General features: G+C 40.0%; 2 protein-coding genes across 8 annotated transcripts; both read right to left on the bottom strand.

Annotated features, from left to right (window-relative positions):
* Positions 1–439: 439 nt before the first annotated feature.
* Positions 440–84,457, bottom strand: LOC124279001 (serine/threonine-protein kinase DCLK2-like). Of its 5 annotated transcripts, XM_046714891.1 has the most exons (18): positions 84,239–84,457; positions 83,184–83,202; positions 81,050–81,756; positions 40,208–40,304; positions 39,433–39,447; positions 24,799–24,909; positions 15,596–15,717; positions 14,245–14,305; positions 11,210–11,306; positions 10,566–10,623; positions 8,698–8,817; positions 7,728–7,874; positions 7,116–7,249; positions 2,930–3,007; positions 2,581–2,677; positions 2,170–2,250; positions 1,873–1,980; positions 440–1,010 (listed from the first exon to the last, which is right to left on the bottom strand). In XM_046714891.1, the coding sequence occupies exons 3-18, from the start codon at positions 81,749–81,751 to the stop codon at positions 903–905; spliced, it is 2,136 nt and encodes a 711-aa protein (XP_046570847.1). In that variant the 5' UTR covers positions 81,752–81,756; positions 83,184–83,202; positions 84,239–84,457; the 3' UTR covers positions 440–902. The 5 variants fall into 5 exon arrangements, with proteins under 5 accessions (XP_046570847.1, XP_046570982.1, XP_046570779.1 ...); XM_046715026.1 differs by lacking the exon at positions 83,184–83,202 and having other exon boundaries at positions 15,596–15,663; XM_046714823.1 differs by lacking the exon at positions 83,184–83,202.
* Positions 84,458–97,305: 12,848 nt separating this feature from the next.
* On the bottom strand, positions 97,306–134,312 carry LOC124279626. 3 transcript variants are annotated; one of them, XM_046715501.1, is made up of 13 exons: positions 134,263–134,312; positions 123,253–123,320; positions 117,744–117,831; positions 115,872–116,742; positions 112,245–115,498; positions 110,578–111,104; positions 109,178–109,282; positions 107,767–107,867; positions 104,429–107,324; positions 101,365–101,414; positions 100,824–100,938; positions 100,203–100,314; positions 97,306–99,255 (listed from the first exon to the last, which is right to left on the bottom strand). In XM_046715501.1, exons 5-13 carry the CDS (start codon positions 115,285–115,287, stop codon positions 98,402–98,404), a joined length of 7,803 nt encoding a protein of 2,600 aa, XP_046571457.1. In that variant the 5' UTR covers positions 115,288–115,498; positions 115,872–116,742; positions 117,744–117,831; positions 123,253–123,320; positions 134,263–134,312; the 3' UTR covers positions 97,306–98,401. The 3 variants fall into 3 exon arrangements, with proteins under 3 accessions (XP_046571457.1, XP_046571529.1, XP_046571602.1); XM_046715573.1 differs by lacking the exon at positions 117,744–117,831; XM_046715646.1 differs by lacking the exons at positions 97,306–99,255; positions 100,203–100,314; positions 100,824–100,938; positions 101,365–101,414 and adding an exon at positions 102,277–102,533.
* Positions 134,313–144,179: the final 9,867 nt, after the last annotated feature.

The raw sequence follows: 144,179 nt of genomic DNA on the forward strand, positions 1-144,179 counted from the left end.
ACATTATTGCCATGCCATCCCTTATTTCTTTCCATCTGTATATGTGTATGCATATATTTATGACATCTGACCCATGTGCATGAATTTACTGTTATATCGAACACAAATGGCTTTGGATAAGGAAAGCAAAAACCCCATTACAATGGTCTTGACAAAAACATATCAAGATATCATGCTTGATTTATTATTTAATTATAATATTTTGATTTTAAGAATTTAACGTTTATCTGTCCGACTACAAATTGTAAAGGTGGCAGTTTTGACATATGTCACATTACTTTGTCACATGGTGTAGCATTAATATGGTGTTTCTACATGATGATTAGCTTTCAGATGCATTTAGCAATCTGTCACATTACCTGGATAGGACTACTGAGAGAAAAACCCATTCATGCAGGTAAGAAAGCCATGAAATATATCATGTAGATATATAGAGTAATATAGAATGATTATGGCAATGACTAAACCAGTGATAATGATGTGAAAGTACCCACACTGAGCCATGAAGCTATTTGGACACATATTGCATTGAGGACAGTGGAAAATAATCCTCAAATGTTTATGGTTTTAAAGCTGGGAGTCTGTGCTAAAACATGCAGATAGATTGAAGACAGTATTTCACAATGTAAAACAGAAATGATTGTTTAAGCCACAGTAATGTTTTAAAAGAATATCCAGAAGCTGATTGGTTTGGGATGGGTGAATTGCACAAAACACTGACCAATCAACACATTGCTCTTATGGGAGGATGCAGTTTGGACAACCAATGAGAATGCTTCTTTTAAATTCTCAAATATGTCCATTCTGTGTTGTTCATCCTGTGTACTAGGAAGGCAGTTGTCTGCCTTGTATCCTGTCATCCATCTCACTGGACTGCTTGTTTACTTGTCCAAAACACCCAATCAGAATACTTCGTCATCATCAGCAGTCTCAGATCCGCGGGGGTGGAGAGTGAGGGGGGCACCTCCTCTCCCCTGAAAAAACCTAGATCCCTTGTCCAGTGCTGTTGTCTGAAGAAAAATACACATTTCATGAAGTACTAACATTGGTAAAATTTGTGGTTATTCATAATGAAAAATAGAACCTGAAACTATGATTCTAACCAAGAACACTAATGACATATGCAAATAGCTTGAACATTTTAAGTCTCTCCCCTTGGAACCAATACATGGAATTGTATTGTAGTGGGTAGAGTGTCTGCCCAGAGACTTTACATGGTACTAAATAATTCATGTCATACTCCATTACTGTATTTTATAATTGTTTAAAGTATGATGATATTTATACAAAATCAGACCAGTTACTGACAAAGGATACTAAATAGTTACATCTTATTTCTAACTGTTTAAAAAATTTAAAAAGCTCCATTCACAGGGAAAAACAGTTTCCCTATCCTATCTAGCCATATATTGCATACACTTGTGTAAATTATGTCCTATGCAAAGCATTAACACAATAACAAAAATATAAATGTACAAAATATGCAAGCTGACAAGGGAGATAAATCTTGTTTTTCATAAAGAAAGGTTACAGTAAGAATCGATTACATGGAAGTTATCTGGTATCCTACTCTGGAATATATGTGAATGTAGTTATATTGTACAACATTTAACAAAGGCAATAGCAGACTGACCTTCACAATCAAACCACTTTTTTTATGATAATGTCAAATCTGGTTGTTCATTATGACAGTGATCACCATGTGAAAAAAATTGTCAAATCTTGTTTCACTTCTTCCATCATCTTATTCCTTTTCCTGAATACTTCTGAGAATGGAATGGCACGATGAATCTCCTTACTCTTGTATTACATTTGGGCCAAATTTAGCATTTTTATCAAAGGGAAAAACAACTTTGAGATGTTGCAACTTACAGTGATGACTCTGACACCTGCTACAGTCTGCTTGGACTTCCTCACAAAGTGGGCACTAAGACCTTTGGCTATGTTGTCATGGAGATCCTCATCCTTGGCAGTGTCGTCCTAGCAACAAATGTAGTTAAATGAACAGTTAACTGTCAAAACAAATTTTAAAAACATTTAAGTCCAACAATTTCATCAATTTTTTTTGCATTTGTTGGACAAATTTCATTTAAATTTTAATACATAAATGGATGTCAGATATACAGAAATATTCTGGTGCATTGATGTATAGTGGCAGCTGAAACTTACAGCGACCCAGGGATGTGCAAGGACTTCTTCTGCAGTATATCTCTGTTCTGGGTCAACGGTCAACATATGGGATATCAGTTCCTGGGGAGCATATACGATTATTATTACCTATACATGCTTCTAATATCACAACTGTCAGGCTATAAACTTTATACATCACATAATGATATATTTGTAAAGAAAACAGTCTTTCTTTAAATTATATCAACAAGTTCAGGAAATATCTTTTAGACATATTTGATACTCAGGAAAAATTTGTTTAGCTACTTCTTACATAGTAAAATTATGTATGTCTATAAATGGTGACTGAAAAATGTTCCCTTCCCCCAATTTTGATTGGTTGGTTCTTATGGACATTGGCGTCACATCTCTGTCCAAGTAACTAAATATGTTAAAACACAAGAGGCTGACCTTGGATGAGGCGGACAGTTCATCCCAAAATGGTGAAGTAAATTCAAACTTTCCCATCATGATTTGATCAAACAGGTCATCCTGGTTGTTGCTTGGGCTGTAATAGATGTACGAAGTGACTGCATTTGACATACAGACTGTGGGCCATTATTTAAGCCCTAAAGTTTGTCATGCATCAGCTTTGAATACAAATGCATTCTTCAAACAAAAACTTCTTCTGATCACAAAGATAAACACTTTAAAGATCTGCAAATATTTCTTCTTTTTCTGCCATCAATACTTTCTAATATCTAGATATCTAGTACAATCAGTATATTTTCCATAAGTATGTGTATAAATAGTGTTATACCTGACAAAGGGAGGGAATCCACATAGCAGAATGTAGGTGATGACTCCAGCTGACCACACATCTATCTTAAGTCCATACCTGTGGAGAGGTAAATATGACACATCTCAGACTATCATGCAACAAGAAAAAAACACACATGTCAAACTAAGTATTGTCATATTTTTACATCATGAGTATGATTAGTACAAGGATTAGACCTACATTCAGCTGACTGATAGTCCCTGAAATCCATGAACCCTCACAAACCAATGAGCATAATCAGATAATTAGGCCAGACCAATTTTATATCTTGTTTTACGGATCTGCCGGTCATATTTTTTTCAAGAATAAGAGAAGAAAAAAAAAATATCCCCGCTGAAAACATAAAATCCTCATGTTTCTATTGACCAAAAATGTAAACTTGCCCCAATTTTTTAATTTTTTTTTGCCCCATATAAACTTCATAAATTGCCAAAAATAATGCAATTTTCTGAATAAAATTGATATTTTATACTTATCCTGACTCATGCTCTTTTGCTTGTCTTCTTCTTCTTGCGAACATAGTGGAACACTTGTATCTCCTATTGAAGCTCCCTTCAATAAAGAATAGACGTAAAATCACTCCTACCAAGAGTTATCTCTCCAGCCGTTTAGGCGGGAAACTGTGGCGCCACCGTGCCCTCATGCCTCACTCTCTCCTGATTATGAGCCTGACACTTGAATTTGCAGGGAAATCCAAAGTGTCTACAGGGGAGGATGGGTGGGCTTATCTCATGAGTCAGGATAAGTATAAAATATCAATTTTATTCAGAAAATTACATATTTTTCCTTATCCTGACTCATGCTCTTTTGCTTGTAGAATCCTACGGAAAAGGTGGTGGGAAAAGCACTTTAGGATTTCTTTAGTGAATTTTACGTCATTATAGACCCCCCTATGGGAACTTCGTAATGGCACTGTATTTACTAGTAAACTCTGCTGCTGTTGCGACCCTAACCTTCCAGCTGCCTTAAAATGGGGGGACCACAAAAGTTAACTTTTGGTCCTTTCATGTGTTAACATTGTATTTGGATTTTGCAACTCTAACTCTTGATGCAAGCACCAAGTGGAGAAGCGACCCATTCCTGTACCAGTATCCTTACAAGTACTGGGTCATATTACTTATGCTAGTTGTTAGACGTGCATATGACTTAAGCAGAACTCCGCTGAGTGTAAACTTAGTAAGTTATGCAACAAAAGGGCGAGACTCCGTCTCAGCGCCTTAGTGGGACTGTCAATTGTTGTGTTACAATAAGTGGGCCGAAATGGTGAATGTAAAAGCCGTCCTCAGTAACGATGTTCTTCAAGTGATGGTTGGAAACCACCATGTCCCATTTCCAGAAGCAGCCCTCCATTATCGTCCTGATAGAGCGATTTTCAAGTATAGAGAGCGTTGTGCTAGAGCTCTCACTTCATGTGGGTTGGAGGATCCAGTCCTGCTGCTTTGTAGGCCCGTAGTATGACAGTTCTGATCCAGCTTGATATTTTAGTGCAGAAGACCTTTGTCTGTGCCGCTGTTGATATCGAGACGAAAGACACTTGAATTTCCGTCTCATGGACCTGGATCATTGTAAGTAGACTTTCCATGCTCGTACTGGGCACAAGGATAAGCCGTGTGCGTATCCTGTGGTCCAAGGGCTGATGATAGTGTTGGGACATGGAACTGTCTGTCTGGATGACCTGGCAGTTGATTCTTTGCTATGAAGTCCCATCTCAGTCCCATATGCATGATGTTTGATTTGCATCAAATCGTGTTCTCTCAATCCAGAGCGTGTATTTCCGACATCCTTGCTGCTGTTACTAAGGTTATCAGGAACAGCGCGCCTTCTGTGTCAAGAACTCTAATGATGTTCTCTATAATGGTTCGTAGATGTCACTAGTGAGATGTCGTAGAACAACGCTGAGGTCCCATACCGGAGCTTTAAATCTCTGATGTTGGTCCTCCAATTAAAGGGCATAGTAAGGCCAGTAACTCTGGTACTTTAGTTAGTTGCACTCATCCTCATGACGATAACTGCTCTCAATGCCGCTAGGTATGTTGAGAGTGTTGACCCTTTTTACCGCTTCCTTTGTCTAGGTGACAAAGGTAGTCCGCCACTTGAGGATGTGTCACTTTCATGGCTGTGAAGCCGATCCTTGAAGCGTATCTTTTGTTTTAAAGCGTCACTACTTGTCGTCAGACAAGTTGCGTGAAGACTTGCGTAAAGCTAGTGTGACCGTTTTCGCTGCTCTGGCGAAATATCCTCTCTTGTTCAAGCATGTCTGATACAGTCCACACGTGTAGCCGGAACACCTCCGGGTTGCCGTGCGCCTGCTTTGTGTGAGGATGTACTAGTAGATTCGTACGCTCTGGTAGTTGCAGTAGAAGCAGTCCTAGATCTTGTATGAGAATAGGAAATCATATTCTCGCTGGTCAAAAGGCGTGCCCCAAATAGTTGTGGGTCTCTCGCCTGACTGATGTCTGCAATACCCTAGGTAATAGAGCTGGTGGATAAACACGTAAGTGTTTAGTCCTAGGCAGGAGATGCTTCGCATGTCCGTTGTCCCTGTCCGTGGATCTGATATTGGTGAGATGAATTTTATCAGTTGACCCTTGTGGAGAAGAGGTTTCTTAAAGGTTCAACCATCTCTTATATGATCTGTTTGAAGATCTCTGAATGTAGCATCCAGTCTGTTGAGAATGGTTGCGTTGGACAGGTTAGTGTATGTGCTAACACATTCTTGGTTCTTGGAATGTGGCCTACTCTGCTGTGGACAGTCAGGATGACTGTTATGCTGATCAACTGACAGCAGAAGTCCAGAAGGTTCGCCAACTTTGTCGATCCTTCTGTGGATGTAGACCGTCACTGTTGAGGTGACTGTGTGTACCGTTAGATGAGCATTTTATAAAAAGCTGATCCGGTGGAGCATCGTCATCTAAGGGGTGTGTAGCCTTCTCTTGTAGAGGATGGCGTCTATACATTGTCTGCGATGATTGTAGAGCTGCCCTCTCTGCGTTGATAGCGATATGGTCCGGAGATCGCTCATCTGTCGCCCTCGGACTGCATGCTGTATCTCTGGGAAGATCAGCAGTGGCTTAACATGAAGCCCTCTCGCTGGCATCAGGATGAGGCTTCATTCTGCGTAGAGGATGGCGTCTTCTACGTCTGCGTTGAGGGGTTGTCCGATGTAGAAGCCAATGTCTTCGAAGTAAGGCGGACAACATCCCACGCCCATCCTCCGAGTACACCTCCGGCAGCTCACTTGATGGTAGTAAGTCGTCAAACCGCAATAGACAGCTCATGAGGGACTCAGCCAGTTTACCCATGACTTGGAAGTCACCTGGATAGTTGATAGTACGTCTAAGTACGGAGAAAAATTATATATTAATTTGAATTTCAATTAAAAGCTGATAAAGATTACAGCTATAACTGGAAGTACATATAGTTGTGCAGCTAGGCACAATCAACTTGGGTCTGCAGCAGCGAACCTAAACCAACAACGAAAATAGGTTATCATGAAATGTAAACAACTGAACAAATACGGACAATACCGTGAATAAACAGTGCTAAATACGATTAAATATCCAACCATATTGTAGTAGGATACTAACTAAACCTCTATAAAAGTAGAATAGAGGAAAATAACTAATTAATTAAAGGATATAGTGCCATATAGGAGACACAGGCGCTCTCACAACCTGCCCACAGGGCGAAGAAGGAGAGAGTGAGGCATGAGGGCACGGTGGCGCCACAGTTTCCCGCTAAACGGCTGGAGAGATAACTCTTGGTAGGAGTGATTTTACGTCTATTCTTTATTGAAGGGAGCTTCAATAGGAGATACAAGTGTTCCACTATGTTCGCAAGAAGAAGAAGACAAGCAAAAGAGCATGAGTCAGGATAAGGAAAAATAAATACTTTTAGTACTTAAAAGGAAAATTATTTTGACTAGTGATTTTTATTTTTTATTTTTTTCCATCCTGCCTTTTGGATTTCTGAGGACTAAAATCCGTAAAACAAGAAATAAAATTGGTCTGGCATTAGGCTGAATTACAATGGGATTCAAACACATGGAGGTTCAAGCATGTCCAAGGGAAACAACTCTGCCCTGTGTATTACGGTGCTTTAGACAACTGGTCCACCATGTCACCTTGCTATGAGTAAAGGTACTGCCAAATCTGCTGATGCCTACCCAGACTCTGCAATAATCTCAGGTGCGACGTAGGTGGGCGTCCCACACACAGCATACAGGACGTCAGTCACGGTGGTAGCCAGGCCAAAGTCCCCCAGCTTCAGGGACTTGCTTCCGTCAGGGTGGTCACACACCTGGATGAGCAGCACAATTACTGTGACCATATAGTAGACTTACTATTTACTTTACATCATAAGTGTCATAGTTCTTGAATAACAGCTTGAATGGATGGAATGTTTTCAAAATTGTGATCTTAAATCTTATCTTCTATTCTATTCTGAACCATGTGGAATTTGAGGCATAATTAAAGCCCTATATTTGTAACCATAACACGCTAACAGTAATTAGGGTGGCCAAAATGGCACCTGGGTCCCATTCCACATAGCTATCATAGCATTAAGACGACCATAAAATCCCATCCTTTGACTTACGACAATCTAAGAGAAACAGGTGCCACTTTGAGCACCTTATTTCAGTTAGTGTTACAGTGATTTGTAGACACATGCCGATTAAATAGTCGGGACAGTACAATCGATTCTTCCTTTAGCAAATATTTATAAGGAATATTTACAGGGTAATGTAATTATTAACCAGCTCCCATTAAGATCTCACCAGGAGGTTTTCTGGCTTGATGTCCCTGTGTACAATTCCTAGGGAGTGCAGGTATTTGAGAGCACTGGCCAGATTGTAGACCATCCCACTCGCATCACGCTCTGTGTACTTGGTGGCCGAGGATATTGCATCAAATAAGTCTCCTCCCTGTAAACAAGACATAAAGTATATAAATGTATACACATATACAACTGATTCTAACTCTCTTTATGATTACTTCATGAACTTTCTATGAGGAGATGTATATATAAGTATTTCAAATGCCTTAAAAGCATCAAGGGAGACAACTCTTCGTGTCTCCTATTATATATCATGTTTTGTTGTTGTTTAATCCAACACTCGGCAATACTCAAGGTATGTGACAGCAGTCTGTAATTAAATCTGAACCAGACAATCCATTGATTGACATTATAAGTGTTGATCTCTGCAATTGGGACACGATGACCAGTCAGTGAGCCTGACCACTCAACCCTCATATGACAAGCATGGGTTGCTGAAGATCAGATCAACTGTTATATCATGTAAAATATAATTTTTATTGAATATATACAAATCTGATTCTGTTATGCCGATGCTGATACTGTATATCACTGGCTTGTCTGATCCAGATTAACTTAATTACAGACTGCCACAACATAGTTTGAATATTGCAGAGTAGGGTGTTAAACAACAAACAAAAACAGTGAGTGAGTGAGTGAGTATGGTTTCACGCCGCTTTTTAGCAATATTCCAGCAATATCACCGCGGGGGACACCAGAAATGGGCTTCACACATTGTACCCATGTGGGGAATCAATCCCGGATCTTCGGCGTGACGAGCGAACGCTTTAACCACTAGGCTACCCCACCGCCCCCAAACAAAAACAAAACAAAAAGACTCCAATATTACACAGCAACACCTGATCATGCGAAATTACTGTATATGAACTCATGCATTGTATAACACCTATTCATGCTCTGTAGAGACTTACAGAGACTAGTTCCATGACCAGGTACAGCTCAGCTGAAGTGTCGAACTCCTCCACCAAGATGATGATGTTCGGGTGCTTCACTTTACGAAGTATTGACACTTCATTCTCTATCATTTGTTCCTAGAAAGGAAGATAAATTACATTATGCAATTAATCACATTAATTAAATCAAGGCGTGTAACCGGTATTCCTAATTCCTTCAAACTGCTTATGCAGTTTTTGAAATCGTGCATCAAAGTCATGAAGGTCCTTGACATAACCATTTGTTTAAGTGTGTGTGTGTGTGTGTGTGTGTGTGTGTGTGTGTTGCGTGCGTGGGGTGTGTGCGTGCGTGTGTGTGGTTCCTTGAGTCAGGTAACACAGGTGCAAACCTCAAAGATGACCCTTAATAAACAACACTGCTTAAACCGTTGTGTAAATTAAACCCTTATTTCTCTGTGAAAAAAACACACTCATGAATCTTATTGGTACAAGATCAAATTAAGGTATCAAAATTTCATTGCACATCTTGAACACCAAGGTACTATATTAATACCTTAGTTTATAAAAAGTATGAACAACAGTCAGTGTTTCTGTTTGGTGGAAATTGCCCATAATTTACTGATAACATGTAAGTGTAAAATTTAATCTTACCAGTACAAAATGTTAACTGTACCTGCATTTTTTCAGTGTTGTTGGGCCAGTGAAATGGTAAGTATATAATGAACGGAAACACTGACTGCAAAGGATGTTTCATTTAATGCTAAACACATCCATCCTCAATCATAAATGTCTGTCACTCATTATGATGTCAACATTTGAGTGCACACAGAATTGCTATTTTGGATAAAAAACAACACACACTCTTGAACACTGATTTTTCTGTTGCTCTGACAACTTTATGCTATGTCAGATTTTTGCAACCTTTCCTCATGAAAATATTATTTTGGGGGTATCCAAGGGACTCTCAGCCAAGTGTCTTTTGATATCAGCTATGTCAACATGAGTCAATTAAAGTTTAAAACTCTGGTCCACTTCCTGAGGACCTTTTGACCATAATCAGCAAGTTATGATGCATATAGATCAGTACAGACAGGGTTAAGTGTCTACTTATCATCCAACACCATTCTTCATTTTGTTGACATTAATAACTTTGGCCTAGATTTTTGAAGCTCTCTTAGCGCTAAGATAGTTGTAAGTTAATGTTAATGTATGGTACTTTCGACTATCTTAGCACTAAGAGAGCTTCGAAAATCTAGGCCCTAAGTCACAAAAGTTCAGATGACCAGCCTAGGTGGCAGAAAGATTAGTGATGTCATTTGATTGTGATATGGTAATCGATGATGTCACAATGGTCTGCAAAGTATTGTGAAGCAATTTCATTGTAGTGAGAAGGAAAGATTGCTTATGATATCACCCAAGTGATATCTCTTGTTTAGGCCATTTATGAATTATAAATAAGTTTACTGACCGTTATCTCACCACAACTGGTTATTAGCTGTTGTATCTAGTGATTACTTTGTTGTGATTGGTTCAACTTGGATGAGACATATTCTTAATAATTTTACTTCCCACCATAACAGAAAGATATTGTGAAAATAAAGACTTAGAGAGGTTATAATGCTCTATCTGCTTTTATCTCTAAAATGCTTTATCTGCTCATGGAAACGAATAAGGGAACACGTGAAAGTACAAGTGTTCCTTTATCCTTTTCCAGGTTTCTTCACAAGGTATGTATTGCACTGTGAGTGAAATTCTGGAAATATTTAAAGGAACACTTGTACTTTCAAGTGTTCCCTTATTTGTTTCTATGAGTATATATGAATGAACCTAATATCAATTGTGTTTGTATTACATTGTACAACATAACACACAACACAATGCCCCACCTTTCCCTTACAACGGGCCTTGTCTATAATCTTCAGGGCAAACCTTCTGTTGTTGAATCTGCAGAGTAATATAGAGTTATTATTTGTCTAAACATTGATATGTAGTTATGATATGAACATATCAAAAGCTGCAAAACTGACGATTAATGGAGTGATAAACAGCTTAATTATACAACTAATACTCACCTCTGTATGAGCTTTCTAGTATCTCTCTATCTGTTATAGAAGCACGAGTGAGTGAGGTAAGTTTAACACTGCTGTCAGTAGGATTCATGTTCTATCACTGCCCATGATTTTTAAGGGAAGAAAACCGAAAGTGTATGCACGTCATGGACATTTACAACTTTGGTGACAAACCTACTTAGGGCAAGTCAGGATTCAAACCCACAACCATAGGTTTCTTGCTGCCTTTGAGAAGCACAGCCAACTGTGGTGACTTTGACAACCACCTGTGCCCTTATGAGTAACACAAATTTCATCTATTACTAAAAACACAACAGTCAATAAAATCCTAAACAAATTTGACTGCCAAAAAAAACTAAAACCAGCAGTACCTAAGTACATAAGTAAGTATTGACCTGAAGTGTTTTTCAATAGATCTGTGTGCCAGAGAAATTTGTAGGAAAAGTTAAATGTTTGTATACCTGTCTAAACACTCCTTGACGACAGCGAAATTCCCCTCTCCAATAACCTTCCCTATATCGTATCTCTCCAGTAGAGAGTTGGGAACATCAGGTGAATCTGGAATGAATAAATACATGCACATGTCACTATTACCATCCCTATTAATATCGGTTTGCTATTATAGTATGACATATACAATTTGTTTCTCTTTGTTTGTTGTTTAAAGCCACACTGCAATATTTCAGCTTATGACAACTGCCCGATGATTGAATCTGGGACAGACAAGCTAATGATTGATATCATGTGTCCCTCTCCTCTGGGTAACAACAAGAGGTGTAACAATACCTTCAGGATGCAATATGATAAATATCCCAATAGTACAAGTGCGATATGATTCGTATCCCAATACAGTACTATTATTACATAAGTTCATAATCTTTCCCAGATTCACAACCCTGAATTGTTTTTAAATCACAGACTACACATATGGGATACTGCAGGTTAGAAACATATATTACTCCACTGTTTACCAACCAGGAATACTTTAGAATCTGCATAAACTGGTTTTTGACTGACTGAGTTTGGTTTTACGCCGATTTTAGCAATTTTCAGCAACATCACGGCGGGGGACACCAGAAATGGGCTTCACACATTGTACCCATGTGGGGATTTGAACCCAGGTCTTCGGCGTGACGAGCCAACGCTTTAACCATTAGGCTACCCCACCGCCCGTGGTTTTTGAACAGTTACATGCTCATTTACATCAATATAACTTTTAATGTGATGTATTATATGTATAGAGGAGATGTACATCAATGTACTGTATTGTGAGCCTCGTACTGTGATACAATACTGTATTGCCATATTATTGCCCAACTAGTAAGAGTGACTGAGTGAGTGAGTTTAGTTTTATGCTGCTTTTAGCAATATTCCAGCAATATCATGGCGAGGACACCAGAAATGAGCTTCACACATTGTACCCATGTGAGGAATCAAAACCCGGGTCTTCGGCGTGACAAGTGAATGCTTTCACCACTAGGCTACCCCACCGCCCCCACTAGTAAGAGCTAGTACCATCTTTCAACGTCTTTTGGTCGGAATTAACCACTGACCATCCACTCTCCAGAAAGAAGCTCTTCTCACTAGACCATGGAGGAAGATCAGATCATGAGTGGTGGTCTTTAATCATACTTAAAAGCCATTGTAGCCAACTAGTCTCCAATATAGTCATCACTCAAAATGTAGACTGTTGACATGAGATAATTTGTGAGTATCTTACAGTGTCATCAGTTCCTTTCACCACTATTTACCTCCTCTAGACAAACAGAGCAGAGCTATACAGCAAACCACTATCCCCACAACGGCACTCACAGTAAATTTGAGAAGGGATTTAATCAGAACAAGGCGGATATAATTCCTTCACAATCAATACGTAATGACACAAAGCCTCTTCCTTCAACATAAAACAGGATCTATACTTCACTGGGAGTCTATTAATATCTTGGAAGTGTTCTGAACAGCTTGGATACAGATCTCATCGCCCTGGACAAAGGGATTACAACTTCAAATGAGATCAATAAGTAATCAATAAGTATTGATGGGTGTACTGTTCTCAACATTTTTGCATGTCAGGAGAGATTAATAACACTAATATGATGGAATTGTCAGTCTTAACTCCATTACAAAGGCGTGAGTGAGTTGGATTTTATGCCGCTTCTAGCATTATTCAAGCAAAATCACAGTGGGGACACACCAAAATGCGCTTCACACACTGTCCCCTTGTGGGGAATTGAATCCGGGCCTTATGCGTGACAAGACAACACTTTGACCATTAGCCTACCGACTGCCCCATCTCATTACAATGGAAAGATATTTAAAGGATAAAGATATTGGTGGGTTCTGAGATGTATGGATGTTGTAATGAATGTCATGTTTAACTAAGACAGTGATTGAGTAGTAAAGGTAGCATGACTTTCATATACATCATTCTACAGTTAAATTGGGATAACAGTCAATTGTGATGGCTAATTTAAGGTTTCAAATAAAAATTACTGCCTTTACTGAAACAGAAGACTTGAGAATCACAGTTGAAACTATTATTCACAGAACAAAAGTCTGTGTGTTCAGTTCCATCTTTATTATGGCCCCTCTAAACATTTAACATTTTTTTCATTATATCCTCTCCCTTTAACCAATGACAAATTCCTAAATATTGTCCATCATTGTGTCATTTTATCAAGCTCTAATTTATAGTTTTAGAACCCCCAATCTTTTCATACATCATTTTCTCATGAAAACCCCCTAATCTCACTGAAAACAAACCCACCCCCTCCCATCCTTTCTAATAAAAGACTATTATAATTTAAAAATATAATTTCCAAATTTCCCTAGCCAGTCTTTTTATGGGTCAAGAAAGATAAGGATGTAACCAGTTTTGAATCAAATCAATCAAATATTCATCCAACCATCTAATTTAAATGGTATGATGCGACTCCCACCTAAAATGTTGTTATTTCATTTTGGATAAACAATCCAAAAGTCAGGGAATGTACAGCTCCCATTTACATCTTCAAGTCTGAACAGTTATAAGATATAGCAACACCTCCCAATATGTTCGAAATTCAATTAGCCTGCAGGATACCTTTAACTATAACGAAATTTGTCAATACCAGCATACTAATACTGATTCCCATTTCTGCTTGTTGTTATTTCCTTCAAATTATTCTCTAATAAAATCTGCAGCATGTTATAAAAAAGGATATGTATGTGGAATAACTTAGGAGTTTCATGAGAAATTGCTGGGCATCTGTGATGTGTGATTCAGTTCCTTGAGTCCAGTAGCCAGGGATGGAACCACCAACCTTTACCCTCTCCCAGCATACACTCTATCTACTAGACTCCACTGGTGGTCCACAATTTAGTGACACCATAACCAACAGAAGGATATAATATATGCTTGGTACTTGTTTATCTTACAAAATGTTGAGTTGGTCCAATCATGTAGCTGCCTTATGTAATGGGTGCTCACAGTCATTCCTCCCTATCATGTGCTTACCTCTGTGATGACCATTGGTGCCATTGCTCATGCTGCTCCCATTGGTCATCCGGTGCTTTGGCTGCAACAGTGTTGAACAATGTGGAACATGTGTCATTATTACCCACTGATGCTGAGACTATTACCCATAACACACTAACCTTCTTCCTGTGACAGGTTGCTATGATTCTTGGTATGATACAGGGACATTTAAGATTAATTTTAGTCATGATTATTATATATTTTAGACAGGAAATGCCTGAAATACATCGTCATTTTTTTCGGCTGGCAGTGATTATGTAAAACAAAACAATATTTGTATTCAGGTAACATGTTTTTAACCAAATTAGGTTGGTTAATAGAAAGAAAAAACATGCTTACATAATCATTTGATCATGCCTAAATGACGAATACTGCTATGCAATGTCTTCCTAAACATCTTTGTTATAACATGTCTTATTGAAAACATCCATTATTACATGCCTACATATGACAAATAGTGCCATATAACATCAACCTCAACACCTAGGTTATAACATGTCCCACTGAAACATCCATTATTGCATGCCTACTTGACAAATACTGCTGGGCAACATCTACCTAAACATCTTTGTTATAACATGTCTTATTGAAACCATCCATTATTGCATGCCTACTTGACAAATACTGCTGGGCAACATCTACCTAAACATCTTTGTTATAACATGTCTTATTGAAACCATCCGTTATTGCATGCCTACTTGACAAATACTGCTGGGCAACATCTACCTAAACATCTTTGTTATAACATGTCTTATTGAAACCATCCATTATTGCATGCCTACTTGACAAATACTGCTGGGCAACATCTACCTAAACATCTTTGTTATAACATGTCTCATTGAAACCATCCGTTATTGCATGCCTACTTGACAAATACTGCTGGGCAACATCTACCTAAACATCTTTGTTATAACATGTCTTATTGAAACCATCCATTATTGCATGCCTACATGACATATACTGCTGTGTAACATCTACCTAAACATGTTTGTTATAACATGTCTCATTGAAAACATCCGTTATTGCATGCCTACATGACATATACTGCTGTGTAACATCTACCTAAACATGTTTGTTATAACATATCTAATTGAAAACATCCATTATTGCATGCCTACATGACATATACTGCTGGGCAACATCTACCTAAACATGTTTGTTATAACATGTCTAATTGAAAACATCTGTTATTGCATGCCTACTTGACAAATACTGCTGTGTAACATCTACCTTATAACATCTTTGTTATAACATGTCTCACTGAAGAATATGTTATGCTAATAGTGTCTTCCTGAAGATCTACATCTGTCCATTTAGAAAGTGTACTCACAGTGGCAGCTGATCTAACTTTACGTGGTGACTTGGGCGATGAAGTTGCCGACCGCGGTGACGTCATACCTGGAAGATACATTGACGTAGATTGCTGCCATTGTAGTCCAAGGTCAGAGTTGACTGAAAGACGCACATGGTGATGGGGGTATGACTACAACAGGGGTTATAGTGGGGGTGCACAGAACAAGGATACAACATTGTAGTACAACAGAGGTGCAGGTGCTTTATCACATGACCAGTCAACCTGGGGAGATTATAGGCAATGCAGTACAAATTCACTTGCAGTTGACTTAACTATTTTCAAAAATGCTTTATGTTCGATTTGTAAATTTGTCGAAATAGCTCATCTTTGTATTAGTTCCCACGCTGACAAGTCTTTGTTAATTCAGATGATGTTATGTAAGAATCAGTGAGTACATGTATGAGACATAAAGTATTGTTTGTATATCTCTGTTACTGACCCTCCTAGATGATAATGGAAAAGGCTCAATGTTGGAATTCCAATTCCTTGATGGTATTGCTTTACCTAGCAAGACTTCATTTTATTAAGGAAGCTATGGTACACCTGTGCGTCTTTTTAATTTGTATTAATTGGTTTCAAAATATTTCACCAAAAATTCAATGCAGGTGGTTCAGATTAATACTACAACAAATGAATGAAAAACAAACTCATAGGTAACACCATCATGGAAGACGGAGTGCTACATGATACCAAAAGAATACTACTTTGAAAAAAAAAAGATTTTTATAGTTATTATCCACCATTTCTAAAGAACAGCATAAACAGAATCTAGTATATTTAAATTATATATAATTATAAAACAATGTCAAGAAAGAACCAAATCAAAACAAACTCTAATTTCAGTTCCTTTGTTCAGTTGGTACATTTTTTTAACTAGGACAAATTTTTAGAAATTAATAAGGTCAAATAATCCATCCTTACTTTGGCATAAAAGAGAATAAAACTGATTTCACAGAGAGTAAGAATGGTTTTTTTGCTGCCTTGGCAATATTCCAGCAATATCACAGTGTTCAACATCAGAAATGGTCTTCATACATTGTACCCAAGAAGGGAATCACATTGAACCATTGTCCCAGATTCACAATGAGAATATTACATTATGAGAAGTAATACTGAAGATACAGATCAGGAGAGAAGAAATATGAGAAAACATGATTACGGGTTCCACATTTGCCATTAGTATGTCTGTGGTAGACAGAGACTGTTATTACATAGAGGATAGGGAATATGTGACTGTAAGGACTTGATTGGTCTGTGGGGAGAGTTGATATATGATGTGACACACATATGAAGGTTATAGGTTTGTATGATATACATACTCTTATCTAATACTAATTCATGCAACATTCTCAGGGCATGTTGTAGTGGCGTCCACAGTATGAGTGGGGATTGAGTTTTGTGGGGGCCCAGAGGGTACAGCCATCACATTTTTTACCAATGTGGTAATTGAACTTTTTGTTCAGTGTCAAACAGAGTTTGAAATTTAAGACTAACATAAAGCTTTTGTCAGAACTCTAAAGCATGAGGATAAAGATGAAAGAGATGACAAGATTAAAAGTTATAGGCACAACTCCACACATCCCAAATTCCCCTTAAGATGATAGTAATATTTTAGTACATTGTTAATCTAAGAATGCATGCAAGGGACATTTCTCAAAATAAAATGTTTACTGCCACTGAATTCAGAAAGCTTATTGCTTGACTGTTAGTGTTATTGTATGTTAGTGTGAAATCTTCACAAGGCTACATAAATTGGATGGGTATCAGTGTGATATAAAATGCATGCATGCATGTCATATTTGTGTTATACATACTTGCAAACATACAACACAGTTAAATATTTATACATGTCTGAAAATATAACAGTTAAAATCATTTTATAATTTCAATGCATCAAACAAAACTCTCCATTCCACTAAATTCACTCACCATATCAATCACTTGATCATTAAAAGGTGAAATTAATGGATGTCAACTTATTTATTATGAGGAACATAATGTTTTACTTTCTTGATTGTTTCATTTAATTATTATGTAATAGAGTCCTTTAAATAAACCTCAAATCATTAATAACATTATCAGATTCTCTGCAAAATTTTAAAGAAAATCTGAAAACAATTGAATTTGTCTGGCTGAAGAGAAAATATACAATCAGTAGTTAGAACAACACTCTTTATAAACAAAGATAATTCAGATAAAGCAATAATTCATCTATCTACTGCTGATCAGATTTTTTTATTATTATTATTATAGGATATATATATAGCGCACATATCCACACAACTAGTGCATGCTCAAGGCGCTGGTATTTACATTATGCTTGTGGAAGTAAGCAGGGAAAATGGATCAATTAAAAAACCCATAAAAAGTAACTCAACATCTACATCTATTTTTTTTTCTGTAATCCTAGGAAAACAAAGGCATTATTCCTTCCCTATAGCTATAAAATATTGGTTCCCATTGAGTTAAATTTTCATTCACAGAATATGTATACAACCAAGACAGGGAGGCAGATGAAGGTTTTGAGAAAGGCTTGATGTGTTTGTGTTTTTGTCACGTAACACCCAGTGTGGGTTAGCAGTTAAGGTGTCTGAAAAATCTCTAATGGTTTCTTCTTCCCCACATCTCTGCTCTGGATCTGCCAGTGCAAATGTATCATTGACAAAAAGAGGTCGAAAAACAAAATCATTCAATTCTTACTGTTGCATTAGGAGACAAAGCATTTTATATAAAAACATAATTTTCAACAGCTTAGTATAAACCCCCAGGCATTGCTCTTTATGGAACAATAACATGGTTATACCATGGCTCCATATTCTCCAAGATCACATGATAATACCACTGGCACTATATGAAAGGCTATAATAAAATTTATGCAGCGCCATAAACTAACAGGCAAGTGGATTCATCGCAATGTTTAAGAGCTAATAGCTAGCTGTAGCAGTTCTAAACAATGGACATAATTCAACTGTAGCCAGTAAGGATGTTTTTATCAATAATCTGTGTTAACATTTTCAGAAGTAGAATACCATATTAGCCGACCATAGCACTGACATTTGGTCCTGTCATTGATAAAGTGGTACTTCAGACTCAAATTAATTTGCTTGGCAATCATTTGTCAACACAATTAGGGTATTCAGAGTATTCTAGAATCAGTGAAATATGAATATAAAACATGGTATAAATCAGTGAGTGAGTAAGATGGGTTTTATACCATTTAAACAGCATTTCAGCTGGATGTGGATCGGAAAGCCAAACCATTGCAAGATGTAGATGTTCACTTTCGTAAAACACACAAGCACTGACACGTTGCTGACAAACCGAGAATCAAAACCAGGGTGAATCTGAGTTAGGTATGACAAAGTTTCAAACAAAAGAACAAGACCACAATTTGGCAGAAAACATAAAGACCATATCATCTCATAGTTCATATTGTTTAAACTATTGCAGTATAACGTTTCACATGCAGAAAGATGACGTAACTGACAACATTATGATGAAGTCCTTAAAGAACCAAACAGTGTCCCTGTTGAATCTAACCCTGCTCCAAAGAGTCCAAATCTTTTAAAAACTTCCAAATGGCAGCCAAAGACGTATCACATCATTAACAATAACAATATTCTTCAATGAACTAAACAATTTATCAACTGAGTTTAAAGAAGAGAGTCCATGCACTAATTTGTTGAAATCAGCTGTCAAAATGGTTGCCATAGACAGCCAAGGAGGCCATTTCCAAGAACAATAGACTCGTAATTGAATCAGACAACCGAACTATTAACATGCGGTTGTTGAGCTCGGTAATCAGCAGAAAGGCCATATTGGCATTGCTAGACATGATTGTTCGTGAGTTAAATGTTTTGATTAATGAAGACTATGATTCCGTGACTGGTTTGCAAACAAATAACAGTTGACAGATGCCAAGGATTTTACATGATTAATTGCATGTTTGACTCAACAAATTTATAAATACTCCCAAAATATTTTCATACTGCCATAGCTGAAGCAGTATTTAATCAAGTAAATGTACTGGAATTGAAATAACTCCACTAAATACAAAAAAATAAAATAACAATGCACTGCATCAGATAACTTACAACTGAGGACAATATCACAAAACATGTTTTCACAGCCCTTGCTTTAATTCAAATTAAAAACACAATTTTTGGACAATTTTTTTTTCCTGACACCCAAATTTAGAAAATGACCCCCAAAACATTTATCGTGAGTCACCATGACTCCCATTTTACAAGGTCTACCTAAAACCCTGTATTCCTTCATTTCCAATAAAATTATTATATTTATCCATTATTAGTTAATGTTATTGTGTATATTATGCTTGATGCTTGTAGAAAGTAATATCTTATACTTGTGAAACATGACTTTTTGTTGGGTGATAGACACTTGAAAAAGTGAAATGATATCACAAATATGAAATGTTATGTTTGCAGTTTGTTGGTGTATTTTGCAAAAAAACATTTGAAGGAAATTAATCTCAAAGTTACCATTCAATTAACACTGAAGATATTTTTTGGAAGTTCATGCAGCTGAACATATAAAACAATCGAACCATATATTGGTTACACTCTCAGTATTACACTTCAAACATAATATTGTCCGACTGCTGGCAATGATTTATACATTTGGCAAATAAATGTGTTTAGATGTTTTCATTGATTTTTTCTTTTGTTCAGATATGTCATCAATTAATTGGGGATATACTGAACCCTTGTTGGAGAGAATAACACATAATTGGAGGAATGATTTCAAAGGTTCAAACATTTGCTAATGCAGCCGTAGAACTGCTCTGTTCTGTGAGATAGTAATCAGCCATCAATTTCTCTGCCAAGGTTCAATTTCAAGAATAATTCCTTTAAATAAGTCATGCACTGTCTGAATTACCAATTAACAGTGTAGAAATTTTGTGCCAGGTGTTTTTAATTGAAATGAAAAAATTCCATCATGTTCTTCATTCACATAATTTTCCAAGAAAAGGCTATGAGTTCAATACGCCGTGTAAACAACGTGATGATCTCACGACCCTTTTATTGAAAATCAGTAATTGTCGGAAATTAGTTCATGCGACACTCAGCCAATTTGTTTTGTGAGTTTTAATGACATGCTGCTCTCTAACTTCCTTTGTTGTGTGCCACCTCAATGAAATGCCAACCGATGTTAAAAAATCGCAAAATCCCTGCAGTAATGTCGGGAACTGATTCATCTTGCGATGAATAATAAATAGGTATTATCAGAGGCTGATGGAGCTCCCAGGGTTCATTTTGATTTCAGTCATGTGCTGACCTTAAAGTTTGAATCTTATTGTAATCCAAAGTAAAACAGCGTGAAACACGACAAACAGATAGCATGGGGAAATAATTCAGAGTTAACAAATTTACAATTACTAATTCATGTTTTAACAGTTAAAAATGCTATCTTCCAAGTCTTTTTATTAACCGAAAACAGATTCTGAACAACTTCTTTAAGTGACATTTGGAGAGAGTGTGTGAGTTTCTATAAAACGAGTATATGGATGGCAACTTCTTGTTTATTGTATATCACAACGTTTCTGGGCTACTTCTTGCCCCTTCTTCAGGTCATTGATCACCTGAAGAAGGGGCAAGAAGTAGCCCAGAAACGTTGTGATATACAATAAACAAGAAGTTGCCATCAATATACTCGTCTTATATATTCACCAACTTCTAAATGCCTCTCAAGAATGTGTGAGTTTAGTTTTAAGTGGCTTTTTAGCAATATTCTAGCAATATCTCCGTGGGGATAGTGACATTTGGAAGCTGGGATGATGACATGGAACAATTTCTTCATTGCAATAGTTGCAACGTTTTGGTGTAGATGCTAACACTGTCACTTGCTCGATGACAGTGTTAGAACTACACCAGAATGCTGTATCCATTGCAAAAAAGAACTTGTCTATCCAGAACAATTGTTCCTCAAGATTCTGAATAAAACCATTATGTTACATGAAGAGGAAAAAGTACAAACACCTAAAACAAATTATTTTCATTTCAGACCAAGCTCAGACACAGGTTGGACTGCATTTTCATGAATTATATACAAAACTACAGATGATCACATTTATGCAATACCACATATGCATGATATTTATGGAATGTGAACGCAAAACGACCAAAAAACCCGAAACAGACAACAGGTCTGTACACAAACCACTATCCATATTTATTATGAAATGAACAAGCGATCAGAAAATTTGAAACAGTTGGAAGTAGCCCTTTTCCCCCAAATCCATGGTATTATATCATATTTCATAGTGCTTTGTTTCCCCTACGTATTTAGTCTGATAAATATAGTTACCCACAAGGTGAAAAATAATACTTACACAATTAAAGTCTTTCAATGACATTTGAAGGAGAAAGAATGTACTCTGAAACGTCATGTTACGAATATATCAGAAGTCAACGTCAATAAATTTATCCTTTATGTGTTTGACTTCTAAATGACCTTCAAAGACTTGTGTTCAGAAATATTTTATCTATTCTAGTTTCCTGGTGAGTGAATTCAGACCCAAAACTCTTGTTGGAATCATCACTGCTCTCCCGATTCTGAAGACTTCATTTAACCCCACTAACCAATGCTAGATGGATGAGGTTACCCTACATTTTCCATTTCATTTAGCATCTAAATGCCATTCAAAGACTGATTCGAAATGTTTCATCTATCTTAGTTTCCTGGTGAGCAAATTCAACAACAAAAATCTTTTTGGACTCATCACTGCTCTCTCGACTTGAGGACTTCATTTAGCCAGACTTACCAATCTTGCTAGATGGATGAGGTTATCCAACATTTCGCAAACCCATACCAAAAACCAGAAACTTGTTTGATTGAAAATATGCTTCATGAAAATATTTTTTAATTGAAGAGATCGTTTTCTGGAAGTTATAGTGTATAACATCATATTACAAATGAATCCTGTAACCTTCCTTCGATGTTTGAAGCTTGCCTCTTGACGAATTGACCACACAATTTAAATTGGCCTGGGATGATTGAAGAGCTACTACCGCTATTACCATCTCGTAAAACTTTGTGCACTTTCAATTTGGAGTGAGACAATCAGTAGCACACTCTATGTATGATGGCTGTTCTGTAACTTTAGAGTGTGCACCTCTTTTTGATGCTTGTCTCATCACCCTAGCAACTATACATTTACTGTGACTCAAAATAACAATGTCAAATTCAAGCTATTTTGAATAAAATGTCCTTTAAGTAGACATGTGGAAAATAGTATGTGTCATGCCCTTAGAAATTTTGTGATCTTGTTCCTTGTTAAAATAATAATGGGGACAAACCTGACACACAACCAAATTAAATATGTCTTTTTTAATTTCCTTACTTTTCATAAAGTTATAATTACTGGCTCTGGTAAAACAAAAAATGAAAATTACTTCCCTAAATAATAGTGCAAGATGTATCCTGAATAATATTTCAATGGTACCATGGACGTCAAATATATTGTGATACTAAGTGTCCATGCTAACACACTATGCAACACTTCACCCTGTTCTACACTCTTCTAGAGAGATGTTTGTTTGTTGTTTACAATGCACTCAGCAATATTCCAGCTATACGGCAGCGGTCTGTAAATAATCAACCCCAGACAATCCAGTGATCAACATTATGATCATCAATCTTCACAGATGGGATACGATTACATGTTTTAACCAAATCAGCGAGCCTGACAACCAATCCCATAAGTCGCCTCTTACCACAAGTATAGGAAATAGATAGGAAATGAACTGTTGCTTACCCAGTGAACATATTCTCCTCACAACAGTTCAACTATTAGTTTAGTGCTTCTTTACATGTAGCATTCTACATTCTCATACTATCTTCTTGTCAACACATCTTAGGCTGTGAAATAAATATGATATTAAACATTTATTTTCCATTTACAAGGTTATTGAACCCAAAAATAAAAATAGTGCCTATAAATGTAAAGGGTTTAAAAAAATAGGAATGGATAACTACATCAAATATTTGTCAAAAACTTTAAACTGGAGTGATCAAAAGATTCCTGCATCATTCCATAACGTAATGGTTTGTGTTGATGCTAGCAGGTAATATTCTCCTAATGTTGTAATTATCACAGCGAGTCCACCAGCCACTTCAAACACTTAAACATCCATTAGAGATCCCTAAAAGCACCACAGTAATATTCTGATTTAAAGATATCAGTTCAACCCATCTTTCATCAATATTGATGAATCTTGATACTAATCAGATTATTTACAGCAAAGGGCGAAGAAAGGAATTTCTCTCAGTGAACCAGAAACTAGGATTATGTCTCAGCTATTCCATACAGATGCAACCTTCTTAAGACCTTATGGAGGCTAAAGCAACCAAAATCAAAGGTTCTGTAATGATCTGATATTTCATAAATCACCTTTTTTATTACTTAGATTACAGATTCCACCTTATAAAACCATTGAGTTTATGGTTGAAATCAAAATCAAACCTAAAACAGCTTGTCTTGTTATGATGGGTCAAATATCATGAAGTAATAAACAACATGTGAAAAATGGGGTTGGGAAGTGTTACACATTTTGTCAGCAACACAGTTGTCTGCAGGTTGATTTTTGTAATGTTGAAAATGCATTTGATAATCATCTTTAAGTTATAACGCAAATATATTGTTTCTTGCTCTGGTATGGTTTATTATAAATATTATAAACCTTAAATCTGGCTTGTGATGACAATTTTTAAATGGAAATTAGTCTGTTTTTGTATAAAAATCACATGGATTATTTGTAGAGTTAAAACAATCTTTACCATCAACGAAACAAAACAAATTGTCCTATTCTGATATTTGTTTGAACAATATTCAATTTTTCAGGCTAGCAGATCTGTAAAATATAAAGTAAGGCCTTACATACTTTTGACCAAAGCTTTATTGGGGTTGAATTATTGTCTTTTGCACAAACAAAAATAAGAAAAATCGTTCCTGCCAAACAATGAGTCATCTATCGTGTCTTTCATTTGTGAAGAGGCACTTCAAGTTTCGCCTTGCCCTGGTGATGATTCTCATTCATTGAAAACCATTAACACCCTAGGGGATCACGTCACTTTGCATTACGCAAGTTTACAACTGCCTCTGATCATGACAGCCATTTTAAAACAAAAAATTTAAAAACATGATTCGGTTGACTCACCATTGTTGAGGCTTCTTGATGAAGACGATCGCTGTGGGAACTTGGGCGAGCGTAACGTGATTCTCTGTGGCTGGAAATTCATGGATTTGTAGGCGCCAACCATTTTAACCTCTGAAATTATACATTTCACATTATTTAAAAAAACGCATCTGGGGTTTGAAAATTTAGGTGTGCAAGTCTAGTTCTTGAGGGGAGATGTTATAGAATGCCCGAAATGTCCAAAAATGGAAAAACTGTGTTGTATCTTTAAAGATTAAACATCCTGGAGAAAAAAAGAAAATAATTCCTTTTAGAAAATCCATTTGAGTCAAGCAACTTCTGAATCTGTGATGCTTGAGCCATTGTTAAAAGATTGGGAGAGAATTACATGATTTTTCTTGACGTTGGATTCAGAATCTGGAATTAGACGGGCTCAGGAGGCTTAACACCAACTTCTGTTTTCCAGGAATCATCTTTCAATGTCCAGTTAAAGTATAAGCTGAAAATCAAATATTTGTCAAGAAAAACTCTCAGGGTGCCCCACTACTCACTGAAAGGAAAAAGTTTTACAGAAAAAACAGTTGTCTTAAGAAAACACAATACAAAGGAGTCCAGAGACTCTCTTCATTTTCAGAAGCTACATTATGTTGACATGCCAACAATTATAGTCCTTCATTGACATATTTCTTTAAAGGTCTGTGTGAGGGTCTTTTCCTCTGAACTGATAGGATTCTTATCCTCTAATTGTTTGTACAATACCTGTTCATGGTAATACAAAGGTATGAATGCCATTTAGAAAGTGGTCAAATGTAAGACGTTATATTTTGGATTACACTTTCTCAGTAAAGTACAAATTCTAGTACTTTTGTTGGTTTGAGTCCCATCTGGGATTCAAACCCATACTCTCAGAGTCAGGCACCTAATTGCCAGCACATAAAGTTAGTCGAGGTGGCAGAGTGGGTGAGTTGGCTGACTTGGTGTGCTGTTGGGGATCCACTGATTGACATGGCTCAGAAGGGCAGATGCTGTAAGATGCTGCATGTTTTTTTTTTGCAGAGTTGCCTCCCTTAATGCTGTAGGGATCCACTGACTGACATTGTTCAGATGGCCAGGTGGTGTAAAATGCTGCATGTTTTTCTGTTCAGAGTTGCCTCCCTTAATGCTGTAGGGATCCACTGATTGACATGGCACAGATGGCAAGGTGGTGTAAGATGCTTGTTTCTGTTCAGAGTTGCCTCCCTTAATGCTGTAGGGATCCACTGACTGACATTGCTCAGATGGCCAGGTGGTGTAAAATGCTTCATGTTTTTCTGTTCAGAGTTGCATCCCTTAATGCTGTAGGGATCCACTGATTGATATGGTACAGATGGCCAGGTGGTGTAAGATGTTGCATGTTTCTGTTCAGAGTTGCCTCCCTTAATGCTGTAGGGATCCACTGATTGACACGGGTACAGATGGCTAGGTGGTGTAAGATGCTGCATGTGTCTGTTCAGAGTTGCCTCCCTTAATGCTGTAGGGATCCACTGATTGACACGGTACAGATGGCCAGGTGGTGTAAGATGCTGCATGTGTCTGTTCAGAGTTGCATCCCTTAATGCTGTAGGGATCCACTGATTGACAGAGGCACAGATGGCCAGGTGGTGTAAGATGCTGCATGTTTCTGTTCAGAGTTGCCTCCCTTAATGCTGTAGGGATCCACTGATTGACACGGTACAGATGGCCAGGTGGTGTAAGATGCTGCATGTTTCTGTTCAGAGTTGCCTCCCTTAATGCTGTAGGGATCCACTGATTGTAAGATGCTGCACACGCACAGATGGCCAGGTGGTGTAAGATGCCAGGTGGTGCATGTGTCTGTTCAGAGTTGCATCCCTTAATGCTGTAGGGATCCACTGATTGACACGGCACAGATGGCCAGGTGGTGTAAGATGTTGCATGTTTCTGTTCAGAGTTGCCTCCCTTAATGCTGTCCACTGAGGGATCCAGGTGGTGTAAAGATGATTGATCCACGATTGTACAGATGGCTAGGTGGTGTAAGATGCTGCATGTTTCTTTCTGTTCAGATCCAATTGATGCCTCCCTTAATGCTGTAGGGATCCACTGATTGATGGCACAGATGGCCAGGTGGTGTAAGATGTTGCATGTGTCTGTTCAGAGTTGCCTCCCCTTAATGCTGTAGGGATCCACTGATTGACACGGCACAGATGGCAAGGTGGTGTAAGATGCTGCATGTTTTTCTGTTCAGAGTTGCCTCCCAGGTGGTTAATGCTGTAGGGATCCACTGATTGACACGGCACAGATGGCCAGGTGGTGTAAGATGTTGCATGTGTCTGTTCAGAGTTGCATCCCTTAATGCTGTAGGGATCCACTGATGACACCACAGATGCTAGGTGGTGTAAGATGACATTGTTCAGATGGCCAGGGATCCACTGGTGTACAGATGCTGCATGTTTTTCTGTTCAGAGTTGCCTCCCTTAATGCTGTAGGGATCCACTGATTGATACGGTACAGATGGCCAGGTGGTGTAAGATGTTGCATGTTTCTGTTCAGAGTTGCCTCCTTAATGCTGTAGGGATCCACTGATTGATACGGCACAGATGGCCAGGTGGTGTAAGATGTTGCATGTGTCTGTTCAGAGTTGCATCCCTTAATGCTGTAGGGATCCACTGATTGACACGGTACAGATGGCCAGGTGGTGTAAGATGCTGCATGTGTCTGTTCAGAGTTGCCTCCCTTAATGCTGTAGGGATCCACTGATTGACACGGTACAGATGGCCAGGTGGTGTAAGATGCTGCATGTTTCTGTTCAGAGTTGCATCCCTTAATGCTGTAGGGATCCACTGACTGACATTGCTCAGATGGCCAGGTGGTGTAAGATGCTGCATGTTTCTGTTCAGAGTTGCCTCCCTTAATGCTGTAGGGATCCACTGATTGACACGGTACAGATGGCCAGGTGGTGTAAGATGTTGCATGTTTCTGTTCAGAGTTGCCTCCCTTAATGCTGTAGGGATCCACTGATTGACACGGCACAGATGGCCAGGTGGTGTAAGATGCTGCATGTGTCTGTTCAGAGTTGCATCCCTTAATGCTGTAGGGATCCACTGATTGACACGGTACAGATGGCCAGGTGGTGTAAGATGCTGCATGTTTCTGTTCAGACTTGCCTCCCATAGTCACATCAGGATCTGTCGTCTGTGGGTTGGAGTTTAGTTTTACGCCACTTTTAGCAATATTCTAGCAATATTATGGCAGGGGACACCAGAAATGGACTTCACACATTGTACCCATGTGGGTAATCGAACGCGGGTCTTCGACGTGATGAGCGAACACTTTAACCACTAGGTTACCCCACCGCCCCCTGTGGGTTGGAATGTTTGGCCACTAGCATATACCTATTTTTATTTTTTTCACAGTTGTAAACTTTTACCAGTGTAATTTTTAGGGATGTCATGATACATAAGTTTCATGAATTGATACATATCACAATACCCATGTCCACGATTCGATACGTATCACGCTACCTATTTTCGTAAATTTAGTTACATTTTGAACATTAATATTTCATATTTTATAATTGTCCATGAAAAGATCCACATTTTTTATTCTCAGAGATTTAAAAGTTCTAATTTCCCATCTTTGTACATGAAAAATAATCATTTATAACTCTCATAACATCAAAAAAACATGATACAATTGCAAAATGTAAACAATACATAAACATATTTAAACCGATACTTTCAAAACTAAATATCAATACAGTTTTGAATGTATCGATAATTGTATCGTCTTAGAAAAAGTATCGCTGCATCGATGTATCGATGTATCGTGGCATCCCTAGTCATTGTATGCTTTTCTCCCATACTGAACAGACATGTATTAAGCACTGTTCAAAGTAGTAATTAACCCAGCTCTTTTATCACGCATATGATTGAAATTCTGACTTTGACACTTCCAAACTGCTGCTTTTCTATTTTGTAAAAAATATTATTAACTATCTGAAAAATCATCTCAAGCACTGAGATTAACAAAATCAATATCTCAAGGAAATGAAAATCTTTTTTTTGCAGTGAAAAAATCATATTTTCCATATGGCAAATTTCAGATATGAGATCTCTACAGACCCCGAAACTTTCTTCATCAAGGAAGCCAAACTTGATAAAGATCTCAAGTGTGCTTGTGAAGATGCACTAGAATCATCCAAGATAGGGGTTGGGATTATAATTCTGTTCTCTGCCCCGAGCTTAATCTGAAATCAAAAGGACTAGATTTCTAAATCAATACGATAGAGAGAAATCATGACAACTGTGAACATTGTTCAAACATTTGTGACGATAAATGTAAACCCAAAATTGTAACTTTCACAAGTGTTTTGTTTGCTTAACTCACAGCTAAACTTCAGAGGGTCTTGAAAGTGAAATGTAAAAAAAATGTAACCAAGATTTAAACAGTTACAGAGGCTGCAGCCTTAAAACAGCTGTGGGGTTAATTCAAACATCGGAGTAAAGTTCCACAAAGGTTTAATTCAATTCCAAATAATAGTGTTCTGATAAACTCATAAAGACATTCAAGGGGACCAACTGCCCCTTAATTTCAGTAATCTAAACCACCATTTCACACAGTAATGGTTGTTGTTATCTCCCAGCCTCCTAGCTGGGCTATCATCATCTCTACATTGGATTCATATTCTTACAGATGAATCTCATCAAATATCCAGCATAATTATTTCAAAATTATGGTTAAATGACACATGATCATCATGATAAGTAATCAAAAAAAGCCAGATGACAGAGTAGAGTACTTATTCTGATCTTATGAGTTTTCAAAACTCTGCCTTAGATGACCTGGTTCACCTCTATCAGCTTAACGTTCTTAAAAGGAACTCACTGCAGTTGGAATAACTTTTTTCAAAATGGGTGAGTGAGTTCAGTTTTACATCGTTTTTAGCAATATTCCAGCAATATTACGTCAGAGAACACCACAATTGGTCACCACACATTGTATCCATATTTGGAATCGAACCCAGGTCTTGGCATGATGAGCAAACGCTTTAACCACTAGGCTACCATGCCGTCCTTTTTTTTTTTTAAGAGAAACTGAAATGACATAAAATTTGTATCAGGTTCAAATCCAAGCCTAATTATGTTTCTAGGTTTGACAGCACCAGGTGAGGGTGAGCTTCATCGAAGTGATACATGCATCATCACACTTCAAGAGGACATGCAGTGATGTAGCTTAACTAGTTTTGAAAGGGTATTAAACCCAACTAACGCACCCACCCACTTTGACATTGATAGCTATTATAGTGAGTGAGTGAGTTGGGTTTTACGCCTCTTTTAGCAATATTCCAGCAATATCACGGTGGGGGACACCAGAAATGGGCTTCACATATGGTGCCCATGTTGGGAATCGAACCCAGGTCTTCAGCATGACGAGTGAATGCCTTAACTACTAGGCTACCCCACCGCCCCGATAGCTATTATAGAAGCATTGCAGAAAACAATGTCCCAAGGTACAGTCATCCCTCGCCATAATGCAGGTCTTGGGGTCCATGGATGACCCCCGCGTTATTAGCGTACATTTCCTTTTATACCAATTAAACCCTGATTGGATTCCATTTTAGGTCAGATTACCAATCTAAGGCCAGCCTTTTTAAAAACATTAAAATTGAAAAGAAAAAGAAAAGCAGTGTTTGTTTTATTACACCTGCTGGAAACAATTGCAATGTGCAAAAGCCAACCTCATTTGCTGCCACTGTGAAACATATGAATTATTTAAGAAAATATAATAAAAACCTGTTGAAAACACATTGAACTATGATAAATTATGACAGATCCATTGTCTATAATAAAAGGGAGACAACTTTATACTTGCTTCTCTCCCTATTTCTCACACTCCTACTTTCCTTTCTTCCCTACCTTTCAAAAACCTTTTTCAATCTTTGGACCTAATTTAGTGGCCAAAATCCTAAAGCACCTAAGAAAAATGTTTGACTAAATATTCTGTCTCAGGATAGGCACCCGACAACTTATGCTCGACAGAATAGTTGACTAAATAGATCAGGCACTCAAGACTTGGGCACTTGGTTGACTGCAGCAATGAGTGAGTGAGTGAGTGAGTATAGTTTTATTCCCCTTTAGCAATATTTCTGCAATATCACAGTGGGGGAAACCACAAATGGGCTTCACACATTGTACCAATTTGGGGAATCGAACCTGGATGTTTCGTGTGGTAGGCGAACACTTTAACCACTACGCTACCCCAATGCCTCTACTGCAGCAATGCATTCCCACAACATGGGATGCTGCTTGTAATATACTCATGGAAACCAATAAGGGAACACATGAAAGTACAAGTGTTCCTTTATTTATTTCCAGAATTTCACCCACAGTGCAATAAATACCTTGTGAAGAAACCTGGAAAAAGAATAGAGGAACACTTGTACTTTCAGGTGTTGCCTTATTTGTTTCCATGAGTATGTCAATCACTGGTTTGTCTAGTCCAGGCTTGATTACTTAAAGGCCATTTTCACCATACTAGAGTGGTGATGTTTGTGGAGTTAAATAACAAATAAATTTGTTATATCATAATAATTAGTTATTGTCCCTGGTATAACAATATCAATATGATACTGTGAAACAGGCATGTACGATTTTCATGAGTGTGCTACAAAAATATGTTTAGGCTCAAATTAGAATGCATTATCTAAAGGAGGAATTATGATCCATATCATATTAAGATTTCAACTGGAAGAATTATTTCGATCCATCATAGATAATAAGCAGTTGTATTTTTTAAATTTGCCTCTTCTGTTTAATTTAGGTTCTTACTACTCTTAGTCACTTCTGAATACCCACGGTTATTCTGTGATTAATCATACTGTGAAGTAAGTGTAGTCACATGTACATCATTTTCCAAGTTTGTTTGCTGTTAATGCCACGCTCAGCAATATTGCAGCTATATGGCAACAGTTTGTAAATAATCAGACCAGACAATCCAGTGATCAACAGTATGAGCATCGATCGCCATTGGGCTATAATGACATGTGCCAACCGTGTCAGCTACCTTTGACCACATAACTTAGTCACCTCTTATGACAAGCATGGTTGCTGGAGACCTATCCATGTGTTTCTCAGGTTTATTTATGGTTTCACACAAATAAGCATAATAAAAAGAACATTGCCTAAATCAATACTTTCTCATCGTGATCTTCAGGCACCAGTTACTAATTTCAGCTTTGCCATTATGATTTTAACCATGCCATTTGCACATTAATACAAGGAACTTCCGAACCTTTTAACACGAACAAGTGGCAAGATCTTCACACAATAGTTACTCTAACTAAACAGAACCGGGTGAAATGTTACCCTTATTATTCTCATACTGCGTGAGAGCATGCTGCAATCCCCAGAAAGGTTAGAATAAACCATCATATGCCCTGATTGAGCTTTCATGAATAGAATCTCGAATACATATTGACATGTGTGGAGCTTGATGAAATACTATTTTCCTGCACATTTTTTATTCGAATAGTGTTTTCCTGAAGAGACCTGCTCTGTAATGGCATATTCTGACTGGGTACTTGGATCTGCTGCCTATTGAATCCCAGAATGTTGGCAAATTGGCAGTTGAAGAAGGAACAGATCAGTTATTGATTTTCAGATAGGGCAATGGCTGAAAATGCTTATTTCTCTGTGTTGTGAGATCAGCATGTATTTTCAAACCATTACCACTGCTGTTTCAACACAGAATGCTGTTGACAGAAAGCCTTGAGGAGGAATTAAGAAATGTAATGGCATAATTGTCCGTCATCCTCTTGGTATTCTGACAATTTTGCAATTTGCAGGATTTATATCTAAAATTCCTCAAAGTAATGGGACACTCATTTTCTCTCAAGAGAGATGCAAAGTCCATTTCAGATTTCAATTTTTAATTTTTCTAAAATTCCATCAGTGAAATGGGAAATATAATGAGAGCACATCTCGAAAATAAACAAAATGACATTTCTGGAGTAGAATCTGAAGAATTTCACATATCTGGCCAAGAAATCCAATTTTGTTAGTGAAAGTAAAAATTGTAAAATTCATGTCAATAAGAAAGAATGTATGCATGATCAGGGATCCAGTCTTCAAACTTGAATTTTTACTCAGTCATTGGAAGGGAATTTTTAAATCCACTAGACATATTAGAATGTATATTCCATTAAAATAAATCAACTGCACAAAACATACACCAATCTTTTGAAATGAAGTAATAATTGCAAGCCAAATATATAACAGTTTCATCAAAATGATGGAGAGTAGTATACCCCCATGATTACAGTGTTTGCTTATACACTGCTGATATAGGTTTTATATCCCATGTGGTACACCAAGTGAAGACCATCTTTCTCCTCCAAGGTGATATTGCAGACAGGTTATTAAAGTAAAACATCACCAACACTGGTTATGGAGCTCTGGGGTAGTTTGGGGCTAAAGTAATATGTTATGCTGCTTTTGACAATATTCCATCAATTCCATGGACACCAGAAAATGGCTTCACCTACAGTACCCATGTTTGGAATCGAAACTCAGGCTTTCAATGTGATGAGCAGACACTTGAACCACCAAGCCATCCCACTGTCCACTGGTAACTAAGATTGGGATTAAGTTGGTTGGTTGGTTGGTTGTTTAACACCGTGCTCAGCAATATTCCACTAATATGGGGACAGTCTGTAAAGAATCAAGTCTTGAACAGACAGTCCAGTGATCAACATCATGAGCATTGATCTACGCAATTGGGATATGATGACCTTGTTATTTAGTGAGCCTGAAGATCAATTCTAACCCGGATATTCACCAGTATGGATTTAGGAGTCAACCAGAGTGGAAGTTGCATCACAAAAGACCAACTCTTCTGTTCTTGCCTCAATTTCAACTGAGTGAGTGAGTGTGTTAGGTAACTGGTATTTCCCAGTTAAATCATGAAGTGTCAGGTAAATTGGTAGGAAAGCCTGAAGTCTTCAAAGTTAGTGAAACCTATGAGCAAAAGTATGGGGTTGACTAGTCATGACTACCTGATAACCAAGGCAAATCTTATTCAAGTTCACCAATCATCAGATCCTGGCACATCTAAGGGAGGAAACTCTGCACAACCAGTTCTGCCACTTTTACATCCTCAACAACCCATGTTCCTGAATATGAAAGGAACACGTGTCTCCACAGTAGTCGCCCAACATACAGCCCACTCTCCTTGTTTCACTAAAACAATGAATATGATTGACTCTGGGGTCAAAAATCAGAAATACTATGATTAATGTTAACATTTCATTGCAGCCATCAGATAACATTTGTTTTATTACCCATCATGATTGTGCCTTTCTTTGTTATTTTCTGTGTCATTTTCAGCCTCTGAATACTAATCTGATGCCACTGGTACACAGATCTTCATGGTAATGTGTGGACACTTGGGCAAGCCACATTGTTCAAATGTGCATCTGGTCCCTCGCCAGGAATGGACACCCTGGGCAAGCCACATTGTTCAAATGTGCATCTGGCCAGGAAGGAATGGACACCCTGGGCAAGCCACATTGTTCAAATGTGCATCTTGTCCCTCGCTAGGAATGGACACCCTGGGCAAGCCACATTGTTCAAATGTGCATCTTGTCCCTCGCCACCCTGGGCAAGCCACATTGTTCAAATGTGCATCTGGTCCCTCGCCTAGGAATGGACACCCTGGGCAAGCCACATTGTTCAAATGTGCATCTGGTCCCTCGCTAGGAATGGACACCCTGGGCAAGCCACATTGTTCAAATGTGCATCTGGTCCCTCGCTAGGAATGGACACCCTGGGCAAGCCACATTGTTCAAATGTGCATCTTGTCCCTCGCTAGGAATGGACACCCTGGGCAAGCCACATTGTTCAAATGTGCATCTGGTCCCTCGCTAGGAATGGACACCCTGGGCAAGCCACATTGTTCAAATGTGCATCTGGTCCCTCACCAGGAATGGACACCCTGGGCAAGCCACATTGTTCAAATGTGCATCTGGTCCCTCGCCAGGAATGGACACCCTGGGCAAGCCACATTGTTCAAATGTGCATCTGGTCCCTCGCCAGGAATGGACACACCTAAGCCAGGAAATGGACACCCTGGGCAAGCCACATTGTTCAAATGTGCATCTGGTCCCTCGCCAGGAAATGGACACCCTGGGCAAGCCACATTGTTCAAATGTGCATCTGGTCCCTCACCAGGAATGGACACCCTGGGCAAGCCACATTGTTCAAATGTGCATCTGGTCCCTTGCCAGGAAATGGGTACTCAGTTTGTGAGCTGGATGTAAAAACAATCTGGTGTTTGTAGACTAGATGGGCTGTATACTCCCCATGGAGTTGAGAACAACAATTGAAATGCATATGTAACCACTGACTGGGAACAAATCGTATTTGAGATACCTGGTGTAGAGTGTAAATGTAACAGATTAACTACAGAAATAATCAGGTGATACTCTACTCAAACAAGATGAATAATCAGGTGTTCCACATAACAGATTAATATGAAAGAATAGGGTATATATCACTGTAGCTTTTTCTCACTTTTAATGTCAAACTGTAAAGCAATGTAAAAATTGTTCAAAGCAGTGTCAACCAAGCTCAGTGACACTTGGCGATTATTTTTTGTTCAAATGTATTTTGTTTTGACACACTTCATTAATGTTTTATATATTTCTGTTTTACCTTACACACAATTCAATGTTTTAAAATGTTTTTGTTGTAATGTCATTGCTATTGATAACACTTGATTAATGCTTAATGATCACATCACACAACATCTCACATCTGTAAAGTATTAGAAAGTTAAATGCACTCGCTAATGTCTTAACGTGAGAATACACTTCCATCAACTCAGCATGGTTAATGCCATCCAATTAGGCAAGATATTGATGAATACAGAGATTATTCACAACGAGGGAGACGAGCTGTGACCCTGACTTTATTACCTGCACAAAAACAAAGGGGTTTTGGAGACTGCATACAAATATGCTCATTACAGTCTGGCTTGATGGTGGCGATACTCTGGCGAGTCATGGGTAGGATTACTGGGCAGGTCTGAGGAGGCCCTGCTGATAATATTTGGAGACACGAAACTTGGTTTAAAGTTGCCTCCAAATTATTGAACATATATGGTGAGGTGCATGCACATGTGTGTGTGAACTGCTGCTTGTACATGTCAGGAATTATGCCAGCTTTATAGCACTAGCCCATGAGATACCATGTTGCAATTTAACATAGACACGCCACCAGACAGAGTATACAGTCTTCAAGCAACCAGTCCTTATTTTATCCCCTAATGCAATGATCTTCAGGAACCCATGCTTGTCGTAAGAAGCGACTAACAGGAATGGGTGGTCAGGCTCACTGACTTGGTTGACACATGTCATTGTATCCCAGTTGTGTAGATCGATTCTCATGCTGTTGATCCCTGGATTGGTTGGTCCAAGCTCGAATATTTACAGACTGCCACCATATAGCTGGAATATTGCTAAGTGTGGCATAAAACTAAACTCACTCAATCACTCACCTGATGCCAAGCACCAGTCAACAAATACCATCTTTTAATGTCTTTGGTATGACACTGCCAGGGGATCAAACCACTGTCCTCCAATTCTAAAGGCAAATGCTCTATCCACTACACCATTGTTGTGGTGTTTAAGATGACAGAGGGGTAGTGGGGTAGCCTAGTGGTTAAAGCGTTCACTTGTCATGCCGAAAACCCAGGTTCGATTCCCCACATGGGTACAATGTGTGAAGCCTATTTCTGGTGTCCCCTGCCGTGATATTGCCGGAATATTGCTAAAAGTGGCATATAACTATACTCACTCACTCACTCACTCACTATGATGAGAAAACACATGTGGAACAGATAGGATGCCAGTAGAACTGGAGTTACGATTTTAAAGGCTGATCCACAGTCAGTTTTGCTCTTAAATTTTGAACATTACTATAAGAGTTTTAATTCTGATTCATCTTAGGTTTCTTTGTTCACATGAGATGAGAGTAATTGTGACATGGTCTGAGAGTGAGTGAGTTTGGTTTTATGTAGCTTTTAGCAATATTCAATCTGAGTGCTAGTCTGTCTATCATAGTCTCTGAACCACATTATTTTCCCTAATGTCTGGCCCTCCCCTGCAATGCTAAAGCAATAAATGAAGCAAGTCTAGATTTCCTCAGGTTCAGGAATCTCCCATCTCACTGGGGCTCCTCTTCAAATTAAATGGGTTTATATCAAAATTATATATATTCAGAGACTAAGCAGCAGTCTAGCTGAGTCACAGTGAGGATAGTAAGAATGGGATTCACACATTACAATATACATGTCTCCAGTGTGATGAGCCAGGACTTTAACCACTAGGAAACAAATTGGCCTTCAAAAAAGAAATTCTCATTGGAGGCCAAAGTGGCTGCCATAACTAACCAGCTTGTTTGATTGGGCCTGTAAAACAAGGCAGCTACAGTAAACAGCACCAAAGAATTGCTGAAATTCTGCAGCAGTTTTCTTCCATGATGATTACAGAAGAAACTCAAGAACTGAAAGCCAACAGGATGACCTCCTACCCAATTAGCAAACTGCCTTGTTTTACAGACCCTTCAGAGGACTATCTAACAAGCAGGTTAGTTATGGCAGCCAATTTAACCTCCAAAAAAGAATAATTACTTTTCTTGCAAGCCAAATTGTTCCCTATCTAAAAGAAAATTTAATCAATAAAGTCTGTCTTTGAAGTTTTGAAGTTCCTTTGAATATTTTTGATACACAAGACCAGGCTACAACTAGTGAAAGTTTGTGCTGTCTTAAGATATGGTAACACTGATAACACAAAGCTAGTTTCTCCAACATGATGAAACAACAGATGATGATGATGCACCTTGTGAGTTTATCATTATGCAGACAAAAGCATCACCACAACAATTCTTTTTCTGTTCCTTTAGATCCCCAACAATTGCAGTCATTTCCTATGTGATAATAATATTTATGAATCCAATAGGCTCTTATAACAGCTCTATCATTGTATATACATTGTCATATTCACCAAGCAGGGAATACGCTCTGTATCTCAGATCTTATGGCTGCTCTGAGAGTGCATGGAACCACTGATCCTGGTATTGACATTACAGTATGGAGACTATCATGATTAAATATTAGTGGTATTATTGACATATTCTGCAACTGTCGATCATATGTCAGGCGCAATACGCGACTGACTGTCTGGAAATGGAACCACAATGCAGACAGAGGAACTCCAAGTTTGCAGGAATGAAATTGTGCAAAGCTCTGGTGGCTCAGAGTTGTCTGGGAAATATTCCCAATTGCCCAGATCACTTTCAGTGATCCATCCCAAGGCTAATCAGGATGATAGAGACCCTATGTTGTTAGGCACAGGACTGGAGTAATGGTGTGCTTCTGGTGGACACCTTGGTTACAATGGACAATACAGGCTCACCATCAAAGGGAACAGGTGACAAAATTGCTGACAGAGGTTGCCTAAAAACTATTTCCATATTGACAATTTCCAAAAGACATTTTTTAATTCACGAAGGGCTTTTGAGGTTTAAAGGGGTTTAGTATGTCTAAATGAAGTCAAGGAAGCCATGATGAGAGAACACAGCAGTCTGTATGAAGCTGAAAAGGGGACACTTCTGGTACCGTGTGTGTGTGTGTGTGTGTGTGTGTGTGTGTGTGTGTGTGTGTGTGTGTGTGTGTGTGTGTTGTGTGTGTGTGTGTGTGTGTTCAAAAGAGGTTACAGAGCATCCGATTCTTTTATACTACTGTAGTTAATGTTTTTCAGTAAAATGAGGTAAGTTGGTATTTAATTTTAGTGCTATGGCTCTTGAAGATTGGCAGTCCTTTAAGAAAGTATAACCAAGGTCATTTCAATTGTTTGTCTGCCAACTCATATTAATTTATGCTATTATTCTAACAGTTCATTAAGGAGACCTTTCAATTTAAGACAAGTCTACGAGGCTGAAAATGGGCACCAGAGAGTGGAATACTGTCTCTCAAAATAATCATGTTCCACAAAATATTGTACAATTCCAGTATGATTCCTTAAATCAAAAAAGGCAAAACAAAAACATTTTCATATGCATTGTTACCAGAAATAAGGATGAAGCATTCTTGGAGATGTGTTCATGCAATTCATATATTGGTTAACACAGACACGATTCAGCAGGTTAGCGGGTAAGGGAAGGGGGCAAACATTTTGGGTGCAGTAAAATCAAGTTCAAACCAGGACTGTTACGATTCACTTAAAATGACATTAATAATTTGGTGCCATACAAATCTTGATAACAAATACATTTTATAAAAATAATGACATGTTATCAACCAATATATTTTCTGAAAGTATATACAAAATTTCTTCTGTTAATGTTTAAATGCCACAAAATTAGTAAACATATTTTTGTTTGGATTTTTATGATGGCATACATCACTTTAACATGTTAACAATTTCTTGCAATATATATGATAAAATTTAACTTGCACATTGGCAATATTTTAGTCACATGATACAACATCATGATCTTATGTTTTTTATACCTTAACAAAGTGAATCGTGACAGTGCTAGTTCAAGTGTTTGGCAAACCGTTAACTCACAACTGAATACAACTCAAAGCAAACCTACTGACCTATCTTTTTCCTGACTGGAACAAAAATATATAAATACAAAATTCACAACTAAAATAAGACAACAAATACAACAATACAAACAAAAGGGCAAAACAAACAAACAGGAAACACATTAAGTGACTAAAAAACATAAATGCAGGTGTACACACACTAACTAACCAACCTTTATACATTCAATAACAAGATCTGTCCAGAAATAGTAATTCTTAGTAGATAAGTCTGTTATAACACAATTACTGTATGTGACCAATGAAAAGCTTGTACTTTCTGCAGATCACCTATTGAATACTGTGATTAGTTTAACTGTCAATTCCAGATGTAATAATCACCATGTAACCATGCAATAACATCCTTAAGTCATATCTGAAGTGTGTTATAACAAGAACAAGACTACTAATCTGGGCATATTAGATTAAAGTTCTCCCATAAATCTTTCTGGTATCCAACGTCTAAGATCTGTGTAGATTCTATTTAGAATCGGTCCCATGCAGCCTGTGGTGGTTGTAAGATGCGACCAGATAGATTGCATGATCAGGCTTAGTAACTTGCTTCAATGTCGTTGTACCTTGTCAGCATGGATTGTTGCATATAATATTGATCACTGAATTGTTTCGACTCTAAGCATTACATGCATTTATCATATAGCTGGAATATCATATTGCTGAGTGTTGCATAAAAACAACAAATACAGAGAGACAAGACCTGTTCTTAATCCAAAGTTTGTATATTTAGATAACTTCCATCTTTGTTGTAGATCACAGTAACCATACTCACCATTGTCATCCAAATCAAAGTCGTCCACCGACAGCTTCTCATGACCGTATGCCACAAATATTGTTTCATCACTGAAGAAGTCTGCCAGACAACACACCTGCAACGTTAAAGGTGAAGGTTACAGGGGAAGGTCAATGTTTCAGACAGGGTAATTTTCTAAGACTTTCAAACAGGTTTTCCATACATATGCTGTTTCTTGGTACCGTATTTGCTAAGGTCATGCTAATGTTGTTTTCAAGTCTTGATTTTGGGGGGCAAACTATTTTGAGATGATTTTGAGTGAGTTACATTTTAATGAGTGAGTGAGTGAGTTTTAAGCAATATTCCAGCAATATCATGGCTGGGGACACCAGAAATGGGCTTCACACAATGTGCGCATGTGGGGAATCAGACCCGGGTCTTCCGTGTGAGGAGCGAACGCCTTAACCATTAGGTTACCCCACCGCCCCAGTTACATTTTAGGGCTACTTTGGACAGCATTACAGCTATGGCATCATGGAGGATCTGCCTGGAGAATGGGAGGACATTGGTTTCATAACCTGGCAGCGTAATACCAAAAGACATAAAAAGATGGTATTTGTTGTTTCCCTTCCTGTCCCTTGGTATTAGGGGAAAAATCAAAGACTAGTTGGTTTGAAGAGGGCATACTGTATCTGGGTGGAGTATCCATGTTGAGCATTAGGCTAAAAAGTGAATTGGGTTAATAGAGTGAGTGAGTGAGTGAGTGGGTGGAGTGAGGAGTGGTGAGTGAGTGAGTGATGGGTGAGTGAGTGAGTGGGTTGGTGAGTGAGCAGATTGACCAGAATTGCAATTATATCACAGCATGTCAATTATAATGTAAGTTAATGTAAGAAGAAAGCTCAAAGAGGTGCAGGCCTCAGACATTTACCACTAAGGTGAAATCAACAAACATGACAAATCTAAAACCTAATCAGGGTGAATCAAGGACAAAGTAGTAAAGAATGAACAGTAGGGTATAACTTAAAAGCCTTGTTTATAATTCCCTAAGCCACTAAACCACTTAGCTCATTGTCAAACAACATGTATAATCAATTTCAGATCACTTCTTTATTTCCTATTGAATTACGATCATCACAGATGAGTGGTAGAGCAAGAGAATTGCAGTACCCCACAGACAGAATAAATGCATTTTGTAAACAATAAAAAAGCACAGCATGATAACAAAATGACTAGCTGAGTGTTAAAAGTAATTTAATATGTCTCTTGACGAAAGCTTTCTGGCAGGTTGTTTGTTGACAATGGCATGTTACTGCACAACAGTATTATCTGAATTGCTATGTAGGACAAACCAGGGCTGTTTACAAGTATTTATGACACCAGAAGTTTATTGGATCTACTTGACAGTAATAGGTGTAGGTATCTCCAGTCACTATCTTGTTTACAATGTAACGACCTCATATCTTTTACCATCATGTGTTTCTTACACTTATACTACCCTCTAGGAAAGATATCTTCTATTTCTATGGAAATTCTATTTATTTCTTACTCTAAATTGTACCTTTAAGTTCAAGAAAACATCTCAGCTGTGGTGTGACATCATACTTTCTATATTACATACCATCAAACTTTTATGTCCTTTGTTCCTTTTGTTTATGATGTCATATCTCTTTTGTCTATTATATAATATGCACTGTTGTTTATGTCACATCCCCATCTGTTTATGAAGTCATATTACACATTGTTGACAACTGTTTATATCATCCTTTGTTTATGATGTCATATCTTCCCTTTGTTTATGATGTCATATCTTCCCTTTGTTTATCTTCCCTTTGTTTATGATGTCATATCTTCCCTTTGTTTATGATGTCATGTCACACATTGTTTACATCTTATCCTGTTGATGATGTTATATCTAACTTTGCTTATGATGCCATTTCTTCCTAAAGCATCCCTTTTTAGCATGTCATTTAAGAATTATTTCATTATTCCATGCATGAGCAGTGTAGCCTCATTAATGCTCTAATCCCATTAACATAACAATGTAACATTTAATAAGGTCTCAGACCTCCCTATAGGGCCAGGCCTGATATCACTGCCTCAGACTGAATATCCTTACAAAGTGATGTCTGCATTGAAACGAAAAGGTTCACCCAGAAATCGAATGTTACAGAAATGTATTGTGACATCAGTAAATCCCCCAACAAATACAATGAATAATCAATGAATTATATTTAAAAAGAGTGAGTGTGAGTGAGTTTGTGCCGCTTTTAGCAACATTCCAGCAATATCACAGCTGGGGACACCAGAAATGGGCTTCACACATTGTACCCATTTGGGAATCAAACCTGAGTCTTCAGCGTGATGATGGAACGCTTTAACCACTAGGCTACCCCACTGTCCCATTAAAGTTTACAATACAAAGGGAAATACAATGGGTGAATTAACAGGCAGCAGCAGCGTGTGTAACCTGCCCTAGAATAAATGTAAGTGCACTCACAAATGTTCATAATTTTGTCACTGTCTCCACATTTGAGTGCAGCATAGGGTTGGAAGCTGCGAGGAATTTGGTGTCCACAAATTAGAATTAAAACCACACATGGCATGTTGACAAGATTTTAGGTGAATAATACTGATAATCCTCCTCTTGGTGCTCTTACAAAACTGACACTGAGCAGTAGAAACTGTCCCATCCACAAATTTTTCAAAAGGTCAAGCCTTCTATGGGCATCAACAAAAGGGCCAGATAACTCCAATCTCTGTTCCCAAATAACAATCAAACTTAAATATATGTACATACAGTAAACAAAACTGAATCTTCATCTTAACTAAGTCGATTTGTCAGCAACATTGTAGCCATTGTGTCCCTGATACATCACAATTCCATAATCATTAACTTGGTAGCATTTTACTTAAATGGATAGGTGGTGGGTTAGCCTAGTGGTTAAAGCATTCGCTCATCACGCCAAAGACCCAGGTTCAATTCCCCACATGGGTACAATGAGTGAAACCCATTTCTGGTGTCCCCCGCCGTGATATTACTGGATCATTGCTAAAAGCGGCGTAAAACCGTACTCACTCACTCACTTAAATGGAAGTGTTTGTCGCTGTAATTTACTGAAGACTAGAGTATTTCACAAACATTTATGTTTATGTTTAATATAAATTCATAGATAAATAAATACCTGTACATTGTATAAGTAGCAATGATCTTGACCCAACATCGCCACCGTAATTCTCCCACCCTGAAGGTACATAGTTTTGACTGCCATGTAACTTTACTAACTGAAAACATCTATCTATGGAGCAAGATCATTATCAATTTGAAAGGTTCGGTTACCAAAAATGATGAAACATGGAATATTAGTTCAGGAGACTTGTTAAAGGAACCTTACTAATGTCTATCCAATGTATGATCACTCAAATCCTAGCCAGTCTGTAGGGCATATAACAATAGCAATTATTTGAAGATCAGTCATTACTGAGACTGATGTGTTCTATTAACACCCTTTTGTCTGCCCCTATCCAAACCATGTCGCAGGCAACCGAATGCTAATCTCAAGCCCCAATAAAACACTATCAATGCAAATGCTAATGAAACACAACTGGTCAATCGATAACCAATGAGAACTACTAAACACTGACAAGCACCTGTCAGACTGATAGTGATTTATTAGCCACCTCAAAAGATCAAATCTTCCAATGATTTTTTTGCTATCTGCTTGTTCAATGGGTCAAATTGCCAAGTAACTAAACTCTACCACTTGGACTAGACAAGGCAGCTGTGTATAGTGGACTGTGACTCACGGAAATCAATGGCTGGGTTTGAATCCTGATTGATTGTCCCAAGATTACAAAGATCGATGAAGACATAACCCTTTAGGATTACAAATGATTACATTGCTGACATGTCAATGAACTGAAGAGCTCATACAGTTAGAAGAACCAGCGACTATAGGACTACAATAGACCATGAGATTGAACAATCTCTGTTTTGTGACTTCAGCCCTGAAAAAAGTGAACTGGGTTAAAAGGGTGATTGAGTGAGTGAGTCAATGAGTGAGTGAGTGAGTGCACTAACTCTAGCAATGTTTCAGCAATATTAGAATGGAGGGAACCAGAAATGGGCTTCACACATTCTGCCCATATTGGAAATTCAATGTAGGCCTTAGACCTTCAATGTACTGAGCAAATGCTATAATCACTAGGCCAGTTCAATGCCAGTGTTTGGTTGGGAGACAGTAGTTCAGTGGTGATAAGGTGTGTTGCTTTTTGTCCTTATTGGTCAATACACATAATATTCATATATTACATAAGGGGCCATTTCATTTACAGAACTCAGTGGTGTTGTGGTTAGAGCGTCCGCCCGGAGAGTGGAAGGTCGCGGGTTCGATCCCCCGACCGCGTCCTACCAAAAGACCTTAAAATATGGTACTTGTTCGTCCCTGCCTGGCGCTCGGCATTAATGGGTACAACAAGGACTGGTCGGCTCGGAGTCAGTATAATGTGTCTGAGTGGGGTATTCATGCTTCACTGCGGCATGGTATCTCAGTGGGCTAGCACTATATAACCAGCTTCAGTCTGGGCTAGTACAAGCAGACGCACATACACATACACACGCATGTCATATGAGCGAAATATTCTCAAGCACGAGGTTAAACCCAATTTCACCTCACCTCATTTACAGAACTCAGTGTGTTGGCTGGGATGATACAATTGCTGTTGTCATTTTACTTCATTATCTGGAATACCTATCGTGCTTATAATTAGAATTGTTCATGCTAGATTTTGTTATGAAAATTTCCTGTACATTTGTCAATATTCAAACAGAAAATGATAGTATTTATAAGTGAATGAATAATTGGACCCTTCTTCAATTACTCTGGAAATGTGAAATTCCACAGAAAATAGGGATTTCTGAGATTCATTCTGGATTGATGTTTCTTAATGGGTGAGTGAGTGAGTGAGTAAGCTGCCAGTTATGCTGTAAACAGTCACAAACCTATTTAAACGTAAGCTTCACATTACTCCAGCAGGTTTACTGTGATCACTGACACATGTTGGCAAATAAATCAGACTAGGTTGTGGCTAATGTGTTTCTGTAATTCCCTCAAACATAATACCGTTAGTTTGAAAGGGTCATTGAAGTTACCAAACAAGCCCTGTAACAAAAATGGTATATTTGGTTGATGAAGTTGCTACTGTTATTGCATCATATAACTAATTATGAACTCAGTCAAGTCACAGCATGCAGACATTTATGGAGGATTTTAAACAAAGTGCCTTTATGAAACAATCATTTCTTTTGCTCAAGCTTTTCTAGAGTTCTCTTTTTCTTAAATTCATAGATATTTTACAAATGTATTTTCAGCATTCAGTGTATTACTCTACAACTAAGTATTAAAGCTTAATCCTCGTATTCATGTTTTTGGCCAATTCTTTGGGAATTATATGATTGGACTCCTGAAAATCAGTGGTGACACCAAGAGTTTGTAAAAGAAAACTCAGTTGATACTGAACAGACTGACTGACTGACTGAGTTTGGTTTTACTCCGCTTTTAGCAATATTCCAGCAACATCACAGCGGGGGACACCAGAAATGGGCTTCACACATTGTGCCCATGTGGGGATTCGAACCCGGGTCTTCAGCGTGAGGAGCCAACGCTTTAGCCATTAGGCTACCCAACCGAAAAGTTACCGCCCCGATACTGAACAGAAGACAACATGCAATATCATAGTGATTTGAAATATTTATGAGCCAGAGTGCATTGTGGAAGGGGTTTAGACGTAAAAAATATTACTGTTATTTTTTATCTAAAATAATTAGACAGATGTTGTTCTATAATAATAATTACTTAATAATTATCAAAAGACAAAAGCATCCACAAATTCAACAGAACATTGATAACTACCTTGTAATTTGGTTACATCTTATGCCCTGAAAGCACAAATCTCATTAACTCCCCACTATTTGAAATTAGTCTCTTTAATACCCAATTTCACATCGTCAGGATTGTCAGGATAACATATTGCATTCAATGTAATTCTCTAAAGACATAAAACCCTTCCACACTTCGGTTTTCTGTAACATATAAAAAAAGGTTAATATAGAGGAGTCATATACATTTTCAGTCTTAGTGAATAAGAAAATATTTGAAAGTTGGGGTAGCTTACCAGAGCCAGTTTCTTAATATGGCAAATACAGTATGCAATAAATATGTCACATGTAACTTCTTAAATGTTGACCTGAATGTTTTCATGTTATAAGTCCATATAATCAGCTATTAGTCCCAACGTGATTATTGTACAATGAAGCATGGGTGAACTTGACAAATCCTACATGGCCATGACAAATCCTGGGATTATTATTGACAGAAACAATATTTTTTTACAACGAGATCAAGTTGACATTGTCAAATGATATTACTGTAACAGTTCATGTCGTTCTGTTCAGGACGCAGAAATAACAGATTCAAATGATTTCTCCAACTTAAACCAGATTATGGCTGTTACAGAATTCTGTTATAATTTTGCAGTATGACCAACACTTGCACCAGTTTTACTTGTCAAAATGACTGTTCAGAAGGCCAGTGCATTTCTAACTCAGAGTGTGTGAGTGAGTGAGTGAGTGAGGTCAGTCTTATGCTGCTTTAAGCAATATTCCAGGGCCTAGATTTTCGAAGCTCTCTTAGCGCTAAGATAGTCGTAAGTTAATGTTAATGTATGGCACTTACGACTATCTTAGCACTAAGAAAGCTTCGCAAATCTAGGCCCAGCAATATCACGGAGGGGGATACCAGAAATGGGCTTCATACAATGTACACATGTGGGGAATTGAACACAGGTCTTTGGCGTGATGAGCAAATGCTTTAACCATTAGGCTACCGAGTCAACTGCAAGAACAACAGTGTGACACGATCATAATGGTTTGTTGATCAGTGCTCACTTTTGCTCATGGCTACATGAAATAATGCTGAATCGTAAACAGACAAGCATTATTTCTTAAAGATGAAACAACAGACATCCCGACTTCTTTCTGAACACCTGATCCCAGCCTAAGAAATTCAGTTAATTTATGTGCACCCTCCTTTTTGCAGACACCTTACAAGTTAACTGTGCCTTTAGTCCTTTGTGAGTTTGATCTTATATGCCTTTTTTAACATCCTGGAGGATGTTCGGTAGGTGAGTAGTTAAAGTGTTTGCTCATCATGCTGAAGGTGTCTGTTTGATTCCGCACATGGGCACAAGGTTATGATGTTTCTGGTTGTATCATCGGGATATTGTTACAATCCTGAGCCTTGTTCCACAAAATGGTGATCGTAAACCATGAGTGAGTGAGTGAGTAAGCAATATTCAGGGCCTAGATTTTCGAAGCTCTCTTAAGCTAAGATAGTCGTAAGTTAATGTTAATGTATGGCACTTACGACTATCTTAGCACTAAGAAAGCTTCTAAAATCTAGGCCCAGCAATATCACGGAGGGGGATACCAGAAATGGGCTTCATACAATGTACACATGTGGGGAATTGAACACAGGTCTTTGGCGTGATGAGCAAATGCTTTAACCATTAGGCTACCGAGTCAACTGCAAGAACAACAGTGTGACACGATCATAATGGTTTGTTGATCAGTGCTCACTTTTGCTCATGGCTACATGAAATAATGCTGAATCGTAAACAGACAAGCATTATTTCTTAAAGATGAAACAACAGACATCCCGACTTCTTTCTGAACACCTGATCTCAGCCTAAGAAATTCAGTTAATTTATGTGCACCCTCCTTTTTGCAGACACCTTACAAGTTAACTGTGCCTTTAGTCCTTTGTGAGTTTGATCTTATATGCCTTTTTTAACATCCTGGAGGATGTTCGGTAGGTGAGTAGTTAAAGTGTTTGCTCATCATGCTGAAGGTGTCTGTTTGATTCCGCACATGGGCACAAGGTTATGATGTTTCTGGTTGTATCATCGGGATATTGTTACAATCCTGAGCCTTGTTCCACAAAATGGTGATCGTAAACCATGAGTGAGTGAGTGGGTGCATGTGTGAGTGAGTGAGTGGTTTTACTCAACTTTTAGCAATATTCCATCAATATTACCTTACCGCCCTCTACAGCTCAGCAAAGAAACTGATTGGTTGGTTTGTTGTTTAACGCTGCAGTCAGCAATATTCCAGCTATAATGGTGGTAGCTTGTAAATAATCAAGTTTGGACCAGACAATCAAGTGATCAACAGCATGAGCATCGACCTACACAATGGGAACATGATGACAGTGTTAACCACATCAGTGAGCCTGGCCACCCACGCTTTTTATGACAAGCATGGGTTGCTGAAGACCAATTCTAATCTGGATTTTCATGGGTAAAGAAACTCTATGAATGCGTGTGTGAATGACGGTCCTAGTCTCTGTCAGTGTCTTTTTTCAAAGCAAAAAGTCTGAATTGATATATACATGCATTTCTCTGCTGATTTCGCCGGGAACTACTCTGGGTGCCGGGTCAGTTTATGTGACAGGGACACAGAAATAACAAATATCAATTATAAAAATTAATACAACCGGATACAATGACATGCATCAACCAAATCTGGAAGACTGACCAACTAAGTTTCTTCTTACAACAAGCATGGATTGCTGCAGGGAACTTCTAACCTGATCTTTATAGTGTGACTCTTATACAAGCATGTCATCGTCTCCCAACTGCATAGATCGATGTTCATGCTGTAGATCACTGGACTGTCTGGTCCAGACTTGATTATTTACAGACTGCTGCCATATAGCTGGAATATTGCTGAGTGTGGTGTAAATTCAGTCACTTATATAAGCTATTAGGTAATGAAAGTATCGGGACGAGCCATAGATGCATCCAGGGTATAGTGGAGATTTATCGGAACGTATACCCTGGAGATTATCGAAGATGACGTATATTAGCTATTAGACTATTGCAAAAGGAATAGCAATGAAGCATCATTCCAGAATGTTCTAGAATTTTCTGTACCATTATATTTATGAAAATCATCGGTGACTGAGATAATTTTTATTAGTCAGAATGCATTATTTTCATTCTCATTTAAAAAGGACTCTCTAAAAATTATGCATGCTCTTATTTTAATTGTAATTATTGCCAAAATTTAGCTCAATAAAATTCCATTAGCAGTTAATGTCTTTTGAAGAAATATAATTATCACATGCCAATTATCTGAATGGATTCTTACTTTATTTGTAAAAAGCCTAGTTCAAGTTAATAATGACAAATTTCATCAAACTACAGAGATGCACAAGAAGTCAAGACAATCTTGCAAGAAAATGTGAAACTGTCCTCTTCATCACCATAATATACAGCAATGATATAGGCTGTAAGATATATTATGTATACATTAGTTTCAAGACACATCATTTCAGGGTAATTGTGATATAACAGCACAAGAAAAGCTATTATTTATTTAAATTATACATCAGTGTAAAAGAATACCTAGTCCCAACCATCATCAGAAACCGATTCCATTTGGTTTAAAAGTGCAAAAGAGCAAAATTTTATGAATGGACTATTGAAAGTCAGTGATGACACCATGTGTTTATGAACAGAAACTCAGTTGATATTAAACAGAAGAATAAATTCAATAGCATGGTGATTCAAATTATTTATGAAATGATATGTTCCCAAACAGAATGATATAATTTAAATATCCCTGAATCATTTGGCATCAGAGTGTACTGTGAAAGGGGATTTTGACTTTAAAATTTTATTAGCATTTTTTATTTAAAATAATTAACAGATGCTCTTCTATTATAATTATCACTTAAAATTTGTCCCAAAAAACCCAACCCAAAATCCAATAGAACATTGATAAAAGGTTTGTAATTTGGTTACACCTTATGCCCTGCGAGTACAAATCTTATTAACTCCCCACTAATTAGTCTCTTTATTACACAATTTCACATTGTCAGGATTGTTGAGAGTTTAGGAGTCAGGAAAGGGTCACACATTGCATAATCTGCTTCTATGTTATTGCTCAGCAGCTTCTTCTGAAATTGGAATTTTATATTGATCGTCATGGTAACTTTATGTTATTATGATTTTGACAAAGCAACACAAGAATGCTTTCATCCTGTAACAAATGAAACAATCAGTATGGTTATTTGCTCATTTCTTGGGGAATAACAGCTTGTATCAAAATCCCTTTTTCAGTGTTTATAATGGTCCAAGGGCGAAAGATATGAAAGTTATTGCTATCTTGAGTGTGTGAACAGATTTGTTAAGATCAGTACATTTTTCAAACTGTGCATGAGAACAAACAATAAATATTACACTTATTTTATAGATTTAATGATTTGCTGGAAATGGATACTTAATATTTAATCACACCAATCACTCACAAACAATGTTAATATCACCACAATTTGTGAAGTCCTGCGCTGTTGTATTTAAAAACTTGGCATAAAACCATACTCCCCAAATCACTCCCTTGTCTACTTTAAATATCGGAAACTAATATGATTATGAAATATGTGTATAACCACCCGCAGCTACCTTCATAGCATCCTCAATTATCCAGTTTATCATATCGCCATTCCATTATGACATACCACCACGGACAGAAGTTAATCTAAAAAGGATGTCAACATCTCCATCTCCCATACCACTAAAGCAGCATACCCTGGGTTAGAATTCGTCTTCAGCAACCCATGCTTGTCATAATAGGCGACTAAGAGGATCGGGTGTCAGGCTCGCTGACTTGGTTGATGCATGTCATCGTATCCCAATTGTGTATATCAATGTTCATGATGTGAGCCACTGGATTGAGCCTCTGGATGTCTGGTTCTTGCTCAAATATTTACAGACAGCTTTCATATAGCTGGAATATTGCTGAGTGAGCCGTTAAACAATAAACAAACAAAAACTAAAGCAGCACAGAATTTCTTTGGTTCATACACTTGAAATTAGCAACCAATCAAAATGTCTTTCAAATCAAGTTTAATTTTGTGGCCAGATCATAGCCATTGATATATACTCATGGCAATAATGGTTGTCACCCCCCTCCCCACCCCCTCTCTCCAATAACAAAAATTGAAGGGGGCGACAACCATTATTGCCATGAGTATATAATAAATTTTCACCATGAGTAAGAAGGAATATCCTCCATTCCTACTTGTATTTGACATGACAGCAAGGTGCAACCACTACTCAAAATATGGTTAAAATTATGCTTAGAAATTATGGGAAGAGAAGAGGGGTCATTGATTTTGTACATGACATATGACATGCAGAGAGAGGGGGGGGGGCACTTATTTTGTACATAAATTTTAGGGGGGTCATTCACATTGTACATGCTTCTCCATAAAAATCATCATCACCCCCCTAGCCATAAATTATGAACGGTCCCTTACTTGACTGGACAACCATTGCTAACACTGCATTGTTCCAAGCAGAATTAACATGAAGCTATGATGCAAATGGGTAGGATGTATTTATCATTATAACATAGATAGATTACACCCAGTGATCAAGGAGGCGTTCAAAGGAATTACATGTAAAATATACAATAACTTTGCCCACCGGATTAAGCAAATGCATTTCGGAGTTTGAGGGCCGCTTTTATTACTGAAAGCAGTTAGGAAACAACTAGAATATGGTTTATACACAAACACTTTCCCTGGGCACTTCAAAGTTGGTCTGTCGATTTCATGGGACTGAGCAAAATTTGGTTTTGTTGCAATTATTACATTTTGAGCAAGTGAGCAATTCATCGGTCTAAAATGAGATCAAACGGACTATAAAAAAGGTTTGAATATAAATGTAGAGTCTTGTTTCCATCAAATAATGACACAACACGAAAAAATGGGAAATTCGTATTGTGTCATTATTTTGTGGATTTCTTTATAGATGTACTTCTGTACAATACTGAACTTCACCCCTTTATAAATTTATATATTGAGACTAAGTGTTAGTCTGCTGTAACTCCCTCATGCCCACTGTAAGAAAAAACACTAAATGCCTCTTCATTTAAACCAGTCTAGTTCCTGCTATACAAGTAATTGTGTCACTTCACAGACACCTAAATGTCATCTGACAGGCATCCTCACACGAGTCCTCCCATGAGTCCTGAGCAATCAGTGTAAGTTTCCATCGACAGACACAGCTCACATGGGACATGGAGTCAATATCTACCACTGCGTAATGGCAGCTTCAGGATGCAATATAAGCAATTTGCCAATTTCCTAAAGGTCTGTTGAACACATTCTCATTTTGTAGTGGGGGTATCCTGTTAGGCTTGTCAATGGAATAATTGAAGCCCAGGGTATTTCTGAAGGCAGTATTACAGTACACCATGTCTGTGGTTATATCATATATTCGGTTGTCAGCTATATTACCATCATATCTTAATTGTCTGTTCTCAGCAATATTAGTTATATCACAATGGTGTCTTGTAAGAAATATTACAGTTATATCACAATGGTGTCTTGTATTAAATATTACAGTTATATCACAATGGTGTCTTGTATGAAATATTACAGTTATATCACAATGGTGTCTTGTATGAAATATTACAGTTATATCACAATGGTGTCTTGTATGAAATATTACAGTTATATCACAATGGCGTCCTGAATGAAATATTACAGTTATATCACAATGGTGTCTTTTATGAAATATTACAGATATATCACATTGGTGTCTTGAATGAAATATTACAGATATATCACATTGGGGTCTTGTATGAAATATTACAGTTATAATATTTCTTTTATTTCAAGAACCAAAATTCATACAAACCACTTGTTGATAGTATAAGTCATGATCCATCAAGAAAACGAGGACACCTGTCAACATGGTTACCACTTTATAACAATCTGATTTCTACATGTTGACTTTGCCACAAGCATAAGATACTGGAATTAGCTGTCAATGGGAATCCCTACAGAGGGATCCCTACAATGAAAGCAAGGCCATCTCCTTTACATGCAGGAATACTGATCCAGGGACCATGCTGTGCAGACAGTGGTTGGAACTGGAGCTGCACTGTTATAGGGTGTCCATGCTCTTCAAGCATTTCATTATTTCCTGCAGTTATATGGCTAATTACTTCCGAAACCTGACAACAGCAGATGTACGACACTATTGTAAAACTAACAGACTAGTACTGGCCTCTTTCAGATTGGCAACATGTGACAAGAAACAGTTGAATGTGATACACACCAATATTAGAGTGGTCATCATCTCCTGAGCTACTTCTTGAGTGCTGTGTAGTTATAACCTGGAGTGGTTCCTGAGAAACAATCATGTCCATTCTACAAATTGGAGGTGAGGTGAAACAGAGTTGAAAGCTGTTTTTAAAGTGATTGTATTTATAAAGTGAAGTACATGCAGTATTTGTGTCTACTTGTACTGATCTGGACTTGGGCCTGTTTTATAGAGCTATCCCACTGAGATGCAATACCACAGTTTATACCACACTCAGATGGTATATACAGACTCAGAGCTTACCAGGCCCTGATTTCTCGAAACAAACTTAAGTCTGAGTTTTGACTTAAGTAAGAGTTTTCACTCAAATTTGAGAAAAAGCAGGAAAATGCATTTCCTAGAATGAACTGAAATCGATATTACACTCAAACATAGTTGATAATTCGAGTTGTGTAGATAGGCTACTTAAGTTGTTTGGGCTTTGGGCTTAAAAAGAATGCAGTTGAGTTAAAAAATCAGCAGTTTCAAATTGTCAAACTCAGGTCTTGTTTATTAACCTCAGTATTAAATATGGCAGGGTAAGCACAAGTACCACCTTTGAAGATGTTTTGGTCCCGAAAAAAATACACTCTTCTTAAGATAAGTTCAAAATTCCATGCTCCACTAATGCCTATTAATGTGTATAAATTGTATGTTTTTAGCCCACATGCGCACACACATGGGTTATCTCCCATTCTTCAGACAGTCATTCTTCAGACAGCTTAAAACAATATTTACGGTGTAATGCAAAGCAGTCGAGAAAGCTGTTACCTTTGATAGAGAAATGGAAGAACCCAGTTAAGTATTTCAGTTGAGAAAGAGAACACAACCACATTGACAGTTAACTGCTTTAGAAAATGTTTCATTTAAGCCGCATTTTAAAATATTTGATGTTAAAATAAGCCCAATACTACTATATGGATCTGAAGTCTGGGGCTTGCAACGTTTTGATGTAACAGAAACAGTTCATTTATATGTCTGTAAAAGATTTCTAGGCCTTAAGACAAGTACATCTAGTATTTATGGTTTATGGTGAATGTGGTAGATTCCTGATGCACATATTTTCTCCAGTTAAGGCTATATATAAAATACTGGTTAAGATTGTTGAACATGTATGCACATAGATTTCCCAAAATGTGTTAAAATATGATGATAGTTTTTGACAATAATAGAAAATAATAATTGGGTAAGGAATATAAAAACATTGCTGTTTAAAACTGGTTTTGGTAACGCATGGTATGACCAAAACGTTAGCTGCTACCCTAATTTTATCATGTCACTGACTCAAAGACTTAAGATATTTATGTGCAGACATGGTTTGAATCGCTGACTCTATCAAACAAATGTTTCTATTACAAAGTTTTTAAAGCGCAAATAAGTTTGGAGTGGTATCTCTCTAAGATAACAGTAAAGAAGTTTCGAGTTGCATTATCACGTTTTCGATGTTCATCTCATGATTTATTTAAAGAAACTGGACGCCATGCTAATATTAATCGACAAGAGAGACTATGCCAACTATGCGATTTAAAAAATGTAAAAGTTACTACTCGGGCGAACATAAATGAATGTATGTTTTATGTACTAAAGGCCTGTGACCTCTTCAGTACGGAATAAAAGGTTGAATCTCCGTTTAAAAATCTCTCTACTCACCTGAGCAGTGAGTAGGCTAATTAAGCTGTTCCATTATTGCTGTGGGGTGAGGGTAATTAATCCAGCTACTCAAGTGTCTGAAGAATGACTGTCTGAAGAATGCTTACCTACTCTCACACACACACACACACACACACACACACACACACACACACACACACACACACACACACACACACACACACACACACACACACACACACACACACACACACACACACAGAGAAAAAATGTGAAATATATTCTGTACAATTAGGTAATACGATGTATTCAACAGCCATAATTTCCCTTGAGAAATTAAATTTCTTCCTGAAACCCAACATACATAATTTCTGTAGGCCCTCACTATTTTCCCAAAGATACAAAGAATAAATAACCTTTACCGAAGTAGCTTTCATTCTGTTCTGAAATAGAGCAGGTCTCTGCATCTGTAAACTGATGATCGTGAAGTTACGCCAATATTGATTACTGGTGAGCTGGGCCAAAGTATGTATTCATATTGCACAGAAAAAAATGTTACTGTTACCGCCAGTGAAGGATGTTAATTCCAGTATCCATCATTCTTGATTACGAGCACCCTGGGACAATGTATCTATTCACATGACAGAAAAAATATCTCAGCAACAAATGGGGGATGATCATGCTGGAAGCCTTCTGTTACGCATCATCCAAACGAGTGGTGGCAATGGTGATTCTTTAACATTCTGAAGTTGAAGGTTTCCAGGCAGATGGAGGGCACAATTACAGTGAAATGCAAGAGAAAAATGGGGGCATTTAGAAGGAAGGTTGCATAGTGGAACTGACAAGACAGAACTGAAAAGTCACCAAGAATTTTCAATTGGGTAATAATTGGGTAACAACAATTGGATTTATTCCCCCATGGTGCCAATAGGAAGCATGGTAATCTAACAGGCAGCTGGAGAGCTTCATACAGCAATGGGGCCAGTGTCATCGACCCCGGAAAGAAATGCATGACGATCTGTTCCTGAACAACAGTATCTAAATTGCCTTCTGTGTTTTTCTAATATCCTTCCCATCATCAAATACAAATTAATCCAAAACTCCAAATGGTAACCCAAACTCCAGAACTCCCAAGTGCATGTATATATCTAAATGATCGCTTTTAATAAAGTTTCTAGTAAAGATGTACAACATAAACACAATTTATTTCTTGAAAATACTCAGGAAACAATTTTTATTTGTGAGGCAAACACTAGTCAACAAATTTGTATTCATACTGAACAGACCCGTGAAGGTCCGGGTTAGAATAGACCTTCAGCAACCCATGCTTGTCGGAAAAGGAGACTAACGGGATCGGGTGGTCAGTTTCGCTGACTTGGTTGACACACGTCATCGGTTCCCAATTGCGCAGATCGATGCTCATGCTGTTAATCACTGGATTGTCTGGTCCAGACACGATTATTTACAGACCACCGCCATATAGCTGGAATATTGCTGAGTGCGGCATAAAACTAAACTCACTCACTCATACTGAAGACATGGTGACATGATCTACGATTATTATTATTTTTTTTATAGATGTCCACATGGTCAGTATACTTCAAGAATACAATGGCTTAAAGTATACAACAGCTTTCGATAAATATGATGATTTTGATTGAATTGTTAAAATCTGTGTCAGTTTTCAATATTTATAACTCTGATGGTTCAGGTCAGAACTGATCTTCAATCTATTCTTGTCGTAAAATGCAACCAACAAAATGTGTTGGTTGTATCCCACTTGTGTTGCTTAATGCTCATGATGTGAATCACGGGGTTGTCTGGCCCAAACTTGATTTGTTTTACGCCACTTTTGGCAATATTCTAGCAATATCACACAGCGGGGACACCAGAAATGGGCTTCACTCATTGTACCCATGTGGGGAATTGAACCCGGGTCTTCAGCGTGATGAGAGAATGCTTTAACCACTAGGCTACCCCACCGCCCCCTGGACGGAGTGACATGAGCTAACTATAGGCTTTCAGTATTGCATGCATGCTCACACAGGGGCACATACACATTTAATCAATCAATCTGCAAACTCTATTTCACTTTTAAGAAAAAATATAGTACTTTTGAAGGATGTTCCGCCCAGTTGGTAATAAATTGAAATTGCTGAACCAGAAGAAATAGGCTCTGCTATTGATTTAATGCAGGCAATGAAACACATGCAGACATGCCAGGCTAAAAGATTACCCACAGTATAAATGCTATGGTAAAGTATTGATCCTTTGAGAGCTTAGACATTTGAAGAGCTGGTTAAGAAGAAAAACCAAAATGTAGTGTAAAAATAACAGGTCGAGTCCCCTTGGGCAGTCACGCTTGTCAACTGTAATAATCCCTTTATTTCAGAATAAAGTTCCTGCACTCAGCAGAATGCAGACTCTGTCACCATGAAAGATTACAGTAGAAGGGCAGAGCTGGCAGGTGCCCCTGTGGTCTGTCGGAATCAGTTGTGTAGAGTTGTGTCCCTTAGTTGTTTAAGCATCAGCTTCAGTTCAGACAGACGAAGATTAGGGGGTACCTTGGATTGCACCAAAGTCTACTAGGTGAGTGAGTGAGTGTTACACCGACCGCTTTTAGCAATATTCCTGCAATATCACAGCAGCGGACACCAGAAATAGGCTTCACACATTGTACCCATGTGGGGAATTGAGCCATGTCTTCATTGTGACCAGTGAACTCTTTAACCACGGGGCTACGTAATTTTCTGGGTCACTCCATGACAGAGCAGTAAAAAGAAACGTAAAATTAAGTTTTTCATCAATGAAGTCCAGATGTAATGCTCTGCATCTATTTAGGAACAAGTATTGGTTTGATTAAAGATATTCAGCCATATCACAAATAAATGTTTGACATTGTCCCAAGTTTGTGGTTGGAGCAGCCTTAACATCTGCAAGTATACATTTGGTGTAAATCTGTAACAACAGAAGACTATGAAAAACATGACAATGTATTAAAATAAACCAGTAACAGACTGTACATGTTGTGATACTATTTATGCACTTCTTATCAGCAAACCAGTAGCATGAAGAGGATCCAGTCCTCAATACAATCAGACAGCCACCTATTCTATGGCAATAGTTTCCTAAAGTTCTTCAAGAATGTCAATCAGTCCAAGGTCATTCATCTCTGTTGGTGAATGTTTTCCCCCAATGCCTAAAGGACAGTGACTTGGTATCGATTCTACTCCTAAGGCTGGCTGGCAAGGTCTCAAATAGATATAGTGCTTTAATTTCTTGAAAACATGCAGCAAATTGAATTCTAGGGGCTGTGAAAGCTAGCCTGGATGATGAACAGCCCTGAATTAAAAAAACAAAAATTGAACGAGGTTCTGTCCCTGTCAGCTTGGTTTTATGAGACCGTCACAGATGTCATGGTTCAAGTTCTGTTAATGATAAGGGATTACAGAAAATTGCGTCTTCATTGTAAATCAACACCATATTTTGATCTTTTACACTTCGTTTACAAACGTAAAACGTTTGGTTCCATGACTGGAGACCAGATTGTGGCTTGATTACAGTGTCTTTGTGCATTTATAACTTCAAATGTCGAAGAATTATCATTATTAAAAGGGGCGTGTCTCCAATAGGCTGACACTCATGGCACCTTTCAATCAAATGTTTGACAGCGAGTTTTCACGGCTAATTATTTTTTCAGCCTAACAGCTAATGGGCATTTACAGAAAATGGGCAAATATCTGTGGAGTATAATTCATGTTTGAAGATAGGAAAATATTTGCGTTACATACATCCGTTTTTGTTGCCCAGCCATGTAGACTGGAAGTAATATTTTTGTGTAACTTAACCTCCCAGTGATCAACCTCATGAGCACCAATCTACGCAACTGGGATACGAGGACATTTGTCAATCAAGACAGCGAGCCTGACCACCCAATCCCGTTGGTCGCCTCTTACGACAAGCATGGGTTACTGAAGACCAACGATAATCTGTAACTTCACGGGTGTATGCATACTGAATCACCATAATGTTAATGTCTTTCATGGGCGGATCCAGGAATTTTGAAAAAGGGGTTCAACCCCTGAACTCCCGATTGGCACCGCCAAGCAAAAATCTTCAATGTCATTTTCGAGAGGGGGAGGAGAAGAGACGTCTGGATCCGCCAATGTCTTTTACGTTTTCGACGACGCAATATAAGCGGTGAGTAACGCACGTATGTATGCATCTAACTCATTATAACTTAGACATGTATCACTTGTATTAGTTCATGCAGCCATGTGACACACGAACCTATAATAATTAAGTGTTACCAGAAACAGTGCAGAATTATTTTCTACTGATCAATTCACAAAAACAATACTTGGACTATGAGAGTGAAACTATATTGAATACCCAAAGAAAGCCATTAATGTACCATTTGAATGATAGCAAGTGAGCGAATATAGGCTAAAACAAATCTGAATCGCTGCCTCGGTTAACAGAAAACATCACACGTGAGTGTCCTACACAGAGATCTCATGTTGTACGGGACGCTAGGGTAGCTTTTGGTTAAAAAGTCCGCTCGTCATGCCGAAGACCCGAATTGGCGTCTCTATCTGCGAACGTGTGAAGCCCATTTATGTTCTCCCCCGACGTGATAAAGCTGGAAAAGGTGGAGCGAAATCATCCTACCTCTCAGTCACTGATGTTTAAGCCTGGATGCCTAACCCAAACATAACGAAAAGCACATTTCCCTCACTGAGAACCGTTAGTAGACAAATGAATAAATTTGTCTAGGAATAAATGACATACACCTAAACCCCATAACTAAAAGTAGTTTATTTAGGAAGAATTGTCCTACTTTCCTCATCAGCCCCAATGGCCACGAAAACCCAGCTTGGTGTGATCCAATCATAGACATATAGTTCCAGACATGCGTATCGATTCTTATTGGAGTCTTTGTCCAGATCCACCAAAACACAGCGACCTTGAGCACCGTCGGGAACAAACCCACTCCAAGGCCACATCCTCCACTTCACGCGTATGTCCTGCAAAACACACGCACGCACGCACGCACGAACGCACGCAGACACGTACATTCAGACACAGACAGACACACACACAAACAGAGAAAGCAACACTGGGGACGTTGTCATAGTTACGTATCAACAGGGAATGAAATGACTGGTGGTGATATAATCAATATTTTACATAATCATTGAAAGACATATACTATATATACTGTATATATTTATTTCCAAGACATGGGCTGTAAAGGTTGAATTTACAGGAAATCAACATCGTATTCACACTAAAAACCTATGAGACGATGGTTGTACTCACGACATAATCAAAGGTGCTTAGCTTTGTCTGACAGCAGTACTCCCTAATACATATTTTCTGTTCCTAACATTTGGCAATTGCGACTCACATGCAAGTATTAATCTCTGTATCATGTAATGTCAAACATAGAAATAATCAACATCTAATTCGAGATGAGAGATAACTTATATAAAAGCGTAGAAATACGGTGAACACAACACTGGGGGAAATCAACCATGGGAACACATCGTGTGCGAATTCGGTTCTATCAGAAGCGCTAGTATAATCTTCACAGTGATGCCAGCGTGATATCTGTCGGGTGGTTTCCTCTCCCTGTTTGCAAAAAAATAAGAAGCACAGCAACACGTGTTTAATAGTGAGTGAGCATGGTTTTACGCCGCTTTTAACACTTTTCCAGCAATATCACGGCGGGGGTCACCAGAAATGGGCTTCACACATTGTACCCATGTGAAGAATCGAACCCTGGTCTTCGGCGTGACGAGCGAACGCTTAAACCACTAGGCTACCCCACCGTCTCCACTCAGGCTTAGTGACTTAGTTGCTTGCTTGCATGTCGTCGTTTCCCAATCACGTGGACAGCTGCTCACTATATCAATCACTGGATTGTCTGGTCCATACTAGATTATTTACAGGCAGCCGTCAGATAGCTGGAATGTTTCTATGTGCGTTAAACTACAAACGACATACCACACAAATAGAGCCGCATTATCCCAATACAGTTTCATACAAATCATGAAATATATCACAAGTATTTCTAGAGACCATAAAACACCAGGATTTTCCTGATTAAGAAAATGATAACGTCCATCTGTAACAAAAAAAGGAATTTCTAACCACACTGGATGCTAAAAAATGTCGGTAACGACATGTGCTCCATCAAACCCTTCCACTGCCCCGTTCCACATTTCCTCCATGCTGGCGCTTCCGGCGAGACCAGACGCCATTACGACGTACGTTGGATTAAAAAATGTTTTCGCAGCATTCGTGTCACTGTGAGGGTTTAAAGTTCTATCAAAAGCCATCACCGAGGCATTTGCCTGAAATTGTGTCCGAGATGGCTTGTGAGACATGTCGTTTACTTGATTTAGCTCACTGAAACAGGAGATTTCCCATTCGTAACGGAATTATTGTTATTACGTGATGTAACAATATATCATCTCAATCCTTTCTGAAGAGATCAATATGAATCAGGAACTCAAAAACTTGGAGAAATTGATGTTGGTGGTATTTTTTGTATAAATGCCAATGCGATGTCTCCGGGGGTTTCAGCGGCACGATATATCGATCCTAATCACGACTTTGTCATGTTTTAAATAATTACATTATGTATGAACGGCTCGGTAAATAGACCGATGCTTTACACTTATCGACACGATGACACGCTAGAGTGAGTGAGTGAGTTTTGTTTTACGCCGCATTTAGCAATATTACAGCAAGATCACGGCGGGGGATACCAGAAATGGGCTTCACACATTTTACTTACGTAGGGAATGGAACCCGGGTCTTCAGCGAGACGAGCGAACGCTTTAACCACTAGGCTATCCCACCGCCCCTGACACGCTAGAACTGTTGCTACTGTGGTATGTACGGATGGTCCATTGGTCAATGTCATGACAAAAATATGGGTCGAATCTCGGTTTACCCTCATCATGTCTCGAGGCTGTCGGCTCAATACTTACACACTCGAGGGTTTCGCCCAAAAAGTAAACGTCTATGAACGATATCACATCAGCTTTCCCTACCCTTCACCACAAAGCTTACAGGTCCTGATGTTATTGGGGCGGTGGCGTAGCCTAGTGGTTAAAGTGTCCGCTCGTCATGCTGAAGACCCGGGTTCGATTCCACACATGGGTACAATGTGTGGAGTCCATTTCTGGTGTCCCCCGCTGTGAAATTGCTGGAATATTGCTAAAAGCGGCGTAAAACCATACTCACTCACTCATGATGTTATTGAAGCGGCTTGAGTACGAACTCAGTCACGAAGTATCTTATCTCCCTCTGTAATGCAAAGTGAAGCATAGTTCCGTTCCTTCGCTAAACGGGCGGTGGGGTAGCCGAGTGGTTAAAGCGTTGGGTCGTCACGCCGAAGACCCGGGTTCGATTCCCCACATGGGTACAATGTGTGAAGCCCATTTCTGGTGTCCCCCGCCGTGATGTTGCTGGAATATTGCTAAAAGCGGCGTAAAACCAAACTCAGTCAGTCAGTCAGTCCTTCGCTAAACAAGGGTTACTGTGCACCATTCGTTCCTATCTCGTTACAGCAAGAATAAATTGTGCCTCTCCTTTCCTACGTCACCCTTTATTCAAAGAGTAATTGTGGCCCAGCTTTACCGCGTTGAACTCAAAGAGAAAGTTTCTGCCACTTCTAATGTTAAAAGGCTTGGATTAGCTTCTGTTCCCATACACATACGCGTGCTTGACCTAAACGGTAGCGCTGCTCGTCAATGTGCCGTTGTACAAAGCGAATCAAACGCTAAAATGGTCGTAACTCCCGTGCCATAACATACAGTTACGGCAGGTGTGGCGCTATGGTTGGTTCCTACAACGTCACCACCTTTTGGTTCTCCTTGGGAAGGTACCCCGATAACGTTAATGTACATTATATCAGCCTCGGTAGACATGCATATTTACAGGCCGACATGATATTGATCATAGCTGGGGAGTGAGTGAGTGAGTGAGTTGACACTGGATTGTCTGGTCCACACTCAATTATTTACAGACCGCCGCCATATAGCTTGAATATTGCTGAGAGCGGCGTAAAACTAAGCTCACTCACTCACTACAATCAAAAATTAATTTGACATGATCCTCGCTCTTGATTCTTCCCAGCAATCGAAGAATTGTCCTCACCGCCCTACACCCAGAGTATATTGTACAAGGGCTCCTTTCACGAAGCAATCTTTACTAAGGTTAACCTTAACTCCCATTCTTTAACATTGCACTAAGGTTACCTTAGTGACTTACGATCACCTTAGTGCTTTGTGAAAGGAGGCCAGATCGTTTCGTGCCTTGGGTTCAGAAGTGTAATTGTTTACATCATTTCCTGCCTCTTGCCGAAAAGAGTCAGTTAAAACCCGTTAATTCTCGCCCTGTCCTATAGACTTATTTTGTCTGGTGTCCCCCCGCCGTGATATTGCTGGAATATTGCTAAAAGCGGCGTAAAACTAAACTCACTCACTCACTATTTTGTCCTTAACCAAACCTGGCAGGTCACACAAGTACTGCTGCCGAAGATCCAAAGTGACAATAAATCCGCTTCTCTGGCTGCACATTAGGAGAGGAGTTCTTCGGGAACAAAACGACAGCAAGGGAGGGGACTTAAGCCCTGTCGCGAATTGAATACTAATAGGAACTGTTAATGTCGAAGCGATTAGTGTCAAAACCTGGAACTTTGGCACTGTCATTCAGTCCTGCCGCCACACTGAAGCTCTTATTTTCTTGGTTTTGGCTGTGTTGATGGGAAATGAGACCACTTCTCTTTACAAGGGCGTTCACCTTTACCGAGGACGCTGCCAAAGATAAAAACTGCTGATGCGACGTACAATCAATATCTAATCACTCACTCACTCGTGAGCAGCCGGGTCGTTTTGCCGTCAAATGTAATCAGCTGTGTATGTTATCTGCCTTTAGGGAGAGGTAAGGCGTCACATGTTTCCACAACAGCGTGGATGTTGCCTGAACGCACTGATGCTGCTCTCCGGACAACCAATAATGGAACCATACAATACCTTACTTAAAGGGACACGTCCGTGTTTCCATTTGAGTCTTAAGATACTTTAGCAAGGCACTCTTTAATTGTTAAAGGAAGGACGGCTGGATAAAAAATAAATTCAACAGAAGAAGCCATGTCTCTGGAGATGCCAACATCAAAACGTCGGTTTGTGTGTGCGAGTGAGTGAGTGAGATTTTGCGCCGCTTTGAACAGCATTCGAGTTATATAAGGCGATGCCAGTCTTAAACGTTTTCCACTTTGGTGAAAACGGATACGGGCTGAAGAACCTAGAAGCCAATGGACATGACTGAGACACCTGACACCTGTCAGGATGTCAATTCAGCAGGGAAAATGTTCGGGAAGACCTCATGGTTTGTTGTGTTTAAAGATATTTTAAAAACAGGTTTAACTTATGGTATTTTAAATAATTTATTTATATTGACAGTGACAGTAAAGGTAGGTTTAAAACTATTTTACTTATTTCAAGTCGGCTAATTAAAACTGAAAACTCTGTTTTTATTTGTTATTTTCGTTCACATTTAAATTTTGGAAGTCGATGGTTTCGTCTTAAAAACGTTCTGGCATTACTAGCCGAGAAAGTCGTTAGCCAAATGGAATGACACCTTTGTGACTCCTAAGAAGGACTGGAGACGCCGTGCTCTCAACGTGACGCAAGGTGAAACTATTTCTTCTTCAGGGGAGTCGACGTTTACGTTCAGGCAGTTAGGTTCACGTTGCTGTAATTACTGCACGTCGTAATGATGTGTTCATTGCACTCACTCTCACGTGAGAGGGAACTGGGGAGACAGTTACAGGAAGGACGACCGAAAGGTCACCCCAGTGTTGAGTACCGGTGCGTGATCACCACAAAGGGATGACAAATGGTTCTTTCGTAACCTGCAGATATTCATGACCATGCTGTAAATTCACACCAAGTTCCTCTGTTCCATTTCCATGACAACGCGATAAGAAAGGTGAAACCTGACAGTTAGCCATTCATATGGCTCTCTGAGATAACGGTATCTCGGTCGGGCAAAACAGAAGAAAGTATTCAGTCTGAAAGATACTGTAAAGGCTAAGGTCTTATAGAATGATTTTCAAGTGTAACTCAGGGATAGACTAACGCTTACTCTTAATATAAATAAAATTTTGATGGAAGCAAATAATTCAATTTAATTTTAAATGGAGCTCCGGTGAGATGGAAGATTCAGAACCAGAATCGACCCGAGGAACATGGCTGGATTGGCGGGAGAAATAACGTGCAGCAGTGACTGTGAGGCAAACACTTTCAGCAAAACACTTTTTGAGGGCCATATTAAAAATGGTTGCGTGAGTTGAGATATATTGCTCTCAGAGCAATACTCAAGCAATGTCACGCTGAGGTACTATATACTTTGGTATCTAACGCAGCAATATCCCAGCTGTGTCTATAAATATGCGGCCTGTCAATAATCGAGCCTGGACCAGACAATCCAGTGATATACATCATACGAAGACTAGGTCAGCGAGCCTGACCACCCGATCCCTTTAGCTGCCTCTTACGACAAGCGTGGGTTGCTGAAGACCCACGCTTCATGTGTAATCTACCACAGGGGCTTGTAACGCTAAAAACTGCCATCAAGGTATATACTACTGTCACTGACGGGGTCTTAGTACTATATAAAATGAATATTTGTCACTGACGGGGTCTTAGTACTATATAAAAGGATTTGACGGGGTCTTAGTACTATATAAAAGGAATCCTTTCATATGGTACTAAGACCCCGTCAGTGACAGAATATACCTTGATGGCAGTTTTTAGCGTTACAAGCCCCTGTGTAATCTACGGGTCTGGAACTATAGAAATGGCCTTCACACATTGCACATTTGGTACATCGAACACTTTAACCAACCATTAAGCTACCCCAAAAACTACAAAGTTACTTACTAAAAGTCTAATCTGTCATCTCACTGTTGCAAATACCAATAGCGCATACGGACTATGATGGATCATTGGATAGATTTTTTTACGTACATACAGTTAACATGACTTTATATAATCGAGTCTGGACCAGACAATTCAGTGATCAGTATCATGATTATCGATCTTAGAAACTGGTGTGTCAACCATGTCAGCATGCCTGACCAACTGATCTTGCTACGACAAGCATGGGTTACTGAAGACTAATTATAACCTGGATCTTCACTGGTCCAGAAAGGTTACAGATGTAGTGACTAATATTTAATATGTCCGCCAGTGTTCTTGTAAACTCTTGTGCCAACAGTTGAGGCCCAGAAGGATCTCAGCGGGGCTGCATGTTAATGAGGTTGTTTGACCGAACCAGGAAGTTAATCACTATAATGCCCTAGCAACTAGGCGCTATTGGTTATAAGATAAGAATCCGGCATGACATACTCAGCAACAGCAGGAAGGCGACAGAAACATTTTGTTCCTGGTATTCTGATTAGTTCATATTCCTGGACATTGACGTTTTGTTCTGGAGGCCATTTTCTTGCGGTGATGCCAATATCCTCCAAATATGATTAAATCATGAAATGTTCGGGAATGTCCCAATGCCATTTGTCTCGAGGAAAATCTTTATATTCACCATTAACAATATGGTCAATATTTAGTGCAGGGTGTAAATGCGTCGTTTATGTTTAATGTTTGACTTTAAATGCAGTGATATATACACAAGGGGCCAAGATAATTCGATAATAAGGATCTTCAAGTTTGTCTGCAATGAAAGCCATATGCTGTCAATCGGTTTTCTGACTTCAATGCGCAGTGATGGATGCCCACAGACATGACTATGAGACAGAGGTGACATTACAGATTGACACCCAGTCAAATGTGATCATAATTGGACCACCACAATGGAGTCATGAATGAAATCACGGATACAAGTTGCCATTACGACCACGATCGCAGACTCTTTTATACATACTGGTTAAATTGCTCTCTTTATAAGACTAGGACTTATGCAAACACCGGATTTTTAATACGACTGTAGTTATTATGTCACGGCGGATGACTCAAGAAATGGTTTTCACACACTGTAATCATGTGGGGAATTGAACCCTGAATTTTGCGTGACTAGCGAAACACTTTAACCACTGGGCTTTCCCACCGCCCCACTTCTTTTAAGGACATTCACCAGAGTCAGCAGAATCCATCTCCAATAAACCGAGATATGTTCTCCCAGACCCTTAACAATAATAAAGGCATAACTCAGGTTAGAATGACTGGACAAGACTAGATTGAAATTATATAATGTACCGAATTCTTTTTGATTTATTTGTTTTGTATGTTTACAGCAAAATACCGTCATAACGAGACCGCCTCCATGGTGTAGTGGTTAGAGCGTCCGCCCGGAGAGCGGAAGGTCGCGGGTTCGATCCCCGACCGCGTCATACCAAAAGACGTTCAAATATGATACTTGTTGGTCCCTGCCTGGCGCTCGGCATTAATGGGTACAAGGACTGGTCGGCTCGGAGCCAGTATAATGTGTCTGAGTGGGGTATTCATGCTTCACTGCGGCATGGTATCTCAGTGGGCTAGCACTATAAAACCAGCTTAAGTCTGGGCTAGTACAAGCAGCCGCACATACACGTACACACGCATGCACGTCGTCATATGAGCGAAATATTCTCAAGCACGACGTAAAACCCAATTTCACCTCACCTCACCCCCGTCATAACGAACTCTAAGAGATCTCTACTTCCAGTACGTAATAATCGTAGTTCGTTATGCGCATTTCGGTTAAAATAAACAACCAGTGACCGTGACTAATAGGAGACACGGTCACCTGATGAAAGAGCAAGAATTTGCTCTGAAACGTCGTATAAAGAATAAATTGAAAGTTCTTATCCATTAAACGTGTCATGTATTCATGTTCTTCCAACTTCTAAATGGCTTTCAAGAACTTTAATAAGGGGCAGTTCGTTATGTTCGTCAGTTCGTTCGTAAGCGTGCAAAATTAGTTTACTGTTTAACTTGGACCAAATGTCTAAATGTCTAACTAAGTGGTTACATATGTCAATATTAGACATCAAGTTAAAGGATTACTTCACATATAATTGACCCATCAGACACTTTAACCAGGTGAAATGTGTCGTCTAACTCTGAGCTCTACTGAACCGTTATCGTTGCTCCTAAGCGGAGCTGATGACGTTCATTGTCTGTATAGACACATCCGTATCGCCATCATGGAACTCGTCCTAGTCGAGATGTGATCGGAGCCAGATATGTCCCATTACTCAAACGTGACATTTATTTTCACTGAGAGCGTGACATTTTCCAACGTGAGAAATGTGTCTTTTGAAGGGCTCTGTGTGTTAACTGTTTTACATTGCTTCGTGGGGTGGTGGTTGATGCGTTCGCTTGTCGCCACGTAGGCCTGGGTTAAGTTCTCCTCATGCACTCAATAAAACTGCTATCACTGAATAAACCCTGAGTATTTTGGTGTGTTTGGTCGATGAAGTAACGTAGGAAAATCACTTCCAACAAATACCATGTATTTATTTCGGAAACCAAAACTCTACCTTAACATGAAACGACTTTAGAAGGCATGTGCACACTGTCTGCTGGACTACCACACCTTGTACTCTGGCACACCTGCAGCAAATGTAAAACATGTGTATGGTTTTGCGCGGCTTTTAACAATATTCCATCAATGCCAAGACGCGTTAGCTTCATGCGTGAGGGACGCCCGAAAGGAAGCAGGTCCTTATTACGATAAACGGGGCGGTGTGGTAGCCTACTGGTTTAAACGCACGCTTGTCACGCAGAATACCCGGGTTCGATTCCCCAGTCTGGTATCCCCACGACATTGCCGGAATATTTCTAAAAGCGGAGTAAAACCCTATTTACTCAGTATTAAGATAACAGAATCTGGACTTTTTGGTTTTCAATTCACAATTCAGGCGTTTAAGACGTATTTCAGGTATCACACAACTTGCCAGTATAAAGGAAGCACAGTTTGTTGTTTAACGCAACGCTCAGCACTATTCCATCTACATAGGACAGATGTGAGTAAATAATAGAAGCTGGACCAGAGAATCCAGTGATTAACATCATGGTCAACAATCTACATAACTGGGGCATGAGGACGTCCATCGCCATTTACGATAAGCTCGAGTTGCAGGAGACAAATGCTTCAGGGATCTCCTAAGAGGTGGAGGAAATCACAGAGCAGGATCTAGATTTTCGAAGCTCTCTTAGCGCTAAGATAGTCGTAAGGGCCATACATTAACATTAACTTGCGACTATCTTAGCGCTAAGAGAGCCTCGAAAATCTAGGCCCTCCATACCATTCCTACCATGACTGCCAACTTAACTGGAGCTAACGCCCCCTTTCAAAGCGAGGATGCATCTGAATCTGCGTTTATGTACAGAACCTACAATCTCCGACAAAAACATCTGCCGCCTACCACGCTTCCCGCGCGACCGGAATAAAATATTCCACATATCGATCAGACCAATTCCATTCCCTGTACTCCGGCAATATATACATCAGAGAAATAAAACATCCTATGACTAATAGTGTATCAGTGTTGTGACTCATACCATAGAGCCATCTGCGCTGCGACAGAGCGATGTCGGTAACCGTTAATTCATCATAGCGGCGATGCGTTACACAAATATATAGCGATACGAGTATAGATTTGAATAGACCACATTTAAAGCAAAGGGTTACTTCCCCGGCAGATCCTCTGGAATATTGAAGACGTAATGGTCATCTTAAGGATGAGACATCCATTGTGATAGAAACGACATTAATCTTCTCACTTTTACGGCTAATGAGTGGCCGAGACCATGCCTTAACAAGGTAGACAGACACGGTACTTGTCGGTCAGAGTTACGTCCCTTGGATACAGCTAAAATTTGAACTGATGGGTGACGTCAAAGGTCGATTTTCGCTGAATAGCTGAAAGTCCTGAACAATATATTGCATATATGTTGCATTAAACAGTGATCGACAATATATCAGCAATCCAAATTCCCAAGCTCCACCAGAGTAAAACATGTTGGGTCCTTAAACACACAATGCTGACACAAATCAGAATAGGTATATTTGATACTATCCTCTAATCCCTGTTTGTCACAGGGGAGCTCTATAATAAACTTTCCACAAAACAACAATGCAATTCGTAATACCAAACTCGCTCCTGTTTTAATCAAATCGCCCCAAAGCGTCACTAATCCAGAAGCGCTTATGGGTTTGCGGGCACCTGTTATTAGTCCACGTTTCAGACTTGCCATTACTACACGCCGACCGATGTGAAACACTTCCGATCAAAGTAAGCATCACACATTTTCATTACCTCGAAATGGGAGACATAACTCCAACGATCCGAGAGTTAGAATCAATGGTTATTTAAATTTTCGTTGCTGGATACCAGCGGAAAATACAACATGTGTATTAACCTGATTTAAACATCATCATAGGGTCTCCGGGTCACTCCACGTGATTTCTCAAGCTGCAAAATTTCAAACTGACAAGAAAACAGTTTTACTCTGAAAATCAATTCAAGGGGGTGGTCTTGGCTGTATTGATCTCAATTTCATGCCGATGAAACAACCATGCATAGAGTTGAAAATAAGTGTTCTGCTGCTCGCTGGGTTTTGTTGATTGAATTAAACTTTGAGTAATAGGCTCCTTTAAAACAACATTTCGTTTAAAGGGTTCGCTGCTGGAGCTGCAAGAGAAACACCTGGGACGTAGTAATACTCTCCTTAAGGGAGGAAGAATGCTGTAACACAACTCGGATGAAGACGGGCACCTGCTTCTATTGCAATAGTCTTAAGTGGATGGCAAGGAAATGATGAAGTCTTAAGTATACTGCTCCTCTTTTGATAGGATCATTATTTATCTGTCTCATGTCAGTGTATCTGATATAACCGATTGTCCTTTTCAGTAGTTGAGTATTCTTTATCTGGATTGGCAAGCACTGCACCAATTCATTCATGGTACCAGTGGAACAACAACAAAAGTAGTGAGTGAGCGAGTATGCAACATCACGGCTGGCGACACTAGAAATAGGCTTCACACATTTTACCTATAAGGGGAATTGAACCCGGGCCTTCAGTATGACGAGCGAACGCTTTAACCACTAACCTACCCCCCGCCCCAACAACAAAATTAATAGAAATAAATATAATGAAGATAAGTAATAATCCATGTCCATTGATGATGCCTCAGATTCGAATATCCAAGTGAACAGCCAGGGCCTAGATTTTCGAAGCTCTCTTAGCACTAAGATAGTCGTAAGTGCCATGCATTAACATTAACATACGACTATCTTGGCGCTAAGAGAGCTTCGAAAATCTAGGCCCTGGGCTCTAGATTACTATTAACCCGGTCAGTGGATCAGTGTTTACCCGGAAATCATTCCCAGGTCCTTGTGAAGGAGACAATCCATGCTGCCTACCGGGTACCCATTCACTACTGGGTGAGGATAAGCATCGTTCAATCATACCTAGTTAGCCAAGAGAAAGGCCGAAGCCCAAGTAACTCTCAGGAGCCAAACTTGCTGATCAGGGTAACCAATCGACTAGTTGGTTATATTAGGTGACCTGTACGATGTACAGGACCGTCGGTGTCATGTATGAGCGGGTGTTTCAGAGGCATAAAGGCTGCTACGGTATCTTAATTTCCCCCATGTTCTTAGCATGAGGATGTACATGGATGGTGTTACACACCACAAGTGAGTTTGTGTGTATGGTTTTACGCCACTTTTAGCAATATTCCAGCAACATCGCGGCGGTGGACACAATAAATGGGCTTCCCATATTGTACCCATGAGGGATCGAAACCGGGTCTTCGGCGTGATGAACGAACGTCTTAACCACTAGGCTAACCCCACCCCACCCCCTACCGCACATGGGGTGGTGGTGGGGTGGGTGTTTTAGAAATATATTGTGTTTCCACTTAATGCTGTCACATATACAATATGTACAGAAAAGAAGTTCAGTCCTATTTTTAACACGACTCCAAAATGACACTGAGAGATGGCTCAATTTAGAATAGTTCCCATGCTGAGAATACCATTAGGATATTTCACGCCAAATCTTAAGGATATTGAAAATATCTAGGCTAAATAAACATATTTATCAGTGATTTTGCTGTGGGCAAATGGCTTTAGGACAAAGCCATGATTGTATCAACATTTCATAGGAATCCATTGTATTTGAGAAGAAAATCAATAACACATTTCAGTTGACAATCAGTCAATGTCCTAAAAAAATTTACCGATCAGAAATCCTGATATAGAACCACTCAATACAACAATATCTAAGAGAGATTTTGAGCCCTGTTCCACAAACAAGCGACAAGTGTCGCAAGCCGATGTTAAAGAATGGAAGTCATGATCATCTAAGCGACACAGTGTGTTGAATAGAAGGGTTCTTTTTATCTGAAACGGAACAAATTAAGATTTTGCAGAGCTAAAAGAAGTGTACTGCACTGTGAAGGGGAGAGGAAACAATTCTCATAGTCAGTGCCAGTAACTTTGACATGTCTTCTTCATCTTTGAATCAAAATCCTTTATAAACTCCTGCTGATTTTGTCATGATAGGTACTAAACCATTAAGTTGACTAATGGAGATTGAGCCGTTCAAATGTGTAATATAAAAGCACTGGATGTTGTTCATGGTATCATCTACGTGTTTCACTGCCCAGATCTGATTAGATACAGACCCGTGAAGATCCGGGTAAGAAGAGGTCTTCAGCAACCCATGCTTGTCGTAAGAGGCTAAGAGGCGACTAACGGGATCGGGTGGTCAGGCTCGCTGGCTTGGTTGGCACATGTCATCGCCGCTTTGAGCAATATTCCAGCAATATCACGGCGGGGGACACCAAAAATGGGTTTCACATATTGTACCCATGTAGGGAATCGAACCCGAGTCTTCGGCGTGAAGAACCAACGCTTTAACAATTAGTCTACCCCACCGCCCCCACTGATTAGATACAGGTGACATACAGGTGTGGTATGCACTGACAGTGTCGTAAAACATCACCCACACTTCTCAAACGGCAACCAACTTGATAAACACAGGACATAGAGTCTATCTATAAAGTACACAAGCCACACACGTTTTGACAGGTTGAGCGTGTCAATAGCCGCGTTTGACTTCGCACCTACAAGGCACTTAGATCGCCATTCAGGGTCTTCTACTCTTCTCAGTGGTAGGTAAACAAACCAGGGGTGACCATTGCTTGTGAAATTCAACGAACTTTATGAAGACATGGAAACCCCTATTGGTCGAGACCATCAATTCACATTCACGGTGCGTGACAGTCACCTTTTAAGAGTTGTAAAAACTTTATACACCAATTGATCAGTGTAACCCTTTCACAATATACCCCGGTATGTTATAAATGGTCGATGGGTTGTACATAGTCTTGACAACCTTGTTTACACTATGATTTATGTTACAAGACTACATGTGCATTCGTAAGGGATCCAGCCTTACAAATATGTGTGTTTCCGAACCAATCAGTGCTTTCCGGTTTGGGTATTCTGCTTCTTTTGTAATATAAATATACCATAGAAAAGGAAAGAAGGTTTTCATCCTTGAAATAACAAAAAAAGCATATTTCTGTTTATTGAAGGGTTTGAAAACTCAAATATGTATCAAATCTTTCCGGTCTAATAAAATTAGCAGAGGTAGCGTTCTCCAGTCGCCTATTGGTGTCAGATTTAACCGGTTAGGACCCTCAGGAGTCCTAGAAACCTAAGATCGTGGGTTCGAAGCTAAGATTAGCCCCGATTATGATATTCCATTTTTGTTTGCACCTTCATCGATTGGTTCATAAGCCACAAACGTGCTAGAATATATATAGTGTCCTAAGCCACAAACGTTAACCCAAATATTCCTCTCTTTTCGTTACTATATATACACTAGTTTAAGAGTGCGATAATGCTTTTAGCAGCAGTAACCTTTAATAAATGACGACATGTTTGATGTGAATTCTGACGTTTTGCCACATCACGCACAACAGAACTTAGCCATATTAACCGATTTTTCGATTTTGTTATATATTCCATACTATTAAGACACGTCTCATCCGTTCTGTCACCTTCCAAAACGTACGTTTCTGTAACATCCGCAACCGCAGAGAACTGCCTGGCGAAACATTGCCTTACTTTTCAATACACTACCAGTGTTGCAGTGAACTTGAGGATATAGTTAACTGCCTTTACTCTCAAACCAGATAGGTTGTAAACATCAATCTATTTTCAAAGCTAGGCGCTCCACATTGAACGACCAGGGAAAAGATCGAACGGCTGGCAGCATGTTAAAGAGAAGATTCAATAAATACTTCCCTGTTCAATGAGGATATTGGTTACCCTATATTGTCCGTGTGTATAAAGGTAACAGATACCTAAATCTGACCATTACAACTGCTTAATCCCTACTGATCATATAAACGTCTCACAATGCTGTATATTAAGAGTTAAAACATATCTATGACGGTAGGCCGGGAGATATACGCTATATCGCACAATGAGCCCTGGAGATCTATATGGATGATAAGCATTTGCAGATATGTGCTCTGAGGGAAAGGGTTATTTGCCCCCTGTAGTGACCGTAGTTGGCTTTATCACTACTTATCAAGGAATATATTGCACGAGATAGTACACTGGCGTCCCACATCAGTAATTTTACATACACCTACACCTACACCAAAGCGCTTTGAGTTACTATATAAGCAAGCTCACAAATAAACATTCGTTTACTGCATATAGATCCATGAGATATGATATGGAAGAATTAACGAAGCTACCAGGGAGGGGGTGTTAGCGCCGTATTAGCAATGTTGTAACTTCCCTCGTCAAATACAAAGCGAATCCACTTATAAAACTGCCAAAAGACCCCGGGCTACTCTTCTGTATCACCTTAAACACAATGACCGTAATTTGTTTTAACTCGGTACTAACGGATTAACTCCTAGCCGTTAAAGGTCTACAGTACTTATTCCAGGTAAATCCTATTCCAATCAGTTAACCACGTACAGCTTGCAGAAATACTGCGGAGTATATGAAAAAAACTTAATATTCAAACCCTAAGGAACATCGTTAATATCCAACTCAACTTCTATATAATAATATGGTTAAAGCGTTGGCCGTCACGCCGAAGAAGTTCGAATCGTTAACATGAAGCCCATTTCTCGTGAACATTCTAAAAGCGTCGTAAAACCAAACTCAGTCAGTCTATAGAATAGGAATGATGACATATGTCATACTGAGCTAGAGCACTACATTACATTGTTAACTTATGGTTAATTTACTTATAATGAAGCTGCACTTGTTCAAGTTCCTTCACAATATATACTATCGGCTTGCAAAGAATTCTCAGCTGTCAGTAACGTCCAATTCCGGCCTGGACACTACGACCATCCTTTTCAATATCTGAGTGGTATGAATGCGAAATTACAATTGAGATTAAAGAAACCAACAACTATAGGTGAACCTATACTAGTATGACATTGCGAATAATGCAAAATTACAATTGAGATTCAAGAGACCAACAACTATAGGTGAACCTATACTAGTATGACATTGCGAATAATGCAAAATTACAATTGAGATTCAAGAGACCAACAGCTATAGGTGAACCTATACTAGTATGACATTGCGAATAATGCGAAATTACAATTGAGATTCAAGAGACCAACAACTATAGGTGAACCTATACTAGTATGACATTGCGAATAATGCGAAATTACAATTTAGATTCAAGAGACCAACAACTATAGGTGAACCTATACTAGTATGACATTGCGAATAATGCAAAATTACAATTTATATTCAAGAGACCAACAACTATAGGTGAACCTATATTAGTATGACATTGCGAATAATGCGAAATTACAATTTATATTCAAGAGACCAACAGCTATAGGTGAACCTATACTAGTATGACATTGCTAATAATGCAAAATTACAATTTAGATTCAAGAGACCAACAACTATAGGTGAACCTATACTAGTATGACATTGCGAATAATGCAAAATTACAATTGAGATTCAAGAGACCAACAGCTATAGGTGAACCTATACTAGTATGACATTGCGAATAATGCAAAATTACAATTTAGATTCAAGAGACCAACAGCTATAGGTGAACCTATACTAGTATGACATTGCGAATAATGCAAAATTACGATTTAGATTCAAGAGACCAACAGCTATAGGTAAACCTTATAGTCGGTATTATGACAACGGAGTTTAGCCGAGGGCGTTACTGTAGATTATCACAACGAGAGAGTAAATCCGTACGGCTATAGCAACAAGTCAACACCGCCACAGAAAACACATTGGTGTAGTTCACACCTGACTTGACGAATAAGTTTTATCCTTCTTTGATGAGATTCCATGGTATTAAGACTTATGCCTCATCAACTGGGAACAGTGAAATGTGGGTGTGGGAGGCTTGGACACACTCTAGCAATCAAACCTCAGGTAATAAGAAACACATACAGTACATACAGGGAAACTCCATATGGATTCAGTATAAAGGCGCTGCTGTCGAAATACATCTACATTACACTACACTTATAACGAACACGTATATAACGAAAAGACAGAAATAACGAACTGTTTATTGTACCCCACTGTAGTGAGTAAGTGAGTTTAGTTTTATACCGCACTCAGCAATATTCCAGCTATATGGCGGCGGTATGTAAATAATCGAGTCTGGACCAGACAATCCAGTGATAAACAGCATGAGCATCGATCTACGCAATAGGGAACCGATGATATGTGTCAACCAAGTAAGCGAGCCTGACCACCCGATCCCGTTAGTCGCCTCTTACGACAAGCATGGGTTGCTGAAGATCAATTCATGGGACTATACCCCACTGTAGGATTTTAGTCGAAATGCATATAATGGACTACGGATATAACGAACTAAAATTAGCGGTCAATTTGATTTCGTTCTAATGGTAGTTTACCTTAATTGATGTAAAATATACATGTTTCATATGCTTGTTTCATACATTGTCAGTTTCATATGTTTCTCCTAAAGAATACGACGTCCTAAAAGTTGACATTTAGTTGACACCCCAATTTCAGTAGGCAGAGGCATACATGCTCTGAGTATATGTGATAGAAATGGCAGCTCCATAACTGTAATTGCACGAAGTTAATTTGTGAGACATGGTCATGATAATACCTAAAACTAATCCCTGTTTAGACGCAACTAAAGTGTGTTTAGTCTCTGTTTGACGTAACTAAGTATATGCCAATGGTTTGTTTAACGTAAGTAACAAATAATGCAAGCTTTTTCCTTAGTAAAGCCTGTTCTACTTGAGTTATTACGACTGAAGCCTATTCTACGTAAGTTATTAAGACCGAAGTGTTTTCCACCTAAGTTATTACGACTGAAGCCTGTTCCACGTAAGTTATGACTAATCAATGCCTGATCCACGTAAGTTATTAAGATTAAAGCCTGTTCCACGTAAGTAATTACGGATGAAGTCTGTTCCACGTAAGTTATGACTAATTAACGCCTGATCCACGTAAGTTATGACTAATTAATGCCTGATCCACGTAAGTTATTAAGATTAAAGCCTGTTCCACGTAAGTAATTACGGCTGAAGTCTGTTCCACGTAAGTTATTACGACTGAAGCCTGTTCCACGTAAGTTATGACTAATTAACGCCTGATCCACGTAAGTTATGACTAATTAATGACTGATCCACATAAGTTATTAAGATTAAAGCCTGTTCCACGTAAGTAATTACGGATGAAGTCTGTTCCACGTAAGTTATGACTAATTAACGCCTGTTCCACGTACGTTATTAAAATTAAAGCCTGTTCCACGTAAGTAATTACGGCTGAAGTCTGTTCCACGTAACTTATTACGACTGAAGCCTGTTCCACGTAACTTATTACGACTGAAGCCTGTTCCACGTAAGTTAATACGACTGAAACATGTTCCACGTAAGTTATTACTAATTAATGCCTGCTCCACGTAAGTTATTAAGTTCCACGATTTCTGAAGTCTGTTCCACGTAAGTTATTACGGAGTCTGTTCAACGTAAGTTATTACGACTGAAGCCTGTTCCACGTAAGTTATTACGACTGAAGCCTGTTCCACGTAGGTTATTACGACTGAAGCATGTTCCACGTAAGTTATTAAGACTGAAGCATGTTCCACGTAAGTTATTAAGACTGAAGCATGTATATATTGCCATTTCCAAATGACGTATCCAGATTTCTTGGTGGTTTCTCGATAAAACAGATTACTTTTGACAGCATGGTTTTCTGAAATATTAAACAGCCTCTAGGCCTAATTTTTTCTTAGGATACCACTTTCAAGTGGGATGACCGTAGATCTGTTGTTATTGCTCAAGCACACATGTAAATTGTTATACATCGTCTCTGAAACAATGTCATAAAAACTTCAAACTATCGGTGCGTAGTCTTTACAGATCAAAAGTTAATGACAGTGATTGATTTTTCAGTTATCTAGCAGCTAACACTGACGATATAAACGCACAGCATGCCCAGGATATTCTGGGGTGGTATTTATATCACGCCACAGCAGACTAATGATTAAGAAACGGACATAACGTGACCTTGCTGACTATGTGTCATCGTGACCTTGCTGATTGTATGTCATCGTGACCCTGCTGATTGAATGTCACCGTGACCGTGTACTGCGGGATGCTCATACCATCAACCACTGGATCTAGGCTCGATGTCTTACAGCTTGATAACTCTGTGACTTAAAACTACATTCCATGACTCACAAACTTTAACTGGCTCGTGGGCATTACGGACTCACAAACACATCAGTTCAGAGACAATCCAAGACTCACAAACACATCAGTTCAGAGACATTCCATGACTCATATACATAAACAGGATAGGGGACATTACGGACTCACAAACGCATCAGTTCAGAGACATTCCAAGACTCACAAACACATATCGGTTCAGAGACATAGCGCGACTCGCAGACACACCATCGATTCAGGGACATTCCGTGACTAACACAGAGATTTATGGACATTTTGTGACTCACAAACACATCGGTTCAGGGATAGTGGTATGAATTCACCTGCTAACACCTTCATCGAACTCTGCCAATAAATCAAAACTAAAACAACTTGTTCTTTTATCACCCGACTTTCGACCACACAATGCCACTTAAACCAGTTTCCGATGAAATCTGCATGATGCAAGGTACTTGCACTACTGGGAGGTGCTGATTTGCTTCGAGAATCGAACATCTGCTAACAGTAATTGTCAGCCTGTTTTGAATATTATCCGCTGGGTATCATTTACAAAGAAATCAATAAATCAATTCAGTAAACATGTCCTTGTGCTTGTGTTTACAGGGTCAGGCGCGACAGCTCTTCCGTCTGTCCGAGACAATTACAAGGACTAGTTGTCTTATCCTTAAATCTACTTATTTTACATAACCCACTATCCAGAAATATACCGCGGAGTAACTGGATATGACCAATGGGATCTTTCCCTGGTTTATCACAGCCCATAGCAGGTGCGTAATTACTAGCAGGATATAATCATTATTCTTGTACTTTATTCTTGTCATAAGCGGTGTATCAATAACCATTCCGCTCTTTTATAGACCATATCATATCCTATAGATTTCTGGTTAAACGAAATCTGTTTCAAATTACGGTAACATCCCAATTATTTGATTCCTAATCAAAGCTTTATTAGACTCAAGTACACATTGTACCCCTCTTGGGTTACAAGACATACGTTTGATTTACTTTGAAGGATAGCACAATCTGTGGCAAAGCGGCCAGTCGGTAAAGCATTTGTTTTGCTGGTTAAGATTCAAGGAAAGTTGAATTCCCAAATGACCATTGATATATCTTTAATGAAGGTTATTGCTGTTTGGATAATACGATATGTTTTCATCAATAAACCAGAACTGCAAACACGCACAATTGCCCTTGTTCTCCTGTGAGAAACGCACTATCTTCTCGCGTCACAGCGTGCCGCATGCAAAGAGCTGAAGAATAGTGCTTGGAATATGGATGTACAGTTTGAGAACCACTTATTCTGTAAGTAGTGTACGATCTGCGGGTTAATATCCTTTAGATGTGCGTGCCATTCAATGGTTCTAGCTTTCCCAAGCTTCATTATCTTGATGCCAATCTCAACAATTGTATAGACTGTCATTTACAGAGCAAAAGTATCCATTAACTCTTTTAAGATCTACGAAAAAATCACAGTTTCTTGTCTTTCCAATCGAATCCAAGCAATCGGAACCAATATGGCTATGTATATATGTCAGGATTAGAGTTTCAATTACAGTTTTCCTGAAAAGACAACACATTTGCTTCGGAGCAACGAACTTCACAATCATAACCTCAAATTCTGAACAAGATGTGTAGGAATGTATTGCCACTAATTCTTACAGGCGTGGAACTGTTCAAATTTGGTCAGCTGATGTTTGGCACTGTGGTAAGTTCAAAGAGCAACGGTATGGTGCAGTCAAAATCAACACACACGTGATGAGCCTGGGATTGGATCAGAAGAACCTAGACCTCTTGCCACCGTTGCCTCGCCTGAAGATCTGGGGCCCGTTTCACAGTGCGATCGTAGCGCTACGACTGTCGTAAGTCTATGTTAAAGTATGGGAGTTACGATTATCTTAGCGCTGCGATTACTTTGTGAAACCTCGTACCTCCTATAGTGTAACAAAGACTTACGACACTCGTAGCGCTACGATTGCTTTGTGAACCCTCGTACTGCAACATACACTTATGGCAGTCGTAGCGTTACGATTGCTTTGTGAAACCTCGTCCTGTAACATAGACTTACGACACTCGCAGCGCTACCATTGCTTAAGATGAGTCCTCGTACTGTGACATACATTAACATCGTAACTTACGACTATCATAGACTTACGACACTCGTAGCGCTACGATTGCTTTGTGAAACGGGCCCCAGTACTGTAACATAGACTTACGACAGTCGTAGCGCTACGATAGCTCTCCGAAACAGGGCCATGAAAGCATAATGGTTAATTGTCTGAAATATTCACATACCTGTCGACCGTCCAGCGTGAATATCTTCCTGACGGCTCCGCTGTCGAGTTTGATTGCCTCTGTTATGTCTGTGAGAACCTGGTCGAAGGAATGTGCTGTCTTTTTATTCAGCAATATCCTCACAGCCTTACGTGGCTTACTTCCGTTCCGTATAATTGTAACCAACTTTGGCTTCAGAATGAACCCTTTGTTTTCATTCTCGTACGTTTCCTTGGCAACAGAAGCGCCACCATCTTGTGAGTCAGCACCGCGAGATTTGATGTTATAATTCCAGTTTGGGGACGAACTTGTTGTGTATTCCAGATTCTTGAAGACATCGGTAGAAGCACAGACGTAACTCTCACCTTCCTGGAGTTCAAATAAGCTCGTTATTTTCTTCGAACCATCCATAGTAAACATATGTCGGACACCATTAGGAAGCACCACCTTATCACACAGCGGGCTAAGGGTTAACTCTGCCATGAGGGACTCAAAAGTCCTGAATCGTTCAGGTGATACGGCATATATCATGCCTTTAAAGAACCTGTCCCCATTCCTGTAAAATCTCACTTTCTTGGCGCGTTTTTCCTCCGACATTCGAAGGATACTGTGTCTGATGAGTGATCCATGGTCACTGTGGCTTGTCGGACTGCGTGCGCGTCCAGAGCGCGTGCTTTGACGGCTAGCTCTGTAAGCGAAGTGTTCATCGTAGTCTCCCATCATATATACTGGAGAAGAGAAACAATATACATTAATATGAATTCCAGGAATGTATTCTGCGGTGGAATTCACGATGTGGCATTATGTTTGTTTAGAATGGAAGAGTGAGTGAGTGAGTGAGTTTGGTTTTACGCCACTTTTAGCAACATTACAGCAATATCACACCGGACACCAGAAATATGTCTCACACATTGTACTCATGTGGGGAATCGAACCCTGGTCTTCGGTCTGAAGAGCGAACGCTTTAACCACTAGGCTACCCCAGGGCACCATAATGGAAGAAAACTAATAACTACGTCGTGGTCTGTGCCTCATTATAGCCCTAAACATTTCCCACAATTTGCAACATATTAATCCTGTTATTCAGTTGTAAATGCATCTTTAATCCCTCCCCTAAACTTGTCCTAAATCTTTGGCTATTACAACAGCTTCAACAATACTGTTAAACACGTTTTTACATTCGAGACCAAGTCTGAAGAGGTGTTTATCCTGACATGGATTATTTCGGGACTTCGACAGAACACTTTCAAATGCCACATGGTCTAGGACTTATTGAACAATATCGCCCGTAGGGGCTGGTGAGATATTGAGACTTAGCCCCCATATCGCTTGAGGTAGATTTATAGGCTCTCGAAATTTCAGGTGCAATGCTTCACTGATATGACAAATGAATTTAAATGGGCAATTATATTGACTTAGGATTTTAGACTTAGTTCCCGGTATTGAGAGGATGTTGAACAAAATCTTAAATATCGCTTCCTTTTTTACAGCGAGGTCATTTCATACAAAACTCTTACATGGTGCTTTAATCTGCAGGTAATATGGGTGCGTGAGTGAGTATGGTGTTACGCCGTTTTTAGCAATAGTCCACCAATAAAACGGCGAGGGACACCAGAAATGGTCTTCACACATTGTACCCATATAGGGAATCAAACCCGGGTCTTCGGCGTCACGAGTGAACGCTTTAACCACTAGGCTACCCCAACGCCACCAAAGTAATGTGGAATACATAACTGAGGATAAGAATCTGTGTGACATGCATATTGGAAAATACAGAGGTGGATAAAAAAACCTAAATAAAAAATGGATGAATGGTGTCCATTATTAATGACATGACGATGTGAACAAAAACTCACAGTGGCCCGACGTAAGTTAACACAAAAGGTGTGTGTCATCCTGCCCAAGGTCTTTCAAATAATTATCAACGAAAACAGTGTTTTATACGTACCATTACTTAATTACTGCCGTGCACTGAACACTATAGAGCTGACAGTAAACAAATGTCAAGGTATCTCGCCACTTCATTCAGACCGACAGCGCCCAGTTGGTAACGGTACCAAGAAGAGACAAGCCTCTTTTATACCATAGCCCGTGGCATTTCTCATTGATTTTGTAGTTCAAGCGAAACAAGGGGAACGATAATATATTTACTTACAGTTTAATGCTACCCCTTGCTGTTAGATAGCCAAAAAGAAATGTAAATGAAGACGCATTGAATCCAGTCACGGTTGGGTCCGAGTATGGAGTGCGTTAAATACTATTTCACTGTACTAGGTTGATAACAATACTTATACCATGGGTGACCAGTTCTGCTCTCATAGCCCACTCCTTCAGCTGGGGGTTGTCTATGAAGTAATTCCGTGACTCAGATCTTATTCATAGCTGTTAATCTATGATCAAGATGTACTTGTTATGAGCGATCTATCGTTTCTATCAAGAGCGGTTCATATCACCGACACTTCGGCTCAGTTACTCAAGCTAAATAGTAGGATTTCAATTTCTAAACGGCATTTAGACAGAAACAGAACCGGTCGTCTATAGATCTATATCACCAACATATCAGATGAACCGATATGTTTACTTTGGGCTGTGCGTGGCCATTCAAATTATTTTTTTCAAAACTTGAGTGTTGTAGACAATATCCACACAAAAAATGTTCATTAAATCCTGGGTAAATATAGTTGACATGAATAAAGTTGGGTACATGGTACGTTGAAGATGTTAAATATTCTTAGTTAAGACGGCAAGAACTGGCACATGGAATGTTGAAGACGTAACTCCTTGTGTGTGTTAAGGCTGTTTTAATCTGCCCATCGAACATATGTTATCTGCGAAGCGTTCTTCAAAGCATGTGGCTTTGCTGACTGAAACCGATATTATGGGTACTTGCGTTTCGTACGACAACACAGACAAGTTATTATCGGCCGTATATAAACATAATCACACCCCGTCAGTAGGAAATCATTCGACAAGGAAAACAACGATAATCCACCTGATACAAATTAGACCAATTCACAACAAAGAAAATTCTATGGAAATAATGGGTGGCACGTACAGACAATGTCGTTACAAGCATACACGTTACCATCTGAATAAATTTAAATGGTTATGTGTGGCGTATCGTTCTGATCCATGGGAATACCCAATGGCGACTAACGTTATGGGTAATGTGTACAGTCAAATATGAGAAACATATTCAGTCTCGCTTACCTGAAAACCCACACGCTGTCTCTATTCTCGCCGGCCGTCTGCGAGTTGCACAGACAAATCCGCCCCTCACACGATCAATACAAGCAACGGTTCTTCATAATTTATGATTCCCGTAGCAGACGACATGCCGTAATACCTGCATAGCAGACGACCGGTTGGTATGAGCGATAACAACACACGACCTCGTTCTGAGGCTCACGAACAGTCTGCAAGTGTCACGCGCGGGACATGCAGTGGGCGATACCATTACGGTGTGGGATGAAAGCTGGTAGAAAATTCTTAGTGCACATTACCTAATAACACCCTAACGCCACTTAGCTTTGGGCGTGAGATACCAGATCGTATCGGCCGGTTTGGGACAGATTTAGTTGCCGTCAACTCCAAAGCCCTGTAAATAGGATTAGTAAACAGAACGGGCCTGGTTGAGTTACTCCACTGAAGCGTGAATGGTATTGTCCGGGTGGGTTTCAAGGATGGGATTTCCCAGAACCATGTGGTGTTACGGGTATATGGCAATCAATCACATTGTTTGAAAACAGATACCAACTTCTTGGTTCGTCTCTATCACTGCTCAAGTAAGAAAGGTTGCGAGGAGGTATGTTGTTTACCTTCGCGTTTAGAATTATTAAACTGCTGGTACTAGGTCTTTGAATGGCATTTAGAAGTGATACACATACGAAGAGAGTTATTATGGATGTCAACTTCTATATTATGAGGAACACAATTAACGTTTCGGAGAATACCCTTACTCCTCATAATAAAGACTGACTGACTGAGTTTGGTTTTACGCCGCTTTTAGCAATATTCCAGCAACATCACGGCGGGGGACACCAGAAATGGGCTTCACACATTGTGCCCATGTGAGGATTCGAATCCGGGTCTTCGGCGTGACGAGCCAACGCTTTAACCATTAGGCTAACCCACCGCCCCTCATAATAAAGAAGTTGACGTCCATAATAACTCTGCCGGTGCTAGCCCGGAAAAGAGCCGGTTTCATCTCCCACTGATATACCATGATTCGGTTTTATATAGATACCCCAGATCTGGCAAATAGTGAGTGTGAATTGGTTTTACGCCGCTTTTAGCAATACTCCAGCAATATCACTACAGGGGACACCAGAAATGGGCTTCACACATTGTACCAATTTGGGGAATCGAACACGGGTTTGCGGCGTGACGAGCGAACGCTTTAATCAGTAGGCTACCCCAAATCTGACAAATATGCTGACTCCAATCTAGTTGTATCCCATTTAAACCGGGAGCGCAGGGAAACAACAAACACCATGCTCTTTAAAACGTCTTTTGGTATGACTCCACCAGGCATCGAACAAACGAGGGGCGGTGGGGTAGCCTAATGGTTAAAGCGTTCGCTCCCCACATGGGTACAATGTGTGAAGCCTATTTCTGGTGTCCCCCCGCCGTGTTATTGCGGGAATATTGCTAAAAACGGCGTAAAACCAACCTCACTAGAACAAACAACCTTCTGTTGTCCATGCAGACAGTGGGGTAGCCTAAGCAAGTGGTTAAATCGTTCACCCGTTACGCCGAAGACCCAGGTTCGATTCCCCACATGGTTACAATGTGTGAAGCCCGTCTCTGGTGTCCCCCGCCCTGAAATTGCTGGAATACTGCTAAAAGCGGCGTAAAACCCTGACACACTCACTCATCCATACACCATATTGAAAAATGGCGGCCATCTTGAATATTCAATGCCTCCCTATCTGTATCTTATTTTTATAGCATAATCAACATATCTGCCAAATTTCATGCTTGTAACATGAAAATGCATAATTATACCATTATCCGCTGGACTATAATGAGAGGGTGATGTAAATGTCCAGTGTGTTGTGTGACGTTCAACGGTCACCAGTGAGTGTATAAAACGTAGTGTTGTGTCTTGTGTATAGTGTAACGTATTGATATGTGTAGTATTCATGATAACTCAGGGATGTATTTAGTGTGTATTGTAACATTTTGTATTGTAACGTAGTGTTCCCTCCACTGTGTTCATTACATTACAATATTCACTGAACCCGTTAGATCCAGGTTAGAATTGATCTTCAGTAAACGCCATGCTCGTCGCAAGAAGCCAATAACTGGAAACTGTGTTCAGACGCTCGGATTTTACTGAAGCATGTCATCGTGTCCCCATGGCGTAGATCGCTGCGAATGATGTCAGTCATTGGCCTGGCTGGTCCAGACTCGATTAGTCACAGGCTGCTGTCATTTTGCTGAAATAATGATGAGTGTTGAAAAGAGCCACAAAGGTTTGTTTTGACCTGAACACTGAAAGTAGCACCTATCTGACCATTTGTATTTGAATACAAAGAAAACCATTTCTTCCGCTGACTGTACCATGTCGGGAAAACACACCAATGATGTCATTAATTACATTAAACTTTGTGACGCTTCATGTTGTTCGTAGAAACGGACTAATTATTTTACGAGTGCTTCACACAACGTGCATTGTATTCAAAACGGATGAGAATATTGAGATCCGAGCAATTCCCAGTTCAAATGAGTGAGTGAGTTTAGTTTTACGCCACACTTAGCAATATAACAGCTATATGACGGAGGTCTGTAAATAATCGAGTCTGGACCAGACAATCCAGTAAGCAACAGCATGAGCATCGATCTGCGCAATTGGGAACCCGATGACATGTGTCAACCAAGTCAGCAAACCTGGACACCCGATCCCGTTAGTAGCCTCTTACGACAAGCATGGGTTACTGAAGATCAATATTCTAACCCGGACCTTCACGGGTGCAGTTCAAATGAAGATCAGTATTCACATTGCGTAGCTTAGTGGTCTTACCTTCAACCGCTTGGGACTACAAGTCACGATGCATTCTGACACTAAACAGACTGTCGTTAAAGGTCACAAGTTCAGTAACTCATTCATAATGAACGGGATTCTGATTCTGTTGGAAACTATGACTTAGGTTCCTTGACGGAAAAAATGTTGGGTGAGAAAGATACGTAGAATCCATAGGTGAGAGTAAGGTAATATATAATGTATAAGGTAATATTTCCTGAAGTGAAAGGGTGGTGGGGTAGCCTGGTGGTTAAAGCGTGCGCTCGTTATGCCGGAGGCCCGGGTTCGATTCCCCACATGGGTACAATGTGTGAAGCCCATTTCTGGTTTCCCCCGCCGTGATATTGCGGGAATATTGCTAAAAGCGGCTTAAAACTCAACTCACTCAAAAAGATGAGGTGAAATGGGTTTAAAGTCTGGTTCAAGTTAACTGTAGAGCGATTTTTGTATGCGTGAGCATAATTATGCCACTTACAAGTCACCTGAAGCAACCTTATTTAAAGAAACATTTCTACTAATTTGATTCTAAATGTGACTAAATCTGAATGACTGAAAGCTGATTTAACTAGATCAAACTGTATAATGCTGTAAGTCCTGGCCAACAAGTACCACGTTTACATGACTTTTGGTGTGACGCGACCGGGGATCGAACCACCGACCTCTCTCTAACGGACAGACGCTCTATCCACTAGACCACACCGAGACGGTTATTTCCTCCAAGAGAAACTCTGATGCGATGATTTGTCGGACATGACAATAGAAATGCAGAGCTTGGATTGATTGGACAGCCTGTCTATTCTTCCAATTTCACTCAGACCTGGTGTTTCAGGAATTCCAGCGCTTATGGGGGAAACATGATGTGCTTCACATTAACACCAGTTACAAGCACGTTACTGAAGTAGTGCCGAAGCGCGCTTGTAAGTCACTAGACAGTATTCCAGTCACGACACGGAAGATATCCGAGCTATATTTCCTGACAACCCAATCCCAGCGTCACATCGTGGCATTTCATCACACGATTGTGTCTTTCCGCTAAAGACATCGCCCAACGTCTGTACCAGATAACGTATGCATTTAAACCTGAGTGTTTGGGATCTCGTTTATCCTCAAAAGTACATGGTTTCCACCTCTTAAGTACTCTTTCGTCCGACTTGTATCCTATATAATCTGTCGTAAGCTTTAGTCACACGAATATATCGGGTATGACAGATTAACCACAGTCAGATGAAAAATACGGGTCTTATTTAATTTCCTTTGAATAGTATTTTACACACAGTTGCGAACTATTAGGTGTTAAAAGAATTAGGACCGAGCTACCATAATACTAAAATGTGATGACCCAGAAAAAAGTCCGACTCCAATCATTATAAAGATGACGCAACGTAAATACAACCGGGAACCTGCCCAGCTATTGCGATAAGTTCGTTATCATTATGTGGAGAGTCCTTTACTTTAATCTGTGTTTTATCACAGCAGATGTTTAAGTTTAATGTGTAGTGATAAGTAGTGGCAGCAAATTACTGAAACGCACCTAAAATGTCGAATGCTAGGAGTGTGAACTTGTGTTACCTCTACTTGTTGTTGACAAATACTAACACATATTGAAGTTATGTGACAGTGAATGTTGGCAGTAGCTATATAAAGGCACGAATGGAAATTCGAGGCCTTTTATTACCTAACTTGCATCGTATCTACTTGCCAAATGGGAAAACAAACTAACAAAACAACGGGTATACTGACTTTTTAAAATGAAATGTGAAAAGGTCTATTCCTGTTCAAATATTTTTATGAGTTATATAAAAAATATTCAGTTTTCATACGATCTGCAGGTCCTGTAGGTTTACACTTTTAGGGAAATCCAAGTGTACGATACGTTGCGGAAAACTAGGATCATAATCAGGGCAAATAGGGGAGACAACTGTGTTCAAATAATAGCGAAAATCTGCACTTCCGATGTTAGAATAAGAAACAGCATATACACAAGAGGAAAGACGCCCCGTTGCATCAATGACTCACGGGGGAAAATAAATAAACACAAACAATGAGCGATTTTTAACAAAAAAGGAACGATGTCCATGAAACATGAATTCTTAATGTCATTGTCAACACATGTAAACCATGTTAATCCCATCTCCTGCTGAGAGTGGCGTTAGGGCAACCGTCATGAATAATATGCATATGGCGGAGGACATCATTGGAATATATTGGAATGGTCATTTGGATTAGATCCTTTGTACTCTGATGTTTGTTGAACACATACAACGAAACATATTTAGGTAGAGTTATGCCTTTATGAATCCGATCAACCCACTGCACGAGGCGTGAATTGTAAGAATACTACCAAAGGAACCACGCGGTGGTGATTTAACCTTTCAGAAGGTGTTGATTTGTCCCCAAGTCTGATTTCGTTGTGGGAGTGAGTGAGTACATTTTACGTCGCGTTTAGTTATATCCTAGTAATGTCATGGCGGGGGAACACCAGAAAAGCTTTTCACACATAGTACCCATGTGGGGAATCGAACTCGGTTCTTCGGCGTGATGAGCGAACGCTCTAACCACTATGCTACCCCACCGCCCTCGTTGAAGGAGACTGCTGCTCCATTGTTTCTGTCCGAATTCTAGTCTTTGGCGAGACGTTGCAGAAACATTTGTGGAAACTGAGACACTGTATCCATGTTGAAATAATGCCAAAAGGCTCTGTAGCTCACCCGAAGACCATGAAGACCATGTTTAAAGTCTGATTAGGAAATCGGTGTGCAGTTGCCGGGATCAATATATGCTAAATATGTAATACGAGTACGCATGTACTTATATATCAAATGTCAGGACCATTGGTTATGAATATGATGACATTCTAAATAAGGTCGCCATATTTATCTTTGAATCGGAACCCTGTTAGATCTTTCATGAGACACCACGCCTGGAATCATTCAGTTTCAGGGCAAAAAAACAACAAGAGACAACCGGACGACGCGGCACACTCGGCTTTGATTGCAATGTGGTATTTCAATAATTAAGAACTTGCTTAGTCTTGCTTTTCTGTGCTAAACGGTGCATGTCTACCCTATCCAGTCACGGGGCAATCGACAGCGAATTTAGTGTGAAGGCAGTGTAGTCAAACACGTTAGTGGCTAAATGTTTATGCACATTTTGGAGTAGAAATGACATATTTGAGTGAGTGGCATTATAGAAGTTGGGAAGTGCAATATTGACAAGCTTTATGGATAACTTCTTTTATTTCGCAAGCGGTACCAGAATCTTTATCGAAACGTCGCAATTTTGTCAATATTGGAGTAGATATGAACTAAAAGTGTTATCAAATACCATTTGTGCCCATAGCACGAGTCAGTCTCGTCTTGGAATGAAGCAGCGCTTGGAATTATTGCTCGAGGAAAAAATGGGTGAACCTTATCGAAAACACCTGTATTTGTTTCTCAAGTTCACTTTTGAAGAAAGAAGACGTATTGGAAGGATGTAATTGGTTAAAGATTTGGCAGACATTTATCAAGCAGCGATCTGGCATTCGGGGTTTATGGAAACGCGTCCGTCGTTTGATGGACGGACGGACATATTTGACAGGATTACTGAAGCTTTAAAGTTATCTATACTACACACACATAGCCCTTGCTTATATGTCGTCGGTAACAGTAATGAGAGATCAGTGTTTGTGATTTTTAAAAAAAAACCCACGGTGGCCAGTCTTTGAGCACTGCATTATTCAATTCGCTGCTTTGGATTCATACCGGAAGTAACGACAATAACCTTTCCCACATAACTTCTCTCGCTCGTGGAGTAATTCGATTGGACAGATTGTGTTAGATTTGTATCTTTCGAACTAACTTTACACAAACCTGTGATAGAAAAAGTGTTCAGGATATTATAATGGAGTTCTAACCCTAACCCAAATCTGTAGAATGGAGTATAATGAGGAAATGATGTATGTCTTTTAAGAGTGAGTGAGTGAGTTCAGTTTTACACCGCTTTTAACAATATTAACACTTTCCAGCTATATCACGGCGGGGACACCAGAAATGGGCTTCACACATTGTGCCCATGTGGGGAATCGAACCCGGGTCTTCGACGTGACGAGCGAACGCTTTAACCACTAGGCTACCCCACCGCTCCCCTTTTAAGAACTAAACCTCTATCAGACGCGTAGAAATCTGCATGTTGAGACAAGATTGAATTCCGTCGTCAAGGTAACATCGCTGTGCAACACTGCTGGAAACTGGAGATTATATCGTTTTATATCGTTTTTATATATATATATATATATAAATATATAGTGAGAGCTCCCTGGTCCTTCTTGTGCCGATTCTTCGTGGGTCTTCAGCAACTCCTCGTGAGTAGCGATTAATGGGAACTCGTGCTCATGCTGTCAATCACTTGATTTCTAGACTTTATTATATACAGATCGCCATCAAATAGCCAGAACATTGCTGATTCGGCGTTTCTTGTGCCGAGTCTGTGGGTTTGTCAACAGTCGACGCCGGACCAGAGGCATGCGCAGACAACATGAACATCATCATCGAAGTCAGACATACAATCAGTGAAATCACATCTCGCATACTGAACCGGTTCGTGAAGATCTGGGCTAGGGTTGGTCTTCAGCAACCCATGCTTGTCGTAGGATGCGACTAACGTGATCAGGTGGTCAGACTAGCTCTCTTGGTTGTTGCATGTCATCATATCCCAATTGATCATGATGTCAATCACTAGATTGCCTGGTGACTCTGGTCCAGACTCGAATATCAGCAGACCGCCGTTATATAGCTGTTATATTGCCGGGTACGACGTTAAGCAACAACCAAACTCACTAAATCGTCAGTGTTGTAATTCCTCAATCCACTTATCATCCTCCATTAATTTGGAACCGCCTCCGTGGTGTAGTGGTTAGAGCGTCCGCCCGGAGAGCGGAAGGTCGCGAGTTCGATCCCCGACCGCGTCATACAAAAGACGTTAAAATAGGGTACTTGTTGGTCCCTGCCTGGTGCTCGGCATTTATGGGTACAACAAGGACTGGTCGGCTCGAGTCAGTATAATGTGTCGGAGTTGGATATTCATGCTTCAATGCGGCATGGTATCTCAGTGGGCTAGCACTATATAACACCAGCTTAAGTCTGGGCTAGTACAAGCAGCCGCACATACACATACACACGCATGCACGTCGTCAAATGAGCGAAATATTCTCAAGCACGACGTTAAACCCAGTGTCAACTCACCTCACCATTAATTTGTGTTGCTCATAACAATTCAACCGCCGTACCCAAATAATCGCTGTCCTGTCTTCCTTTGTTACCTCCTTGGAACCAGTGCCCAAAGCAATCTCAAGGCGATAGCGGCTGCAATCTCCATGATCTATCTTTAACACAGACTTACAATCAACGTACCGTGCACTCTTTGAAAAAGACCTGAGTGAGCGAGTTGAGTTTTACGCCGCTTTTAGCAATATTCCAGCAATATCACGGCTGGGGACACTCGAAATGGGCTTCACACATTGTACCCATGTGGGGAATCGAATCTGGGTCTTCGGCGTGACGAGCGAACGCATTAACCACTCGGCTACCCCACCGCCCCCAACGGGCCTCGAAGAAACATGATCATAGGGCTGTGATTGTCGCAAGCGGATTATAAACTAACGTGAAGGGCGTTACGATAGTCGTGGCGTTACGTCCAGACGTGTAGCAAGCCAATTTTTTCGTGTAAGCCCGATAGGTTGCAAAGCTTCATATTTAGATAGTATTCAGGACTTTTCCAACCTTATTAGCAACAATCATGTGTAAGCCCGGGCTTTTTTGTAATGGTAGCTACGCCCCTGACGTCAGCTTCGTGGAACGGACCCCTGGGGTCAAATTACACGGAATATGGGCCATGGAGTGGACCTTCTTTTTATTTGCTGCAAGGTTCATACTTCTTCTCACTGGTTATCAGCCCATATCAGAAGGAAGTGAGGAAACGGTATGTCCCGTTTGTTTGTTTTTGTTATCAGATGACGAGGATCCCGTTTTCCTTTTCTTTCATCAAGTAAATTAAGCATGATGGCAAGTACGCTGATATTCTCTGAAACCAATTTTCACAACAAAAACATCAGGCTTCCTTCTCGAAAATAATGAAAAAGCATTATAAGGCCATCATATATTTTTGATATCAACATTCTTTAATATTTCTTCGCTATTTACATATGTTCATATTTACAAAGTAAACAACAGCCAGTAACTATCATACACAGATTTAACAAAACGTATTACATGATATATGAGAAAAAATAATGACGAAAGCAAGACTGATATAGCATTAGCACATGGTCAAGGCGCTGGCACCTCCACGAATCACCTTAGTTCCAGTGGCACAAGTGAAATTATTTTGGAATGTGAAATTGGACGGATAATCTATTACCACCAAATGTGTTTTACCACTATCGTAAAGAAGTAAAATTGAAGCAGCACTTGAAAGGAAGTATCGTTTTGGAAATTGTTTTTACTTGTTTACAGTGTTCACAGGTAAACATGTTTTGAAGACATGGTACTACAGGAGTCTGCCAATCACTGACAGGCAGTGACACCCAAATAATCGGAACAGTGCTCTTCCAGCAAAATAGTCTGGATAAATAAAATTATGCAAAATTTTAAATAATGTCCTTTAATATTATCCTTAGGTAAATTCTAAACAGAGAGCAAATTAAAGGTGGGTTTTCAGGATTAACATGTACATCTATCTTTATGTTTATCCAGGCTATATTGCTGACATAATGCTGATGCAATGTTAAATCTAACTCACTCAATGTTTAATAGTAACAAGACTCCTCCATCATGGTGGCACCGATTCCTGCAGTTGAGGCATGGAAATGAGCCGTCGTTGTCTTAAAGGGGGTGTCTCTCATCAGGTAGCAGGCATGCCTTGAACTAAAGGGATCTGTTGATTCAGAAGTTAAGTTTAACTAACCCATCAAACCAAGCCTCTCTTTACATCATGACCTTTAATGCTGATGATTCTGATGAAATCTACTTCTATATTCTGAGAAAGTCTGAATGTCTTAGGTAACCGGACAAAATAGAATAACTTTCACAAATAAAAATATGTAAACTTTGAACATAGACAACAGAAAAAGAAAAAGAAACTAAACCTAAACCTTAAATGTACAAATCATTAGTAAATATGCTGATTCATCAAAATTTCTGCTTAGGGAGAACTTAAAGTCACACATTAAAACTCTACAATGCAAAATAACTTGAAAAAAAGAGACAAAAATCACTACATTATTACAATTTACTTACAGTTGCATTAAGTTGCTAATTCACTTAATCTATATGCAATGTTTCTTTTTCAAATGGCACACATTAACCATTACTTAGCCTGCATTTGATTCAGAGAGCCTGCAATCTACACCAAATCAAGAAATATATCCTCTAGTACTCACTGGGATATTTGTCTTGACAATTGTTCCTTATGTAAGTAAATATTTTAATACATTAGGCAGAGCTACAGATAACTTTTTGGGTCATTGAGTTATGTACTCGCTTGTGTTCATCTCAATTGGGTATCCTAATTTTCCTTTGAGTAACCAAATAAATTGTACCACCTCACTCAAACTTAATTGGGTATTTTGCCATTTTCCATAAATTGTAAAAATATGATAAAGTTTTAATGTTGGTTTATGTGTTTGTTATCTATATTTGAACTGTAATATGAGAAACAGCAAGAAAGACTGCAAGTTGCCAAGGTAATGTGTTGAAATAGAATCTCTCAAGATACCCAAGTTATTTTATCTATCCACCAGTATGCAAGCTAATATTTGACACTTTTATGTGTACGCATGAAAGATCAATTTTTTTAGCATTTACAAAAATTCAAGCGTACTTGTACGCAATAGACTTGTCACATAATACTTAAGACTTGAATGGGTTTTCACATAAATATTTGCATAATTTATGCAGATACGCAGCTTATCTGTACCTCTGACATTAGGCATGTTTAACAGTTACTGCAGAAATCATTAAAATTAGTTTGGAGCCAGGATGAGGTTTGCTGCTGTACTCATTGATAATATTGACCCCCAATAGTTATTGTTTGTTTCTTGTTTAACACAATACCCAGCAATATTCCACCTATTGGACCATGGCCTATATTTAATTATATCGAATGATTGACATTGTGAGAATCAAATTATGCAATTGGAACACAATGTTTAACTCATGAAGTATGCAAACCTGACCTATATTCTTACAAGGAAACCTCACAAGTAAATAATTACTAAAACATTAGAGTTTTGACATGGACCTATTGACATTCATGTTTAATTTACAACACTGCCTAAGAATATAATACTTACAATAACATAGCTGCAGGATACAGAGACTATAACACAAATTTATGATCCAGCATATTCAGACACAGAACTGTCCCATGGAAATAGCAGTATAAATTATTTGCATCCATTCTCAATTAACATGTATATATACCATTAAAAAAAAGTAGGGGATATTCATTTTGCGAGCATACCACTAGCCAATGCATATGAGAAAAGTATATATATATCCTTACAGATGAAACATTTCCAAAGGAATGGAATAAATTGTCACATTTTCCTTAATTTCTCTTCATCATCTGTTTCCTCCTTGGCTTCATCATTTGCATTTTATCAATCTTGTAAATTCAACATTCCCTACTTTTTTTGAATGGTATATGATGCAATATGGCGCATAAAGCTGAATGTTGAAGTGTGACATTCAATAAATTAAAGATGAGATAATGGAGGATGATCCTGTTCCACAGATCCTCTGAACACAATGGAGGACGTGAGAATTTACAGAATTAAATAAAGACAGAATTCTTATTAACAATATTCTCATCAAGAGACTTGCAGCTAATGTCTTGGGCTGTTCGCAAAGCAATATTTGTGCTATGTAAGTCACATACAAATTTTATCCAATAATCAATGTTGCTCAAGCCCAGTAAGGACTGGTAGGCACCTGATCAAGAGCCACAACAACATTGGTCACACAACATCACACATCAAACTTCCATTCCACCAACAAATTCAACACTACACCTAACATGCCTAATTAACACAGAAACGAATCAATCTGTTGTACAATTAATCCTATATATTCCTTCAAATGGCTTCCAAGTGCAATCAGTGATTCCGATTTCAAGTTAAGCTTACTTACAGTTAGGGGGGACTTAGCTTTAGACTACTGGAAGGTCCCCATTCTTCTACGCAATTTTAGTGCCAAGATGACCACTAACCATGCCCTAAAACTAACACTTGACTGAGGGAACTCTTGTGTAGTTCTGTGGAAAGGGTGATGTTCCTGAAAGCAATCTAAGGGTTATCATGATCGTAACTGCTTTAGGCTTACGATAGTTGTAGTGCGCAATATGCTTTGTGGAACGGGACCATGTGCTAGTCATTTACCTGCTGCCTGGTCAGACATTATCACAATCCGACCTTCTCATTACTAAAGCAAAGGGTAGATCTGGCAAACTGTGGCTGCTGGCATGAGCAATGAGTCAGGTTGAGAGTACATCAGCGTGAATGTAGAGAGGACGACAGTCAGATCTACACCTGTTCTCAGTGGGGACATTATACCCCAGAGACCATGCCACCTGTTCCCAGGTTTGACATTGTACCCCAGACACTGGGCCACCTGTTCCCAGGTTTGACATTGTACCCCAGACAATAGGCCAGCTGTTCCCAGGTTTGACATGGTACTCGAGACAATGGGTCAGCTGTTCCCAGGTTTGACATTGTACCCCAGACAATAGGCCAGCTGTTTCCAGGTTTGACATGGTACTCGAGACAATGGGTCAGCTGTTACCAGGTTTGACATTGTACCCCAGACAATGGGACACTTGTTACCAGGTTTGACATGGTACCCCAGACACTGGGCCAGCTGTTCCCAGGTTTGACATTGTACCCCAGACAATGGGCCAGCTGTTCCCAGGTTTGACATGGTACTCGAGACACAGGGTCACCTGTTCCCAGGTTTGACATTGAATCCCAGACACTGGGCCACCTGTTCCCAGGTTTGACATGGTACCCCAGACACTGGGCCACCTGTTCCCAGGTTTGACATGGTACTCGAGACACTGGACCACCTGTTTCCAGGTTTGACATCATACCCCAGATAATGGGCCACCTGTACCCAGGTTTGACATGGTACCCAAGACAATGAGCCACCTGTTCCCAAGTTAGACATCTTACACCAGACACTGGGACACCCGTTCCCAGGTTTGACATTGTACCCCAATTAATGGGCCACTTGTTCCCAGGTTTGACATAGTACTCCAGACACTGGGCCACCTGTTCCCAGGTTTGACATCATACTCCAGACACTGGGACACCTGTTCCCAGGTTTGACATAGTACTCCAGACACTGGGACACCTGTTCCCAGGTTTGACATCGTACCCAAGATAATGGGCCACCTGTTCCCAGGTTTGACATCATACACCAGATACTGGGTCACCTGTTCCCAGGTTTGACATCGTACCCCAGATACTGGGTCACCTGTTCCCAGGTTTGACATCATACACCAGACACTGGACCACCTGTTCCCAGTGGGGACATTGTGCATCAGACATTGTACACCACCTGTTATATGGGTGGACATCTCAAACCAGAGAAAGGGGCACCTGCTCCTACAGGGTAGAAATTATACCAGAAAAAGTGCCACACGTTCCCAGTGTGAACATGTTATATCAGACTAAGGGGCACCTGCTCCCAGGGTTGCCATTCAAACCAGCCAACCGGAAGCCTGTTCCAAGAGCGAAATCCTGCTCATGACCACCTGTTCCCAAGTGGTCACCCTAGACAAAGCACTATCATACAACAGCACTACCATACAGTTCAGGGATCAGTTATGACCTCAACATCATAATATCCTGATTTACTATGTTTGACGACATCAACAGATGAATGACGATGATGATTGAGATATTCTTAAACATTCTACTTATGATGCAAAATAATCTCATTTTGTGCAGAAGAATTCATTCTTGGCTAAACCACGAACATCACAAATAAGGAAATTCTCCTTCTTTCCCGATTTTCCGTTTTCGCGAACAGAAGAGGTATCCATCTTGTCACTTCCCTGAGTAGAATCACTCTGACTTATCTCCCTTACGGCACCAATGTTGTTCAAATCGCCTGTGGCTTCACTTGAGGAGACTGAGTTTGGTGCCTTTGATTCCATGGGAACGGACTCAACACTTGCGTCATCAAAATTCAACTCACTCGGCAGAAGCAAACCAAACATGGCGTCTTTGTCAGGGGATTTCTCCCGTTCGGGGGTTTCAACACACACTTCATCTGCCAAACATTTCACAGGCTGATTTTCTTCTGTATTCACTATTTAGAGACAGGCGGATTCACTACTTCGGGAAATTTGTTAATCTGTTTAGACTTATCAATGATGGGCAACCTTGGTTCCTCCTTGGGGCCACCGTTGTCATCACACATTTCATCTGTGACTACACCGTCATCACGGTCAAAGCTAAGTCTTACTGCGTTTTCAATAAATGATTCCACTTGCAGGATGGCTTCCTCAGAATTTGATCGCTGCAGCGTCCCGCGTCCTGACGTCCCAGAACCCTTTTCCCTGAGTTTAATATCACCCTTTCCCTTTCGAACTGGAGAATTTTGCATAGATGGAGTTTTCCCTGAATTTTCAACACACTCTTCATCCACAGTTACTTTCTGTTCAATCTCAATTGTCTTCCCAACCTTTTCAAATTTCGACTTCACATCCGTTATATCGTTAACATTCTCAGGTAAATTGTCTTCAGTTGTTTCCCTTTCCTCAAAATTCTCTTTCACTGATTCTTCATCTTCGTCTTTTTCAATCTCGATAACAAACTTTTCAGTTTCGGAACAGTGACTTGGGTTGTTAGGATCAACCTTTATCCCAGGAGATGCTCTTAATTTTTGTCCAATGGAATTGTTCTCTCTCACTTCACAAGTCCTGGCCTCAGTACTCTGACTAATTGATGGCGATGCGATCGAGACAGAAGTAGCAGACGTTGACGTTGCTGACGTATCTTTCCCCGACTCCACTTCTTCCTCATCCATTGACTTCTGCTTGCCATACTGGATTATCTTCCTCAACAGATGCCTCTTGGAATGCCGCTTCAGTTCTTGTTGCTTAACCCCATCAAGATGAGATCCAATGACTTTAGCTGGTACCCCATTCTTCAACAGTCCATCTGAATGAAGAACACATCCTTTATTACTACAGCTAAAATGGATAGAATTATTATAGAAATGCCTGTATGATTTTCATGAAGGAATAAACACAATATCATTGTTCTGCAAGGTTCACTTCAAGGGTCCAGGGCCCTGTTTCACAAAGCTCTCGTAACAGTATAGGAGGTACGAATGCTAAGAGAAAAGTTACGAGATGAAGCAAGTGTTGAGTCTGTTCCCATGGAATCAAAGGCACTCAGTGTCCTCAAGTGAAGCCACAGGCGATTTCCTTGTAGCATACGTACCTCCTATGTTACAGTATAGGAGGTATGAATGCTACAAGAAAAGTTACGAGATCTTAGGCTTACGAGAGCTTTGTGAAACAGTGCCCAGGGGTCCAAGTTTACAAGGGTGGTGGGGCAGAATATTGGACAAAGTATTTGCTCATCACAACAAAGACCTGGCTTCAATTCCTCGCATGGGTACAATGTATGAAACATATATCTGCTGTCCCCTGCCATGATATTGCTGAAAGATTGCTAAAAGCGGAGTAAAACCATACTCACTCACTTGAGGACTATGGATGTTTTAACAAGGATTATGGCAACAAAGGTCAACCATATTTCAAGTAGAAGTATATCGATGCTGTCTATAATTGATATTTTTACTTTCAGCACAGTGATGCTGTCAATATATTGATTTGAAGCACGGTGACGCTGTCAATATTTTAACAGGAAGCATGGTGACGCTCTCAATATTTTAACTGGAAACATGGTGATGTTGTCAACTGTTGACATTTTAAGAAGAATCATTGCTCTTTAATGGGGAATGAATGCACCCACTGATACACATGCATACTTTAAAGCAGTTCAGGGCACTTATCAACATCTTCCAGTAGACATCAACTGGATAGCTGTACTGCTATGAAACAGGGATCCTAAATGTACAAGTTTTCATAACTACTCACCAACAGCGACACGGAGTCGCCTCTTCTGTGCCCGGCGGTAGAACTTCTCCATCTTCAGGTCTTCAATAAGCTGGGCGGAGCGCTGTTTCTCACTTTCGATGGTCATCAGTGCCTAGAAGAGTAGTCATTGGTCAGATTTCAACATCGACATTATCACATGTTTAGAAAAGTTACTTTGTTTCACTTGGCAATGATCCAGAGATATATGAGTGTGTGAATGTTAACTAACAGAAATGCAGAACAGAGAGAGAGAGAGACACCCACAATAGGTGGATCCAGAATCAACCACCTTGGAGAGAGCCACAAACATTAACTTCAATGTGGTCTTTAGCCATTTTCAAAAGGGGGTTCGAACCCCCTGAACCTCCCCTCTGGATCCCCCACTGCACACACATGAAGCCAATGAGTTAACATGAGTTAATTACAGCTATGGAGGGGCAAGGAAAAGCCCCAAAACATTGCATATACAATAAAGAAAAAGTTGACATCGATAATATTTTGTCCGATACTTGAATACCAACTTCTATATGCCTCTCAAGAACCTCAACACCAATTATTCTTTGCATCTCTTTCCTAATCCTGACATAATACACCATAGTTCTGGTTGCCATGGCTACTTACAGCATCCAGCACCTTCTGTCTGGAGAGGGTCACAGTGGGGTTTTCCTCCCCATCGGAGATGCTGTTGTACAGATACATAAACATACACAGGATGTCCTGTCTCCGTGCTCGTTCCCTGCAACAGCAAACAGTGTCACAGCCTCCTTGTGGGAATTTAACAGTTTATAATAATTTAAAATATAACATATGTAATTGGTCATTAATAACGGGAAATAGAATCTTTTGACCACCTGACCAACTCCCGTACTTCAATTGAATGGATGTTTTACTTCAGTACTTCAAATGAATGGCATCTCACTGTGTCAACACACAAAATGGTGCCATGTAATGTTATTCTACGTGGCCAAGCATCGTATAAAAATACAATGTAAGAAAAGCATGTTTTTACTGCAATAGGGTACTGTGTATGCGATGTTAATGTGGATCACTTTGTAGATGGGATATATAAAGTAGCACCAATTTTAAAGGAAAGCTCAGGGTCATCGCTTTACAGACATTGATATACGGTACACAGGAGGAATTTATTCACCACTTTACTTACTTGTAGGTCTTCCTCTCTCGGACTTCTCCTCTGGTATCTTCCTCATCTTCCTACAACACCACCAAAGTAGAAACTTATTTCAATGTTGCTGATGCAGGACTTAACTGGTTGAAAGTGAGAATGAGTTGTTTACGATAATGAATGACTGAATGAGGCTTGCCAGATGATTATGGTACAAGATAAAGTTGAGGATCAAGTGGTATTTATTGGGTAAATTTATTGTTATGTGATTAGTATAAGGTAAGGTTAGTGCTAAGCATCATTATATGGGTAAAGTTAGTGTTCGGTTGTATATACTAGGTAAATTAGGTTTAGGAGGTAAATATGGTTAAGGTCTAAAGATAGGTAGGGTAAAAATAGGGTTAATCGGTATATATTGGTTAGCATTATGTGGAACACACTGGGTAAATAGTGTTAGGCAGTAAATACTAGGTAAATATGGTGTTATGTGGTAAATAATGCATATAGTTATGATTAGTTGGTAAATATTGGTAAAATTAGGGTTAGTTGGTAAATAACCAGGAAAGTTAGGGTTAGGTGGTAAATATTTGGATAACTTGGGTGATACATTTGGTGACTGGGTGAAATCACACAAAGTTTGGAAGTACAAATTACCTGTCTTAGGGTGAGGGTTAGGTTTAGGGTAAGGTTCAGGGTTACTGGTGAAACGGTATACTGCAGTATTAGTAGAACCATGGTATTTTGCATTCAAATTGGTATACTGTAATGCAATCCAAAAATTCGGTATTTTCGGCCTTCGTACCGACATTTGACAAACTTTTTCTAAAATGTCTAGAAATCGAATCATTTTGTCAAAATCTATGCATTTCTTTGCTAGACGGACGGTGTTTCCCTGGAAGTAAGAGCGTACCGTTTCATCCCTAGTTAGGGTGAGAATTAATTTTAGAATGGAAGATTTAGTGTGAACAAATGAATGGAGCCCTCTTCTCCTGGGGATGTCATGTTACATGTATTAGTTGTTTGACAATACATTCAGCAATATTTCAGCTATTTGACCGTGACCTGTATATAATCATGTCAGCCAATAGTTCATCCTAAAGATTCCATATGGAGGTTCACTGTCAATGTACCTTGAGTCGTCTATACAGGGTCTCTCTTGCATCCTCCCGGGGACGGGGGTCTGGTCCCCCCAACACGTCTATCTCCTCCTGGCAATACAGTAGCAGTCACTAATGGGGGCATTTTATTTCATACAACCTTTGCTGAACCACTTTTGTCTTCTATCCCAAACTTGTCTGTCAGAGATTTTCTTTGTTTTGTGAGTGAGTGAGTTGGGTTTTATGCCGCTTTAAGCAATATTCCAGCAACATCACCACTGGGGACACCAGAAATGGGCTTCACACATTGTACCCATGTGGTGAATCGAACCCAGGTCTTCGGTGTGACGAACAAACGCTTTAACCACTGGGCAACCCACCGCCCTTTTTTTCTGTTGTGAGTGAATGAGAGTTGTTGAGGGAGTGGTTGAGCGAATGAGTGAGTGAGTGACTGAATTGGGGTCAACACCACTTTGAACTGTATTGCAGTTATGTCACTGTAGAGAAAATTATGCATGGTTCAGAAGTTCACCACTTTGGTGTGTGTGTGCATGTGTGCATGTTTGTGCTAGTACCAGGTTTATGAGTTGCCACGGAGGTGCTGTAATGGACAATTTCAATGTATTGAGTAGAAATATCAATTACATCTCCATGTTCCATTACCACATCATTACTTGATCAAGACAGAAATTCCGTAGTAGCATGATGCTTCAGCTTGTGGCAGGAAGGGTCTTAGAATTCAAAAGTCTCCTGGAATATGAATGTGGAGTGACAGGCCTTGGAGTATAATCTGGGAAAATCACGAAATCGGCTGATCCTGGCCTAGCAAAGGGATGCAACTCAGTGCTGTTGATCATTACCAGATCACCTGTACAGAGTACATGAAGGGAGGTAACTGTTGACTGCCCCCTGCCATGTGTAACCAGCTGATTTTATGAGTACTTCCTTGTGTTATCTGGTCACGCTCGGATATTAAAACTGGGTTTTAAAAAAGGATGTGTAACTGTACTCTACTGTAAAACAGTATAAACCTATTCCATGCTGAGATGAAGAGTTGCATTGAAATGATTGATATGACTGACATGATTGGTTGGTTTAGATGGCACAAAGTTTATCACAGGTTTTTACCTTATGTTATGCAAATTACATTATACAAAATACTACAATCAGCGCACTTTACTTTCCCTTTCACACATATCAGCAGGAAGCAAATGTCAAGGGGAGATGAATGGAGTTTTCAATGCGTTCAAGTTAACGACACTCACACAGTATCATACATGTTTATCCCTACAATGAGTATGATGAGCGCAAGGTAATATCTTTCCATAAGCTGACCCGTGAAGGTCCGGGTTAGAATGAGCCTTCAGTAACCCCTGCTTGTCTTAAGAGGCGACTAACGGGATCTGGTGGTCATGCTCGCTGGCATGGTTGACACATGTCATCAGTTCCCAATTGCGCAGATCGATGCTCATGCTGTTGATCACTGGATTGTCTGGTCCAGACTCGATTATTTAAAGACCTCCACCATATAGCTGGAATATTGCTGAGTGTGGCTTAAAACTAAACTCACTCACTTTCCATAAGCCATAGATGGAGTGAGTGAATGAGTGAGTATTGCTTTTAGCAATATTCCAGCAATATCACAGCGGGGAACATAAGAAATGGGCTTCACACATTGTACCCATGTGGGAAATCAAACCCGGGGTCTTTGGTATGATGAGAGAACGCTTTAACCACTAGGCTACCCCATTGCCCATTACATGGATGGAGCTAACTACCTCCGGCTCACCAGGCAGATGCCCTATCCCCTAGCCCAGCAAAACCTTGTAAATGACGGATCTATTCTAATTGGGTTAGTCACAACCATATCTACAGTAGTTTAGGGCATGGTCAAGGCGAAATGATAAAGTGATAATGGTAACAGAAAGACCTTAGAATTTCAAAACATTTCATTAAACATAACTGTGGCAGTCTTCACGACTAGACCAGCTCACAATATAACCTACCTCTGATATGTTGATGGTGCCCTGGCCTTGGAGAGAGTGTCCAGAACTGCTACAGCCATCGAAGGACATCTGACTGTCATCATCCGAGATATCGATGACAGGAAGGTTCATCCTTTCTTTGAACTTCTGAATAGGTGTGAGTTTCATTGAACTCTCAATGTTTGCCAAGATCTGACCTGGGCTGCCTAGAGCATCTGATGAAGGTCGTCCATCAACAAGCTTAATTCTCTTACTTGCATCTGCAAATGCTGCAGAATCAGAGTCACTTCGTTGCCGTTTTATTGGCAAAAATCCTTGTTGCATTTTTTTCATTTTGTAAGCACCAGGGTTCGGGGTGGAAGTCTTAATGGTATCAGGTGAATCTAAGGACAATGACCTGGCTTGCCTCTGTGCCCCTTCAACAGCTCCACCTGAAGTTGATTGGCCAGGTTTTCTGGCTACCTTCTTCTGACTAGAATCTTTATCACCATCACCATGTTTCTTGTATGTTCCAGAAGCTGCTTCACAGTATTCCCCTTTGTTCTCCTTATCAGCTGTGTCCCGGAGAACATGGACCTGGTTCACAGGTTGTTGAGCAGTTCCAGGATCATCTTCATCAAGAGATGCGACTAGATGTGTTTCACTGCTGGGTTTCTTCTCTGTGTCTTTTCCAACTGGACATTTTCTCGAGGCCATAAGTTGACTTTTTGACCCTCCTTTACGAACCTTCCATCCTGAGGAACCATCTACCTCATCAAAGGATTCAATAGAATTGGACTGATCTGATTTCTGACCTTTTTTCTTCACCTCTCTACCTACGGATTCATCAGCATTTAGTCCATTTGCAGATGCTTGGTCAACATTCTTTTTCCTCCTCTTCTTCTTTGAAGGTTTGGGATCCTCCTCAATTATGGCCTTGGTCTTTTCTTGCGATTTGTTTTCAACCACTTCTTCAAGTCTTAATATTGTTCCATGGGGCCCTGGGATGTACTTTGTACCCAGAAGAGATTTTTGAATTTTGTTTCCTTGGGAAGCAACTGACTTAGCTGGCTGTACAATGGGAAATGAATTGGCAGGAAGGAACCTGAGTAACGGCTGGGTTGTTCCATCAGGGTTCTTCACCTGGAGCATCTTGACATCATTTATATCAGTAAATGGTCCATAAAGTTTACCACCAGGTGTGCTGATGATTGTTTTAGTGGGTCTAGGCTGTCCTAATGAAGATACATTAGTAGCAACTGGTGCACCAGCAAGAATTATTTGGGATCCAGCAGTCTGCATTGTTGGACCTGGAACTGGAACTAGAATCTGCCCAATTGGTGGAGCTGCAGGTCCCCTGATTTGGAATGTCTGGTTTTGAATTGGTGGAACTAATTTTGGAGTACTTGAGCGTGGATGTTTCATATCCACAGAAGATGGAAACATTTTAACACTGCTACTTTCATTTCGTCCATTTTCAGGTGGTTTCACAGACTTTGGATCTCCAGCGCGTTGTTCTGGTTCATCATGTGTTTCATTCTGATTTGTCTCTACATTGTCATCTGTGAGGTCTATTGTCATCTCACCATTCCCGACACAGCCTGCACCTCCAGATGACTCCTCAACACAACCAAAAATAGATGCATATTTTTCATCCACTGGGCCAGAAAGAGGAATCTTACCAAGTTTGTCAAGAGAAGAAGTTGTTGCACCCTTAAGGATTTTTGGCTTGGATTCATGAACTACATCACCTGCAGCACTCTGGAGTTTGGATTTGTTTTTCTTTTTCATGTGTTCATTTCCTGACAGTTTAGCTTCCTTTTCTGATTTCTTCTTCTTTTTACTTTCCGGAGGGCCTACTACCATTGATATTGAATCACCGGTCTCTGTATTCTGTACTGTAATGTGTTCGATATCAGGAGCATCTGATTCAGCATCTCTGTTACCAGATATGTCATTCAACTTCACCATTTCAGACTTATTCCCATCAATTGTCACATTACTGTTGCCACTGGATTCCATGAATGTTGAACTTGGACGAGAGATGTGGAGGCGATTAAACCCTGAAATACCCATTGGACTTTGTGAAACAGAAGTTGCTGCTGATGAAGTTGGTGCTGAAGGAGGGGCAGATGATGAAGATGGTGGGGCATGGGGTTTCTGGTAAGGCTGAGATAATGCCCCGCTCTTGTCCAGAGCACCATAGGAGGTGTTGTTAAAGACTCTCTTTGAGGCTGAGTCACATGACTGAGCAGAAACAGAATCTCGGGGTTTGTTCAAAGATGCTCGATGTTTCAGATGTGCTGAAGCTGCTAGGAACTTCTTGATATCAGATTCAGATGCTTTTCTCATGACTTTCACCCTTATCGAATACATATGCTCAGGCAGTTTGCCTTTTAGTTCTGGAGGAATGACAGCACACTTGTCAGCTTTTGGCATGATTTCAACGATGAAATCACCAATGACCATCCTACGAGGATCTGGGTACACTCCTCTGCTCAGACACTGAGCTACCCTGCTAAGAATCTGTGGTTTCGCATTATCCCAGTTACAATTGGCCATGAATTCCAACAACTTGATCTCTTCCGGTTCCAACTCTGAAGTATCAGCATCTTTTGGTTTAGGATTTGCTTTCAGGCAAACCATCTGTGTATGCCACTGTACATGGTGGAGATCTGCTGGCAACACTTTTGATGGTTTTCTTTTGGGCACATCTGCTGCTTGAGGCTTAGGCTTGTCTGTGTTCGGGGTAGCAACATCTTTGCTCTGACAGTCAATGGCCACTTTGGCAAGTCTGCGGCCCAGGTCTTGAGGGTTGGGTCCAGGAGTACCTGGCCGGCTACCGCCAGGGGTTATACTGATGCTAGAAGCACCTGACTCACTCTCAGTTTTCTCAATTCGGACAACAGTAGGATCATTCGAGAGGTCCCTGTCTGATCTGTAACAAATGAAAACATTGGTTATTATTTAGGAAACTTCATCTTATCACCTTGCATAGTTAATGAATACACAATGCCATTTATAATGTGGTCAAAAGCAACATATTTTATATTTGGGATTACACTTTCTCAGTAAAGTACATATTTTAGCACTTTTTTAAAAAAAACCCTGAGAAACTGTAATCCCATACATTTTGCACATTTTAGTGAGTATAGTAAAAGCTGCTTTATGCGATGTTGCAATATTTCATTTGGGATAAATACGGTCTCTACATACTAAACCCACATGGGATTCAAACCCAGATTCAATGACTTCAATGCTGAATAATAATAATCTTACGTCATTCAATAGAAAATTCTACATACATTAAAACCTTCCATCTCAAGAATGTGATTTTGACTGAAACACTTAATACATATTTAACATCCATGAATACTAACATTTTCGTTGGAGTGAATGCAGCTGATCGTGCACATGACATCATGTCAGTGTTGTCTTCATCGTCATCGCTGATCTGAACAACCTCCTGGGATATGGAGGGCTGAAATAGACGACACAGTGGGTAAGTGAACGACTGGTCTTCACACTCATTTGAACTGTTGTTTTTTTTAAAATATACTACTCACATTCTGAGTAAGTGAGTGAGTATGGTTTTACGCCGCTTTTAGCAACATCATGACAGGTAACACAAGAAATGGGCTTCACACATTGTAGGTGAGGTGAGGTGAGGTGAGGTGAAATTGGGTTTTACGCTGTGCTTGAGAATATTTCGCTCATATGACGACGTGCATGCGTGTGTATGTGTATGTGCGGCTGCTTGTATTACCCCAGACTTAAGCTGGTTTTATAGTGCTAGCCCACTGAGATACCATACCGCAGTGAGGATAAATACCCCACTCAGACACATTATACTGACTCCGAGCCGACCAGTCCTTGTTGTACCCATTAATGCCGAGCGCCGCTCGGCAGGGACCAACAAGTACCATATTTTAACGTCTTTTGGTATGACGCGGTGGGGATCGAACCCGCGACCTTCCGCTCTCCGGGCGGACACTCTAACCACTACACCACGGAGGTGTTTCAGACATTGTACCCATGTGGGGAATGGAACCTGGGTCTTCGGCGTGACGAGCGCACACTTTAACCACTAGGCTACCCCACCGCCCCTACATTTTGATAGGGATATTCAGATTTTTCACTATTTAAATATCCACTAATTCCGTTACTCGAAAATGTTCTCAAATCTGTCACGATACCTGTGTTCATTGGTTTTATCAAATTGGCAACTGTCCAAGACCTCCATCCACCTTGGGCTCTTCTCCCACATTAAGCTCACATTCCGTGACATAAATGAAATACTGTCCGAAGCGACAGTTAACATTTGTTACATTTCCAAAACCATTAAGGTGATGAACAACACTCAAACAAGGTGAGGTGAGGTGAAATTGGGTTTAACGTCGTGCTTGAGAATATTTCGCTCATATGACGACGTGCATGTGTGTGTATGTGTGGCTGCTTGTACTAGCCCAGACTTAAGCTGGTTTTATAGTGCTAGCCCACTGAGATACCATACTGCAGTGAAGCATGAATACCCCACTCAGACACATTATACTGACTCCGAGCCGACCAGTCCTTGTTGTACCCATTAATGCCGAGGGCCGCTCGGCAGGGACCAACAAGTACCATATTTTAACGTCTTTTGGTATGACGCGGTCGGGGATCGAACCCACGACCTTCCGCTCTCCGGGCAGACGCTCTAACCACTACACCACAGAGGCGGTCCTCAAACAAGGAGAGAAAACAGTTTAAAGTAAATTTCATTCATATTATTCTGCGTTAAAGCATGCATACCTTCCTTTTCATAACCTTAGGTAGTACTGGTCCCTTGGCCTTACTGGTAGGAGAGGTCAATTTGGACACAGCAGCTCGAGATCCAGGGGAAATTTCTTCAGTGTGCTGAAAAATAATTAAGAAAATGAGAAATTGCTTAACAGGAAATTTTAAAAAACAAACAATGGTTTGAGAATTGAATTGATTACAATGTTACATATTGTCGGTTGTTAGCACCATTTCAATAATATCACAGTCCAAGACACCATGATTAGGCTTTATATACTGTACAAATCTTTGGGAATCAAACTAAGAAATTCATTTGAGTGACCACTTTAACTACTGTCCTACCTTTATGCCCCTTAGATCACCTGCCATACAAGAATTTATTCCAGCTTTATTGTATGCTTTATAGACCAAGTGCAAAAAGTTGACTGTGGTAATTCTGTCTGTACAAGGTTGGTTGCTTTGTTGTTTAACGTCACAATCAGTAATATTCTAGCTGTATGGCGGCCTTCTGTAAATAATCGAGTCTGGACTAGACAATCCAGTTATCAACAGCATGAACAACGATCTATGAAATTGGGATACAATGACATGTGTCAACAAAGTCAGTGAGTCTGACCACCCGATCCCGTTAGTTGCCTGTTAAGACAAGCATGGGTTGCTGAAGACCAATTCTAACCCTGGATCTTCTGGGGTAACTGTATAAGGACAACATGAATCTGAATCGATCTTCAGCAACTTATGCTTGTTTCAAGAGGTAACTAAATGGGATTGGGTGGTCAGGCCTGCTGATTTGGTTAATACCTGTCATCGTATCCAAATTTCATGATGTCAATCACTTGACTGCTTGGTCCAAACCCGATTATTTACAGACCGCCGTCATCACTGGATAATTGTCGAGAGTGACGACAACAAAATGCCCCAAACAAACACATTCATCATGGACAGCTGCATGTCAGTTCCTTTAATGTGATAATTTAAATCGCGCAATAAAAACACTGTCATATACCATGATATATGGAACAGAGTTGGTGCTAGATAAGATAGATCCCGAACTTGATACATGTACGTTGCTCTACAATACAACACAAACACATACTACATCTACATGATGGCTGGACTAACATCATTAATTGATGATAATGTTACCATGGTTACAATTTAGAGAGCAGGTATTAAGATTCTCAGTAGCTATGGCATTACCAATTCTTCAAAAAGCTGCAGAACCATTGGCAATGAGAATATCTGCTTTGACCTGCACGAACTTCAGGACTGACCAGGAAGTGATGACACCATCCACCTTCAGCCACCAACTACACCGACGGTCCCCACCACGATCAAAGCCTCAGGTGATTGCCGGCACTACACTTCATCCAGCCACCATAGAACTATCTACGAGAACGAGCTGAACATACCTTCTTTCTGGATCTACCACTCTGTTCACAATACACTTCACTTGTCTCATACACCATCAATGCCTTGCGGGTTATTGCATCAAGGTTCTTTGACATCCGATGTCGCGATTCCCTCTTCGGCAGATTGGAATATTTATCACCTTTTGGGTGCCGCGACCATGTCTTGGACACAGCAGGTTTGTCCTCCTTGGCTTTCTGGTTGTCAAACTTAGCACCTTCAGCAGAAACATCAGAGTCTTGGATAAGTGGAGGAATCTCATCAGAGCTGTTAGCGCCATCATCAGGAACACCTGAAGAGGCAGCGCCATTGGGTGACCTTCTCTCCGTTCTGGAGCACACACATTCTATCATGCATTCTGGCTTGCCACAGTGGAAGGGGATGTTTGCTTCTTGGTTGGAAACAAGGCTGTCACATATACATCCGAGGCGGCAGTACTCCTTGTTACAGGTGTGGGACTCCTGGGACCTCGGTTCCAGGTCCTCCTGATTGTCATTGCACAGGTGACAGATACAACCATACCTGCAGCCTGCGATATACAACACGAATTAAAATAATGGTACTGAGGATGTGAAGGTACCAAGTCATCAATTATCATCATATCATGAAATATTCATAAAAAATATTCATGGGTGCATTTTTCATTTTCACACATTATATTTCCGCCTGTCCACAAAAACGATCTACCCCAAAGCTGCCACCTGCCCATCGATGTACAAAGAAATACGAAAAAACCCTTCCTGAAATTTACCAAGTTCATGTTAATCAAGAACTCTGAACAGGAGATGTTCTCATAGTATGATTGGAAATCTTTCGAGTTTATGGCAGCATTGGTAATGTAAATCAAGAACATAAAATTTTATTTTATCAACATGTTAAGATATTATCAAAGATCTTTTCATGTGCCTGAACAGGCAAGACACCATTATTGGAGAATTGGTACACATATTTAAAAGATTTAGAATAATTAAATGTGATTTCTTGGTGATCTATTTAAGGACACAGTAGAGTGCAAGAAAAATACAAGACATGCATTTTACTTTATAGAGAAATAGTTTGTATACTGCTGGTGCCTTTCATTATTATGTGTACATATATGCAAATGAAAACTGCTTCAGTTTCTAATCGAAGGGTTTAGGTCTTTTCCTCCATTGGTGAAAGATGCCATCAGCCTCTGAAATTGTTTACATGTATATTTCCTTAAAGATATTTGGGAGAATGAGGACAGCCAATCTACAGAGGTTTGTGGGATAAAAAACAAACAACAACAAAACAGTTTGACCACAAAGTACAGTTACATGGTCCAAAACGAACCCGTTTCACATACATACACTACTGACCTTGAGCGTGACCTTGACCTTGGAATGATATTAATGAATAATAAGAAGAAAAAATTACTGCAAGATTGCAAGTTTTTAACTCAGTTATTTGAAAGTAACCAAGATTTTTTCATTTCACTGAAATTAAGTCACAAACATTCCCATGGAATTTAACTGAAAGAAAGCATTGTATCCAACTTAATCCATTTCTGTATCTTATTATCATACATTCATACCAGTCAAAGTGACCTACTTTTGGTCAAATCATGTTATAACTAGTTTATAACAGAACTACTCATAATGAATAACACTACTTATGACTGAAGTCTACTGGATATGTGTATACTAACCAGGCTTATCACAGGGTATTTTCGGGTCTCTGCTTCCATCAATGACAATACCATCCTCATCCCTACTGTCAAGATTGTCCAAAGAAACATCTGCAGTTCCATCTCCTTCAGAATTCACCCTCCTCACATACTCTGTAGGAACACCTGACTTCAACATTGGTCGCTTTTTGTCTCTTTGAGCTCTGAACAAGGTGCTGCCTTTGTTGTGCAACTTCATCCCAGTATGGGGATTTGGTTGCACAGTTTGAAGCACCATATGTTTGGTATTGATATTGTCTGCACATCTTGTTCCTGTTTGTGTTGGTTTGTATACTCCAAAGTCTAATGCACAAGTAGCATCAATGGCCATTTGTTCGGTAATGACGGCCACAGGAATGTATTCTGACCTTTTGACTTTCATCTTCAGTCTGAATTTCTTTCCCATCTCTGGAGACTCTGAGTCTCGCAGGAGAGAGGTCATATCTCTGGGGTCATTCTTTTTCCTCCTGTTTCTCACCCGTCCACCAAGATTCTTCATAATCTTCATTTCCTCCTCACCCCAGCTAAACAATTCTGCAAACTCATTCCTGACCTGAGTCCTCTTGGCATACCCAAAAGGTCTGTCTCTAACACTTGAGTCCATCTCAATGACACTAACACTTTCCTCACTATGTCCATAACTCCAGTTAATTCTCCTCATCTCCTCATCAGTATGATCAGAACCTTCTCCATAGTCCCCATACAATGGTTCCTCATACTCTTCCATCATCATGTCCCAATTGTCACCAATCTCTTCTGGACTGCCAGATTGTCCATAGATGCTAGTTCGGCCTGATGGATACCCAATGTCCTTCGAGGTTCCTTTCCTATGAGTGAACACAATGTTCTTCCTCCGTTTCTTCTTAATGCCCAATGCCTTGATATCATCTGGCTCCAGATTTCTCAAGAGTCTTTCCTCGGTTCTCCAGTGAAGTTTACCAGCATCACCTTCCATGTCAACAAATTTATTTCTCCATCCTTTGATCTTTGTGATGTCTGATGTTTTCTCTGGATGCCGGAAACCAGAGTAAGGATCTCCTCTTTCTCTTGTCAACTGCAGATTATCAAACTCTTCTTTCAACATCCTCTTATATTTCTTCCATTTCATGTGTTGTCCTCTAAGGTTCAGTGAACTGGGAGTCTTAGCTTTACCTTGTTCTGGACTGTCTCCTTCCTGTTTTTCTTTCTCAAAAGACAACAAACGTGAAACACCAAGCAAATGGTTAGCATCCTTGTCCCAATGATTCTTCTTCTCCACAGCAATATGAGCATCCATAATATCCTTAGATGCAAATGACACAAACAATACACCCTCAACTTCATCAAAATCTGGTTCAATATCCCTAACCTCAAAACTATAATCTACACTTTCTGGAGATGCATTATGCTCTTCTCTATCAAAAGACTGGTCACATTTGAAGTTCAATTTCTTAACATCTTCTAAATAGTTTTCTAGTTCATCACTAACAAATGCAGATTTCTTATTTAAATTGCAGTCTTTCTCAGCTTTTGCTAAAATTTCCAGTGGTAAAGGTTCCTTAGTTCGATACAGTTTTCTCCACAGTGGAATCCTTTTACCTTCAACAGTTTCTTCAGATTTTGAACCTTTGTCTGAAGAGTCAGGAGGAGCAGGATCACATTGCACAGACTGTTGCTCACCTTCTGGTTCATGTTTGACACACACCTCCTCGATCACCGATTTCACAGGTGACAAAAGATGTTTTTTGAGAAGACAACCTTCACTTTTATCTAAAACCAGGATATTATCCTTAACTACATCTTTTACACTCTCAGATGGAGGTTTCACTGGACTAGACTGAGTTTGCCTTTGAGACGTACTCAGTAATATTGGATCTGCCACTTTACCTGTAAGTCTGCGATACAATTCGCCACATTTTACATCCGGAGGAACCGTGTCATTTTCTACATCACTCTTCCTGTCCGACTGTATTTTAGAATCAACTCCTTGTGGTACAGAGCTGGAGGTCTCTGCTTCCATCTGATCCACAAGATGCGACAGAGTGTCAGAATTGTGGCTTGTGTTTAAAGAAGACACATCTGAACATTCCTCCTCTTCCATACACTGAGTTGATTCTAGAGGCACAAACAAGGCCGTCTTTATTCGATTATCAACTTTAGTAATGAGATCCAGCAATCCTTTGCTCCTTACACCTACATCCTCAGTAACAGAATTACCACTGGGCTCATTTAATGTACTGGTACTGGGTTTGGGAGAACTTGATGTTATGGGAAGAGCATTTACTGCAGTTGGAGATGACCCTGATATAACTGGACTATCGTCTTCTGTTTCAGCTATGTTTTTCACTATTTGCTCTTTACACAGTTCTACAAAGTCCAACTGTCTAATCACCCCAGATTTGCTCTCACTATCTTTACCTTTATTTGTCTCTTCACAAAGCTGACCTTTAAGGGTTAGCATAAACTCATTTGGTGATGTTTTGGAAGAAACCTTGCCCTTCTTTACGAGGGGCATATATACAACATTATCGTCCTGAAGTTTAACACTAGGGGATCGGATCCTTCTCTCCCCTCTAGGAGATGCTGATCCACTTCTCCTCTTGTCAGGAACATCATTAGCCTTCTTAATAGTCCTTGGACTCCTGGCAGGGCTGTTAGACTTCCTTCTTGGTTCTGCATCTGGCTTATCAGGACTATCACCTTTTAATGAGTTTCTCCTTGGAGACTTTTTTCTTGGTGATAGTCCTGACTTTTCAGATTTCCTTTTCTGTCCATCAACCTTTTCAGAAACAGACCTTAGCACTTTCATTGCAGAGGAAATTGCAGTGCTTGCAACCTCCTGACCTGGACCCTTCTTGTTTGGGGACAATTTCTTTGACCTGGACCCTTTTTCCTTGATCTCATTCTGAAATTGTTCAAAAATGTTCTTTGCTTTGCGATCACCTTTTGGACTTTTCCTCCTAGGACTTTTTGGCCTCTCACTAGATCGTTTTGTTGACTGATGACTATTTGACCTTCTGATACAGTGAGGTGGAGTTTCTTTCATTGTTAGTCCTTCGTTACCTTCTGCAGGATCAGGACCTTTGTATATATCCTTAATGCATACAAGAGCTACTGGCAAGGTCTCTGACTTTGGAAGCGTGATAACTGCTTCATGAATGCTTGGAAACACAGACACAGATTCCACATCAGGAGTTGATGAGGAAGATGGCTGATCGTTGTCTCGGTATAGCTCAACTTCTTCGGAGCTAGAGTACCTGCGATGGACAAACGGCCACATTTTAAAATTCAGTTTACAATATGCCCAACTCTGTTACATATGGAAGGTGATTCAGTGGTTTGGATGTTTGGGGATACAGTATTTCAATCTAAGGAATTCCAAGTCTATACTCTCTGACATAAAAGGTATGACCTTGACACGTAATTTTGAACAGTGAAAAAACATTGCTCCTTACAAATGTGACTTATTTTCTGAAATGTCTTAAATCTATCATATATATACATTAGTCTTTACTTAAGTGTTCATTGTAGATGTAACTTCAGATAATTATGTACACTAGATCACTAAATATAGCATAATGTTTCATCGTGTCAAACATGCTCTCAAATGTTCATTATGGTGATACTTACAAGGGGGGAATGATTTTCTTGCAGTCAAGAACGACTTTTTTGCACTTCCTTTTGAAGGAGATCTTATACTCTTTCTGGCTTTCAGTTTAGGATACACTGGGGGATACAGGCCAGATTTCCTTTCATACAACTTATGGAGGGGTAGGGCTTTCTGGTTTGGATTCAAATGAACAGGCCTTCCAACAGCTTCAGGAGACACCTGGATCAGATGAGCATTGGGTATGTCAAGGGTAGGATTAGGCCGTGCTCCTGTCTCTTTCCTGGTCAGAGACTGTAGAAGTTCTTGTGCCTCTGCTTTCTTCAAAGCATTGGTAGACTTTCTGGCAGTGAACTTGGTCTTCTTCATGTTCACTGGGCCTGAAATGGGTGTTGGCATATAACCGTCCTCCTTTTCAGCATCCAGATTCACCATCACAGGTGGATCCAGATACTCTTCTTTCTTATTTTTCTTGTCCAAAGCAGTTGATCTGTCTGTTGTTTCCTCCTTTGCCTGTACATCTTCAGACAATTTGTTCTTCTTCTGAGGTGCCAAAATGATCTTCTTGTACAAGCTTCCATCAGTGTTACCCTTCACATCTTCAGCTTCCTTCCCGCCCAACTGCTCCACCAAAGGTTTCAGTTTTCTTGGACTGGGTGTCTTTATTGGCCTCCCAGGAGGCCTAACCTGAGGGTCAACATGCTTTGTCACCCCTGTACCAGAAGAGGAGGCAGTTGACGTCTCTGGTTTCACAGGCCTTCCCTTCCGGGCAGGGTTCTGTCCTGCTTGTTCCGCCTGTCTTGCTGCTCTCTGCTCTGCTTCTAGAAGAAGCTGCTGTTTTCTGGCTGTTGCTTGTAGAACTTGTTTTTTGGTTCTAGCCATATCATGGAAAATCTGAGTTAAGAAAAAGACATACATCAAACAAAACGTCCCCAGCCATTGACAAGATTAACATTGACATTGACATTATTTGTGAAGTTTGGGGCATATGACCACTATTCCTGGAATCACACTTGGGGACACGAAGACTTTGTCACACACATTGTTTCTAACTGAACCTAGGTCTTAAGGGCAGGGTGAATGCTTTAACCATGAAGCTACCTCACAGCCCTATTTAGTGACTGTGAAATAACCTGGATCTGGCTAGTGAGTCCATGAAGCAAGCAAACCAGTTGCTTACTGTAATCCAAACTTTCATTTTGTATTGTATGTTAAGGCTGGATCAAAAAAGGTGCTTAGGTCGTAGGTGCTGGCCTTTATATATGAGTGAGTGAGTGAGTGTGATGAGTGAGTTTAGTTTTACGCCGCTTTCAGCAATATTCCAGCTATATGGCGGCGGTCTGTAAATAATTGAGTCTGGACCAGACAATCCAGTGATCAACAGCATGAGCATTGATCTGCGCAATTGGGAACCGATGGCATGTGTCAACCAAGCCAGTGAGCCTGGCCACCCGATCCCGTTAGTCGCCTCTTACGACCAGCATGTGTTGCTGAAGGTTCATTCTAACCCTGACCTTCATGGGTAATGAATACATCACTTGCAGCAACATTGCAGCAAGATCATGGGGTTTTGAAACCATATTGACAGTATAAACTTGAACTTTAATGAAAGCAGAACCAATATATATTATTCTCCAATTTATTCCTTTCAACAAATACCCTTAAACACTCAAAGGAAAGCCATTCTTGCTGCTCTGCAACATGACACCAAACAGCAAAATGTTTCTAATTAATTCTACATTTCTGAACACGAACAGGAGGAGAATCAATACATTTCAATGTTAACAACATGAAACAGGATCTTGTACAGTTCAATCCCTGACATTAATTGGCAGGGTAGTTATTCAATACTGGATGAACATGAACACTGCACCTGAGACGTACATAATACTTACATCAGTTACAGTGATTTAACTTGGTAGGAAAAGAAGGAGGTTTGCAGTCATTCTTTGTACATATCCACACACTGCCATTGTCAAGAATCTGTAACAGAAGTGGGAATAATACTGTCCAAGATATTGATTTGACCATTTCACTTTTGTGCTTCATTGCATGTGATCTGCACCCCTAAATGAGTCTAGTTTAATTTTTTTTCTTTTAGCAACCGGTTGTTGGAAAAAAATATAAGTGACAGTACATTTAATTAACATATATTAAACTGTGGAGTGGTGAATATTTTTTTTTCATGTTTGTTATATACTAGGGGGTGGTGGGGTAGCGTCATGGTAAAAATGTTCGCTTGTCACGCCTAAGGCCTGGGTTCGAATCCCCACATGGGTACAGAAATGTGGCCCATTTCTGGTGTCCCCTGCCTTGATATTGCTGGAATATTGCTAAAACCACTCACGGTTATATACTAGCTATGGAAGTTGTGGAATAAGTTGTAAGGAAAGCAGAATCTTGAATTACACAAACATTTACTAAGGTGTCCGGATTTCCTGTCAGTGATCAACAGCATGAGCATCGATCTATTGGGATATGATGACATGTGTCAACCAAGTCAGCGAGCCTGACCACCCGATCCCGTTAGTTGCCTTTTATGACAAGCATGGGTTGCTGAAGACCGATTAAAACCCAGATCTTCAAGGGTGGTATCAGATTGTTGGATTTGGTGACTCAGTTGATTCATGTCAACGTATCCCCCCAATTATCTTTATTGGTGTTACTATCATGTGGACAGGGGGTGAGCTATTGAACTTCTGTTCTTTGTGCAGACAGCGGCAGCCCTAAATACAAGTGAGTGAATATGGTTTTAAGCTGCTTTTAGCAATATTTGAGCAATATCATGGCAGGGGAGGAATTGAACCATACCCATCTGGGGAATCGAACCCGGGTCTTCGGTGTGACGAGCGAACACTTTAACCACTAGGCTACCCCACTGTAGTGCCCCATTACCTGCTTTACTTTTAATTAAAGGTAGATTTTTTATTACTAATAACTGGTTTGTTCCAACCAGCCAATCACTGACTTTACTGAAGGTAATCAGATCTGAAATGCTCTGTGTGTTTCAGCATTTGTGTAAAAAGTGTTATTAACACAGTCTGAACATTTTTGAAATCCCTATTATACCACTCAATTAGTCAATTGGTTGCAGTTGGAAGATGAATGTGTTTAGGTGTTATTATCTGCAGGTCGAAGGAATGGTTGCCATTTTGAAATATTTGGCTAAAACTATTTTAGTGCGACTATACAATGAGTGAATGAGTGAGTGAGTGAGTGAGTAATAATATTCAGCCTTCCAAACCTATGCTACTCCACTAGCTCTAAACCAGTGCTGAGGACAAGGAAAGTTCCAATAATACGTCCTCACATACAAGAGTGAGTGAGTGAGTTTAGTTTTACACCGCTTTTAGCAATATTCTAGCAATATCACGGCAGGGGACACCAGAAATGGGCATCACATATTATATCTACGTGGGGAATCGTACATCGTAAACAAACACATTTACAAATTTTGTACACTAACTTTGCTTTGTAATAAGTGACATTGAACTTTGAATAAGCACAACTTGTTTAGAGTAACCTGAGTGTGACGGACCCGTATCCCAGTGCAATTACAGCACTACGATTATTGCATGTGTGCACTGAAGCATGGGAGTTACGTTAATTGGAGTGTTATGATCACTTTGTGGAACGGGGGCTGAGGATCACAATATGTTTCCTTTCAAACAGACAATGATATATAATTTAAGTTGCAATGACCTCAATGGTGACCTTGACAGATCTTGACCAGAACATATCAAAAGTAGGTTCAGAAAACATATTTACCTAAATCCAGTGATTAGGAATAAACCCATAGTAACTACAAACTATGTTTCAACAAAAAATGTTTTACTAACAAAACCAGAAGCAGCCCTGTCAATGGACATGAGGGTTTGCTGTTAAACACTACACGTAGCAATATTACAGCTGTATGACGTTGGCTAGACTAAGGCTTAGTCTCTGAATATATATAATTTTGATAGTAACAAACAAGCCCATTTATATTGAAATGGAGCCCTAGGGAGACCAGAGATTCAGAACCTGAGGAAATCTAGACTTGCTTTATTTAGGGCTTTAGCACTGCAGAGAGGGCTTGGCAGTAGGGAAATTAATGTGGTTCAGGGACTGTGAGACAGACTAGACGTTGGCCTGTAACGTTAGATGTGGTAGGATATGCAAATCTATTCTATGCCTCAGTAACTGCCAACGATATAGCCATTGAACAAAATAATGACCTTGACCTTTGACTTCTTTTGACCTTTATCCATTTAAAGGTTATATACAAAGTTTAATGTTACCTTCATGATACTTTGAGTGTAACCATGTGAGTGAGTGAGTGAGTGAGTGAGTGAGTGAGTGAGTGAGAGTGATATTCATGGTAATATTTACAGACTTTGGCAAAGTTTTGGTTATACTTGCAAGAATGTCCTTGGTTATCTCTTATATAACACAAATGAGACATAGACTTTATAGTGAGTGAGTGAGTATGGTTTTACTGTAAAAATGATTTGGTTCCCCCATAGTAGAAGTTCCATTGGAACTTTTCATTCCAGTATTTGTTCCTGTAATAGTGCATGCGGAACAATTATTTCGTTCCGCACAAACAGAATTTATTCCGGGTAAATAGGAACTTTCACACACATCCTAAAGTGTCTAAAAGAGGGTTTTGTTTGTTGGGGTGGTCTTAAAAAATTGGTTGTTTTTTTGTTGTTGTTGTTGTTGGTTTGTTTTTGGTTTGTTTGTTGTTGTTGTTTTGTTGTTTGTTTGTTGTTGTTGTTTTTTGGGGTGGGGAAAGGAAGAAAGGATTCAATCCTTCGGTATTTGTTCCATGTGGAACAAATCTTGTGGCTATCAAGCAGCATTTATCATGTGTGAAAGTTCCTTATAAAAGGACTCAATATAGTATTGTCGTCAGTGGCACCATTTGTCTTTTTTTGTGGGAATTGGTTTCATCTTTTGTTATGGCTATACAAAATAGCACTAAATTGCCTAAACTGCCATTAGATATGGTTCACCTTTCTTTAAAAATCTGTGCATCTATTTCAAATTATTATTTCAAGGATGTATGTATAATATCTACATATGTCGGGTGATAAGGGTCCTGATCGAAATCCGGACAATACTGAAGAATTGTTCAAATATCGTTGTATTTTAATTTGATCTACAGTTTTGGTAAACGTACAGTGATCAATATGGAAAATTCTGATGGTTGCTAATTTTCTGGTCACTAGTTATCACAAGCTTCAAAGGAGCAGACTTATCCTTGATCTCGTCCGATACATAGTACAAAGAGCAGTGTTTTCCTCTGCCTCCATAATCGGTCTGATCGATCTCTGATGTATTTATAAGTATGACATATATATATAACATATCTTATATGTTATATATATAGGTCATACTTATAAATACATCAGAGTCAGGCGCCTATGTATTGCACCGCCTTGCTGTGTGTGGCAAATGGCCGCTCGTTGATTTGATTTTCACCTAGATCTAACATGATTCACGTGTATTTCGGGCTTGAGAAATCCCGGATGTTTTGCATTCAATAATGACTGGAATAGGTTAGGCCTACGGTATTTGTTCCTGTTCGATGGAATATTTGCCGTATGTGCGGAATTTATATTCGTGTCATCCATTCTCTATTTCACGGCATTTATTCCGAACCGGAACATTTACTACTCGGAACTAAATCATGTTTACATTACACCACTTTTAGCAATATTCCAGCAATATCACAACAGGGGACACCTGAAATGGGCTTCACACATTGTACCCATGTGGGGAATCGAACCCGGGCCTCCAGCGTGACAAGCAAATGCTTTAACCATTAGGCTACCCCACCGCCCCCTCATCGATTTTATAATATACTAGAGGAGCAATGTAGTGGTGGTTGAGTTGGTATACGACTAGTGTTGGGAATCAGAAACCAAATCTACTATCGATTATCGGAGGACTTGTGGTGAACGATTATCGATTTTAATTGAAATATATACATTTTTAATGAAATCACCAGTTTGAAGGGTTTTTCCCCAGGTTTTTCTTATGACTAATACTGTCATGCAATGAAATGCATGCATGCAAAAAAGACACTGGAATTGTAATTAAACTATAAAAGTAGTTAAAATTTTACAATGCGCACAGCTTTACGCTGTTGAGCGCATGTTTGTTCGTGAATATTCGTCAAATTTAATCGCTAGTTTACTTCATTCAAGTGTGTTTAACTAAAACAACAAAAATCCAATTAATCGAAAATATGAATCAGAAACCTGAATAAAAACTTATGACATGAACTTCCAAACTCTTGGATGTCTTATTAGTTCTAAATATTGAATTGTTCATAAATTTCACAGATCTAAGATAGAATATTGTCAGGCAGACACACACAGGCTAAAGGGGACTATGAATGTTATGCTATTTATAGCCAACTGAAATCTCCATGGGGGTTGTTGAACAGTTTCGATTGACATTTAAAATCTGTTAACATTCACGTATTTACATCAACACCTAATGTATCCAATGTATCATAGTGCAGGGTATGAAAAACTCCCAAAAATTTCTGCCAGACCACAGGGCTGGTCAGATGTAAAATATGCCAGTCCTGACCAAAGTTACCTGCTCGCAAATAATTTAGGTTTGACAAGCGACGTAGTTCATCATCCAATTGGAATTTATCATTTATTTTTACGAGTGAATTAATAATGATTTATTATCCTGAAATATTAGGAATATCTTCATATACATGTCTAAATTTAAACCCGACTGTCGGGCAGGTGAATTTGAGAATCCGGCAGTCCGTGTTGAAAATAACCGTCCTGGGCAGTCGGGCATGCAGGTATTTAGAATGCTGGATAGTGGGGTTGTAAGGTAATGAATTGTATTACAGGGCTTGTATAGGCGTACAATGTTGCACTGCAGTATCATTGCAGCACTATCACATACAGTGAGTGAGTGAGTGAGTTTAGTTTTACGCCGCACTTAGCATATATTCCAGCTATATGGCGGCGGTCTGTAAATAATCTAGTCTGGACCAGACAATCCAGTGATCAACTATCACATACAGGCTAAGGCCAGTTGTATATGAAATATCATACAGATCATGATAGATGAAGGACACCATGAATAAAGTGGAACTGCTGTTTTACTGTAAACAAGTGAGTGAGTGAGTGAGTTCAGTATTATGCAGCACTATTCAAGCTATATGGTGGCGGTCTGTAAATAATCGAGTCTTGACCAGACAATCCAGTGATCAACAGCATGAGCATCGACCTATGCAATTGGGAATTTGATGACATGTGTCAACCAAGTCAGCAAGCCTGACCACCTGATTCCATTAGTAGCCTCTTATGACAAGCATGGTTTACTGAAGATCATTTCTAACCCGGGTCTTCATGGGTTTAACTGTAAATTAATTGACATACTTACATCACTTTTCAAGGACTGACTTGCGGTTACTAATCATGTTACAAGGACACACACCTTGCTCTTGGAACCTGAAAATAAAATAGGACCAATGACATATACCAGGTTTTTACCTTGACCAACAAATTAAGGGGTCAACGGGACCCCTACTTACAAATTTCAGGGGTCCGTGCATGAAATACGAGGGTCCTGTAAAGCTGAGGTGAGGTGAAATTGGGTTTAACGTCATCCTTGAGAATATTTCGCTCACGTGCATGCGTGTGTATGTGTATGTGCGGCTGTATGTGCGGCTGCTTGTACTAGCCCAGACACATTACACTGACTCCGAGCCGACCAGTCCTTGTTGTACCCATTAATGCAGAGTGCCAGGCAGGGACCAACAAGTGCCATATTTTAACGTCTTTTGGTATGACGAAGTTGGGGATCGAACCCGCGACCTTCCGCTCCGTGGGCGGACGCTCTAGCCACTACACCACGGTGGCGGTCTCCGGTAAAGTGATGAAATGATGTCGCAGACTGTACTGTAAGGTTTAATGATTACTTTAGTTAATGGACTGACTGACTGAGTTTGGTTTTACGCCGCTTTTAGCAATATTCCAGCAACATCACGGTGAAAAACGCGGGGGACACCAGAAATGGGCTTCACACATTGTACCCATGTGGGGATTCGAACCCGGGTCTTCGGTGTGACACCAAATCCTTTAACTATAGGCTAGCCAACCATTACATTGTATCTCCATCACTGCATACTGTAAGTCATGAAATACGAGTAAGATCAATCAGTTGTTGTCTGAATACGCAAAGATATGACACACACTAAGCTGTGACCACCAAACGAAATTAGTTGGCTGTTGTGTTCTCCAGTTGTGTGCTGGGACCTACATCGAGTGTGGTAAACAAAGAGCGAGTGAGTGAGTGAGCAAATCACTTCTGGCAATATTGCAGCAAAATCATGGCAAGAGACATCATGTGGCTTGAAACATGAGGACCTTATATGTAACATATAGGCCTGATACATTTAGCACAGTCTGTTAGGGGTGATCAGCCAAGACTGTGAGTGAGTGAGTGAGTTTAGTTTTACGCCGCTTTTAGCTATATTCCAGCAATATCACGGCGGGGGACACCAGAAATGGGCTTCACACATTGTACCCATGTGGGGAATCGAACCCAGGTCTTCGGCGTGATGAGCGAACGCTTTAACCACAAGGCTACCCCACCATGAATGCCAAGACTATGAAACCAGTGTGCTGTAAATAAGTGAGTGAGTGAGTGAGTGAGTGAGTTCGGGTTTGATGTCACTCTCAAGAGTATTTATATGATATCATGACATGTCTGCTTATTTCAGGACAAAAGACGGAAGTGATGCGAGTGTTAGATGTTGAACACTTGTGTGACAGTGACTAGCATGTTACCGTGCTGACAAGTCAAGAAACACTATCCATGAGAGCAGCAACTGGATTGGTTGGTTGGTTGGTTGCGTAATGACACATTCAGCAATATTCCAGCTAAACGACAGCAATCTGTAAATAATAGAGTCTGGACCAGACAATCCAGTGATCAACATGAGCATAGATCTACGCAATACGATGACATGTGTCAACCAACTCAGCGAGCCTGACCACCGAATCCTGTAAGTCGCCTCTTACGACAAGCATGGGTTACTGAAGGCCAATTCTAACCCGGATCTTCACGGGTTAGATGAATAGGAGATCCACGCCCCTATAAAGTCAGTTAGTGAATGAGCGAGCGTGTTTTTCTTCCAGAATCTTAATCCAGGAAGGTTAATAATACCATATCTAGTACACACACAGAGAGTTACTTATTTCCTTGTTTCCATCAACAGCAAAGTTACAGCTTAGAATTATGTTACATAAAACCAACATGACAAATATTTTGTCACCATTGATTATTCCTTCTCGCATGATAAATAACCACTTACAATTCTAATTACCAGACAAAAATCATCCTTATATTCTCATTTCATTTCAACTGGATTTCCTTTAAGAAAGTCATTTAAAAACAGTGAAAATATCAGAACTCATTTCACAATATTTAAACTGCAAAGTATACTCAACTGAATAACAAACACTCCTTGTGCCTAGTTTTTTATTTATAGCATTACTCTAAAATTAGAATTTGTGTTCATGTTTTTAAGTAATGACTTAACTAAAACTCATTTTCAACAAATATTTTGGTGCACTGAACAGTAATTCTAGCTCGACAATGTGTGATACTCGATTCTGATTGGCTGAGACCTCATCGAAATCGTACTTAAATGACAGTTTAAGGACCGCTAATTAAAGTGACCGATTCACCGCATATGAATACATCGAACCCGTTGACCCTATTGTTTGTAAACAAACATGTCTGACATCGGAGACTTCTTTGATGTTTTTGAACTGAAAAGCGAATGGTTCGACAAAGAATTTCAGGAGCCTAATGCAAATGAAGAAACTTTGAAGCTGGAAAATTCTACAGGTAGAGATATTCGTTTCACATTTCTTAAATTGAAAAGTCAGCAGGCGTCAATTCGAACGCTAGGTGTATGTCTATTCGTATAAAAAGGAAAGAAAGAAAATGGACTGAAAATATTCCTCAATTTATCTCTTGTATTGTACGAAATGTTTCCTAGCATAAATAATCAATTATTACGAAATTCAACGGCAGTTTAATTTATTCATAAGTAAATATTTCACTCAAATTTACCATTTTACTGTTTTAGATATCAAAAATGAACCTGCTACCAAGCGTTCAAAACAGTGACCGACAATGATCTGGAACATATTGTTTTGGATTCGAGGAGCGAAACCACCCTTCAAACAACTGCGTGGGGAGTAAAAATCTTGAAACGTAAGAGCAAAGACAATCTTTTAAATCAACAAAATTATCAAGATTTGGCCTAACATATCCTATGATAAACGAGGGTGATGTAAATCATCTTGAACATGTTAAATAAAGTTGTTACTTACCTTTTAACAAAATATTAAAACATTGAAGCTCACATAAAATAATATTTTTATATTAAAATATATTTCCAGAGTGGCTACAATTTCACGAACTCTCTCCCGAGTTTGAGACACTTCCAGTTGATGAAATGAACGCTCTGCTGAAGCGATTCTATGCTGAAGTCCGAACTTCCGACGGGAATTATTATGCCAAGTCATCGTATGTGGGGATCCGAGCACTGACACCTTAGACAGCCACCATTTAACATGAACATTAACATTCTTCAAGACAAAGAATTTCACTCGGCCAACGCCGTTTTTGCAGCAATGTTAAAAAAACCAAGCATTGTCACTAAGGTGACATAATCCCCGCCGCAAATTATCAAATGAAACTCATAAAGTAATGAAAGTTTAAGTTAAATGTCAACAAAAACATGACCAGTCAACCTCTCTTGATATCTTGCTCTTTAGGTGTTCAAACACACACATATTTTCAAAACTGACTTTGACCTTGACATGAATGTCATAGTGTATGAAATATGCAAAAATAGTACTAAAGAAATTGCTTATTGAAAAACATTTAAGGGAAGTCTTGAAACATAGAGATTTTTTCTGGGTTACATCTTCTTTTTATTCTAAAATGCCAATCAAGCATCTAAGTCTTGAAAGTCTGAAGAAAATCCAGTGAACCGTTCTTGAAATATCTTGCTGACAATTCAGGTTAACATGCTGAAATCTTCAAAGTGTCGCTGTGACCTTGAAAATTAAGTGAAGGTCACCAAAATTGACTGGGCCCTGCACCTTCCCTAGATAAAGCTTGGTTTCAAATATGAAGACAATCCAGTGAACGGTTCTTGAGATAGCTTAACATGCAGATTTACATGCTGAAATCTTCAGTGTCACCATGACCTTGAAAATTATGTGAAGGTCAACAAAATCGACTGGGCCCTGCGCCTTCCCTAGATAAAGCTTGGTATTGAATATGAGGAAATTCCCGTGAACGATTCTTGAGACAGCTTAACATGCAGGTAAAACGTGAAATGAAGGTCAAGGTCAACAAACCTGACTTGGACCTTTCTTATACTGTGATGAACCTAGGTACCAAATATGAAAGAATCTAGAGAACAGTTCTTAAGATATTCCAATTCGTATGGTAATGTACGTACGTGTACGTACGTACGTACGGAGCCTAATACTATATCCTAATATATAATAAAGCAGTTAGGTCTTGATAATCCAGCACATCACAATGCCATTTCAGATGGTGATTTAGCTAAAATTAGAAACCAACAAAATTTGGAAAACCCTGTAGACCTTCAAAACAAAGTGTGGTTTGATTTGACCCTAGGGTTTGGACGAAGGGGCTGTGAGAATCAGAGGGAGTTGTCTGTTCATTCCTTTGTTGTCGAAACAGACGATGTTGGCTGTGAATTCATATCCATGACACATAGCGAATCCACGAAAAATCATCCTGGGGGCGTCGGCGATTCTGAGTACACAAAGCCACGCATATATGCGACAGGAACTCCCCTCTGTCCTGTTGCATCCTTTCGAAAGTACATGTCCAAGTTAAATCCAGAAAATGAAGCCCTCTTTCAGCAGCCTCGTAAGAATGTGTGTGAGAATGATGAAGTTTGGCACACAAGTAAGCCCCTCGGTCACAACACACTGAAAACGATCATGAAACGGATCTCGGCCAGTTGCGAGTTGAGCTAACGCGTTCGTTTTTTAAATTACATTTAGCGGTCTTAAATCAACGATAAAGGACCGCAAAATTGAAAACAGAGTAGCTTTATCTTCTAAATGTTTGGAAACATTTCCAAGTTATTCATCAATACTTGGAGGCCACTTGTTAAGGCTGGTGTAAAATCAGCAATGGATGTTAAGCTGTCCTCAGTTTTTGCTGTGTTACCAATCTCATGCCAAGACTGATTTTTCATTCTGACATGAAATAATAAAATGTTTTCTTATCTCAATTTTCCATGCCGCTGAGAAAAATGCCCTGATGTGAGACTAATCATTCTCTTACTCTTCTCGCATGCTGACAACAAACCAGGTCAGCTTGACCTTTCATAATCTATATTCATAAAAACTTAAACATTAAATATTAATTCAAACACTATTACCAAGTTATCCAAATTTAAATATTTAATAAAATAGATGACACAATTATTGAGAATGATTCTGTAGTTAAATATAAGAACCAGTTTTGTCTGACGGTGTGGCTATAAACATCGAGTAGCTAATGGTGGTTACAGGAACACAGTATTTTTTTAGCTCGCCATGGACCATTTGTTTGTTTGTGGTAACCTTGGCTGTGTTAAAAGTATGAGGTAGGATAAAACAATCGCATGTCCCACAGGTAAATCAAATTTCCCCAAACTTCTGCTCACTTAGTGAGTGAGTGAAATGTAACAACAAAAGATGTTTTACAAGCAAAACCAGAAGCAGCCCTGTCAATGGATGTGTGAGTTTACTGTTAAACACTACACACAGCAATATTACAGCTGTATGATGTTGGCCTGTAACGTTAGATGTGGTAGGATATGCAAATCTATTTTATGCCTCAGTTACTGACAAGGACATAGCCATTGTACAAAATAATGACCTTGACTTTTGACTTCTTTTGACCTTGATCTATTTAAAGGGTAAATACCAAGTTTAATGATACCTGCATAATGCGCTAAGTGTAAGCATGCGAGCTAGCGAGTGAGTGAGTGAGTGAGAGTAACCTTGGTGTATCACTTCCTTGAACAGGATTTCACTTTTATCACATGCCAGGTGAGGTTATTATAAAGCTAGAAGTGATATAGCACCTTCACCAAGTAGGTGAAATCCAACAACATGGATATGGTGTCTACATGGTGGCAAATTTCGGAGTCAAACTCACAATCAGACTTGAGTGAGTGAGTGAGTGAGTGAGATAGTGAGATTTTACGGTACTTTTAGCAATATTCCAGAAATATAACGGCAACCTACACCAGAAATGGGCTCCAAACATTGTACCCAGTGTACCTGATTGTTAGGAATCAAACACAGGTCTTTGGTGTGATGAGTGAACACTGCAACCACTAAACTACCTGACCAACCCCTGGTATAACTAGCAGACTATAAACTCCACAATTAATTGCCTCCACCTCCACCAGTGCATTCAAGACATCACAAAAGACAGGTTAAAATGATATTACACTGGTGAGTGAGTGAGTGAGTTTTGTTTTACACTGCACTCAGTAATATTCCAGCTATATGGTGGCGATCTAAATAATCAAGTCTGGACCAGACAATCTAGTGATCAATAGCATAAGCATTGATCTACGCAATTGGGATACGATGACAAGTGTCAACCAAGTCAGCAAGCCTGACCACCCGATCCCATTAGTCGCCTCTTACGACAAGCATGGGTTACTGAAGATCAATTCTAACCCGGATCTTCACGGATCCCCTGCCAAGTACATAAGCCAAGATGATTGAAAGGTGGTAGGGTTTGTATCGCCATCTTATCCCACCTGGTACCCATTTGCTGCTAGAGCTTGTGCTTTGGATGTTGCAGTGATGGGAATGGTATGGGAATTGATCACAATATAGTAACCTTGTTGTAACCAACAGATTATTGATGATCACTGAGTCAGCGAGCCTGACCACCTGATCCCGTTAATCGCCTCTTACGATAAGCATAGTCGCCTTCTGCGGCAAGCATGGGTTGCTGAAGACCTATTCTACCCCGGATCTTCACGGGTCCCATTAGCAGGAACCAGAAAGGTCATGTGCTTACTTGGTACAGTGAGGAGTAGATTTTGTCTACATCTCTATCTATGCTTATGCAGAATGAAATGACCAGACATGTGACCATGGCTGCACAGAAAGCATAAATTGAAAAGCAGAATCTGATAAAATGGGTGAGTGGAATATATAGAATACCTGAGGTACAACAGCTCATGATATAATACATGATGGTGGGTGAGTGAGTGTGGGTTTACGCTGCTTTTAGCAATATTCAAGCAATATCATGGTTGGGGTCCACCAAAATGGGCTTCCCACATTGTACCCATGTGGTGATTCGAACCCGGGTCTTCGGCGCGACAAGCGAACACTTTAACCACTAGGCTACCCCACTGCATTAATAATACATGATAAACAGCTCCACATGACAGCAGATATTGTACAGAAGGTATATTACATTTCTTATCTTATGAACCCTATGGGATCAAACCAAGGTCTTTATCAATTGCAATCTGAAGTACTTGTTTGAGCTTTTCTTTCTTGTGATCATGAACACTCCCCGACATCTCAAAAATAAAAACAAACAAGAAAGTAGGAGACATCTAAACACCCATTAGCAGCCATTTAGATAATTTCAAAATTATGACCTTAAATATTTGGGAACAAATGTGTCCTAAATATCCTCCAATATGAAAGTTGTATGACCATCGTTGAAGAGATTGGCATGAAGGTTGTCATCTACCCGTTAGTTGGGCTGTGTTGGCAGCAATTTTGAAAAGACCTTAATTTTTTTGTTTGCATTCAAATATATGGAAAAAACAGTCTGGTGCAGACACTTCAGAGAATAATATCATGAGCATAGATCTATGCAGGTGGGATACGATGATGTTCATTAGTATATAGGGCTGTAAGTGTAACTATGTATCAAACTATTTTTGCGCAGCGCAAAATACAGGAAGTACCAGATTCGTTCACCTTGATTTAGAGTTATCCACCCTTTACCTGTGAACTGTTTACTTGAACTGGGTTTCAAGTTTCTTGTCAGTTATTTAAAGACGCTGAAATTACTTCAGCTTGTTTTTATTTCATATAAACTATCCATTCATTTGGGAAAAGACTTCAAATGAGACAATTCAAGGAGAAACAATCTATCGCAATAGTATTAAAATATTTAGTCGCAATAGTATGTTGCAACAGACTATTGCTATGGCAATAGTTGTTTCGCCCTCAATAGTTACCCCTATTAATATAGTCTGCAAGCCTGACCACCTAAATCTGTTAGTTGCATATTGTGACAAGCAACACATACAGAAGATGAACTCTAACTGGAACTTCAAGGGTTGAGGCGTGTTGTTACAGGACAAAGAGGACATGCTATCAGTAATATGTTATTAATAAATTCAGTTATCTTAGTGGAGTTTTTATATTCAGTGCTGAGAGGTTGCATAAAGTTATGGGGAATATTTGCAAAATTACACCTTTGAGGTTTCAATACAATGTAACCACAAGTCAATTTTCATAATCATGATACTGATGTATGCAAAAAAAAAGGTAAGCCGCAAACATGTGAAATTCAACATCAGCACTTGCCATGTTACAAGCTGAATCTAAATGTTATGCACACAATTTCTAGAATCCTTAAATGTTTGAGTACTCACTGACTTGGCTGCCTTGCCATTGTATCTCGCTTGTGCAGACTGAAGCTCACGATGTCAATCACTGGATTGCCTGGTCCAGACTCAAATATTACTTACAGACACCATCATTGCTGGAATATTGCTGAGTGTAGCATTAAATAACTAACAACCTCAATATGCAATGTCAACGACAGAAAACAACCAGTATCAATTAGCATATTTCAACTGGCAGATATAGCCATGAAAATTCTATGGATGGATCACTGAAAATCAGCACATGCCATTCTCTAGTGTGAGTGAGTGATTGAGTGAGTTTGGTTTTACGCTGCTTCTAGTCATATTCCAGCAATATCATGGCAGGAAACACCAGAAATGGGCTTAACACTGTGTACCCATGGGGGGAATGAAACCCAGATCTTCGGTGTGGCGAGTGAACGCTTTAACCTCTAGGCTAACCCACCATCCCCATTCATTAGAGAAGCAGTATATTCTGTAATGGTTGATATGCAACTAATTCACAGCTTACTTTGTACTAGTGGTTAATGTACTATAACTAGATTTTGGAAGGAAATGACAAACTAGTGAGCACGTCAATCCCTGTAAAAGAGCCACTTACTTGATCAGTAAATCTAAAGATATTTCATCACATGTTAAATATTTACGTGTTTAAATTTTAAACAAATAAGAAACATTGATGTTGGTCAAACATAACAATTGTGATGTACTGCAATTTACTGAAAAACTATTTAACAGCTAAGTCTTATTATAGTTTCACTAAATCTTCAAAAGGATGACAGAATTAAATGTTAGAAGATCATTAACATTTCTTTGTATTTGGTTATCAGTTTAATAGTCATTAATAATCCAGACAGGCCAGACAATCCAGTGACTGACAGCATGAGCATCGACCTACACAATTCGATACAATGACATGCATGATCCCAAGTCCAAGAGTCAAGTTCAAAAGTCAGTCAAAATCACAATCATGGCAGTCTTTTCTTACAAATGTTTTCTTTATTTTACTAAATATTGCTAATAATAACCTTTGAGTCTGCTAGTGTATTATAAGTGTTGTATAAAGTGAATTTAGTATTATCACAGGACGATTAGTAGCTGAACTTACTAGACCAAAGAGAATTTTATTAGATTCAGGCTGTGGACAAGTGACAAATGCTGTATATTGTAACCTTCAATATAATACACCATTAGAAATGATACAGCATGTCTCACTTACATTTAGCATGTTTAGACTTGAAACCGTTGAGAAAGAATGCCTATTTAAAATACCTGTATATATTATTGTATCGCTCACACTGTTAGCACCCCATACACTAGTGAGTGAGTGAGATTTGTTTTATGCCAATTTTAGCAATATTCCAGTAATATCAGGACAAGGGACACCAGAAATGGGCTTCACATATTGTACCCATGTGGGGAATCAAACCCGGTCTTCGGTGTGACGAGCGAACGCTTTAACCGCTAGGCTACACCACCGCCCCTTTATATATATCAGTAGTGCCACTACAATCCAAACAAAGTCAACCTAAGCAACCTTGTAAAACATCAAATACACCTGGCCACATAGAAAAAGAAATTTACTCACTCACTCTTACAATATGTTGTTATACCAATATTTATCCCACACACTGTAATAGTTTACATGATGGGTGAAATCATAATAACATAGAGAAGCACATCAGGGATAATGGGTCCATCCTGTGAAGATGAATATGTCATAAGCAAGAAGAGCTTCCTAATAACTGGACCGTAAGTACCTTAGTGTCACTTGTATAATAACAATGGCTTAATAAAGAATAAACATTGGGCAGCAAAACTGTCTCCACCTTAAGAAATCTGCTAGCCTTGACTATGACACAAATGACAATATGCCAGCACTAGAAGGAAATTAGCATCCACCATGTCCGTTTTGATATAGACCTAAATTACAGTGGTAATCACGATTTGTTTCTTTGCAACTACGCATTCGAAGATGCAATGGGTGTAGGTAATCATCAAAATAGAATAACATTCGTCAAAACATACAAGTTACTTCAAATACCGAAGGGTCGTCCTGACGCATTGTGAGCTTGTCGTCTGCATGCGGACGCACCCCTCCTCTCGAGTCGTCAGGCCTGTACGAATATCCTTCATAAAACGACCTTCCCTGTGTCTGGCGTTTCAGATTTTTCGATGCACTGAACCGTTATACGTTTAGATCATCAAAGGATTAGGTATATATATGCCACCATTCCTTGAATCCATACAGTTTGATGTATTCAAAGAAGGAAGTACTTTCCTGATAACGCCTTTTACGCGGGAATGGGATCAACATTCAACACACACGACGATAGCAACGTGTTTACATGCAGTTAAGTGCAGTTCGTGGTGCCTACAAGTACATCTGTCTATTTGAGAATATGCCATAGGTGTTCATGAAAGTTGGTGCGACATGTTATGAAACACGAGTTCATCTCATTCAAGATATGCGCATTACAGCAATACCAAACGCGCTGCGAGTATCTCACGAACATGCATTTCTGAAGCCGAGTAACACTCGCCCCGCTATCAGCGCCTGTCCTTATAAACAACACCACGACTATTTCAGATACCTCGCATATGGCGAGTAGACACATTCTACGATATATCAGTGAAATCTGATTGTATATAATTTTATGTAAGCTAGAAAATGTGTTCCCAAAAGGTTAACTTACAATATTCCGCCATATTGCCAAATAAAAATGTGTTGCCTCTAAGAACACTGGGTAATATCTCTCGTTGTAAGGCCACGTGTATAGTCACATGATCAGCTAGCTGGTAAGGATTGTGACAGTCGTTTAGGAATGTTTCGCGATGCCATAACCAAACATGCTTGTTTGTGAAGAATATGCAACATAGGACATATTAAATGAGCAGTCTTTATAGCTAAGACTGTGCACAACAAATTAGGTAGACAATCGTTAAGGGTTTGACACCGTGCACTGCGTTGTGGTCGATTTGTTGTGGCTACTATATATGACCTAGATATTCACAATACCGCTGCCGCTAGTAAGCGCACTAACATGTGAGAGGCCCTGGCAGTTTTGGCGTTCAAAATGTGTATTACTGCGCATTTTACGTTCATATTCTCACACGATACTAATAGTACATGTGCTTAATTATCAAAATACAACACCTCTCGATCGCAATCGGTTACAGCTGACACAATAATCCAAAAGAGCGTAGAGGGGCTCGTTTAGGGTTCCGTAATAAGCACAGCGGGCGTATCTTATAACAGTGAAACCAGCGAAGTTAGTGTATCGGGGCGAGTGTCGACACATCCGATCGTCGACCCGCTCACCCGTGTTGTTACTGCAAAACGAAAATATGTAATTTAATTATTTATTTAAGAGATTATAATACGACGTATTCGCGTATAGTTTCTCATTCTCTGCGCTTGTGCTATACGCTGCTCTTTTTATCGACCATATGATCTTAGCAGAAATTAACAGTGTGTCATAGTTTCTCGTTAAATAAAAAAAACATGAATAAAATGTTTTTGTCTAACTTGATTCGGATGATAATTTTTCATGTTTGGCTGCCTCTGCAAGGCATTATAATCCTAATTTTGTTGTTGCATTGTATGTAATATAATATGTTTCCATACAAAATCGGCGACACGTTAAGTCATCTGTGTTTACATACAGTTCTGTCATTCAGATGTATGCAGATATGACCATGAACACAAAGGACTGAGTGAGTGAGTAAGTGAGTGAGTCAGAGAGTTGGGTACTAAGAAAATGAAAACCAATCAAATAGTTTACACAAAATATATACATGGAAGACATTCCCGTGTTAATGATTTACATAAAGCAGGTTGGTAAATACATTTTAAGAGTAAATTGTAAAAAAGAAAAACGAAGATTTCATCTTATTATATTATGATTATCTCAGAAAAAGAGTAGGGGTATGTAATACAATATCTCAGTATGAATCTCTTTCTCGCGCACGTAATAGTACGAAGATTTCAAATATATGGAACAAAGGTAACGTGATACGATATGAAACTGCGTCCGACGCCAAATAATGGCCACCAGCGCAGTAGCTTCATGCTCACAAAGATGGTTGAATTTTATGTGGATGGTTGAATTTTATGTGGATGATGCCCCATAATGCTTTGCGATCAATGGACGCATTACAAATGTCTCTAACGTCACTATCCCGAATGCACAGTCTCCAACTACGCATGAAGAATGACCCCTTACCATTCAGAGCAATGACCCGACGTCGTTGACCGTTGCACACGTCGTCTCAGACTCAGTTATATACAGGCTGCCGTCATGTTACGGAGTTATGATAATCGGTGCGTCAGAAAATCTTCACTAACTCTTCCGTATAGAACTGTTGTACGTAACATATGTTACTGCATGCAATTCATGATAATTGCACGTATGACAGAGCGTGCATGCGTATGTGTGTGCACGTGATGCTGTTTGTATCAATCCGGAGTTAATTTTGATTTAATACTATTAGCCCACTGAGGCACCATGGCACATATATACTCACTCAGACACACTGTACTGAATCTGAGCCGACAGGTTCTTGTTGTCGTCCACTAATGCCGAGCGCCAGGCAGGGAAGCACAACAAGTACCATGTTGTAACTCTTTAGGTATGGCGTGGCTGGGGACCGAACCGCTGAACTTCCGCTCTCCTGTTGGCAGACGCTTTATTCAACTAACCGTGGGGACGACTATAACACATCTGTTGTTGGCATGGTGCTGTGTTGACTCTGTAGTGGTTAAGGGGCGATAGGGTAGCCTAGTGGTTAAAGCATCTGCACGTCACGCTGTAGACCCGGGTTCGATTCCCCACCTGGGTACAATGTGTGAAACCCATTTCTGGTGCCCCCCCCCCCCCACACACACACACACACACCGTTATAATGCTGGAATAGTGCTAAAATTGGCGTAAAACCATACCTACTCACTCATTGTAGTGATTATAATGTTGGCTTATCAGGTTCGAATCCCACATGGATTTAATGTGTGAAGTCCATTCTTGGTGACCTTTACCAATGATGGGATTATGTTTAAGCAACCATAAGCCACTCAGTCACACGTCATTGAGGTGAGGTGAAATTGGGTTTTACGTCGTGCTTGAGAATATTTCGCTCATATGACGACGTGCATGCGTGTGTATGTGTATGTGCGGCTGCTTGTAATAGCCCAGATTTAAGCTGGTTCAATAGTGCTAGCCCACTGAGATACCATGCCGCAGTGAAGCATGAATACTCCACTCAGACACATTATACTGACTCCGAGCCGACATGTCCTTGTTGTACCCATTAATGCCGAGCGCCAGGCAGGGACCAACAAGTACCATATTTTAACGTCTTTTGGTATGACGCGGTCGAGGATCGAACCCGCGACCTTCCGCTCTCCGGGCGGACGCTCTAACCACTACACCACGGAGGCGGTCACTCGTCGTTGAAGTACCCTGTAGTGTCAAGTGGTCCTCTCAGGATATCATAAATTCGACGTGTGTTCCTAAAGCTTTCGCTCGTCACGCCAAAGGTCCAGGATTGATCCCCAATTTGGGTAAAATGTATTCCCCGCCGCGATGGAAAATTGCAAGAAGCGGCATAAAACTCAACTCATTCACTATAATTTCGAAGCTGCGAAGAGGCGCGACAAGTAAATAACTTAGGACAGATTTGTCACACGTCCCTCCTGTCCATCCACCTGTTTCTGAACGAAGGTTAACGTTGATTGTGTAGTCGTTTGTTCACTAATTTCCAAATGGATGGCTTGGCACGATTTGAAGTCGGAACCCTAATTACGCTTTGGTAAAGAAACCAGGAGATTTACAACGTGGTCATGTTTGGATTGGCATCTTCAGATAAAATTTTGTGAATATTTCGTTCATGTTGCTAAATGTACCTGCGATCTTTTTTCCAAAACCAACGGTGTGTGCTCATGATGTTGACCACTGGATTCGATTATTTACAGATCACTGAGATATAGCTGGAATAGTGCTGAATGCGGCGTGAAACTAAAACAATTGTTGAAGAAGTTGCTGTAAAATACACCCTGACATCTTTGCAGGACAGTTCATCCGTGCTGAGTCAGCCCTATCGCAGAGGTATAACCGGTTTGTGTGTACCGCCAGACGGTTATGCAATAAATAATCAGCTTCGTGCTGTCATACTGAGTCCATAACCACAGCCCTAGATGTATAGGTCGTCGTCTTCGTTATTTCTCGTTCCCGTGGCCATATACAAATGCACACCAAGGACAACTGGAACGTTGTACCTGAACTTTGAGTGAGTGAGTGAGTTTAGTTTTACGCCACTTTTAGCAATATTCCAGCAATATCACGGCTGAAATAGGCACCAGAAACAGGTTTCTCACATTGTACCTGTATGAGACTCGAACCCGGACGAACGAACGCCTTAACCACTGGGCGGAGTGACATGAGCCAACTATAGGCTTTTTCATAAGGTATTAAGGAAAACAAAAGTGTCCCAGAATAGCATGGTTGCAGGCGATTTTAACCCAAGAATGAAAAAGTGCAAAACTGGTTTATCGATGGGTCAACATGTTCGAGAATCATCGAGAACTTCTGACCGAGATGGTTGTTATAACAATGTTCTGTCGGTCTCTAACGGCGAATAGCTGCAAAATTGCTGATGCAGCATAAAGCAACATTTACTCACTCACTGTCCGGTCTCAATCATTTAAACGCGGCTGCTACCAGAGTGAGTGAGTGAGTTTAGTTTTACGCCACACTCAGTAATATTCCAGCTATATGGCGGCGGTCTGTAAATAATCGAGTCTGGACGAGACAATCCAGTGATCAACAGCATGAGCATCGATCTGCGCAATTGGGAACCGATGACATGTGTCAACCAAGTCAGCGAGCCTGACCACCCGATCCCTTTAGTCGCCTCTACTACCAGAAGAGGCATCCTGCACGAGAAGTTCATGGTGTGTATGGACAAATCAGCCTGTGTGGACGCCCATTAAGAAACACACTAAACTGTTAACCTGTTGGAAGCTAACGCTACTATATGTTGATAAGCTCCTGGTGGGCCTCCTATATTAAATATGACAGACGAGGAAGTGACTCGTCACGTCCACAGCGTCACAGCGTAAACATCCATCGTCGTAGTCGTACATCGTCTTGATACAGTTTCACGCACCCACTCAGTTAGGTAGTATACGTGGAATATTGTTTATTGCTTGTGATCTGGTATAAACTGGGCCTTACTAGCGTGGATGGTGTACGGTGATTCGCTAAGATCGATTGCTGGTTGTGATCTTGTGTAAACATGGCCTTACGGGCGTGAACAGTGTACGGTGATTCGCTAAGATCGATTGCTGGTTGTGATTTTGTGTAAACATGGCCTTACGGGCGTGGACGGTGTACGGTGATTCGCTAAAATCGATTGCTGGTTGTGATTTTGTGTAAACAGTGCCTTACGGGCGTGAATGGTGTACGGTGATCCGCTATCTCATAATGTGCACGGGCGTGAATGGTGTACGGTGATTGGCTAGATCATAATGTGGAAACAGTGCCTTACGGCGGTGGATGGTGTCAGGTGATCCGCTAGGTCATAAAGTGGAAACAGTGCCTTACGGCGGTGGATGGTGTCAGGTGATCCGCTAGGTCATAAAGTGGAAACAGTGCCTTACGGCGGTGGATGGTGTCAGGTGATCCGCTAGGTCATAAAGTGGAAACAGTGCCTTACGGCGGTGGATGGTGTCAGGTGATCCGCTAGGTCATAAAGTGGAAACAGTGCCTTACGGCGGTGGATGGTGTCAGGTGATCCGCTAGGTCATAAAGTGGAAACAGTGCCTTACGGCGGTGGATGGTGTATGGTGATTGGCTAGATCATAATGTGGAAACAGTGCCTTACGGCCGTGGATGGTGTCAGGTGATTGGCTAGGTCATAATGTGGAAACAGTGCCTTACGGCGGTGGATGGTGTCAGGTGATTGGCTAGATCATAATGTCGAAATAGTGCCTTACGACCGTGGATGGTGTCAGGTGATTGGATAGATCATAATGTGGAAACAGTGCCTTACGGCGGTGGATGGTTTCAGGTGATTGGCTAGATCATAATTTCGAAATAGTGCCTTACGGCCGTGGATGATGTCAGGTGATTGGCTAGATCATAATGTGGAAACAGTGCCTTAAGGGGGTCAATGGTGTCAGGTCATTGGCTAGATCATAATGTGGAAACAGTGCCTTACGGCGGTGGATGGTGTAAGGTGAATGGCTAGATCATAATGTGGAAAGAGTGCCTTACGGGGGTCAATGGTGTCAGGTGATTGGCTAGATCATAATGTGGAAACAGTGCCTTACGACGGTGGATGGTGTCCGGTGATCTGCTAGATCATAATGTGGAAACAGTGCCTTACGACGGTGGATGGTGTCAGGTGATTGGCTAGTTCAAAATGTGGAAACAGTGCCTTACGGCGGTGGATGGTGTCAGGTGATTGGCTAGATCATAATGTGGAAACAGTGCCTTACGGCGGTGGATGGTGTCAGGTGAATGGCTAGATCATAATGTGGAAACAGTGCCTTACGGCGGTGGATGGTGTCAGGTGATTGGCTAGATCATAATGTGGAAACAGTGCCTGACGGCGGTGGATGGTGTCAGGTGATTGGCTAGATCATAATGTGGAAAGAGTGCCTTACGGCGGTGGATGGTGTCAGTCGATTGGCTAGATCATAATGTGGAAACAGTGCCTTACGGCCGTTGATGGTGTCAGGTGATTGGCTAGATCATAATGTGGAAACAGTGCCTTACGGGGGTGAATGGTGTCCGGTGATCCGCTTGGTCATAATGTGGAAACAGTGCCTTACGGCGGTGGATGGTGTCAGGTGATCCGCTAGGTCATAAAGTGGAAACAGTGCCTTACGGCGGTGGATGGTGTATGGTGATTGGCTAGATCATAATGTGGAAACAGTGCCTTACGGCCGTGGATGGTGTCAGGTGATTGGCTAGGTCATAATGTGGAAACAGTGCCTTACGGCGGTGGATGGTGTCAGGTGATTGGCTAGATCATAATGTCGAAATAGTGCCTTACGACCGTGGATGGTGTCAGGTGATTGGCTAGATCATAATGTGGAAACAGTGCCTTACGGGGGTGAATGGTGTCCGGTGATCCGCTTGGTCATAATGTGGAAACAGTGCCTTACGGCGGTGGATGGTGTCAGGTGATCCGCTAGGTCATAAAGTGGAAACAGTGCCTTACGGCGGTGGATGGTGTATGGTGATTGGCTAGATCATAATGTGGAAACAGTGCCTTACGGCCGTGGATGGTGTCAGGTGATTGGCTAGGTCATAATGTGGAAACAGTGCCTTACGGCGGTGGATGGTGTCAGGTGATTGGCTAGATCATAATGTCGAAATAGTGCCTTACGACCGTGGATGGTGTCAGGTGATTGGATAGATCATAATGTGGAAACAGTGCCTTACGGCGGTGGATGGTTTCAGGTGATTGGCTAGATCATAATTTCGAAATAGTGCCTTACGGCCGTGGATGATGTCAGGTGATTGGCTAGATCATAATGTGGAAACAGTGCCTTAAGGGGGTCAATGGTGTCAGGTCATTGGCTAGATCATAATGTGGAAACAGTGCCTTACGGCGGTGGATGGTGTCAGGTGAATGGCTAGATCATAATGTGGAAACAGTGCCTTACGGGGGTCAATGGTGTCAGGTGATTGGCTAGATCATAATGTGGAAAGAGTGCCTTACGACGGTGGATGGTGTCCGGTGATTGGCTAGATCATAATGTGGAAACAGTGCCTTACGACGGTGGATGGTGTCAGGTGATTGGCTAGTTCAAAATGTGGAAACAGTGCCTTACGGCGGTGGATGGTGTCAGGTGATTGGCTAGATCATAATGTGGAAACAGTGCCTTACGGCGGTGGATGGTGTCAGGTGAATGGCTAGATCATAATGTGGAAACAGTGCCTTACGGCGGTGGATGGTGTCAGGTGATTGGCTAGATCATAATGTGGAAACAGTGCCTTACGGCGGTGGATGGTGTCAGGTGATTGGCTAGATCATAATGTGTGGAAACAGTGCCTTACGGCGGTGGTGGATGATGTCAGGTGATTGGCTAGGATCATAATGTGGAAACAGTGCCTTACGGCGGTGGATGGTGTCAGGTGATTGGCTAGATCATAATGTGGAAACAGTGCCTTACGGCGGTGGATGATGTCAGGTGAATGGCTAGATAGATCATAATGTGGAAACAGTGCCTTACGGCCGTGGATGGTGTCAGGTGATTGGCTAGATCATAATGTGGAAACAGAGGTGCCTTACGGCGGTGGATGATGTCTCGGTGATTGGCTAGATCATAATGTGTAAACAGTGCCTTACGGCCTGTGGATGGTGTCAGGTGATCCGCTGGAATCATAATGTGGAAACAGTGCCTTACGGCGGTGGATGGTGTCCGGTGATTGGCTAGATCATAATGTGGAAACAGTGCCTACGGCCTTGGATGGTGTCAGGTGATTGGCTAGGATCATAATGTGGAAACAGTGCCTTACGGCGGTGGATGGTGTGCGGTGATTGGCTAGATCATATTGTGGAAACAGTGCCTTACGGCCGTGGATGGTGTCAGGTGATTGGCTAGATCATAATGTGGAAACAGTGCCTTACGGCCGTGGATGGTGTCAGGTGATTGGCTAGATCATAATGTGGAAACAGTGCCCACGGCGGTGGATGGTGTCAGGTGATTGGCTAGATCATAATGTGGAAACAGTGCCTTACGGCGGTGGATGGTGTCAGGTGATTGGCTAGATCATAATGTCAGTGCCTTACGGCGGTGGATGGTGTCAGGTGATTGGCTAGATCATAATGTGGAAACAGTGCCTTACGGCGGTGGATGGTGTCAGGTGATTGGCTAGATCATAATGTGGAAACAGTGCCTTACGGCGGTGGATGGTGTCAGGTGATTGCTAGATCATAATGTGGAAACAGTGCCTTACGGCGGTGGATGGTGTCCGGTGATTCGCTAGGTCATAATGTGGAAACAGCGCCTTACGGGCGTGAATGGTGTCCGGTGATTCGGTATATTATAATGTGGAAACAGTGCCTTACGGCCGTGGATGGTGTACGGTGATCCGCTAGATCATATTGTGTAAACAGTGTCTTACGGCGATGGATGGTATCAGGTGATTGGCTAGATCATAATGTGGAAACAGTGTCTTACGGCGATGGATGGTATCAGGTGATTGGCTAGATCATAATGTGGAAACAGTGCCTTACGGCCTTGGATGGTGTCAGGTGATTGGCTAGATCATAATGTGGAAACAGTGCCTTACGGCCGTGGATGGTGTCCGGTGATTGGCTAGATCATATTGTGTAAACAGTGCCTTACGGGCGTGAATGGTTTGCGGTGATGCGCTAGATCATAATGTGGAAACAGTGCCTTACGGCCGTGGATGGTGTACAGTGATCCGCTAGATCATATTGTGTAAACAGTGTCTTACGGCCGTGAATACTAGGTGTACGGTGATTCTCTAGATCATATTGTGTAAACAGTGCCTTACGGGCGTGAATGGTGTACGGTGATCCGCTAAATCATATTGTGTAAACAGTGCCTTGCGGCCGTGAACGGTGTACGGTGATCCGCTAAATCATATTGTGTAAACAGTGCCTTACGGCCGTGAGTGATGTACGTTGATCCGCTAGATCATATTGTGTAAACATTGCCTTACAGGCGTGAATGGTGTACGGTGATCTGCTAGATCATATTGCAATATAACACAAACTTTATGGATAACAACTTCTTTTTATTCGTGAGTGCGACGTTTTGATACAGATTCTTGTACCGTTGTCAAGCATAATGGAACATGAAGAGGGGGGGAAGTGTATATATACTGGATGTAACAATGTAACAAAGAAAACAACATAATTAACATAATTGGCTAGGGAGAAAGCTGATGAAGCCAGAGAGTAGACAAAGGACAGGCGTGGAAGCCAATGATGTACAAATAAAATGAGATGTTTATACAGCAGAGTTATACAGTAGATTGGGCTTGGTGGATGAGTGCATCATAAGCGGATGGAATGAAGTATCCTTGGTCTCGGTTGATGGTGGGCTTTTGGCGTTTGATATGGATGGCTTCGTTGAGCTTGCGTTTAGTGAAGTCTGTTTGTTTGTTAGAGAGAATGGTGATGTCAGACCACTCTATTTGATGATTGGGGCTTGCTTTGATGTGGTCGGTAATGGCTGATTTGCTGTCGGAATTGGTAACAGAGGTCTGATGTTCTTTCACTCGGGTTTTGATGGGTCGGGAAGTTTCGTCTATGTAGCTCTGCCCACAATCACAGTTTATTTTGTAGATGACACATTTTGGGTTGTTGTTCTTTACGGTGGCGGGTTTTCTTCCATTGGCATGGAGAATGTTGTTAAGGCTGGAGGACGCGGAGAAGGTGGTATCTATGCCAGCTTGTTGTTTTAGGAGACGGCTGATTTGATGTGACGGTTTGCCAATGTAGGGGATGGATATCTTGATGGGGGCTGAATCTGGTTTGGGTCTTTTGGTAGGAGGTGACAGGGTTGCAGCGATGGTTCTGTTGACTATTTTGGATGGAAAGTGGTTACGTTCTACGAAGACTTTCTTGA

The sequence above is a fragment of the Haliotis rubra genome, unplaced genomic scaffold (assembly GCF_003918875.1).
Source record: "Haliotis rubra isolate DU_JTF1 unplaced genomic scaffold, ASM391887v1 Scf1, whole genome shotgun sequence".
Classification (NCBI taxonomy): Eukaryota; Metazoa; Mollusca; class Gastropoda; order Lepetellida; family Haliotidae; genus Haliotis; species Haliotis rubra.

Coding starts and splice junctions, on each gene's coding strand:
- LOC124279626 (XM_046715573.1), bottom strand. CDS start 115,287: ATGAAAGAAACTCCACCTCACTGTATCAGAAGGTCAAATAGTCATCAG. Junction 111,105..112,244: donor AATACCCTGTGATAAGCCTG/GTTAGTATACAC, acceptor TGTATATCGCAG/GCTGCAGGTATGGTTGTATC. Junction 100,315..100,823: donor GACAGAAGGTGCTGGATGCT/GTAAGTAGCCAT, acceptor CTACTCTTCTAG/GCACTGATGACCATCGAAAG.
- LOC124279001 (XM_046714823.1), bottom strand. CDS start 81,751: ATGATGGGAGACTACGATGAACACTTCGCTTACAGAGCTAGCCGTCAA. Junction 14,306..15,595: donor AAGTTAGATCAGCTGCCACT/GTGAGTACACTT, acceptor ACACTGTTGCAG/CCAAAGCACCGGATGACCAA. Junction 1,981..2,169: donor TTGCACATCCCTGGGTCGCT/GTAAGTTTCAGC, acceptor ATTTGTTGCTAG/GACGACACTGCCAAGGATGA.